Source organism: Lemur catta, chromosome 5 (genome assembly GCF_020740605.2).
Source record: "Lemur catta isolate mLemCat1 chromosome 5, mLemCat1.pri, whole genome shotgun sequence".
In the NCBI taxonomy this organism is placed as follows: Eukaryota; Metazoa; Chordata; class Mammalia; order Primates; family Lemuridae; genus Lemur; species Lemur catta.
The window spans coordinates 113,471,531-113,588,147 of record NC_059132.1 but is presented as its reverse complement, the minus strand read 5'-3'; the positions used below and the strand labels follow the sequence as shown (position 1 = coordinate 113,588,147).

The window sequence follows — 116,617 nt, the reverse complement described above, 5'->3', positions numbered from 1 at the left end:
ATATATTAGTTTTTCTTGTTCTTTAACACGATTTTCTTAGACCTAAAATTAGGGCAATCAATCCCACAGTATCAAAAGCATGCAATTTAATATAGTATTTTTTGTTTTAGAGACAGGGTCTTGCTATGTTGTCCAGGCTGGACTCAAACTCCTGGGCTCAAGTGATCCTCCTGCCTCAGTCTCCTGGCTCAACCTCTCCCCAGTAGCTGGGACTACAAGCATACACCACTATGCCCAGCTTGCAATTTAATATAAAAAGGTTTTTAAAAAGTGATATATGGGCCAGGCACCGTGGCTCACACCTGTAATCCTAGCACTCTGGGAGGCCGAGGCTGGCGGATCGTTTGAGCTCAGGAGTTTGAGACCAGCCTGAGCAAGAGTGAGAATCCGTCTCTACTAAAAATAGAAAGAAATTATATGGACAGCTAAAAATATATATATATAGAAAAAATTAGCTGGGCATGGTGGTGCATGCCTGTAGTCCCAGCTACTTGGGAGGCTGAGGCAGGAGGATCGCTTGAGCCCAGGAGTTGGAGGTTGCTGTGAGCTATGATGATGCCACGGCACTCTAGCCCCGGCAACAGAGAGACTCTTTCTAAAAAAAAAAAAAAAAAAAAAAAAAAAAAATAAGTGATATATGTCTGCATGTATGTTTGTTTGTATATATAGAGTATGTTACAAAAAAAGTAAAAGGAAAGAAGAAAAACAGGCCACCACTTGGAACCACCTGCACAGGGTGGACCAGGAAGGAGGTACTTGGCTGAGGTCTGGGGATCAGGAAGCCACACCTGCTAGATCCCCTCAAGGAAAAGGGAGGCCACTGCTCTCACAGTGATCCAGCTCTGAAGTCAGGCCTCCCGCAGCGCACCTTGCTGCAGGGCGATCCTGGCGCAGCGGGCTGTGCAGCCTCTGCAGGTGGGCTGCAGGAGAGGCTGGGCAAGCCAAACGACCCCCCACCATCCTCATAAACACCCAAGGAGTGGCGAAAACTGGCTGCCTTTTGATTTTTCACATTGCAGCAAACAACAACTATAACCCCTTGCACTTCCATTTGCAATAATCAAAATGGAGATGATTTAATAGACTTGGAGTAGAGCCACCACCACCAGGGCCTGCGATAAGACCTTTCCCGTAAGTGTTTTCACAAACCCCAGACGTCTGCAATTTTATCATTATGCGAGCATGGGGCAACACTGTACACACTGTTCTGCTGCAACTTGATTTCTCTGCTTAACGTTATTTTCTAGGTGTGGGTAAATGGATAAATGCCTATGTCAACATGTGTAGACTTATCTGCATCTTTTCTTTTTTTTGGTAACTGAAAAAGTAATACATGCATTTGGTTAAAAAAAAAAATCAAATGGGGGCCAGGCGTGGTGGCTCACGCCTGTAATGCCAGCACTCTGGGAGGCCGAGGCGGGAGGATCCCTCGAAGTCAGGAGTTCGAGACCAGCCTGAGCAAGAGCGAGACCCCCGTCTCTACTAAAAAACTAGAAAGAAATTAGCTGGATAACTAAAAATATATAGAAAAAATGAGCTGGGCATGGTGGCGCATGCCTGTAGTCCCAGCTCCTCAGGAGGCTGAGGCAGGATAACTTGAGCCCAGGAGTTTGAGGTTGCTGTGAGCTGGGCTGAGGTCACAGCACTCTAGCCCGGGCAACAGAGCAAGACTCTGTCTCAAAAAAAAATATATCAAATGGTACAAAAAGTAAACAGCAAAATATATTAGTGTCACTTCTACCAAGGCCTTCAGTCCCCACCTCAGAGGCAACTAGTGTAACAGGGTCTGCGAATGCTGCCAAAACTCTATTACACACAGAAACACATGTACACACCAGTCCTCTCCACTCCATTTTTAAAACTGCAAATAGGAACATTCTGCATATAATGTTATAAACCTGATTTTTTCTACACCACAATATAAGGATGAAGGCTATTCCATGCTAATATACACGCACCTACCCTATTTCATTTCTGACAGCTGTGCCGCGTTGTTCTATGTGGACAGGACAGGTAAAGTGCCTCTGCATGGCAGGGAGCTCGCAGTTTCTTTTTTTTTTTTTTGAGACAGGGTCTCACTCTGTTGCCCAGGCTAGAGTGCCGTGGCGTCAGCCTAGCTCACAGCAACCTCAAACTCCTGGGCTCAAGCCATCCTACTGCCTCAGCCTCCCGAGTAGCTGGGACTACAACCACATGCCACCATGCCCAGCTAATTTTTTCTATATATTTTTAGTTGTCCAGCTAATTTCTTTCTATTTTTCTAGTAGAGACGGGGTCTTGCTCTTGCTCAGGCTGGGCTCGCAGTTTCCTGATGTGATAGGTGACATTGCTACTATCAACAATATCCCTACACGCGTTCAGATACATCTACAATAAGTTCTTTGATGTAGAGAGGTCAGTAAAATAGTATGTACATTTTAAATGTTAATAGCTATAGCCCAATTGCCCTCTGAAGAGCTTGTGTATTTTTTACAGACATCACCTCTGGATGGATACCTTTCTCAGCCCGGACAACTTACATGTATAAGCAGGAGCAGGTTTGCTATGACGACAGTAGGAAGAGGGTGGAAGCTCGGTCTGCAATGGGCTTGCAGTGAGTGATGTGGGAGGAGCGGGGCTTCCAGCAGGGGGTCGTCCTCAACACTCTGGGTGATGTCCAAGGAACCCTGGGGCACAGGCAAACGGAAGCAAGACACAATCACCACTTTCTGGGTTATATTTCCAAGACAAATCTAAACTAGAAAGCTTTTAAAATCATTACACAAGCTAGAGGCAAGACAATACATCTGCTACTTAAAGCCAATTTTCAAAAAGTACCCTCTGCAGATAACTAGTATACAAACTTGGTGAAAGTAAGTTTTAAAATGGGTGGGGGGGGCATGGGGCAATATACATAACCTAAACTTTTGTACCGCCATAATATGCTGAAATAGAAAAAAAATAAAAAAAATAAAAAAAATGGGTATATGGAAATCTTAAGTCAATTATTTCTACATCTCACAAAGCAATATATGAGATTTAACTAAACCATTTTCTTCAAGCCCTCAAAGCTTAGATACTGATTTATTTTTTAATCTAACCCCTAGACCACCAGGTAAAATGTATTTAATATTAATCATATTTGTGAAATAATTACAGTTGCAGTTCCTTTTTTAAGTGAAGTTTATTGTGGATATTTATGGTATACAACGTGATGTTATGAGAGGCAGACAGTAAAAGCATTACTATAGCAAAGCAAATTAACATTCCATCATCTCACCCATTTTTGTGTGTCTTTCTTTCTGTCTTTTCTTTTTACTTTTTTTTTCTTCTTCTTTTTTTTAATTTGCATGCCTGGTAATTTTTTTTTTTTTCCCTGAGACAGAGTCTTGCTCTGTTGCCCGGGCTAGAGTGAGTGCTGTGGCGTCAGCCTAGCTCACAGCAACCTCAGACTCCTGGGCTCAAGCGATCCTCCTGCCTCAGCCTCCCGAGTAGCTGGGACTACAGGCATGTGCCACCATGCCCGGCTAATTTTTTCTATATATATTTTTAGTTGGCCAGATAATTTCTTTCTATTTTTAGTAGAGACGGGGTCTCGCTCTTGCTCAGGCTGGTCTCGAACTCCTGACCTTGAGCGATCCACCCGCCTCAGCCTCCCAGAGTGCTAAGGATTACAGGCGTGAGCCACCGTGCCCGGCCCATGCCTGGTAATTTTTGACTGGATGACAGACATTGCAAATTATCTCTTTCGGTGTTGGACATTATTGTATTCTTGAGCTTTGTTGTGGAATGCAATTAAGTTACTTGGAAATAGTCTGATCTTTTTGGTCTTGGCTTTCAGACATTACTTTCTATGTCCATGAAAGAGACCATGACTGTGTTTGGTCTAGAGCTAATTATTCCCCCACTACTGTGGCAGCACCTTTCTGAGAACTCTACCTGGATACCCTATGAATGATGAGGTTTCCAGACGGGAACAGGCACTATTCCTGGCCCTGCATGGAGGGACTGTTCCTTCTAATCCTTTTGGGTGGTTCTTTTTGAGGCCTCCAGGAGTTTCCTCCTTCCCTGATCAGGATGCTTCTGAACACCTAGGGGGACTCTCTGCAGAGTTCTCCCTCCTTGTAGCTCCCTCCTCCCTGGGCACTCTGTCCCGTGAACTCTGCTTGCTCCATCTCCTCAACTCAGAGCCTGCGGGACGCTGCCTGGGTTCCCCTTCCTCATTACAGCCTGTGATCGCACCCCAGGTGGCAGGCGGGGGGACGAAAGGGCTCACGACGTTTGTTTCCCATCTCTGAGATCATTGCGATTCACGGCCTGATTTCCAGTATCATAAAAAGTGTTGTATCATAGATTGTATCTAGTTTTTTGGTTGTTTCAGGCAGAATGGTATGTCTAGTCCTGGTTATTTCACCTTGGCTGGGAACAGAAGTCCCTACTGAAATTTCACGCATCTCTGTAATTTACAATTCTAAGCACGTAGTATTGAAATCGTCAGAGGACAGTGTACTTCACAAGCACAGGGACTCTATTATTTTCTTTGTACATTTAACACCTGATACATAGCAGGTGCTCCGTATGTGTGCTGAATGAATGAAAGACTGCCCAACTACTCCAATACTTGACCCCTGGAAAATTTAACCAAGCCAGCATTGAAACCTTGCCTATAAGGCAATAATCTACTTCTTTTTATCTCCCACTGCATCACTTTCATGCACCTTCTTTTCTAGCCTAAATGAGCTCTCTATAGTGCCCACAAATACCCTCTCTCACCTTCCCCAGAATTCTACTCAACTTTCAAGGTCCCAGCCAAGACTTACGTTCTCCATGAATCTTGTCCTGCTAAGTGTTTTCCTCCCACTTTAAACTCCTATAAAACACACTGCCCACAATATTCATTTGGAATATTTCTTTTTTGTTGTTGTTTTTCTTGTATCTTAAGTTTTTTGGGGGGAAGCTCATCTGTCTGGATCTGGAATATTTCTTATGCTGCCTTTTATTTTTTTCCTTTTTAAGTGTATCTTTTGTTTTTCCTGCCTACATTGAAGGGTTGGGAACCATAATATTATTCTTTTCTATGGCACTTGCTAGTATTTGGTGGCTACATCAAATACACTGTTCAATGAATCCTACAGGAAATATGTGGCATAACCGTGCAAGCCGCACCCCGTCATTCTGTGAACTCACCAACTGCAAGGCAAGAGTGAGGGGAAGAGGATTCCTGAATCCAAATTGTTTCTTCACTTCCACATCACCATCTGTAGAAAATATCCATTCCTTCTGCCCACATGGTATCTCTTTCCTTTTCTTTTGCAACAATATTTCCTTTGGGGACCCACTGTCTATCTCTACTTCAGTCTCAGTAAAAACATCTTCCAATACTCTTCACCCTCCTCTGGCCCAGGGATGGTTATAGAACAAAAGGCCAATCCAACCCTCTCTGTGGGCAGTGAAGGAAGAAAGACCACGGTTTAGGCACACTCATTCCAGGGCAGACCGTGAAAGGCCTGTCACACAGGTCCTTTGAGCTGCCCGTTTGATTCCTTTCAGAGGCTCTGGTGTTTATTCACCCTATATCCTTTCAGATAAATCTATCTCTTCTTTAATTAGCCAGAATTGGTTTCACTGCTTGCAAAAAAAATGAACCCTAACTATTAATAATCGTCTTTGACTTTTAACTCACTGAAGTGTCTGGGCCTACGACACGGTCCATAATTTTTTGCTTTTTACTGAATGCTGGAAGTCATATTTACAACATACCAAAAGCAGGCAACTTACTCAGATCTAAAGTGATTTAGATATGCAATTGGTGAAGTTTGATGAAACAGTACAATTCTAGAATTGTACTTATCCTAAAGCTAAAAGTTACAGATCCAAGAACCTTAGGGCAGCTTAGCACCAACCAAGAAGCACCTCCTGCACATGTTTTTCTAAATCTCTCATTTTCCTCTTACATATTCATTTTGTCCCACAAATTGTCAGCTCATGACGCGCACCCTTAAAAATTCGGAAACAATGGATTTTACTTTAAACATGTGTGAGTCTCAATTCTACTTCCAGGTCTTACAGTTAGTTTTCCATTTTCTCAACTGAAAAAAACTAGAAAACTTTAGTCTTCTTCAAAATTGTTTGGTCTTTATTTCATGAATATTGTTTAACTATGCTCACTATTTGCACAAGAATCTAAGCTCTCTAGTGCTGGAACCCTATCTCCATGTGTCTTTTGCTTTTCCTGGTTCACTTCATTCAGTGATAGGATCATAGCAATATTCCTATTAATTTATTAACCCAAATTAGTGCTTTAATGTAACTGTAAACTTTGCATTTCTCAAGGGCAAGAATTTTATTATGTGGCAATGGAAAAACCCAGTTAACTCTGGGCACAAATACATGTTTCTCCTAAAAAATGTCTTAATATACTCAAGCAAAGAAATAACATTTTTGCAATTATGCTATCGTTCTGTACCATACACACTGAACTAGGCCACTGGCATTTTTTAGCAGTCTGATGTGGACCCACCTCAGGCTTAATAACCTTTCCGTTCCTACCAAGCCCGGATTCAAAGCGGCACGTGACCCTTTTGCTCTAACGTGGTTTCCGGGCACGACAGCGACAGGTCCACCCGGACGCCCGCGTCGGGCCCTCCAGGTGCCGGCCCTCGCGCCGTCACGGGACGCTCCCGGTTCCGGGGCCACACGCGGCGGGCGCCGGCCTGGACCCGGAACCGCGCCCGGAGCCGCCGCCTCGCAGCGCCCCCGCGCCCCCTCACGGGAGGAGAGGTTCGGGGCCAGCGCCCGCCACTGCCGTGCACTCACCTCCTCCGTCCTGGGCCCTGCTGCCATTTTCTGACGCCCAGGCCGAAGCCCGGGCCGGCTCGGACTCTGCACCTGCGCCTGGACGCCGCGGGCCAAGAAGTCACCTCCTCCTCGGCCCCGCCCAGGACACGCCCCCTTCCGCGACCGCCCCGCCTCCTCGACCCTGGCGGCCCCGCCCCTGTCCCGCCCCATTCCGCGCCCGCCCCGCCTCCCCCTCGGCCCTGCCAGCCCCGGCCCTGCCCCGCCCCATTCCGCGCCCGCCCCGCCTCCTCCTGGGCCCTGCAGGCCCCGCCCCTGTCCCGCCCCATTCCGCGCCCGCCCCGCCTCCTCCTGGGCCCTGCAGGCCCCGCCCCTGTCCCGCCCCATTCCGCGCCCGCCCCGCCTCCTCCTGGGCCCTGCAGGCCCCGCCCCTGTCCCGCCCTATTCCGCGCCCGCCCCGCCTCCCCCTCGGCCCTGCCGGCCCCGGCCCTGCCCCGCCCTATTCCGCGTACGCCCCGCCTCCTCCTGGGCCCTGCCGGCCCCGCCCCTGTCCCGCCCTATTCCGCGCCCGCCCCGCCTCCTCCTGAGCCCTGCCGGCCCCGCCCCTGTCCCGCCCTATTCCGCGCCCGCCCCGCCTCCTCCTGGGCCCTGCAGGCCCCGCCCTGTCCCGCCCCATTCCGCGCCCGCCCCGCCTCCTCCTGGGCCCTGCCGGCCCCGCCCCTGTCCCGCCCTATTCCGCGTCCGCCCCGCTTCCTCTTCGGCCCTGCGGGCCCCGCCGCGACCCCGCACGGGAGGACGGGCTTCGGAGCCAGCGCCCGCCACTGCCGTTCATTCACCTCCTCCGTCCTGGGCCCCGCTGCCATTTCCTGGCGCCGAGGCCGAAGCCCGGGCCGGCCCGGCCTCTGCGCCTGCGCCCAGGCGCCGCGGGCCAAGAAGTAGCCTCCTCCTTGGCCCCGCCCTTGTCCTGCCCGCTTCCACGTCCGGCCCACCTCCTCCGCGGCCCTGCGGGCTCCTAGCCGGACACGCCCCCTTCCACACCCTCCCCGCCCCTGTCCTGCCCCCTTCGACATCCGCCCCGCCCCTGCCCCGCCCCCTCCGTGTTCGCCCCGCCTCCAACGGGGCCCTACCGGACACACCCCTTCTACATCGGCCCGCCTCCTCCTGGGCCCTGCCAGCTCCGCCGCGGCCCCGCACGGGAGGAGGGGGTTCGGGGCCAGCGCCCGCCACTGTCGTGCATTCACCTCCTCCGTCCTGGGCGCGGCTGCCATTTCCTGACGCCGAGGCCAAAGCCCGGGCCGGCACGACCTCTGCGCCTGAGCCCCGGCGCCGCGGGCCAAGAAGTCGCCTCCTCCTTGACCCGGCCTGCCCTGCCCCGGACACGCCCCCTTCGCGTCCGCCCCGCCTCCTCCTGGCCCCTGCTGGCCCCGCCCCTGTCCCGCCCCCTTTCACGTCCGCCCCGCCTCTTCTTCAGCCCTGTTGGCCCCTCCCCGGACACGCCCCCTTCCACACTTGCCCCGCCTCCTCCTCGGCCCTGACGGCCCCGCCCCTGTCCCGCCCCTTCTGCGCCCGCCCCGCCTCCTCCTCGGCCCTGCTGGCCCCGCCTCGGACACGCCCCATTCCGCGCCCGCCCCGCCTCCGGCCGCCCGGCACCCCCTCCTCATTCCCGATTGGCCGAGGCGGAGGGGGCATGCCGCGCTGCGCCTGCTCTGTCCCGGGTTTGGCTGCATCCGGTCCGTGGCTCTGGCCCGCAGCCTTGGGCGTTTTGGGTGCGTCCGTAGCGCAAGAAATTAGCTATTTCCGGCTGCCACTTGCTTCTTTCTAAAGCGTTAACTTCTGTGGTCCTCCGTAGCTTTCATTCGCCGGCGTGAAATCCTCCACCCGGAAACAAGACAGGAATGTCTAAGGCGTTTGTTTCTTTTTAAATAAAATAAGAGAACTTTAATGACATTTTCTGAAAATGCTTAATGGTTGTAAAAATGTAAGCAAACAAAGAAAGTGAAATGTTCTGCTATTACCAGCCCCCAGAGAAAACCTGGGGACCTGTTGAGCATGTACATTTCCATACTTTTTAATGCTTATTTGTGCAGTGGCCGCAGTGCGATCGTGTTTGTGAGGCTGTTAACTGCAACTGCAGTGCTCACGAGTCAGAACAGAAGGGGGTGTGGGACGCCATGTGGCCTTAAAGCTTCATAATCCTGAAATTCTGTGAATTGTTTCTCGAGGCTTTCCACACGTGCACTTCACCTTGCCGTTTTATTTTGAAAGTTTTCAAGCCTGCAGAAATGTTGAGAGACGAGTACAATAAACGTTCGTGTTCTCTCGCATCGATCCATCGGCTGTCAAGCTTATGTCGCAGTTGCTCTGTGTGTGTGTGTGTGTGTGTGTGTGTGTGTTCACACACATTTTTTTTAAATGAGCCACTTGAAAGGAAGTTGAGGACAATATGAAACTTCATTTCTAGATACTTTGTTGCCTAAAATAAGGATATTTTCCTACACAACCATAATATTATTATTGCATTACTAAATTAAGTCATTCCATATTTACCTAGGGCAAAATTGTCCAAATTGTTTCCAAAATGTCTTTGTTAGCTGCTTTTTTTTTCACCAGCTAAGATCCAATATCGAGGTTCACATATTTAATTTGGTTGTTATGTCAAGGCATACACGTCAACAGCTGTAGCACAGAGGTTAAGACCAGGGCTCTAAAATAGTCACACAGTTTTGAATTCTGCATCTTAGTGTTACAGTAAAAAATGTTTTTTCTAGAAAGAAATTTAAGAATATTGTAAGCAATTGAAAATATTCCAGTTTCCATTTATCTGTTTCACAAATGTTTGTGTTTTTCAGAGCACCATGTGCCACAAATAGAATCTAGTTGTAACTAAACTTTTCAACTTTGGGTGACAAAGGACTCTGCTAGAGGTCCTCCGCAGGACCTATGAAATCTGGACCTGTTATCCAGCACCTGTCCCCTCATTTTTGCTTTGTTTTCTGCTAAAGTTCTTGTGATCTCAAAATCTTAACATTTAAAAACACACTTGTTTTTGAAGGCAGATAAATTTTTATTTTAGTTTCACTAAGTTGGGAATTGAAGACCAAATTTGCTAAAGTTTTCAAAAATAATTTATTTTTCGAGCAATGCCAAGTATGTCAAGTTTCAGACCAAAAACATAATTTCTCTGAAAATTTTAAGGAAAATACAGAAACTCGGGTTGAAAATGAATTTTGTAACCTTTATGAAAATCGAGGCTATTAGTATTAATTGTAGAGCTGACCTCACTTCAATCTCAGCTCACTCCTGATTCTGCTGCAGTGCCAGGTGCCGGGCTCTGGCATCCAGCATTTTTACGGGAGGATTTCCTTGTATCAGGAATGACCAGCAGATGGCGCTTCAAGCTTTTCAGAGTGACACCTTGTTTCATTAAATTCCGACATTAGGGGCTCTGGCATCCAGCCTTTCCATGGGAGGATTGCTTGTATCAGGAATGACCAGCAGATGGCGCTTCAAGCTTTTCATAGTGACATCTTATTTCATTAAGTTCTGACATTAGGGGCTTCTGTCATCCAGCATTTCCATGGGAGGATTTCTTGTATCAGGAATGACCAGCAGATGGCGCTTCAAGCTTTTCAGAGTGACACCTTGTTTAATTAAATTCTGACATTTGGGGCTCTGGCATCCAGCATTTTCACGGGAGGATTTTCTTGTATCAGGAATGACCAGCAGATGGCGCTTCAAGCTTTTCAGAGTGACACCTTGTTTAAGTTCTAGACATTTAAGAAGTAAAATTTTTCTTTCAATTCATAATTCTGTGTGTTGAGGTCTTAAAAAATATTTGAAAGTGTCCCCCTAATAACTTATAAAATAATTATCTTGATTTTCCAATATTTATATGTAGAAAAGCTTGTAACTTCAGAAACTCTAAAATTGTTTGGACAAAGGACAAATAAGTTAGATCATCCACTGCTTTGCTGTTTACAATACCTTTGTTAATATAAGCTAGAGATGGATTTATCCTTTAAAATAAGTGAAAATTAGGTTACATTGATTGTTAAAGAGGAGAAAAATGGAAGACAAAAACAAATAATACATAAATTTGTAGATGGGTGTGTGTATACACTGCCTCTCTACAAGAATTTTAAATACAGTGTTTGTGTTGACATGAAAATTTACAAAACACTTACACATGTTTAAATAATATTTCTATTTTGGTCCATATGGCAATGCTTGTAGGTGGGGTTGTGTAATAGTATTACTTGCATTTTACGTTTGAGAAATTGGTACAAGAATTTAAATGACTTGGCCAAGGTCACCTGTTAATGGCAGGGAGGACTGGGGTTTGACTCGATGTTCAGCACTCGTTCATCTGTCCATTCACCAGTGAATAGTCACTAAAGCTCTAGCATGAGGCACTGTGATAGTCGCTGTGGGGAACTTAAGAAATCATTAAGACAAGCCTTTCATTCTCTTATTTCTGTTCCTTGCCGCCTGGCTGGTAAACACTGCTCTCAGATTTGCCCTCTTTTTTAATTTTTTAATTTTTTTTATTTTTCTGAGACAGAGTCTCGCTCTGTCACCCGGGTGCTAGAATGCTGTGGCGTCAGCCTAGCTCACAGCAACCTCAGACTCCTGGACCCAACCGATTCTCCTGCCCACAGGAGTGAGCCACCACACCTGGCAAGGTTCTTGTCTTTAGGATTCTTTAACCTCTACGTGGTAGGCATAGACTGTCACACTCACTAATTCCCACCGGACTCAGCTGTCTCCCTGTTATGCTCAATACCAGGCTCTGACGTCCGGCTCAACTCTGGCAATCCTGACAGCCCTTTCCCATTTTCAGCTTTTCATTCTCACAGCTGAGGGTTGAGAAGAATTCCTGCATGTTCTGATGTATAGTTGAGGCAGAGCAGGAGAAAAACATTTGGACAATGAGGAGATACTTCACTATAGACGAGATGACACCTGTGTTGGATTTCACAAACAAAAGTAGAAAGAGGGGCAATTTGGGTCGGAGGGTATGAGTAATGAACCTCATCAGAAGACATCATCTACACGTGGAGCTGAGCAGGTGGCTCCTCATCTGGCCCCGATTCCAGTCTGGATAAGAGGCTCCACCTTCTCTCAGGAAACTCACCCACCTGAGTCTAAATCTTCATGCAAACCTTGTAGGAGTCAAAGGGGCCTAGTCTCTTTCCAAATTGACCTTTATATTTCTTTGAAAAGTAATCCTCAGTTGATGTATAATTTAATAAATGATGTTGGGAAAACCAGCTAGCCATTTGGAAGAAGACAAAGCTGAATTACTCCCACATTCTTTAAATCAAAATTAATTCCTAATGGTTTAAATCAAAATTAATTCCTATTTTAAACATAAAAATAAATGAACAAAATTTCTAGAAAAAAAACATTTTAATGTAGTCTTACAATAAAGAAGGAACTTTCTATGCATGACCCCAAATATAGAAGCAATAAAGAGAAAATTTCAATAAATTTGGCTACATAAAAAGTTTGAGGCCCGCACGGTGACTCACACCTATAATCCTAGGCCGAGGCGGGAGAATGGCTCAAGGTCAGGAGTTCAAGACCAGCCTGAGCAAGAGGGAGACCCCCATCTCTACTAAAAATAGAAGGAAATTAGCTGGATAACTAAAAATATATAGAAAAAAATTAGCCAGGCATGGCGGCACATGCCTGTAGTCCCAGCTACTCAGGGAGGCTGAGGCAGGATTATTGCTTGAGCCCAGGAGTTGGAGGTTGCTGTGAGCTAGGCTGATGCCACGGCACTGGAGCCCAGGCAACAGAGTGAGACTCTGTCTCAAAAAAAAAAAAAAAGACAAGATGGATTAAATATGTAAATTTAAGAGCTAAAACTATGAAACTATTAGAAGGAAACATAGGGGTAAATCTGCATGACCTTAGATTTGGCAACGATTTCTTAAATACTATACCAAAAGCACAGGCAACAACAAAAGAAAAAAAATAAGTAAATTGTACTTAATTAAAGTTAAAACCTTTTGTGCATCAAAGGATGCTATCAAGGAAGTGAAAAGAAAACTCAGAGAATGAGAAAAAAATTCATAAATTACCTTTAAGATGAGGGTGTAATATACAGAATAAATAAATAACTTTTACAACTAAACAACAAAAAGACAACCCAATTAAAAATTAGGCAAAGGACTTGAACAGACATTTCCCCAACAATGATGCACAAATGCTCAGTAAATGCATAAAAAGATGTTCAAACATCATTAATCATTGGGGAAATGCAAATCCAACCACAATGAGATACCACTTCATACCTCCAAGGATGGCTATACTCAGAAAAATGGAAAATGAGGAGTGGTGGGGAGGGTGTGAGAACATGAGAACTCCCGTACATTGCTGGTGGGATTGGAAAAGGATGCAGCCGAAAACCGTCTGGGAGTCCTCAAAAGGCTAAACATGGAGCTAATTAGGACCCAGGAATATCCCACTTGTACATATGTATCCAGAGAATTGAGAGCAAGAACTCAGACACTTGTACACCTGTGGTCAGTGCAGCAAGATTTCCAAACGCTAAAAGGTGGAAACAGCCCAAGTGTCCATCACAGATGAATGGAAAAACAAAGTGTAATATATTCAGAGAAGGCAATGTTATTCAGCCACAAAAATGATAAATGCTACAACATGGATGAACCTTGAAAACATTTCACTAAGTGCAATAAGCCAGATACAAAATGACAAATATTTATAATTCCACTATATTTATATAGAAATATCTAGAATAGGCAAATTCATAGAGACAGAAAGTAAATCAGAGGTTACCAGGGTCTGGGGGAGGATGGTATAGGGAGTTATTTGATGGTACAAAGTTTCTGTTTGGGTTAATGAAAATGTTCTGGAAATGGATAGCGGGGAGTTATCGCTTAACAGGAAAAGAGTTTCTGTCTGAAGTGATGAAAAATTGTGTAACTAGTTAGTGGTGATAGTTACACAACATTGGAAATGTAATTAATGCCACTGAATTGTACACTTAAAAATGGCTAACATGGCAAATTATGTAAAAAATGTTTTATAACAACAAAAATATAGTTTAAAAATTCTGTAATACACATGCCAAACTGCTTACTGTGTGATTATGAATCATTGTTCAATTCTAACTCTGATTCTTATGATAAAAAGCTGATTTCCTTATCATACAAAGAACACTTCAAATCAATGTTAAACAAAGAAAAGGCCAAAAAAAAAAAAAAAAACGGGCAAATGATATGAACAAGTAGTTCACAGAAATAGAAATGCAAACAGTGTATGGAAAATATGTTCAACTTCACTCAATTTTTAAGATGCAAATTAAAACAACAAAAGATGCCATTTTAATTATTATATTGACAAAGATTAAAAGTATTGGTGAGAGGGGGAAATGTTCATATACTACTAGAAACAGTGTGAATTATTGCAATATTTTGAGGACAATTTGGCTAAATCTGTCAAACCTACCAAATCAACATTTATCAAAGTTTTAAATATTCGTCCTTTGACTCTAGGAATTTTTCCTGCTGTCATACTAGAACAAGTGAGAAAGATATGTGTTTATTAGTCTATATTGCAACAGTGTTTCTAAAACCTCCTCTTCACTAAAACAGTAACAATGTACATATCCATAAATAGGGAACTAGTTAAATAAAATATTGCACCACTTAATTTGCATTAAAAAACTTAAGAATATATGCATATGCACATGCACTGATTTACATGAGCTGTAGAAAGATATAGTTAAATTAAAAAATCAATTTGCAATTATATATCTATTTGTTTTTGTATATTGTGAAAATTTTCTGCGAGAATATATAAGAACCCTTAATGGTTACCTCTACTGAGTAGGACTGGAAATGTAGAAGAATATTTTCTCTCTGGCCTAAATTTTTCTGCATTCTGAAATTTTTACTATGCATTACTTTTTAAATATGATTTTTATATTTTTAATTATACAAATAATTCATGATTATCCAGTAAAGTTTGATGTGTGTATTCTTTTATAGCATATATTTGCATATTAAAATTTTTGTTTTTCTATTATGCAAACATTTTTTCATGAATAAAATTATAACTTTCTTTTTGCTATATTATAGACCTGCTTTTTTGCTAACATATATATATCCACCTCATTTTTTTAAATTAAAAATAAATTTATTTTAGAGACAGTCTTGCTTTGTTACCCAGGTTGGACTCACACTCCTGGGCTCAAGCGATCCTCCTGCCTCAGCCTCCCGAGTAGCAGGAACTACAGGCACGTACTATTATGCAGGGCTAATTTTTCCTATTGTTTTAGAGACAGGTCCTCACTATGTTGACCATGATGTTCTCAAATTTTGGGGCTCAAACAATCCCCCTGCCTCTTCCTCCCAAAGTGCTGAGATTGCAGGCATGAGCCACAGGGCCAGGCAGCCTCCTTCTTTAGAGTCATTCATGCCTCCTGGCACATATGTGGAGGTATCTTTCTAGAACAGGTACACTGTTTTATAATCAAAAATTGTTCGAAAAAGAATCATGTTTTGGAAAGTTAGTAGAAAAATTTCCTTGAGACATAAATAACCGACAATATGAACAGGATACATATTTAAAAGATTAAAGTGCCTCTCTATATGTCACTGGAAGGTAGCCAAAAGAAATAAAAATTATCTAAAAATGACTTAAAAACCCACCTCATAGTCCACATGCCTGACACATGGTTGATTTCTTTTTTTTAATTTTAGGCAATGTTTGTTATAATTTTTCAGTGCGGACAGGGAAAGGCAGTCTGTAGATTACTGCACTGCATTTGATACAGGTCTGTCTAGAAGCAATAGAAAGACTTCAATTCCTTTCCATTAGTAAACCAGGAAAAAAGGGGAATGTTTCCTAGCTGCTCCAGAGGCTGAGGGTCTATCACGTCCTTGCCCCTGGAGGGAGGTGGCTGTGGCAGAAGTCAGAAAACCCAAGCTCAAACGCTGCTCTTCCCACACCCGTGATGTGACAGGCGGCTGCACCTCGCTGGGCTCCCGTATATGTGAGACGGGAACAAAAACAAGGCCTGAGCCATGCGGGGTGTGAGGCTTGGGTGAGACCAGGCATTTGCTAGAATGTCCCGTGTGGATTAGCAGATCTCAGGGGAAAGAACACTCACCCCTCCCGTGTTGCCACTCTGCGAGCGATGCTTAATCTTCTTGACTTGTATGTTGAGAAAAGACATGCAGAGTTGAAGAAAAAGAATTATTGACAGGATGCAAAATCCTTCCCACAAACCATTTGAGTATGTCCTTAAAATTTAGTGCATTTACTAGAAGCTGCCTTGAGAAAATGAAGGGGCCCGTGACCCGGGATACCTTTTTTGTTTTTGTTTTTTTTTTAAGGTCTAGAAAGACTGGAAAAAAAGTCACAGAGTTTTAACCGGGTGGCACCGCAGTCGGATCAGTCCGTCAACCCACAGGCCCAGGGAGGAGGGATTTGTCTAGGGAGCAGAGGCAGGTCTCGTGGGAACATTCTGGAACTGGCAGGACCTATACCTGCCACCCTGGGCTCAGGGCCCTGGGCCAACCACGGGCGGTGGGCACAAGAGTGACAACACAGACAGGACTCCGGGTCTGGTCAGGGACACACGCCTGTACTTTGCAGAGCGACAGACTGTGGCGCTCTGAGGGAAGGGGACAGGGACCCGAGTCAGCATGTCGCAGAGGGGCCTGGCGGCACCGGGCGGGAGCGGGAACTTCCCCAGGAAACACTGCCGGGCTGGGGACGTGAACGAGGAGCAGGATGGAGCCGCCAAGGGCGACGTGGAGCCGAGGGGAGCGACCCAGGCGGGCACAGGGAGCGGCGTGTGCCGGACCGAGGGGGGACGCAGCCCGGCGGGGGGAGCGACGAGGGGCCGTTGGGTCCCAGCGGGGGCGACAGGCCGGAGCCGCACCGGAACAGGCCCCAGGGCTGCTGGGGGGACACGTGGTCGAGTCTGAATTATGCACGGATCAAACTTGGGGAACCGTAACTGAGGACATTAAAAAACAAACGGGACGTGGGGAGGACCCCGAGGGACCCCAGTATGTACCGGGGAGTGAAGGGTCCCCCCCGCCCTGAGCGGCTGCGACTCGGGAGAGCGAGCCTGGTCGCCGGGATCGCACCTGTGCTGCGGTCACCTGCGCCGGGCGGTCACCTGCGCCGGGCGGTCACCTGCACCGGGCGGTCACCTGCGTCAGGCGGTCACCTGCGTCGGGCGGTCACCGCGGCGCACTGGGACCCGCGCGGGTGCCGCCCCCTGAGGAGCGGGCAGGGGACAGGCGGTGTGTGTGTGCGCATGCGCGTACACAGACATATACACGCACACACACGCACGGGCATGCACACACTCACACGCACACACATGCACACATGCACATGCATGCACACACACGCACACAGACGTGCACACACATGCACACACAGACACACGTGCATGCATGCACAGACACACACATGCACACGCACACACGCACGCACAGGGACACTCACATTCACGCACACACACACATGCACACGCACACACGTGCACACACGGACACTCACATTCACACACACAGACACACACACACACACTGTTATCCTCAGTAGCTCAGGAACAAACAAGCACTGGGTGGTCTCACTTTTAAGTGGCTGCTGAGCGACACGCACGGGTGGTCACACACAGACGCAGCGGACTCTGGAGACTGGGAGTGGGATGAAGAAGTGCCTGTTGGCACCACGTACACCATTCAGGTGACAGTACATACACTAAAAGACTTCTCCAATATGCAATTCATCCATGTAAAAAAATCCATTTGTCCCCCTACATCTTTTAAAGCAAAATTTAAAAAGAAATCGTGCCTGTCCTCACACCCACACGCAGCTGCAACCTGCCAGCTCCCCACTTTCCCCTCAGCCTTCCTGCAGGCATTTGACAGCAACAACCCGAAATTTCTTTAAGGTATTTTTTCCATACTTTACACATTTTTAACTGACCTTTATCTTTTGATGAGTGAGAAATTAGCAAAGTGTAAGCCAGAGATTCAGTGGTTAGAAGGTCAAAATCCTTTCTCATCTATTTAGATGTTAGTTCACAACGGTTTTTAGTATCTGATCCCCTAGTAATAATTATTTCCTGTAATCACTAGGAGTTTCATGGTTCTGCCTTATCTCCCCCAACTAAACTATAGACCCTCTGGAGTGTAATCCATCACACACGGCCGCTCAGTGGTGAACATGGAACCAATGTGGTTAAACTGGACTGGAAGGGAAATGAGGGGAAGGTGGGGAAACAGACAACCAATGGAAGGCAGAAAGTGGGATCAACCAGAGTAAGGAGGATAGAAGTCGTGGTGACTCACACCTGTAATCATAGTACTCTGGGAGGCCAAGGAGGGAGGATCCTTGAGGTCAGGAGTTTGAGATCAGCCTGGGCAACACAGCAAGATCCTGTCTCTACAAAAAAATAAAAAAATTAGCCAGGCATGGTGGCGCACCTGTAGTCCCAGCTACTTGGGAGGCTGAGGCAGGAGGACTGCTTGAGCCCAGGAGTGTGAGGTTGCTGTGAGCTAGGCTAATGCCATGGCACTCTAGCTGGGTGACAGAGCAAGACCCTGTCTCAAATAAAAAGAAAAGAAAAGAGAGATAGGAAGAAAAGAGTTGTGGAGGAGCAGTGGGGAGAGGCCTGAGGGGCACTGAGTGGGTGGCCACTTGCAGTCTTCACGAGTTAGACCGGGATGTCCGCGCTGGGCCACGAGGAGGTCCAGGCTGGTGGGGCGCAGGACGGGTGCAGCCGGCCTGGGGCAGGGCAGGGTAGGCACCAGCCACCTTCTCAAACACTGCGTGTTGACAGAGTCAGACTGATGCCAGGCGTGGGACAAATGGCCACGTGGGTGACGAGATGCTCCTGGCGTGTCACCAGGCCACCGGCAGCAGCAGTGGGTTTCTGCCTAAGCAGCTTTGCTGTGGCTCTTGCAGCTCCACTCCTGTGACCGCCCTGCGTCCGGGGAGGGCCCGCTGTCCAGAGTCTGAGCACTGGGACCCAACAGTGACCTCAGACCTGGTGACCAGCCTGCGGGGGAGAAGACAGCTGCTTCTCGGTCACTGCTGGTGGTTCACCTCAAGCCTGAGATAATAAGCAAAGTGTTTTACCTCGAATTTTAGGGTCTGAATGAAAAAGTCTTTTTCAGAATGTCTACAGGACAGACTTCCTTTGACCCCAAATTATGTGATATGCACATTTCTGCCTTCCAGCTCTACCTGCTGTGAGTTGCCTTATTGTTTTAGGGAGTTTTTCATTCTGAGCACACCTGCCCCTGTCGGCCTGCCCTGCCCCAGAGCTGAGGTGGCAGAGAGAGCCTCGGAGTCAGCAGACTCGGCTGGAATTCCAGCTCTGCGCCTTGCCCCCGAGTCTCACCTTCCTTATCTGTGAAATGGCCAGAAATGATGCCTGGCTTGTGAGGCGATGGTAGAGATGGAATCCCTGGCCCTCCGAGGGATTGGCACACGAGGAAGTCCTGAAATCTTAGCTTCCTTCCTGCCTGCACCCTCCCCACTTCTCTATGCTGCAAACTGCCGCCAGGAGGGGCCAGGCGCACACTGTGCTCTCTGTGAGCCTCTAGCACAGCCCCGCAGGTAATTAAGTGCTTAATAAATGCTTTTTGATTAAGTTCAGCAGCCGCATAGCAGGCGAAAGCACTCTGCTCAATCACTCTGATTAGCTGTTTCTCCTTGGCGGAGTTTCAGGTGGCACCAATGCTGAATTCAGAGTGTTGTTTTGGCAACCGCGCGACGATGCTTCAGTCTGTCCCTCCCCAAGCTGGGGGAGGGTCCCCACAGCCGTCTCACAGTTTGCTCCTGGGCCTCGGTGGTCAGATGTGCAGCAGTTGAGGGCCTGTCCTTTGCTCAGTGGTGGTTATGGGACAGAGGCGAGGAGGAAATGGCTTGGGGTTCATTACCGACACCCACGACCTGCAGGACAGGAGAGACCAGGTGAGGCTCTCTGAGGGAACCCAGTTGCTAGCTGGGTCTTTGTGAACTTGTCCCTTCCCTGATTTCCACAAGAAACCAATTTACAGCAGGAGTTTGTGGATTCTGTAGAATTTCCTTAGAATTTGGGGAGGAGAGTGGGGCCTTGTGTCCACAGGCCTTTTCCTCTCCTCCACTTTTCTCTCCTTCCTCTCAAGAGCAAAGGAAATGTTCTTCCTTGCTTCGTTCACTCCATCTAGCTGCTTCTTGTTGCTTCAGCAGGGCCCGGACACTCTGCCCTTCCCCCAAGCAGCCTGTGAAAATCTTTCTTCCAAACAAGCCCAGCGCTCTCCCTAGGAGAAGGTATTCTGGACCGCGGACTTTTCCCGTCTGGTCGCACCTTCCTCCTCCAACCCCCCCGGAACCGTCCCTGCCCCACTGCGGCAGTGCAAGGCGGGCAGGCTGGAGTGCCCGTCCTCGACATGTCACCGATGGGCTTGCAGGTCCCCAAGCCTCGTGTGGGGCACCGTCCCCCCCCTAGTGAGATGGACAAGAGGCCTCACGTGTCATCTCCCATCAAAGGGGACAAATATTTAGTGTTTCTGGCTGAGCGCTTGAAGGTAGACATTCGTATGTCTATTTAGTGACATGTTTGAAGAAGCTTTCAGTGAATACTAAGAAGCGAAGTGAGCTATTGCTTGACTAGCACTTAGACTGTGCTGAGAGGTCCACATGCCTAATTTCCAAAGGCAGAATTTAAACATGTAAGACTGCCTGCCATAATCATTGTCATCGTGACCATCACCACGTATAACGGCAGACTTTTAAGTACGATGTTAACCTGGACATGCCCCCTTTGTGCAGGGCCAGGAGAGTGAACCGTGCACTATAACCAACATTCTTCAACTGCGAGTTTGGAGGAGACACTGCAGGTGTCTTTGTTTTGTCTTTCTCAAGAAGGAGAGCAGGGAACGGAGACTAATCTTTATTAAATACCCACTGTACATCAGATATTACGTTGCCGCTTTACAAAGTCTCTCTCACTAAACCTCATATCATGATGAGCTAAGTGATACTACGCTCATTTTACAGAAAACGAAACCGAGGCTCAGATAGACCAGATGACTTGACCAAAGTCACACAAGCATATCAAGGTGTAAATTCAAGTACACGTGACATCACAGTGCATGGTTTTCACCACACACACAACAATAACAAGGGGAAGGCAGGTGTTTCTGATGGAAAAGAATGTTTTCTGTTTTCTGCGATTATTTTAAAATTGCAAGACTGGGAAACTTAAGGTTACTGTGTTGTCTAGAAATTGATTTTGCACATTGACACTTTCTAAAAAAGATTTTCTTCAATATTACCTGTATAGAAATCTTAGATGATTAAGAATTTTAAACTAAATGGGAAGCAATATAAAACTGTTTTGTTGCAGATTTTGAGTTTCAGTTCATTCTTCTAATTTTTCAGCAGATACTGTATTCAAATGGATCTGCAAATTTTAGGGCATTTCATTTTTTGCTCTGGGTAAAGAGATTAAATGACCTTCACATGGTAACATAGTAGCATAGTAAAGACAGGGGAATCCTTTCATTTGGTTTTCTGGTTCAGCTTGTCCTCAGCCCACCAAGGGAGGGTTAAGGAAGGAATGAAAGTGGTTTCTTCAAAAGCATCTGCAGGAGTATTGGGATGTTTCCTTCTCCCTCACAGTTTTCATGCTAAATGTGGGCACCTGGCAGATTTGGGGATATCTGATGCCTGGTTACAGACATCCTTAGAAATTTTGGTGACTTTGTCAAATACCTGCTCCGATTAACTAAATCATAGTGATGAAATCAATCAGAAGCAAAGTTGCTGAGAATATAGGTATTCCAGATATTCTCATTTGCTTCAGCTGTTTATGAAACAACTTTTAAAATTTCCTGCCATCAGTTTCTAAAAGGAGAAGGGAAGGGAAATGATTTGCAAGTATTTGAAACCTGGTATTTAGGTTTAGATTTTGGTTTAATCTCACATTTCTGCAGCATCTTGGGTCTGGGGGCGAAGGCTTAGCTAGTGGGTGCTGCTCCAATTCCAGGGACTTTCCCTCACAGGACTGGAGGAACGTGAGATGATGCATTTTTGTAAAATAAGTATTACTGGGTTCCTCTTGTACCTAAAGGCGGCCTGCTAGACATGTTTTAGTGTATCGTGTGTTGGTTGCTATGGATGCCGTAAGGAAGTACAGAGCCTGGGTGGCATAAACAACAGAAATTCATCTTCCTGTGGTTGCAGAGGCTGGAGGTCTGAGATCAATGTGAAGGCAGCATTGATTTCTTCTCAGTTCTTTTCTTGGCTTCCAGATGGCATTTTCTCCTGTTTCACAGGGTCTTTCTTCTGTGCATGTAAATGTGCCCAAATGCTCTCTTCAACAGTTATATTGGATTAGGGCACACCCTAAAGGACTGGTTTTAACTTAATTGCATCTTTCAAGATCTTGTCACCAAATACATCACATTCTGAGATATTGAGGGTTAGGACTTCAAGATATGAATTTTGGGAGGACATTACTCAGCCCACAACAGGAAGAGAGGGAGCAGGAAGGATGTGGCCTGTACACTGATAGGACTTCCCATCTGGTGGAGGTGCAAAGAATTAAACAGGAGAAAGTGACTCAGTGTGACAAGCACACGACACAAGGAAATGCAGAGGTGTGGGAGGGAGTCTGCCAGAGGGAAGTGGCGTCTAAATTAAGGCCTGAAGTATGAGTAAGGGCTGTCCAGGCGAAGGGTGGAGATTGGGGGGGAGGAGGCTGAGGGGAAAAAGAATGTTTTGGGCAGAGGGAACAATCTCACAAAAGGCTTAGAAGGAAGGGAAAGAACCGGTTGTTTGAAAAACTGAAAGTAGTAGAGTGACTGGGGAGTAATAGTAAACGTCAAATGTTCATTGAGCATTTATTATGTGTTAGGTGCTATGTAATATTATCTCAATATATACAATGTACACAATAACTTTGTGAAGCAGATACTATTACTGTTCTTATTTCACAGGTAAGAAACTGAAGCACAGGGAAGTTATATAAACGGTTCAAGGCCACACGTCTGAGTCTAACTCCAGAGATGACACGTTCATTTCCAGGCCAGGTGAGAGGGACCGGGTGGAACCGGGGAGGCGGCAGATCAAAAAGGCGGGAAGGAGGACGGTTTGAAGGGAGGGTTGAGGAGAGGCAGGTGCCGGATCGGCGAGGGCCTTGTCACCCCAGCCAAGACCTGAGACTTTATCCAACAGGTAATAGGTCATCACTGAAGGGTCAGAAGAGGTGAATCAATTTAGTACAGAAAGATCACTCCGATTTACTGCGAGGCATAGAGTTTGGATGTGTGTGCGGGGAGGTGGGACAGGGCGGGGTGTGGCGGGAACGCTGCGCTGTGTGGGGGGATCAGGTGGGAGGTGGGGGCTGACCTGCCGGTGAGCGCCGCGTGCAGTTGGAGAAAGGGGGAAAAGGATGCGGTCCCGAGCCTCTTCCCGTGCCCGGTGTCTCCAGCTCATGCAGAAGTCTCCTTGTTCCTAACACACCATGTTCCCATTTCCACTTGCTGAATCCTTCAAATAACCTCTCTTAAGCACAGTTTTCACCGCGGCGTTTTCCTTTGCAGAGCTCTGCGGTGACACGCGCCGCCCCTGGTCGCAGCGGATTGGCCCCCTCCGACTGAACCCACCATGCGCGCCCTCCCGGCTCGCTTCCCGGCTCATTTTAGGTTATTTTCTGTCCAGGTCCTCCGCCTCATCCGAGACTGTCTACCCGCCTTCTCTACCACTGCCGCAGCCTCATCCGAGACTGTCCACCCGCCTTCGCTTGCACTGTCGCAGCCTCATCCGAGACTGTCCACCCGCCTTCGCTTGCACTGTCGCAGCCTCATCAGAGAATGTCCACCCGCCTTCGCTTGCACTGTCGCAGCCTCATCCGAGAATGTCCACCCGCCTTCTCTACCACTGGTGCAGACATTGTGCAAGTGAGATCAAAGTGCGTCGCCGTCTCTGCCGGGGCGGTCACCGCAGGGCGCGCGTTGGGGACACGGATTCGCGTCCTGGCTGTGACGCCACCCGTGCGGCCTCGTTGACGTGACCCGCCGGAGCTCAGGCTCTTCGCTAATAAAACGGGATCAGCAGTAGCACGACCGGCCTGCGGCTGCGAGAACAACCCCAGACACCGCGTGAGGAAGCGCTTCGCAGACCGCTAGGCGATATGCAAGAAGCGAAATTGTCAGAAAGCTGCTCGGTGCCACCTGATTTTGTCTTGAGAAGCATGTCCCAAAACTGCTTTTCTTTAAATTTTTTTACATTAAAAAAAAAAAAAAAAAAGACTTTTGGGTGAAAACATCTGACATGCAGATGCCGTTCTGCTTGGTCCTTGCCTTTTCCGTGGGAATCTTCTCCGCTCAGCATCTGGGCTCATCAGGACAAACCCTGGCCCCGCAAAGCTGGCAAGCAGGACTCCTGCCTCCGAGGATATTCAAGTCTGTCTTGGCTCGTGCTTGTTTCCTCCTGGGTGTTGGAAAGAAACGATGCCTTCCAGCGTCTCTGAAATAGAGCTGTGGGAAAGACTCGTGATGCTCTGGGTTTGGCAAAGTGATCTTCACAAACCGCAGACGTGGTGGGCTGCCCTCACCGTTGGCCTCAGGGCCTCCAGCGCCCCTGCTCTGGGGTTAGATTCCAGTTATTTAGGTTGTTTTTCTACCTCTCTCTTCCTTTTCTTTCTCGGTTTTAATTAACTGAGGATATTGACCTGATATTTTTTTCTCTGTTATTTTCCCAATGCTTGCATTTTTTTTTTTTTTCTGGTAGTTCTGACAGACCATCTGTCAAAATTTTGCTGGTTTCACAGCAGTTCCATGCTATTTTTTTCCTCTCTCTCTTTTTAAAATTATACAAATGATATACAAATAAATTCTCATAGCAAATGGTTCAACAGATACAAAAATTTATAGCATAACATATTGGGGTTCCTGTTCACCCCCCTCCCATTACTGATTTCCTCCCCAGAGTAACGACCACTGTAAGTTTGCTTCATATCCTTTAATTCTTTTTCTATAAACTATATTATGGACATATATATCTTTTATGGATCTTTGATGTGCATTTTTTTTTTTTTTTTTTTTTTGAGACAGAGTCTCACTCTCTTGCCTGGGCTAGAATGCCGTGGCGTCAGCCCAGCTCACAGCAACCTCAGACTCCTGGGCTCAAGTGATCCTCCTACCTCAGCCTCCCAAGTAGCTGGGACTACAGGCATGCGCCACCATGCCCAGCTAATTTTTCTATATATATTTTTTAGCTGTCCATATAATTTATTTCTATTTTTAGTAGAGACAGGGTCTCACTCTTGCTTGGGCTGGTCTTGAACTCCTGAGTTCAAACAATCTGTCTGCCTCGGCCTCCCAGAGTGCTAGGATTATAGGCATGAACCACCTCACCCGGCCACATTTTTTTAATTTAATACATCTTATGGAACTTTTCATGTGAGAATACATGTTACCTACCTCAGTCTTTTAATGGCCACACAGTTCTATATTCAAATATACCATCATTCCTTTTTTACTCATCTGTTGTTGGTTGTTCTTCAACATGGAAAACTGCTCTAGCAAATACTCTTGTGCCTGTGTACATTTAAGTGTATATCTGTAGAATAAATCCCTAAAAGCAGAGGTGCTAGGTTAGATGGATCCATTAGAATGTAAACTTGATGAGGGCAAAATTTAAAAAACACATTTTATTTACTGCTGAATACCCAGTAACTAAATTAGGGCCTGGCACATAGCAACCACTCAAGAAATAGTTGTTGAGGCCAGGCGTGGTGGCTCATGCCTGTAATCCTAGCACTCTGGGAGGCTGAGGCAGGTGGATCGCTGGAGGTCAGGAGTTCAAGACCAGCCTGAGCAAGAGCAAGACCCTGTCTCTACTAAAAAATAGAAAGAAAGTAACCGGACAACTAAAAATATATAGAAAAAACTAGCCGGGCGTGATGGTGCATGCCTGTAGTCCCAGCTACTCAGGAGGCTGAGTCAGGAGGATGGCTTGAGCCCAGGAGTTTGAGGTTGCTGTGAGCCAGGCTGACGCCACGGCACTCAGTCTAGCCCGGGCAACAGAGTGAGACTCTGTCTTAAAAAAAAAAAAAAAAAAGACTCACTTTAAACTCAGGGTCACAGCCTCATGCAGAGGTTCTGTTCTGTCTGTGAATCCCACTGTGCCTCCTCCTGGCCAACTTCATTTCATTTCTACTGCTCTACTTGCAAATTTCCTGCTCCCACTCCTGTGTACCCACTCTCAAGCTGACGTCCTCACCTCACAACTCAGTGGGAAAACAGAAACCATCAGTCCTCAACCTCCTCATCTTCCTGACACAAAACTCCATGCCCGCCTACGTGGACCCTCTGGTTTTCTTTCTTCTGTTGGTTACAAGTAAACTTCTCCCCGTCTGTCAACAAAAAAATGATTGACAGGTACGGTACAATAAAACTGAAGATGTTATTTCTTAGTCAACAGACTTCCCTGTCTATGCCTCTAATTGAAATGGAATCATGTTTCTTCTTTTTCTTTAACAGTTTTGTAGTATAGTTGGATTCTTTGTGGGGGCTGGGATCTGTGTAGTTAAATCTGTTTTCTCTCTGGCAACTGGGCAGTCGTCACAGACTGCAGAACTGTGTGCAGCCATCGGGTGTTTTAAGAATGTGGATACATTGCACTAAAACTTTCTGTAGCTGTAATGCGTTGAGTTAAAAAAAATCTTGGACTACAGGTGTCTTAGATGGGCCAAGGTGTCTGGGAATTGCATGTAATGTTATTAGAGAAATATCCAAAACTGATGTGAATATAGAAACATGATATAATTCAATTGAGCTTTTGTCTTTTATGAAGTGGTTCTAGGGAGTACCACAGACTTAACAAAAAATAAGAGTTATTCAAAATAAACTTTCTAGGAAAATAATTCTCTATTCCATTTTACATAGTTTTCTAATGAACCTGGCTATAATTTAGTTTTATTTTCAGATTATTTTTGCCTGGTTTGGATAATTGGGTTGCGTAACGTTGAAATAACAGTTCTGTATCCAGGGACTTCTGAAATTGGAATTCAGCCCTGAGACAGCCTTAAAATAAAGGAATATGCAAACAAACAAGCATATGATTTGTTTGGCACAAATATAAGAAAAAAAACATAAAGGAAAAATCAGCTCAAAAAAAGAAGGCTAGAGAAGCATTGTTAAAAAAACAAATTTGGAGAACCAATAATTTGCCCATTGGATATTATTATCTTCCATTAAGTGTCTACTGACTGATTCTACTCACCAGGCTGGGTTGGATTTGTGGCTGGGTTTCTGAGGGGGGATGGGGTTTCATTATCTTTTTAAGCCAGTTGGAGCTTCTGGTGATGGCTGTAAGGGAACAAGGAGAGAAAGAGGGATGATGCTAAGTGCATGAACTGAACAGAAAACCATGGCTAGAACACTATTAAACCAAGGAAAATGTATTGGAGAATGGGAAAGTAAACCTAAATAAAAGATAAAGAGAAAAAAATTAATATGATGTAAACCCCAAAAGATTATTTTTTATAAGAAGATAAAATTTAATAATTGTGTTAAGTAGACAATCTAGGATTTTTTTTTTTTTAAGAGACAGAGTCTTGCTCAGTTGCCCAGGCTGGAGCACAGTGGCCCAATCATAGCTTACTGTAATCTCAAAGTGATCCTCTTGCCTCAGCCTCCCAGGTAGCTGAGACTACAGGTGTGTGCCACCACCCCTGGCTAATTTTTTTTTAAGAGAAGGGGTCTTGCCATGTTGCCCAGGACACTCTTGAACTCCTGGCCTCAAGAGATCCTTCTGCCTCAGCCTCCTAAAATGCTGGAATTACAGGTGTGAGCTACTGCACCCAGCCTATTTCAGTTTTTGATACAAACTAAAATACATTTGTATCGAAGGTAAATTACATTTGCCCACTACTGGGCTTCTTTTTATAAAACTGTTTTATTGGCCAGGCGCGGTGGCTCACACCTGTAATCCTAGCACTCTGGGAGGCCGAGGCGGGTGGATCACTCGAGGTCAGGAGTTCAAGATCAGCCTGAGCAAGAGCGAGACCCCATCTCTACTAAAAATAGAAAGCAATCATATGGACAACTAAAAATATATATAGAAAAAATTAGCCAGGCATGGTGGTGCATGCCTGTAGTCTCAGCTACTTGGGAGGCTGAGACAGGAGGATTGCTTGAGCCCAGGAGTTTGAGGTTGCTGTGAGCTAGGCTGATGCCAGGGTACTCTAGCCCAGGCAACAGAGTGAGACTTTGTCTCAAAAAAAAAAAAAAAAAAAAAGAGAGAGAGAAAAAAAAAGATTGAGATAAATTCAGGTTAGAAAAAAGTAGAGTGTAATCTGCATGTTTATGATATTTGTCTTTATAGATATTTTCTATTTCTAGACAACATGTAAAGAAACTAAGAGGTAATGATAATAAGGGAGTAATAATATATCTTACATTTGGAAATATGAATTATTTTCCCTTTTCAAATAGAGTTTTGAAAGGGTGTATTACTTCAGAAAGGAACTAAGATCACCTGGAATTTGAAGAGCTGCTACGAATACATTAGCGAGAGATACTTCATTTGCCAAGTTGATGTGATTTTTCTTTTTCCCCGGAGCTAGTTTCATACCAATTCTTTGCTTTTCCTTTTTTGGTAACAGTAGATCTTCTTCTTTAGGCACTAAAACATTTAGTTTGTTATTCTGAACTATGAGAGACTTGATTTTAGGAATAATAATTCAAAATGTTTTATTAAAATGTTTTTGATGGAGGAGTGGGGAACATTGTCATGGTGTTTCTATGATGTAAATACTTGACACTTTTACTCCCTGGATTTTAAGCAAGTAAAAGCATATTGAGAATGTCTAAATTCAGGCATTTATGGTTAGTGATGTTTAGTGTATTTTTGGTAACCATCATTCCATTCACAAAAATATGGGTTTTACCAAACATCTGCTCTACCAGGCAAACCCGCCAGCCTTAGCCATCGTGTCCAGGGCAGACCCAGAACCCATGGAAGATCTAATCTGGTCATCCTAAGATTCTTCACAAGTAGTAGATTCCACATTTCTAAATATGTAAACTACACGTTTTGGTTTTCTTGATGACCTTTTGATCACTAAATCTCCACCTTTGTTGCTACACCGCATTTAGAGCTGCTTGTTAGAGGCAGTTATAGCTCCTCTGAGGATTTAAAATGAGATAAACTACCTGTGGCTCCTTTGAACACCATTACGTCTCAGGATGACCACCAACATCACACTTCGTGTGTATAAACATGTACGATACGCCAAGAGCTGTAGAACAGACATGGTTTCTTCTATTTTTTTTTTTTTTTTGAGACAGGGTCTCACTCTGTTGCCTGGGCTAGAGTGCCATGGCATCAGTCTAGTTCACAGCAACCTCAGACTCCTGGGCTCAAGCAATCCTCCTGCCTCAGCCTCCTGAGTAGCTGGGACTACAGGCATGCACCACCGTGCCCGGCTAATTTTTTTTTTCTATACATATTTTTAGTTGCCCAAATCATTTCTTTCTATTTTTAGTAGAGACGGGGGTCTCACTCTTGCCCAGGCTGGTCTTGAACTCCTGACCTCGAGCGATCCTCCCTCCTTGGCCTCCCAGAGTGCTAGGATTACAGGCGTGAGCCACCATGCCCAGCCCCATTTTGTTTGTTTGTTTTTACCAATTGCAGCTTTAGCCCCACTTCATTTCTCCTGCCTTCTAGATAAAAACCTTAAGATGCCCAATCATGGAACTGCTCCCACCTCCTGACAGTGCCCAGTCTACAGCAAGCACCTAGTTTCTCGAACCTCCCCAAACACCTGACAAGCTGAATCCCTGCAGGGACTTCCTTTTAGCTCTTTCATAATGAGATGCCCCTAGACCCCCCACGGTGTGTGGTCTCCTTGGCTGCAGTGAGTGGGGCAAATGAACTCAGATTTGTTTAACTACAGATGTGTTACTGGTGGTCTTTGGAGGGCCAAGCCCAGATTTCAGAATTCCTACGTTATTTCTTTTCAAAATGTGTCAGAATCACCTGAGCCTGCTTTTAAAAATGAAGATTTCTGGGCTCAACCCTAGATCACCTGAATCTGATCCTCTGCTGAAGTCCAGGGTCTGCATTTTAACAAAGTCTCCACCACTTCTTATGTGCGTGAATGAGCACGATCAACTGCTTGACATATTTTCCAAGGACGGGATACTTGGAATGGGATGTACACTGCTGGTGGTTCAGTATTTGCTAATTTCATATTCAGTGGTGACTTTATAGAATGCAACTGCCATGAATAATGAAAATCACCTCTAACTAAGATAAACAAAGGTGTCTAAGGAGCAAAGCAGGGAAGAACATGCCACTTGGTGGACCCAGAACTACATGAGACCTCTTCTATTTTGATGAAGTGCTGCTGTTTGAGCAACAATTTCTTCCTAAGTAAAATGAGAATATTTATACCAACATGTGTAAAGAATGTAGCACAATGTCTAGAATGTAGGCAACCTATAAAGAAATTTCATCTTAAATAAGTTTCCTTGAAACTGTACGTACTCAATTATATTTTACATTGCACTGAAACATCATTGAGACATTTAGACCCGCCATCTTGGATTCTGTTTCCAATTGCAGCAGCATTACACTGTTTAGCTTGGGCAAACGCCTTTATTTCTAAATTTGGTCAGCCCAATTTAAAAGGGGGGGAAGAGAGAGAGAGAGACAGAGAGAGATGCTGTACTCCACAGGGGGGCAGTAAGGGTTAATGAGATAATATTGGTAATCTCTTTTGAGAGAAAAGGAAAAAAATGTCATGGATATGCTTATTGCATACTGTGAACTAAAATAAAATTTTAAGGCTCACCCCCCCCCCGCCCCACTGGCTGACTGAATGGACCCCCTCATGGCCAAAGGAATATCCTAGAACTAAATTACCTGCCAGGAGGAAGGAGGTCAGACATGCCTCATCATGCCCCCTCCCTCCTTGGAGACATCCTTTGTAACCCATTAGCAGGCCTAAGGGTATGCAAGACATACCTGCAGGTCCTCAATTTACACAACAAATATATGTCAGGTGGCTGGCTTATCTCTGATTAAGAGCTTCTTATCTTAAAACATTCCAAGCCTTTAGACAAAGTTTCCTGTCTGTAACCAATTACAAGTCAAAGAATTTTTAAACCCACCTATAACCTGTAAGCCCCCCACTTTGAGAGAGCCCACCTTTTCGGGCCAAACCAATGTATGTCTCCCACGTATTGATTTATGACTTCACCTGTAACCCCTGTCTCTCTGAAATATATAAAATCAAACTGTGATCCAGCCACACCGAGTCCACTTGCTCAAGACTTCTTGGGCGTGGCTCTGGGTCATGGTCCTCAACTTTGGCTCAGAGTAAATCTTTTTAAAATTATTTTTACAGAGTTTGGCCTTTTTTTCCGTTGACAATACAAACTTGTAGATCTCAAAAAGAACTTTATAAATCAGACTTTAATTCACTTGAGTCTTTCAGACAATTGTTCTGAATTAGTTTTCACTGTGTTAAGCAATTTTACCCACCTGCTGGTGACTTCTAACAGAGCACTTTAGGAAGGACAGCAAACGGAGAATGACTTTGGGTGTTTTTCACCTGGCCAAGTCAGGCAGACAAACCTGCTGCTCACCTTGCGGCCCGCTGGGGCCACACTGCCCAGAGGGGCCGGTTGTGGGAAAGGCAAAGAGGTGGGAGCCTCGTCCTTCCGGATGCCATCGTGCTTCTGTCTCAGAGTGAGTCTGCGTAGGGTGCAGGGCTGCCCCCACCGGCTCTTCACGAGCAGTTCCGTGTAGCTGTGGTGGAGTGAATGGGCATGCGTGTGAAAGCGTGTGTGTTTGCTATTTGTTTCCAAATACTATATGCTTTTGATTACTATTTGTAATTGCACTTTCTGGCAGCAATAGACTTTGTTACCCTCATATGTTAAATATCTGCGTCGTAGTGAACGGCATTTTTTACTTATTACCATATGTTCAACTTTATGATCTATTATTTGTGATCCTCTGTTTGTTCATGAACTCAAAAACCAAGTGCATTTTTCCTGATTTTCTCTCTCCCCAAGTGCACACACCTCTCCCCCCACCTTGTCCCTTACTACCAAATCTCTACTTTCCCAATCACCTCCCGCCCCCGTCAAAACCCTTAAGCTTTTGGAATTGCCACTTGGCAAGGGCGATGCTTCAGTTCTGAAATGCAGTGCCAAACTTGGCCATTAATCAAGCTAATCAAGTCACAGAAAAGCCATCCAAATCCACAGCTTGCTCCCGAACAGCACGGATGGGAGGGGAGGATTCCGGCAGGTACACACTGGTACCGAGCGATTTTGCTCGTCCCTCTGTCACCCTGTCACCGGGAACATTCCCTCCAGCTCCCAGCTAAATGACCAGTTTTTTTAGCTCTCCTTCCTGTCAATAGGAAAAAACTCAAACTCTGTAAAATAATTTTAAAGAAATTTACTTTGAGCCAAATTTGAGGGCCATGACCCGGAGCCACGCCCAAGAGGCCTTGAGCAAGTGGACTCACTGTGGCTGGGCTACAGTTTGGTTTTATACATTTCAGAGAGACAGGGGTTACAGGTAAAGTCATAAATCAATACGTGGGAGGCATACATTGGTTTGGCCCGAAAAGGTGGGCCATCTCGAAGGGGGACTTGGGTGTTACAGGTTATCTTTGGCTTGTAATTGGTTAAAGACATGAAGCTTTGTCTAAAGGCTTGGAATGTTTCAGCATAGTTGCTGTTTATCAGAGACAAGGGGCAGGATGTATATTTGTTGTGTAAATTGAGGACCTGCAGGTTTGTCTTGCATACCCTTAGGCCTATTAATGGGTCACAAAGGATGTCCCCAAGAAGGGAGGGGGCATGATGAGGCCTGTCTACCTCCCTCCTCCTGGCAGGCAATTTAGTTTTAGGATATTCCATTGGCCACCAGGGGGTCCATTTGGTCAGCCAGTCGGGGAGTGAGCCTTAAAATTTTATTTTAGTTCACAGTGTTTTAAAGCTCCCCTGTTTCTTTTTTTTTTTTCTTTTTTTCTTTTTTTGAGACAGAGTCTTGCTCTGTTGCCTGGGCTAGAGTGCTGTGTGGCTTCAGCCTAGCTCACAGCAACCTCAAACTCCTGGGCTCAAGTAATCCTTCTGCCTCAGCCTCTCGAGTAGCTGGGACTACAGGCATGCGCCTCCATACCTGGCTAATTTTTTTCTATATATATTTTTAGTTGTGTAGATCATTTCTTTCTATTTTTAGTAGAGACGGGGATCTCACTCTTGCTCAGGCTGTTCTCAAACTCCTGACCTTGAGCGATCCTCCCACCTCGGCCTCCCAGAGTGCTGGGATTACAGGCGTGAGCCACCGTGCCCGGCCCCAAGATCATTTTTTAATGGACATATTCCTTAACTCTGTCTGAATTTAAAAGAAAAACAGTTTTGTTTTGTTTTGCTTTGTTTTTTCCGCCTTACTATCCTTTTCCCATCCTGGGCTGCTTGAACCCAACGAGAGGGAGAGAGACAGCGAGCTCACCCCAGAGGGCACCGCTGGTGAACATTCGGGCTGGGTGTTTGGCACAGAACAACCTCCTGCTGGAGAGAAAACAGCAGGAAAGAAATGAAATGGACCCTGGCCTCATCCCCTCTTTCTTTTTTTCAATAAATGACTTTCATAAATTTTACTTTTTTTACTTCTCCTTTTTCCTGTGAACCCAGGCAGTAGATTAAGGTTCCCCACCCAGAGCACTGTATTAGCTCCATGCTATGATTCAAAAAGACAAAAAAGAAAGGAAGAAATTCTAGAGACTTAGTAGACCAGAGGGCAAACGGCTTCAGCCTTGTCCTGCTTTCTCCTTTGGGTGACAGGCAGGCAGTGTGAATGCGGCCCACGTCCGGCTACTGGGATATAGCTGTCACCCACACAACTTAGTCGAACAGGTAGTAGCTAATTGGTCATTTCAAAGTAAGACAGGGTGGATTTAAAACTTATGCTATGATTATTATGGTAAAAGAGAAAACATTACAAACTCATGTGTGAACTAAAATAAAATTTTAAGGCTCACCCTCCCACCGGCTGAGTAAATGGACCCCCTTGTGGCCAAAGGAATATCATAAAGCTAAATTGCCTGCCAGGAGGAGGAAGGTCAGACAGGCCTCATCATGCCCCCTCCCTTCTTGGCAACATCCTTTGTAACCCATTAACAGGCCTAAGGGTATGCAAGACAAACCTGCAGGTCCTCAATTTGCACAACAAATATATGTCAGGTGGCTCTTCTCTGATAAACAGCAACTATGTTGAAACATTGGAAGCCTTTAGACAAAGCTTCATGTCTTTAACCAATTACAAGTCAAAGAATCTTTAAATCCACCTATAACCTGTAAGCCCCACCCCCCATTTGAGATGGCCCACCTTTTTGTGCCAAACCAATGTGTACCTCCCACGTATTGATTTATGACTTTACCTATGACCCCTGTCTCCCTGAAATGTATAAAACCAAACTGTGACCCAGCCACAGCGAGTCCACTGCTCAAGGACTCTTGGGTGTGGCTCCGGGTCATGGCCTTCAAATTTGGCTCAGATAAAATCTCTTTAAAATTATTTTACAGAGTTTGGCTTTTTTTTCGCGTTGACATATGTTAAAAGAAAAAAGACAGTTCATGCCTAAAGGAGGAATTTATAGCTCAGATAGACATTTTCTCCTGTCAGTGAGCTCTTGTGAATTTAGAAACCTCAAGGAATGAGTCACTGAAAACATCCCAACAGATGAAATATTGTTAATCTGCCTTTTCTTCTCCTGGAAAATCAGATGTGCGGGACTGAAAGTAAGAAATGAAGTCCCCCACCCATCAAGTATCTGGGCAATCTAGTGGTAGAACAGTGATGAGACCAAAACAAAATAAAGCAAATCAGCGTCTGAGAAACAGGGAGAGTGTTTTCAGTTGCTGCGAAGTCCTGGAAAGCGAAGCCGAGGTTCCCGTTGTGGACTCCCGGGGGACAGAACCGGGTTTCAGGTCCCCGCGAGCCCCAGGGCCGGGCAGGGGCTGGGCACGGCCTCGCTGCGTGGGAACCCCAGGCCCCCCCCGGAGTAGAAAAGGCAGCCACGCGCCGTCACCCCTCCTGTTAAGCATTTCTGGGGTCTCTGCCAATCCCTGCTGTTCTCCCCAGTCACAGATTGTGGCAGGACAGCAGACGCCCTCGGTCTTCCCACCCTCTGTGCTAGGCCCGGGCTGCAGTCTCTTCTCTCCCTTCGTGTGTGTGTGTGTGTGTGTGTGTGTGTGTGTGTGTCTGTGTGTGTCTCTGTGTGTGTGTCTCTGTGTGTGTCTGTGTGTGTCTCTGTGTGTGTGTCTCTGTGTGTGTACCTCTCTGTGTCTCTGTGTGCCTCTCTGTGTGTGCGCACGCGTGCGTAAAGGCAGAGACTTTTCTGGTAAGGGATTTGTGTCTCCGCTGCCTCCAAAGACAGCGTCTCCAACGATCTCCGGCCCGTCTTTCGCGCCTAGAGCCTACTGTTGATGGGGGCGTCCGACGATCTCATGCCCAGATCGGCGCCGCCGTCCCCTCCCCCGTCCCACTCTCAGTCCCTCCAGGGCTCGGGAACAGAGCGGACGGCTCCTCAGAGAGCCTATTGCTTTTTTTAAAAAATAAAATTTTCTGGATCCTAAAAGCATATACTTGATTGTTAAAAAGTGGCTTTGGGGAACTTCCAACCTCTTGCCGTCCTGTCGCCGTCCCTTCGGCAGAGGTCACGGCTGACGACACCTTGACCTTGGAAGATGCAGACAGATCGCATCACCGCCAGCGTTTGAGGAAAGGAAGGACCTCACGTTTGCGGTAACTGCCGTGAGCCTCCGACAGTCCGTGTTGGCTCTGGCGGACGCGGCCCGGCGCGGGGAAGGGCCCGGTCGCTGCTCCCGCACCCGCGCCCCGCGCTTCCCCTTCGCGCCGCCCGGGACAGGTGCGCGCCGTGCGCGTGTTGCGTGCGCTTCGTGGCTATAAACATGCTCGGGGCTGCTCGCTGCTGTCAGCGCGTTCTCTCTTCCCGCACCCTCACAGAAAAGCAGTAAAATGAATTTTATTCCTGCCGTCGTGACCACGATTCCAGACACATTGCCACAAAACCAGACACGTTTCTAGGCCTGGCTCTCCCCAAAGATGCAAAATCAACTTCTGGCTTTTGAGCAGCGCCGTGCAGAGCACTCCCCTCTCCACCCTCTCGACCTCCTCGGCCTCATTCCCGAGACTTCGGTTTGTGCCTCCGCCCGCGCGCTGCGGTTCGGTGCGGGGTCCGCCTCCTCCCACCTGTGGATCCGACTCCACGTTTTGGCTAAAGCTTATCTTGTTTCTTTCTCCAGGAATCCCAGCGCATAAGTCCTCCGCCCACGGGGCTTGTCAGGGCTCAGGGCCTGCATGGTCTGCCCACCTGCCCTCCGGGCCTCACCTCCGCGCTCCCGGCCTCACCTCCACGCTCCGGGCCTCACCTCCACGCTCCGGGCCTCACCTCCGCCCTCCTGGCCTCACCTCCACGCTCTGGGCCTCACCTCCGCCCTCCGGGCCTCACCTCCACCCTCCGGGCCTCACCTCCGCGCTCCCGGCCTCACCTCCACCCTCCGGGCCTCACCTCCACGCTCCGGGCCTCACCTCCACGCTCCGGGCCTCACCTCCGCCCTCCTGGCCTCACCTCCACGCTCTGGGCCTCACCTCTGCCCTCCGGGCCTCACCTCCACGCTCCCGGCCTCACCTCCGCGCTCCGGGCCTCACCTCCGCGCTCCCGGCCTCACCTCCACCCTCCGGGCCTCACCTCCACCCTCCGGGCCTCACCTCCGCGCTCCGGGCCTCACCTCCGCGCTCCCGGCCTCACCTCCACACTCCGGGCCTCACCTCCGCCCTCCGGGCCTCACCTCCGCGCTCCGGGCCTCACCTCCGCCCTCCGGGCCTCACCTCCGCGCTCCCGGCCTCACCTCCACGCTCCGGGCCTCACCTCCGCCCTCCGGGCCTCACCTCCGCCCTCCGGGCCTCACCTCCACGGCTGTTCCTCAGGTGCAGACGGCGGTCACGAGCACAGTCTCCGGAGCAGGCTGTCTGGGTCTAAATCTTGGTGTTGCTTTTCACTAGTTATTAGTCACTTCACACCTTCCTGGGCTTCAGTTTCCTCATCTCAAAGATGGGGACATTCACCGCACCCGCCCCACGGGGTTTGCGAGGACCGTGCCGGGCTCCCGCAGTCACGGCAGACCCACGCCCCGCGCCGCCCGGAACCCGCGCTCCGCCGAGGTCCTCAGAGCCCGCGACCCGGCCTGGCCGCGCCGCCGTCTCGGTCGGAGGCGCGAGCAGAGCGCGGAGACCGATGCCGGCACATTCGCCGACTCGTGCCCAGGCTTGGGGCTTTCTGGGACCCGGCCACGACCTGAAAGGGCCTGGGTCAGCCTGTCGCATTCCGAGAACCCCTGTCTCGGGGGCCCCGCCCCTCAAGTCACCGCTGGACGTGTGAACGGGGGTGTCTGGAACTAGCCGCTCCGGCTAAGCCGCCGGGTCAGCAAGCTCCGGACAACTCCGGCCGCGCTGTGGGAACCGCCCCAGCCCAAGCTGCCGGCTCGCAGAATCCCCGGTAAATGAGCGGTGGCAGATTCGTTAAGTGTTGGCATGATTTGTTACATGGTAATAGCTAGCTGATACAAATACAGTAGGGGTTTTAAAAAATTATTAATTAATTAACTAATTGATTGACTTGAAAGGCTAGTCAAGTGAAGCAGTGGAAGTGGAGAAAGAACCAAGGAATCTGTAACTGGTTGTGATGGATTAGCTGTAAATGACAACTGAGTTTTTATATGGTGCATAGAAAGTTTTCAGGAAAGTGAGCGAAACACAGCATGTCAGTAGTTGTCTATTATGACAGTATTTATCATTAGCTCAACACATGTGGGGCATAGTGGAAACTCCCGAGCAGGGTGAGCTGCTTAGGCTTCCACGTCTCTGCACGTGACTAAAACTTCCCTGACCGCCGACCCCCCTCTGTCCCTCGAGAAGGGGGTATCCGAGATGTTTAGCAGCTAGTACGGCGTGGGCACAGCCAAACCTCAACGCCAGCTCTGTGCTCCAGACTGAGATCAGACATCACCGTTACCTGGAGCCTAGGTTGTTTTAAGACCTCATCAGGTTTCCCTGCTTTTGCTCCTACATCCCTCTGGCCCCACCCCGTAATTTGTTCTCAACACAGTAGTATTTTTTAAATGGAAACAATCCCTTAAAAACATAAGTCTAACCATGTCACCATGCAGGGAGCCACAACTCTGCAATGGCTCTCCGTTCACCGAGAGTGAAATCCAAGGTCCTTACGGTGGTTCACAAGTCCTGCGAGGTCTGAGCTCTCCGCTCCTGTCGTCCCCTCTGTTCCAGCCACACTCGCCTTCCGGCTCTTGCCCAGAAATTCCTACCTAGGGATTTTGTTCCAGCTGATCCTTGTGCCTGAAACGCTTGTTTGTCCTGAAGGAACAGACTTGCCCAACCACCTGCCCCCTCCAAGTCTTTGCTCAGATGCTTCTCAATGACACCAAAGCTGACAATGAGCTCTGCCCCTGCTCCCAGCACCCTCCCGACTGCTCCCCTACACCCTCAGCCCCTTCTTCTCTGTCACCTTCTGCATCAGTCAAGGATCCACCAGAGAAGCAGAACCAGAGGATATATATATATATATATATATATATATATATATATATATATAATCTGTCTGCCAGGATCTGCAGGATGGGCTGTCAGGAAGAGCAGCCTGGAACCCTAGGCACAAGCAGACGCTGCAGTCCGAGGGCAGCCGCAGGTTCCCCGGTAAGGTCTTTTGCCTGATGGCATCAGGCCTGTCCAGGTTGTCCAGGATGACCTCCACGGCCACACCTACACTAGGGTTCGACTGGATAACTGGGACTGCAGCCAGACAGCCGGCACGTGAAATTGACTGCCACATCTTCTAATGAACCGCAGAATTTCCTAGTTTAGTATGTCTCTCATCTGTCTCCTCCACTAAAATACAGGTTCCACAAGCACTGCGGGATCTTTGTTCTATTGGCTGATATCCCAAACTTTCAAGAGAAGTTTGCTGAATTGAACAGAAGCTTCACATTGCTAGGAAATCTCTGACTGCCAGCTGTCCCCACAGCCGACGCCACCTCCCCTAAGGTAGGCGCTGTTTTCTTCTCACGTACCTTTCAGTTAGCCAAATGCATCCCCCTCAATCAGACCAGCTAAGCTCGTTATAGGAGATTAACTAGAGCACCAGAAATAACTAAATATCTTATGGTTTTATTGATTTAATTTATTTATCTTTTTGCTCACATTGGTCTCCTATTTTGCATCTATTCCTTTAGCTTTCTTCTTCTTCTTTCTTCGGTTCTACTTTGACCCAGTGAGAAAAACAAAAGTAGGATGCATTGCGATTAACTTACATATATAAAGAGCGCACAGAAGGAGTGTTGAGTTGTTTGATACCTGCATCTGCAGACAGTCTTTCAACTTAGCAGTGTGCACCCATTCATGTCACCAGCATTTATTAAGTACCAGACAGATCAGACATTGTATAAAGTACTGAGACCACAGAGATGAAAGTCAAGGTCTTATAGTCTAGTGTAGAATTATGAAGCGATGCCCTGGGGACTGAATGTAGCCTTTATTCATTACTAGTTCATTGTTGGTGTGTCACAGCGGTGGTTCCGAGGACAAACCGAGAGGCCCAGGGAGAGTCGGCGAACGGAGGTTTATTCCCCAGCGGGCTCAGTGGGGTCTCGCCACCAAATTCTGAGCCCTGTCTACACAATTTTTCCCACTTTTAGTATGCTGGGGTGGTCCCAGGGGTGGGGTCTCAGGTGGCTGATGCCCCAGGTGATAGATAGGAGTCTTCCTTATCAGGTGTATGCAGTATTTGATACCAGTTGTCAACATGGAAAAATTAGAAGATTTTACGTAATAACCAGAATTTCTGGCTTCCCTTGAACTATCGCAGACGTAGCGACATGGCTTATGTGTCCACACAGCACGAGCAGCGCACGTCTGAGGGACAGCTGCTCCCCCCGGCCGGCCATGGCGTTTCTAGTTTGCTGTGTTCACTGCCATCGTGTTTAGCTTCACGGCACTAGGTCAGTTGTCGGTTGTTCTCATCATCTTACACCTGGTCGGGTCTAGTTATCAGTTACTGTCCTGGCCTCCTGCAGGCATTTGATTTTTGGATCCCTAGTCTATTGGGTTGTATTTGACAACACTACTAGAAAACTTTTTAACTCTGCAAAATAATTCTGCTCCTGTGATGTAACTTGATGTTCACAATAAATCTAAGATGTAGGAGGCCAAGTATTATTAGCTCCATTTTTCACACAAGGTAATAAAAAATTGGAGTGGTTAATTTACTGATTCAGAGTGTAGAGGCAGTTCTAGCATTCAGATTTCCTCATTAGCCATCCTGTCGAAAGAGTATTGCAGAGGGATCGTATGTATGCAAAAGGAAAAAAAAGGATGTGTGTGTGTGCATCTCTGTGTGTAATTGGTAAGTTGAACAAATACGACACATTTTGATTACATAGAAAATGCAATTTCTGTCTTCCATTGTCCCTTTGCACATGTATTCATTGGTGTGATCTTTTCCTACCCTTAGATGAAATGCTGAACAGGACATGACTCTCAGATAATACTTATTATTTCTTCTACATACATAGGATCATACTATATACAGTATTTTGTAACTTGCTTTTCTCTTCTAACAATATATCTTTTTATGACTTTAAGTATTCTTATACTGTATCATTTTAATGGACCCATAATAGTCCACTACATAGTGGTATTATAATAATATTTAGCCAGTCTCCTATTGGTCAATTTGGGTTTCTAATTTATTGTTATATAAATATGCTGTGTTAAATATTCTGGTAGCTGACTCATATGCATCTATGATTACCTCTTTAGGACAAATTCCTAGAAGTGGAATTGCTGTGTCACTGGGTATATCTATTTTTTAAAAGTTTTAATGCACGTGGAGTGACTCCTTAATCAATGCCCTTCCTTCTAAAATCTCTCAGCTGTCAACCAGGTCTGTCTACTTCTGCTACATAAATCTCACTAATGTCATGCTTCAGTATTTTACTCCCTTGTTAAAAAGCCTCAGTGTTTTATAGCTTACTAGAACATTTTCTTTCTTTCCTTCTTTTTTTTTAAGAGACAGGGTCTCTGTTGCTTGGGCTGGAGTGCAGTAGCGTTATCACAGCTCACAGCAACCTCCAACTCTGGAGGCTCAAGCATCCTCCTATGTCAGCCTCCCCAGTAGCCACCACATCTGGCTAATTTTTCTATTTTTTGTAGTAATAGAATCTTGCTATGTTGCCCAGGCAGGTCTCAAATTCCTGGTCTCAAGCAATCTTCCCGCCTTGGCTTCCCCAAGGGATGGGATTACAGGTGTGAGCCACCATGCCCAGCTTATTACTAATAGATTATTTTCAAACTACCCCTCGGCCCAAGCTTTGAAGGGCCCCTGGGAAAATGTCTTTTCTTCCCTCTGGAAGCTCACGACCACTCTGCAGTTCCGCTTGGGGCAGACCTGTAGTTTCTGCCGGGTCCCCCATGGTTGTTTTCCTTCCCTTCCCCACTCTGCTAATCTAAGTCCTATGTGTCCCCTCAAGTCCAGATCCAATCATTCCTCTTCCAGGACGCGTTTCTGGGATAATCCCACCCCCAAATTATCTTTTCACTCATGAATCATATTCCTCTATAATTTTAGAATGTGTTTTTCTAAAATTTCCTTGGGGTGAGCAAGCTGTTCCTTGGCAGGATATATTGTGGATCTGCCTCCACAGAAAACACACTGTGAGGTTCTGAATCTCGAAAAGGCTGTAAAACTGTGGACTGAGTTACTGGAAAAGGTCCTGGAATGGTTCCTGAATGCCTTTAAAATGGGTTATACTCCCATTCGAAATTAGGCAAATGGATAGGATGAGTTTTCAAAGTGGCTGCAGCCGTACTTTTCTAAGAATGTGATTACAATTAGTTATTAATGGAATATAAATTATTCTCAGCTGATCTGATGAAAGATACCTCCATTTACTTGCAAAAATTATTTGGTATGAAGTTCACTCTAAGAGAAAAACTACTGAAAGATGATTTGATCTCCACAGTTATCACGGTTTAGTGTGGTCACATGGCATGGGTTTTGGAAACCACAATAGTGAGGTTCCATTGTAAAAAGATACTTTTATTCATAGCTTATGATATAAAACAGAACCAATGAATTTAAAAATTATCCTACATACTGAACATTAAGAAAAACTTTAGTTCATTTAAAAATACGTAAATTATTTTCATTCCACCCCCCCAAAGTATGGTACTTCACTGTTCCAAAAATACTACACATTCAAATAAACTATAATTAGGAACACACATAGCTTCCCACAGTTAGAACTTTAAAAATGGATCGTGCTAAATAAAATGCATGTTGCTGCAATATTTAAGCATGATTTAAAGTGAATCATTATTATAAGTAGGCATGTAATTACTATGGCTTTAGGAAGTTTTAGCCAGGAACTGAACACAAAAGAATAAAATTTCTGCAGCTTTTGACCAAAGTAGAATGAACAGACATCCACATTACTCCTTCTTCCAGAGATAACTGGAGTGAGCAATCCTGGAGAGAAAAGGTAAAGACTGGAACAAAAGCCATGAAAAAATAGAAATAGAGAATCTAGAAATATGAAGAATTTCTGGGAATGTAAAATCCAAGTTTAAAAAAACTAATCTTTGCTGGAGAAGTGATGGCTTTGAATCTTGCTCCCTAAGGACTGGAGCTAAAAGCAAGATGGCCAAAGAGCGTGTTCTGGGGAGAGGAGGGAACGTCGTCGGAGGGACTAAGACACAGTGGAGTATCCACCTGGCAGGGTAGTGCTGAACCTAACGCACTAGTCGGCCTTCTAATGTTCAAAATCGTCCCTGAGATTTGTGTCGCTCACTTTAATTCCGAGATGGGCTGGCGCCTGGCAGCTGAGCTCCCTACCCAGGGTCCCTGCAGCCACACGCAAATTGGCGTCCTCAGGGGCTGCGGATGGGCAGCAGGGCCTCAGCATGATGACTTAGGTAAAACAGACAAACACCAACCCACCTATTTCTGCATGTACCGCATATACACGCAACCACACAGAAAAGCAGTTGACATGCGTCACCTCTGGTGACGAGACTGGGGGAGAGGTCAACAGGAACTTTCCCTTTATGGTTTGAAGTTTTCCTGTAAGAATGTTTTCATGTATTATTTGCCTAATTTTAAAAATTAACAATCAAGAGAGCAACACTGGGATGCCAGCCCATGCAGACAGGGTGTGGAGAACATGCAGAACATGCAGAGGGCTTTCATCTGGCAACAGAGCAGCTCACGCAGAAAGTTGCAACACCAGTTCCCCCGCGGGACAACGACCGCAGGCGCTGTTCTATCTTTGCACCTGGCGGCCTTGCCCCACTTACAGACGACTTCCTGTGGGAAATTTTACTGGGATGTCTTGCTATTACAGCAGACTCTGGGGTCCTAAAGCCATGCACATCGTCATCTGTCCCATGTGACTTCCTTATTTTGATCAGTTCTGTCACATTTTTAGGCTACTGTATCTTCTTTGTCCTCGTATCTAGTTAGTCACTGAGTTAGGCTTATCCCACCTTTGCTGCTTGGCCTTTTCTTCTCATTTACACCACACTGCTCTGTTCAAGCATCAAAACAAACTCTTGTAATAGTTTCCCTGCTGATCTTCCTGCTTCTGGTCTCGCCCACCTGGCATTAATTTTTTTTTTTTTTTTTTTGAGACAGAGTCTCACTCTGTTGCCCAGGCTAGAGTGAGTGCCCTGGCGTCAGCCTAGCTCACAGCAACCTCAAACTCCTGGGCTTAAGCGATCCTCCTGCCTCAGCCTCCCAAGTAGCTGGGACTACAGGCATGCGCCACCATGCCCGGCTAATTTTTTCTATATATATATTTAGTTGGCCAGATAATTTATTTCTATTTTTAGTAGAGATGGGGTCTCACTCAGGCTGATCTCGAACTCCTGACCTCAAGCAATCCACCCGCCTCGGCCTCCCAGAGGGCTAGGATTACAGGCGTGAGCCACCGCGCCCGGCCTATCTGGCATTAATTTTGCATGCCAATGCCAGACTCAAAATCTGACAGCTGAATTTGTTTATTCTCCTACCTGGACACACACACACACACACACACACACACACACACACGTGCACACACACGCGCACACACACACACGCGCACACACACGCGCACACACACACACACACACGCGCACACACACGCATACTCCTGCAATAATTGTCCACTTACGTCACAGAAAGCCTGAGGTCTCTTCAAGGATCCCTGGAATTGGACCTTAACATTAGTGTCTCAGCTTTATTTCTTAACATTCCATTCTTGGAATCATTTGCCTAAAATCCCTCTTTGCTATCCACTGAACATATATTCTCTTTTTCCCACTATGTGCTTTTCTCTTTCTTAAGTGCTCAAGTCAATATTTGTATTTGTGAAGACTTTGTTGTCTGGTATTTTTGTTTAATTAGTTTTATTTAATATGTTGGATTTATTTTTGTATCTGAAGTTTATTACAAATTTCTTAGAGGCAGGATCCTTGCCATAAGCTTTGTGTCACCCCCCCAACAACAACTGACTCACCCATCACAGCACATTCATCAAAGAGGCATTCGGCTTGGAGTCCCAGCTGTAAACTTGCGAGGCTGAGGCAGGAGGATCATTTAAGCCGATGAGTTGGAGGTTGCAGTGAGCACTCCAGCCCTGGGCGACAGGGGCGGCTGACTCAAAAAAACAAAACAAAAAAAGGCAGTCAATAAATGTTGGATGATTGACTGAAATAAAAGATTCTCTGTGCCTTTCCTATTTCTGGGAAGCATTGCTGATATGCTTCCAAAAGTAAAAAAGAAAAATTAATACATAGACATAACATATATCTATTAAAATGCACACTGCATGACTTTGAGTTAGAATACACGTTCCTGGAGGAAAATTTGGGTTTTGTTGGTGCCAGTTCATTCATCCAACAGTGTTTGTTGAATGAAAATATGTACCCAGTATTTTGCCAGGCCCTGGGGATATGGCAGTGGCCAACCAGACTGAAATCCACGCCTTCATGAAGCTCACATTCCAAAGGAGAGGAAAGACAAAAAATAAAAGAAATAAGCAAAACATAGAGTTTGTCAAATCGTGATAAGTGCTTTGCAGAAAAATAAATCAGAAAAGGAGTTGAGGAAATGTAGGGTATATGCCATGGAGTGGTAGTTGCAATTTAAAATAGGGTGGTCTTCATGTTCCTTACCTGGCATTGAAAAAATTTGATATGTTTATCTAAGCACAATACAATTAAGACTGGCTTGAATTGGTTTGCCTCAGAAAATATGACTTGGAATATTTCTCTCATGATTTAATTTTAGTTGGCTTTTAACAAAGATTTCAAAATGGCAGCTCAGGTTCATTTTTAGTTCAATGAAGAATAGTTCTCATACATATGCAGCCTGGATTTAATTCTATTTCTTGGGCTGGATTATTACCAAGATCTTAACAAGGAAAATGAAGAAATATGGGCGCCTCAGGAATTGACTAACCACTTACATCCTGCGTTAAACTTGCCTCTCTGTATCCAGAAGCGGACTAGTACCAGATTAAGAACTAGAAAGGATTTCTTGGCAAAGGATCCTCACTTGCAAAAATAATTTCAAGACTTGGGCTGAGCTCAAATTTTAGGATTTATGTGGAAATTCAAGACTTATCTTTTTACATTACCATGTGAACAATTTGAGCAAGTAATACAAACTCCCAGAGGTTTGGTCTCAAAAGGTCTAGAGTTTAGGAAGAATATTTTTTATCTCCAGTAGTCAGCATTGCACCTTATCAGAGTAAAGCATTCCTTATACAGCATTATACAGCAATACCTTTATTAACAAAAATGACATGTTTCAACATCACTGTTTGTGGTCAACAATTTTGTGATTAAAATAATACAGAGGGCATTTGGAATGCATTCTAGAAAGGAGGAGAATGTAGGATAGGGTATGGAGATATTATTTGGCTCAAATAATATCAATATGAAGTTATCCATGTCTAAAAGCCATTTGTACTAAAGTGTAATCCACTAATCATTCTGTTAACTGATATCAGATCATTTCTGAGTTTGATTAGGGGTGGAAAGAGGACACAGGAGCCCTGCAGATGGTGAGGGGCAGAGGTGAGAGATGAACTGATGCTAACAGGAAAAAAGAGGACAGAATGAGGAAAAGGAGAATGCCAAACCAAACTGACTTTACAGTTTTGCTCAGGGCCCATGCTATTAACAGTCAGCCAGGACGGACAAACAGGAGCTCTGGGTAGAAGTTTCTGTGTATGTGCATATGTTTAATTCGAGATGACAACAAGCTAATAGCGCTTTGCATAATTTATTAAGAATATTTACTTGCTTTTTCTTCCCCCCAGCATTGCTGACTGTGTAGAAAGATGTTTAGCCCTGGATAATTCTATAATGAGGTATTACATCACCAGACTATATAAATAGATTCCATATAGCTATACACAAGTAGAAATAGATTGAGTAAATTTCCTTTTCTTTTTTTTTTTTTTTTTTTTGAGACAGAGTCTCACTTTGTTGCCCGGGCTAGAGTGAGTGCCGTGGCATCAGCATAGCTCACAGCAACCTCAGACTCCTGGGCTTAAGCGATCCTACTGCCTCAGCCTCCCGAGTAGCTGGGACTACAGGCATGAGCCACCATGCCCGGCTAATTTTTTGTATATATATTTTTTTAGTTGGCCAGATAATTTCTTTCTATTTTTTTTTAGTAGAGACAGGGTCTCACTCTTGCTCAGGCTGGTCTCGAACTCCTGACCTCGAGCGATCCACCCGCCTCGGCCTCCCAGAGCTAGGATTACAGGCGTGAGCCACCGCGCCCGGCCAATTTCCTTTTCTTAAAAAAAAAAAAACTTAAAAGAAACTGCTTACCTGATATACATTAGTGTGAAACCTATTTTTGGATACTTCCTGTACCAATTTCAACAGATTTTCAATTAAACTTTGCAGCAAACAATTTGCATTCATTTCTCTAGGAACCTCAGACACAGGGTAATGAGCAGGTATGCTGTGCTGTAGGTAAAATTGGCATCTTGAAGTCCATAAAGACAAAGAGGCAAGAATTTTAAGAGTAAATTGGACTTGCGGAAACGATGGATTCCCTCCATTAAAGGTTTCCTGTGGGTCTGGAGCAGCAGACTTTTGTCACCCCCTTCGACCCCACAAGCTTGTGACAACGACCTTCCTGTACTCACAAGTCCATTTGCTAAATACCAAAGTCTCACAAACATATTTCAAAATGCTTCCTAATATATCATGTATACTAAGCTGCTTCTAAATCAAAATAATAAAAGCAAAATCCCTAATTTAAAATTAGAAAGGGAATTTAAGGAATGCATTTTTGACTAACTCATTAAGATAGATAATGAGACTTTTTAGAAGGTCTCCATCTTCTTCGGTGCCTATGTTTGGGTGAGTGATTCTTTTCATACTTGCCATTTTTACACTGGAAGGGATTACAAATACAGGATCTAACAGTCTTATATTCTTTGATAAAATCTTTTTTTCTTTTGAGACAGAGTCTTGCTCTGTTACGCTGACTAGAGTGCAGTGGTGTCATCATAGCTCTCTGCAGCCTCCAACTCCCCCTGCCTCAGCCTCCTGAGTTGCTGGGACTACAGGCATGTACCACCAGAGCCGGGGTCTCACCCTTGCTCAGGCTGGTCTCGAACTCCTGACCTCAAGCGATCCTCCTGCCTCAGCTTCCCAGAATGCTAGGATCACAGATGTGAGCCACCACGTCTGGCCTTAAGTCTTTTCTTTACAGGAGCAATTCTCAGCTCCCAATTCTTGCCATGTGTGTCTGTGTTTGCCATGTCATGTCATTAGTTCTACTGCAACATCTGATTTCAACTCAATCTAAGTCCTTTTTGCCAACAGCTGCTGTCACGGTCTTGTTCATCTTTGTGTTTCCATCTTCTTTACAAGTGACATATTCTGGTCACTTACATTAGCTTTAGCTTATGATGACTAGTATGGTTCAAGAATCGTTCTATTTTAACAGTGTGACAACAGTATAACAAATGGATGGACCTTTGTAAGATCTCATCCCTCTGCCCGGCATATGAAGGGTTTAAAGAGAATGGTCGAGAGGTGAGTGGAGCTAATGATCCAAGCGGGAGAGGTCAACGCCTCTGCACCTCCACCCAGCTCTTATGCCAAGGGAAATGGGAAAGAGAAGTCCTTGGTGGCCTTGGCTCCTAATCCTTGTTTCCTTCACTTGAGGAGGTGGTGAAACTGACAAAGGAAGAAGTGTTGTAAGTTTTTGCCCACAGTAGTGTCCGATTTGTGTTCACCGTGTCAAGCATTTTCGTTTCCTTTTTCTTGTGAGTGGTGAGATAGGGTTAGGTGTGCAGACTGCATCTGGCTGAGTTTTGTGAACTCATGTAAAGATGAAAATGGAAACTTCGGCCTTGTGCATTGCTACTGATCCTAGACAGGTCTGCATAAGTCTGAAAGCCAACAGTTCTGTCGCTGTCTTTTCAGAAAACAACAAAGGCTCAGTGTGGATTAATGTTTTCAGATTGCTTCCAGAGCATTAGATGAGACACTTGATTAAATCTCAGCCTAATCTAGATTTCAGGGTCTGAGTTGTGGGTTCCGCTCTTCCTCTTCTCTGCAGGGAATGGAATCCTGAGCAGAGCTGTGCCTAGGAATGCAGACTGTCCTCAGATCTGCTTGGTGCCACCACAGTGGGACATTGGAGCTCGTGGTCTGACAGGTACCTCTAAGCAAGGTTGAACTGCATGTGGGTGAGGAAGTACTCTTTCTCAGTCTACCTGTAAAGCCTACAGGTGGAGGTGGTGGTGACAGGAAAAGCTTGGGTGGATATGTAGCATGCTAGATGCTTAAAAAGTGGAGAATTGTGACGGACACAACTAACCCAGAGGGGGATGGGAAAGGGGCTACGGTTTTGAAGTATGTGCCTACTCATTAGATGGACACATCTTCATTTTTGTATCTACTTGTACACACAACGCTATTTTGGGTGGGACGATACAAAAGCAATAGAAAAGTTTTGTGTTTTTTTTTTCTCTGAAAGAGCTCCTGGAATAGCACATCATCCAGTCCTGTTCATGCACTTGCATGGAGAAGGAAGTCAGGCCAAAGGTTTGGTCAAATCCAAGTTAAGGGTGCACCTCCCGGCTTTAGTACTCAATCCAGGTCCTAGCTGAGTCAGGTATAACTCACGGCCACAGAAATGTGTAGAAATAATAACAGCAACTAACGTTTATTAAGTGCTTCCATTATACATTTGCTATGTACGTTATATACATTATTTCATTTAATTCTTATAAGAACCTTATAAAGTAGGATGTTTTACTACGATTCTGAACAAAACCATCACTAGCACTAGAGAAATAACTCATCGTGTGTGCCCTATGCACAGATCACTAAGGCCACAGCACACAGAGGGGTTAGCTTGAGTCGGGCATGCTGAGTATTTGCTGCTTCCCAGAGCACTTCACTAGCTACCCAGACACCACCCTGGGGCCTCTGTCTACCTCCCTGGCTGTTCCTCTTCTGTCTCCTTTGTCGAGTCCTCCTCCTCCTGTTTTCCTCATGCTGGAGTGCCCCGCGGTCACATGCTGGTCCTCTTCTTTTCTCTAGCTACACACCTAGTTGATCTCAGCCCGTGCCACGACTTTACATACCATCTACATACTGACAACTTCCAAATTTATGTCCAATCCAGACGTGTGCGTCTAATTGTCTGTACCATGGGTGTTCAGCTGACATCTCAGACTTACCATATTTAGATCAGGATTTACAAATACTGCCCCCCTTCCAAACTTGCTCCTTCTTGGCCTCCCCAATTTCAGTAAAGGGCAAGTCCGCTCTCCCTAGAGCTCAGGAGGAAACCCTCAGGATCATTCTGGACTCCACCCTTCCTCCTATACTCTACTCCGTCAGCAATTCCTGTGTGTTTTATCTGCTAAATAGATTCGGAATCTCACCCCTTCCCTCCAGCCACTCTGACTCTAATCCAGTCCATCCTTCACCCGGCGAGGCCAATGGCCCTGCTTGCTCTCTCGTTTCTCTAATATGCTGCCCTTCAGAAACCTGTCATCTTTTAAAAAATAACTTATTATTAATTTTAAAAACATACCCATAAATACACGTAAGTGATGACCATCCCATGCGCCATCACTCAGCCTCACAAATTAACATGTTGCCAATCTTCTTTTGCTTATTCACCTCCCCCCTTTTTTTGTGGAGTATTTTAAAACAAATCCCATACAAGTGATGCTTTTAGCGTTCAGATCGTGCTCACCACTTTCCAATGGCCTCTCATCCCAGCAGAAGCCAAATCCTCCATCCTGGCCTCACAAAGCCTGCGGGACCCGGGCCTGCCCCCCACCCCACCCCCACCGTCTAACCCTAACCCTAACCCCACCCCACCCCACCGTCTAACCCTAACCCTAACCCCACCCCACCCCGCCGTCTAACCCTAACCCTAACTCCACCCCACCCCACCCCACCGTCTAACCCTAACCCCACCCCACCCCACCCCACCCCACCGTCTAACCCTAACCCTAACCCCACCCCACCCCACCCCACCCCCGCCGTCTAACCCTAACCCTAACCCCACCCCACCCCACCGTCTAACCCTAACCCTAACCCCACCCCACCCCACCGTCTAACCCTAACCCTAACCCCACCCCACCCCACCCCCGCCGTCTAACCCTAACCCTAACCCCACCCCACCCCCGCCGTCTAACCCTAACCCTAACCCCACCCCACCCCCGCCGTCTAACCCTAACCCTAACCCCACCCCACCCCACCCCACCCCCGCCGTCTAACCCTAACCCTAACCCCACCTCACCCCGCCGTCTAACCCTAACCCTAACCCCACCCCCGCCGTCTAACCCTAACCCTAACCCCACCCCACCCCCGCCGTCTAACCCTAACCCTAACCCCACCCCACCCCCTCGCCCAGCCCCGCCAGGCGGCTCCGACCCTCGCGGGCGCCGGCGACGTCTGGAGCGCCGGGCGAAGCAGACCGCGGGGCCTCAGCCCGGAGTCAGGATTCGGCGGGGCTGGTGCGGGACCCGAACACGCGCGTTGCTAACAAGTCCCCGGCGCTCGCTCCGCCGGGCGGACTGGAGAACGCCCAGCGCCGCTTCAGCCTGCGTCCCCCGGCGGGGCCGGCGGGGCGTGTCTGGCCTCGCGCCGCTCCCCGCCTCATCGTCTCCGCGGCAGGCGTCGTCCCGCCGCCGCAGCCCGCCGCACAGCCGGCCCGGGCGCCGCGGACGCTGACGGGAGACGCGGGACCGGCGACCTCGCTTCTTCTCGCCTCAGTTCCGTCATCGGCGAGGGCGCGGGGCGGCGCCGCCCGAGTCCCCGGCCCAGGCGCACGTCACGAGCGGACAGCGCGCACACGCCCGAGCGGCCGCGCGGGGAGCGGACGGCGAGCGCCAGCGCTGCGCTTTCGGGCGCCTCTTCCTGCTCCGAGAAGCCGGTTCCGGCTCCGCGTCCCGGTGACCCACGGACCCGCCGTGGGCGGCGCCGCCCGCTCCTGTCCTCGGGCCGCGTCCGGGCCCGGCCGCCCGCCCCGCTCCGGCCCGCGTCCGCCCCGCGTCCGCCCCCAGCAGGAGCGGCGGCCCCGCCTCGGCGGCGGCGGGAGGAAGGGGAGGCGCCGAGGGAGGGTCCCCGGCCGCAGCGCGCCCGTCATCGCGTCGGCGCCGGCCGGGCCGAACCCGGAAGGGGCCGAGCCCGCGCCCGTCCCGCCCCGCACACGGGCGAGCGCGGGAGCCGCAGGCACACGGAGCGCGCCCGCCGGCGGGCCATGGCCGCGGGGGCCGCCGCAGGTGGGAGCGCGCGGTGAGGCGAGCGCGGCGCCCGCGCCGGGCGGATGGGACGCGGCTGGGCGGGCGGGCGGGGCCGGCGTCCGCGGCTGGAATGGTGCTGGCGGCGGCGGTCGGTGCCTGCGTTCTGACGCCCGAGAGGAGCCACCATGGAGACGCCGCCGCTGCCTCCCGCGTGAGTGAGCGCGGGCCGCGCCGCTGCGGCTGCCGGGGCCGCGGGAGCCCGGCCGGGGGCGGGGGTGCGGGACGTGACGGGGCGCGGCGCCCGCAGTCCCGCGGCGGACGCGGTGGGAGCCGGCTGCGAACGCCGCCCGCGACGTGCGGGCAGGGTCTTTCCGGCCCAGGGCCCCGCGGGGGCGGGCGGCCGTGCGCGGGCTCTGCCTCCCCGGGACCCCGGCCGGGACGCGCGGAGTTCGCGGGAGGGAAACTGGGAAGTGCCGGACACGGCTGTGTGCACGGACGATCTTAGCTGGCTTGTCCCCCCGAATTTCTGGCAGAATCAGTGTCTGAGGAGCTTCCGCATCACTCTCGACGAGCCGCGGCCGTCCGGGGCCTGCGACCTCTCTTTCCTGGCACTGCGGGCGATTTAACCAGACAGCAGGTCTTGCGTTTCCCGGGTGCCCGGGCACACGAGCAGCGGCTCGCCCTGCAGGCACAGGTGTCTCCTCCTTGGGCAGCGAAGTGCCTTCAGGATCAGCTGCCACAGAATGACTTTCTAGAAATAATAACAGCTGAAAAATTAGGTAGAAGCTATTATTGCACCGTTCAGCCCAAGGGTTTTGGGGTTTTGTTTTTAAAACGTCTTGGTAAAAGTGGACTGTAAATCCCCAGGAGTTTTGAAAATTTCAATTTTGATTCACTGTTCGTTTAGGCAGGGACGAGAGCCCTTGGAATCTGACTTTTCAAATCGCAGACAGACCTGAAAAACGGTGTACGTTTTCACGAGAGCTTTTCCGTGGAGCCTTGTTGGTTTTTTGGTTCGATTCTGCCAGCCTCACTCCATGACGGTTGTACCGCACCAGCCTCTTGTGGTTATTTGGTAGAATTCCAGCCAAAATATGGATATTTGGCTTGAGCTGAATAATTTTTTGATGTTGCGTCCTTTTAGGAGAGCTAATGGGAGTCTGGAACTACAATTTCTAAGAGTGCGTTTCAGAATTGTTAGCTCGGGTGGAACAGGTCGCGGCGATCCAAGCAGTAGATGATGAGACTCTTGAATTGACCCTGCCCGGCTGACAGAAGCGAGGGCCCAGCTGCTTCTTGACTGCTGTGCCTTTGAGGGCTCTGTGCTGGGGTCTGGCTCTTCAGCAGGGAGGGGGCCCTGGAACCCCAGGTGGACTGTTGAGGGCAGGGCGAGCACAGCGTGAGCACGTGAGTGTCCAGCCCAGAAGCACCCAGAGCAGGTTATGCTGTCTGTATGGAGACAACACACGGTGCGTAATATGTGACAGGCAGGTACATTACCTGTGGCAAACCTGCCCCTATATATCAGTTCTCTGCAGCCCCTCTTTACCTTTGGAGCAGAGGGATTAAAGGAAAGAGCAAGGGATGCAGGTGAAGAGAAGGGTGTGGAAAAGCAGGCTCTGGAGGGAGGGAGTAGAGACAGAAAATAATTTGAATATAAATGACAAAAAAGGAAACAGATGTGTGCATGCACATATTGATGAACTGAATCTAGGGCAGGTCAGCAATCGTAGTTTTGGTGAGCAGCACAGTTCTCTGGTGTTGAGGCTCCGTGGGTAGTGCTGGAACAGTGAGAGGCCGGGATAACATGGAAAATCCGGAATGCCAGCATGGGTGAAAGAGTTGTTAAAACTCCTTGCAGTCATCGGTGGCTAAAGTTGGTGAGACTTTTTCACTGTTTCTGTCCATTTAATTATAAATACAAATAGGTTTTATGTTTGTTTGGTCTATCCAGGATCAACCGTGCCTTAGAACTTGTAGTGTTACTTGCCTTTGTGTGGATCAGAAATGGTGTTTTCCCTTCCCACCCCGTGGCCTGTTTGCCTGAATCCGCATTGACTTCCTTCCACCCTGGATCGTGTGTGCCAGACGTGAGAGGTGCAGGCAGTCTCTTTGGGACGGACTTCGCTGGCCTCACTGCTAGAGCTGGGCTGGGACAGGCCAGTGGAAGACACTGGGAGGACTCAGATTTTCGTAAGGTTGGATGTTTAGCCTGAGCGTCAAGGCAAAGAAAGATGTTTGACTTGGACTTAACGTGCCTGGGATGGTGTGATTGAAGCAGGCACCTGGACTCTCTCTGTCTGTTTATTAATTCAGTCTGCACATATTGGACTGTCTGTCTCTGCCTGGCATTGTGTGTGGAGCTTTTGCTGGTGCTTGTCTTTTAACATCCAGGTTTATATGTTCTCAAATCCCGTCTTGCTCCCCCTTGGCCCAAGAGCATGTCATTTAGGAGGATGGCAGGTGTCTGCACAAGATCCGGACTCCCTTCAGGATGGGCTCCTTGAAATTGGGTTTTGTGGTCTCGTGCTTTTTCTCCTCCTTGCCTTCAAGCTCTTCTCATCCTTTTTGATTCTCGTATTGATTGTCACTGGACTTTATATTTCTACTTACTGTTTTTTGCAACCTTGAGTATAGGTGGCATTTAGATTGTGTTGCATTTTGGGGTTTGGGTGATGGGAAGACCATGTGACATTTGCTTTCGATCAAACCTGACAGATGTGCAACTAAAAGTCAGCCGTAGATGAGTAAAGGAATTCCAGGTAGTAAACTGAGAATGTGCAAAAGGAAACGTGAATCGATCCATCCTGATTTCAGGAATGTTTTATAGCTGTTTGCACTACGGGTTTTCAGAATTACCCTGACGGGAGACTGAGGCAGGGTACTGAGTGCCTCCCGCTGACCTCCCCTCCCTCACTGAACATTTTCTTGGCCCTCATGTTCTTACGCTACGCAGGGCTTGCTTTTTTGCTTTTCCTTCACAAAACTAAGCAAACGTGCCTCAGACACAACCTCGTCTCTTTCCAGTGGATGATTCCACGTCCTGGAGACTCTTGTCGTAGGTGGGCAGACAGCTGTTGGCTGTGTTCTGAGGGATTTGGGCAGCAGATTGGTTGCATGAGAGCAGAGGGTCTCACATTTTTGGATTTCACCGGCCTGTAAAATTGAAAAGAAAAAATTGAAGTCTAACATGGAATTGCTAAGTTTTTTGTTTTGCCAAGTAAAAGAGTTATTTATAAAATAATCAATTATTGCCTTCTTTTTATGAAAGAAAAAACATTTTGATATCCTTCCTCAAATATAAGGAAGGACATAATCTCTAAGTAAAGGATAGTCCTTAAATTGAGTAAATTTAATTTTTTGAAAACTTACTACATTGTCCTCATTTTGTCACAGACTAGTAAAAAGTTCATTGAAGCCTGACATTTGTGATCCTCTGGGTTAGATCACCTTTAATGTTCTTGCTGATTCTAAAATTCCATAACTGTGAATTTGGTACCTTGTTACAGGGTACCCTGGTATTCATTTGTTTGTCTTTTATAGTGTATTGGACTGTATTTTTGTTTTTGTTTAACTAGTCCTAAATGTTAATTGGCCACCTCTTGTAGATGAATCTCCCCAGTGACAGACAAAGATGTTAAGGTATTTGGGTGCACCACTGGCCCACAGGCAAGGGTAAACGAAGACATATGGATCAGTGTGTGTTGAAGGAAGTGTTCTATTCAGGGACAATTCTGAGTTGCATTTGGGAACTTGAGAAGTGGATTCTGGAAATAGGTGGCATTTATGTTGTAGTTTTAAACATTTTTGATGCTGGGAAATCACTTCTCCCTCCCCCCAAAAGCCCCAAGTCTTTCGGTTCTAATTCACATTTTGTAATGCACATAGTAGGCATTCGATAAATATTAGTAAGTGTGCTTTTCTGAAGGTGACTGTAAGTTTACTCCTTTGTGGCTGTTACAGACCTGCAGTAGGAGTGTTTATGAAAACCATCGAACTTCCTCCTTAAGATCAGGCAGAAGATTCTTTCAGGGTGATACAGAGAAAGGAAAATTGCCTTTCAGTTGGTTTTCTATGGTGTTCTACCAAATTCCAAATGCATCTACCATTTATATGAGGCAGTTTGGGTTTTTTGTTTGTATTTGTTGAGTGCCTGCTATGGCCAGGGTTTGGAGATATCTCCGAAAACAAAACAAAGTCTTTTTCGTCCTGGTTGATACTGATAGTAAACAGACGTGTGATGTTGGTAGTGGTAGGTACTACACACGAGACTAAGGCAGAATAGAGGGCTGGAGAATAGTGAGGGGCAGAGAGTGACAGTTGGGACGGGGTCAGGGTGTCTTTGATGGGGTGGTGCCTTAGCACAGTCCGGACGCGGGACTGGCCTTCCAGACGGAACGGCAGGCGCGGAGGATTCGTGTGTCCCCCGCTGGGACAGCGTCTGCAGCGAGTGGGTCAGCGTGTTTTCTGTGTGTCACGCACCATGCTGCCCCACGTCTTGGGCCATTGGCGTTTGCTTAAATATCCCTCTGGTCAGTTCCTGTCGCTGATTCTGCCTTGAAACGCAAGCCCTTGCTTTCCCTGACACCACTGTTTGTGGTTTCCGTCTCCGGTTTTTAGGTTGCCATATGTGATTTACATACTTTGTTACCCAATCTCACTTAATCCTGTCAACAACCTTATAGTGTAGGTCCGTTATTTAATACTTTTTTTCAGCTGAGGAAATAGAGGTGAAGTTACTTTCCCAAGCCTATCAAGTATTGGAAAACTGGGACACTACTCTCTCTGTTGATCACTTTTTCTTAGTCTTACATTGTTTCTCTTCTGTTCATGTTCGTGGGCAGTGGTGGTTCTTCACAGAAGTAGGTCTTGGCCAATTCTTTTCAATCCACGGTTAATCGCTTAAATTACAGCTCCGTCTGTATCTGAAGTCTAGGCTCCAGTTCTGTGCTTCACCCTGGAATTTTGAGCTTCTAGCAGTATCTACTCTTAGCTCCCTGCTCACACTCAGTGTGTCTAACACTGACATTTCTTCCCCAGCTGACTTTGCTTTATACCATCTCCCCTTATTCAATGGGGTGACCATTCTGCTGGTCCCTGATGCCCCAGACATTTGCATCGTCTTTGGTTTCTCTCCTTTTCTTCATTCTGCACATCTTATCCGTCCCCAGGAGCTGTGGAGTTTTGGTTTCCAGCGTCCGTTCTGGCCACTACTATTCTGAGGAATGGATTTCATCACCTGATACCTGAGCTTTTCTGTGGTCTCCTGTTGAGCTCTGTATTCTCTCCTCACCTTTCACTCCACCTGCTCTTTAACCCTCTGATATTGCAGAGTCGGTGAGACGACTTTTCCACACCGGAGGGTCAGGCAGTCACAGCCCTCCATCATTTCGACCTTATCTTATGTAGCCAAGGTCATTATGTGCTTTAACCTCTTAGGATAAACTCTGCTTTTCCACAAGCCAGAATTCTCCAGCCTTTTCCTACTTCCGTCCCCCTGTCCGCAGTTCAGACAACTCGGAGTTCCTCCAAGGCCAGCTCTCCTGTTTGCTCAGCCCCCCCAGCCCACTGCCGCACCCCACAGTGCTTGCAGTTGGGGGCCTGCAGTCCTGCACCTGTGTGCCCACCTGGGTGGCTTGGCGGTTGCGGATGCGCCTTCCCCTTGGGACGTGGCTGGAGAAGGATCCGGGCTCGGCCTCCCCTCCCTCCCTCACCCTGCGCGGTGCGGGCCGTGCACTGGCTCCCAGGCAGCACTGACGTGTTGATTCGCCAACAGCGGGGGGGTCATTTTGAGTGTTGTCAATTGCTGTGAATTGAATGTTGCAATTGAAAATATGGAAGGTCAATAAAAATCACAAAAACCTATCTCCATGTTGGGTTTGGCTCCTCACCTCAATGGTTTTCTTCTAGACTCTGCTTACACTTACGTAGTGCTGAGCTGCTTGTACGGCTCCCTGAGATGAGTAGGTGAGGTGTTATTATCCGTCTCTTTCACATTACGCTGCACGTTAGACGTATTTGTGGAATGAAGTTTCTACGTAAACAGTCTAAAGCCCAGAGAGGCGAAGTGACCAACTGCAGTCCAGGCCTGTGCCTGAGCCTGGTCCTCTCCACTGCCCTGCCCTCTGCGTGCCGGGAGGTGTGGCCCGGCCAGCTGGGTTAGGTTGCCGCCCCTCTTGCCAACCGAGTGATGGCAATACCAGGAAAGCTGGCAAAAGAAGGCCGGGAATATGCGTGATGAAAGAAATGGAAGTGTTTGGAGTGGATCACCGACCTCCTTTTCCCTGTCTTTGCACCTCGCAGATATCCCGCTCTGATGGCACTTTGCTAATTGTTTGTAAAATAATCTTTAAAAGATGGGTCTTGCATAAGACGTGCTTTTACCCCGGTCCCTCTCCTGGTAATAGTCACTGTCAGGGACAAAAAGTGCCTGATTGTGCTCTGTTTGTCATGTAGGTGGGAGGGAGAGAGGGAGAGAGCAGAGTGAACTGAAGCAGAGCTTTTTACAGCTCCATTGTTCTACTATCAGAGAGCAATTATCCTCCCTCCACCACCCGGCACCTCCTGCCTGGGCCCCACAGTGGAGTAGAAGCTGCACAGCCAGTCCGGGGAGAACTGGCTGGTGTGTAGAACCTGCCTCTGCCCTTCATCGGCCCAAAGCTCTGAGTTTTAAGTGCTAATCCATTTCAGTGAGTCTGGGCAATTCTGGTTTTTCTAGATGTTTCCTTTCCAGCTCTGGAAAATCGGAAATATACCCTTAAACTATGTGTATCACGGTGAAGTATTTAGTGGCATTATTATGAAATTGTACGTAAGGTATCCTGTGACTCGATGTAAGATGGGAGGTTTTCAATCTCACAAGATGCTTCATACTCGATTCTAAGGGTCCACATACTGAAGATACAATCTAAGTCCTTATATGGCTATAGGGCCGATGTTAACGTTTTCTAAAAAAATTTTATTTAGTAATATGGTCATATGTTTGTAGATTACAGTTAGTCTTCTGGCTCTGTGCCTAATAAAAATTTACACACTAAACCCTCGAAGAAAATTTGCAGAGCGTCTCTTTGCCTTTAGCTAATTGCAAAAACTAGAAACCACAACCCTACCATAAACCAAAATGTGTTTCCAGGAGAGAAAGCCCTCTAACTTTCACAGTCTCTAAGTAATACGGCTGTTCTTTGGGCGAAGGATGTGAGAGTATTTTGTTGAAAAACCTAAAATACTAGTTATGGTCGAATCTCCATACTTCTGATACCCTGGACTTGTGTATGGGAGCAATGCTAGTAAGAGACCAGCTTCTGAGAGCAAATTTAGCTGGGAAGACAGCAGGGAAACCAGAAGAAATCTTATAAGGTGATGGAGGAACTTCAGAACAGCATGGCGTGGATGGTGACTTTGAAAACAACAGCTGCTGACGTGGACGTGGCAGAATCTGTGAGTAATGGTGGGTGACTCATCGCAAGCAGGGGAGTCTTGCAGCTTTGGAGGTGAACAGACGAGTGGGGAGCTGAGACCGTGGCCACCCCGGGGCCGAGCATTTGTGTCCTGGATGTGAAAGTGTCTTTGCTCCTCTGTTGAGTTTTGCAGCTGCGTCGTTCACGTGAATTGTAGCGTTGTTTCAACTAGAAACATGCCAAAAGCATAAACAATCCGTATTTTCTAAAGTGCTTGTTCTCAATCTGGGATGCGTGTCCTGGGGTGGGAGGTAAGTGGGTGGTGGGACATATTACATCATCTTTATTTTTGGTTTTTTGAAGATCATGCACGGCTGTTTTTCACCCCTACCCTGGGGAGGCGTCATTCAGACACACCTAGTCCTGAAAGGGCTTGGTGACACTTCACACGAGGAGGGGTGGTCGTGTGCAGCGTGAAACAGTGTTCCTGGTGTTTACGATCTTTCTGTTCCCCTCCATTGAAAATCACTGTTCCAAAGCAAATAATAAATATCTGAAGAAATTATACCTAATTTCTACAGTGTCTCAGATTTGTTGCAGGAGGTTTAGACCTTTGCCTGATGATGAAATCTTGACTGTTAGAAGGAGACAGCCCTGTTAGAGTATTTTCTTCCTCTCTCAGGATTCGGTTATCGTCAGTAGTGTGTTCGCAGGCAGAGTTAGAAAGTCACCTCCTCTGAGAAGCAGCCTTGCCACAGCCGGGAGTTTGCAGAAGTCAGGGGTTGAAGGGAGGGTCTGGGATTATCTGTTACAAAACCCAGCGGCAGGCTGGACTGCAGACCCTGGGAAAGCTTGTTTCGATAACTAACAACAGGCTGTTGGATGACGGTGAGACTAGTTGTGGAGTGTAGAGTTGGGGAAAGACTTAAAGGTGAAAGAAGCTTGAGAAAGTATCTCTTTGAGGTATTTTGAAGAAGACAGTTCTCAGAATGAGGAGCTTTTGTGGAAAAGCCTAGCTCTTTGCTTCAGAAAGGAAGCAGGGAGGTGTCATGCTGGACTTAAGTGATGTCACTTGAAGGGTGAACCTGTACCTCCCACTTAGCTGCCTGCTCACATCTGTTGTTTCAGACACGATGCATCATGTTCTCTTACTCATTTCTGCTTCCGAACGAGAGACCATCGAACACAAAGCCACGTAGGAAATGGGAAATTATAGAAAGGGCATTAGCGTTGAAAATAGTCCTGTGCAGTAAGGTGCTGTGCTTGTAAGTGGCTCTCAGTACAGACAACACTTAAATTCAGTGTTATCTCTTACTTATTCCTTTGAGCCGTTGAATAAACTCCTCTTTGCAGAATTCCTGCAGCAGGTCAGGAAAAGCAGGGCTGGAACTGTCTTTAACACCAGCGTGGGCCCGGCGTGCTGTATGGCAGCTGCCACAGAGTCAGCTCTCCAATGCAGAGAGTTTTAATTCCTAATTTCTTAAGCAAATGTTAAACACTCTCGACTCTTAAATAATGATATTCTTTGTAGGGCTAAGTGGCTTTCGCTTCCACTCTGAGCGTTGAAAACTTCTATGATAGTTTTGCTGATCCTTAGTATGATATTTTTCCTCTGTTGCAACCTGTAAATTGTCATAGTAGAAGCAGACATGGAGTAAATATTACCTTGCTGCATATGTGGGCATTCAGTGTCACGTGGTCAGAGCGTTGGCATGGGTCACACACATCTACACAATTTCCCCTTTGCCCGGTTTCCTTATACCAGGAGTGAGGATATCTGTCTTTCACCGTAAGTGTGTCCCCAGCCCTCTCCTTCCAGATGGGACTGTTCTTTCACCTGGGCTCCAGACCTACCAGTGCTGTCCCTTTCCTGGACCTCGGGTGGCTCGTCCTTATCGCGCCCCTGCCCAGGCCGTAGGGAGTGGAGCTGGCTCATCCTTCCGCCCCAGCTATGGGCTTCCCCTGCGGGGCCGCCCCTCACGCCCAGTCCCTTTGTCAGGCCCCTGGAACACTCCCTAGTGGCTGGAAGTGGACCTGAGGTCCCCTGCAGGTAGGTAAGACCTCAGAGAATCAGATGCCTCTACCAGTGCTGGTTCTGGGCTCGGGGGAGTGAGCACAGATAATTTCTACAATTAATCTTAGGGGTCACCTTCATGTTGAGAGCCTCAATTTCATGGCTTCATGTGCCACCCATGTAACCAGCGTGTCCCAAATTTCTATCTTCAGCTAGATTTTCCTCTCCAACTCTGAACTCCAGTGTTTATCTGATGTCTTCACTTGGATATCTGATACCTTAAAACCAGCATGGATAAAACCTGAGTTCTTAATCTTCCTGCCCCAAACTCGGTCCACCTGCAGCCTTCCCCACCTCCATTAACAGAAACTCAGCCCTTGCCATCGTTCTGGCTTTGACATGGCACAACCACTGTCGACAGGCCTTGCTGGCTGCACCTTCAGAGTATCCAGACCCACCACTTACCTCCACTGTCTGCCGCCCTGCTCTGAGCTACCGTCTTCTCTTACTGCGCTGCCCTCCTAAAGAGTCCCCCCCCACCTTGCTTTTTGAGACAGTCTCCCTCTCTTGCCCGGGCTAGAGTGCCGTGGCGTCAGCCTTGCTCACAGCAACCTCAAACTCCTGGGCTCAAGCCATCCTCCTGCCTCAGCCTCCTAAGTAGCTGGGACTACAGGCATGTACCACCACACCTGGCTAATTTTTTCTGTATATATTTTTAGTTGTCTATATAATTTCTTTCTATTTTTAGTAGAGACGGGGTCTCACTCTTACTCAGGCTGGTCTCGAACTCCTGAGCTCAAACGATCCACCTGCCTCGGCCTCCCAGAGTGCTGGGATTACAGGTGTGAGCCACCGCGCCCGGCCAGTTCACCCCTTGTTATCTTTGACCTATAAAGACTATTATTCTCAACCAGAAGCCAAGGCGATCTTTTGTAAACGTTAGTTGGACTGTGTCACTCCTGCCGTGCCTCCCCGTTTCACTCACGGTCAAAGCCAGTGTCCTTGTAGTGTCCTGTGAGACCCACGCGATATTCATCCCCTGCCCCCGCCCAGACCTTTGCTCCGGCCTTGGGTCTCAGTCCCGGAACACGCCAGGCACCTACGGGCCTTCGCTCGAGCCGCTTCTTCCACCGGGTGTTCTCTCTCCTAGTGTTTTGTTCGGTTGGTGAAGGCCTTCCCCGAGCCCGCTGTTTCCTACTGCAGACCCCGCCACTGTCACCTGCAGTTCTCGCTCTCTGCACCCTGCCCTGCCTGTCTGTGTCCGCGGGTCACCGCTGCCTGCCGTGCCCCCCGCCTGCCGGGCGGTGTGTTGTCGGCCGCACCCCCGCCAGACTCCACTGTGTCTGAGGACAGGGTTCTTTGTGTTATTCACTCACTAGTCCAGGTGCCTCAAGAATGGTGCTCAGTGCGTGGTTGGCGCTAAAGAGAATTTGCGGAATGAATTAATGAACAATAATATTTAAAAAAATGAATCATCCTTTCAGAAATGGGTCAGGAAGGGGAGAGAAGTGCAGCAGTTAGTAATGATGTTTGCTCGGTCTTTGATACATATACCAGTGTGAATTTTTTAGGCTTAATTTTTTAAGCCTGATTAAAAAATTGGTGCCCTGATTTTTTTTATGTAATAGCTTTATTGAGATATAATTTACGTACCATAAAAACCACGAATTGCAATTGTACAATCCGGTGATTTTTAGTACATGATATAGTTGTGCAACCATCAGCTCAAGAAGTTCCGTGTCCATTAGTTTCCAGTTAATTCTCTGCCCCCTCCTCATGGTACCCTGATTTTGTGTGTTAATTTTTTGTCTCCTAAGTCTTGAAAGAATAATTCATTTGGCAATGCTAATACAGGCTTATGCTCTTAGCAATTGTACATTTCAGTACGGTTTGTGTAGCGTAGGATGTGGTGTCGAACACTCGTGAGGACAAGGTGGAGGCTCAGACGGGCCACACCTGCCCGGCGCCGCTGTGTGCCAGGTGCCCTGACTGATCCCTTCACCTGTTAAACGGGGACATGATAGTAATTAGTTTGCAGAGTTGTGAGGATTAACCAGTTAGTGAAAGCAAACTGCCCAGCACAGCGGCTGCCCTATGGTAAATACTTAATAAACTCAGCTAACGTGGTTAATCTCTTGTTGGTGAAGGTCTAGAATACATGGGTAAATATCCTTGCAGGTGGAGAGCAAAACCAAAATCAGATTCTAAGTTTCTGAAGTTTGTATAAAACATAACCCTGCTGCCGTCTTGGTTTGTTAATGATGTATGGCTATAGCAGCTTGTGAATGCAAGTTAATTTCCAACAGAAAAGATCCCCTCTCGGCATTTGTACTTGGAGGTATCTCTCGGACCACTGTCACTGAATTTTGTGTGTCTGTCTTGGACAGCTTTGACACCAGGGAGATAAGTACACACTTTTTTTTTTTGAAACCATAGTGATCACCAAGAAAGTGTTCTGAATTGTGTCTTTTTTTTCTTTTTTATTTCAGCATATTATGGGGGTGCAAATGTTTAGGTTACGTATATTCCCTTGCCCCACCGGAGTCAGAGTTTCAAGCCTGTCCACCCCCCATCAAATCGGTTTTCACTGAATTGTGTTAATCTGACGCTGGGACAGCCTGTCTCTGGGACCCCTAGACGCGTGGGGGGGCCCTCATGTGGCTCCTGTGGCTTAGTCAGCCCCAACTACATTACCTTTAATAAGACCTTTTTCTGGTTTTTTTTGTTCTTTTACGTACAGATGCACAAAGCAGGGTCATCAGAAGCCTCTCGATTCCAAAGATGATAATGCTGAAAAACACTGCCCTGTGACGGTGAACCCTTGGCACATGAAGAAAGCTTTCAAAGTCATGAACGAGCTACGGAGGTATCGTCACCCTCATGTCCACGACCCCTGGTTGTTTGCAGTGAAAGTGCAGCCCCCTCGTGTTGCTCTGTTTGGTACAGGGAACATGAAAAGCTTTCTCTGCAAGGGTTTTTAGAGGCGGAGAGCAAATAATTCATCAGAGGTGTGGCTGACCTGGGCTGCTCTGTCTCACGCGGGGGCCCCGGGCCACGTGTGGCTGGTCTGAATGCAGACGTCCGGTAGGTGGGAAAACACACTGGGTGTCTGAGGCAGTGCAGAAAATAGACATGTAAGATGTTTTATTAAGAATTTTTAAAAAATATTGATTACACATGGAAATGATAAATGGGTATTTTGAGTTAAATAGAAGATATTGAAATTAATTTCACTTGTTTCTTTTTACCTTTTTAATATGATTACTAGAAAATTGTGACTTGCATTATATTTCTGTTAGACAGTGCTGCTCTAGGGCTTCTAACTTACTGTCACAAAGAATATGGAAAAAGGCTGGGTGTGGTGGCTCATGCCTGTAATCCTAGCACTCTGGGTGGCCGAGGTGGGTGGATCGTTTGAGCTCAGGAGTTCAAGACCAGCCTGAGCAAGAGCGAGACCCTGTCTCTACTAAAAAAATAGAAAGCAATTAGCTGGACAACTAAAAGCATATAGAAAAAAAAAATTGGCTGGGCATGGTGGTGCATGCCTATAGTCCCAGCTACTCAGGAGGCTGAGGCAGGAGGATCGCTTGAGCCCAGGAGTTTGAGGTTGCTGTGAGCTAGGCCGACGCCACGGTGCTGTAGCCCGGGCAGCAGAGGGGAACTGTCTTAAAAACAAACAAACAAACAAAAAAACCAACCCGTGTTCAACAAGTACTTGTGAGCTTGTTCTCTGAAGTCAGCTCGGTGCCCAGGAGGCTGTGTGGGGTCCAAAACCCGGGTCAGACTTGGCCGCGCCCCTCGCGTGTCAGGAGAGCTGCCAGAGGCTGCAGAGGATGAGGTGGTGAGAGCTGGTGTGCAGGACGCGGGCGCCAGGAGGGTTCCTGCAGGAGGGATTACAGGCGTGAGCCACTGCGCCCGGCCCCTTGTAGCCATTCGTGGTGGGGCTGCCGGCAAGGCAGGTTTTAGGCTTTGGAGCCCCTCTTGCTTGTTCTGGAATAAGTGTCAGCAAATGCTTTTGCTAAACAGCGATTCTGAGATGTTTCCCGTAATCACCTGGAGAGTGGTCTGGCGCCATGGATGGGGCGTGAGAAGTGAGTGAATTATACTGGATGTTTCAAAATTGGAGGTGTAATTCTAGTGGCCGAATAACGGTTTGTTTTAAGTTAGCAAAATGCTTTCTAATTTTAGATGTGGTAATGTTTTCTGGCCTTGAGGGATGAGATAGTTTGCATTAGTGAAATGTTCTGATGAATAAGTTAAGCTTCAAATGCTCAAATGCCTTTTAAGCAGTAGGTGTAATTGAGTCTAACTTTACTATCGTTTGATGACCCAGGGTCATTTTAAATATCTTTTTTATTTTTTGGGGGAGGGATTTGACTCAGTTTAGTTTTCTCCATGTGTTTTTTTCTTTGTCTCTGCTGACATTGCTTATTCAGACAACCTCTCCTTCCACCGTCCGCTGGTGGTTTGGTGCCAGCGGCTTCCCCCGGAGGCTGCGGAGTCAGTAATCAGGCTGGGGGAGATGTCTGTGTTAAACAAAGCCGGGATTCCGAGTGAGGGCCCGAGGCATGTGAGGCCTCGCGACTGTTTTCCGTGAACTTCACGTAGGGATCCTGCCCTGCAGGGTGGCCGCCCTTTGAGTTTGTCTCAAGTTGGGAAAAGCGGGCTTTAGTGTCACATTGTTGCATGGGATGTTTCGTACAGTTGTTACGGGAATTATTTACGCGTTTTTCTCTCTGCTTTGCGAGCAGTCAGAACTTGCTGTGCGACGTCACGATTGTGGCCGAGGACGTGGAGATCGCGGCGCACAGGGTGGTGCTGGCCGCCTGCAGCCCGTACTTCCACGCCATGTTCACAGGTACGGGACGCCTCGCGACGGGCATTGTAACCGTGTGTGCGGAGCTGAGCTCTTCTGTCCACGTTTTGTTTGTGATTGACATTTTATTTTCAGGAAATGAACAATTAGAGTGGAAGAAAATACTCTTCGTTCCAGATTCCTCCCCGTCTCTGTTTGTCGTGGTGGGTCAGTAAGCGTGTCCATCCCTGTGCTCATGGTTCTGTGCCTCACTTTCCTCCTCGAGTTTATATTTACGTATGTTTGCTCCTGCCGTGTCTATCAGCTTTTTGGCATCATCTGTTTTGGCAAAAAAAAAAAAACTTTCACTATTTTACATTTTTTCCAAATGGTTTTCACATCTGCTTCATTCAGTGTTTACATTGAACAAAAAGATGTTTATTTAATGCCCTGTATTGGAAAATATAAGAAGATAGGGTGGTTCATCCATAAGCTTAGACGGTACTTTGGAAACAGTGAAAATATGTAGGGAATGATCTTAGTACTTCTGGAAAAGAAGTAATTTATGCCTGTCACCACATTCTTTTTTTTTTTTTTTTTTTAGTTAAATATTTAATACTGTTAGAAGAAATAAAGTTACTGTCTGTTTCTCAGTGAGTTTATGATCTTAGAGTATTGGCACTCCAAACAGAAAATAAGAATGCAAATGTATTATACCAGAAAGCAAAAGTAGAAAGCTGTTCATGCTTTAGAAACTATCAAGTTTATTTCCTGTGCCTAACATTTAGCTGGATCCTTCGAGGGTCCCAGGCAGCGCGTGAGCCTCCTCCTGCCCCGTGGCTCCTTGTGTGGCGGGGAGACGAGAGCTGCTCCCTTCCAGTAAGGGGCAGTACGCGGGGTGCGGCGTGCCAGGCGGCAGGGGCGGAGGTGGGTGTCGCTGAGGGAAGGGCGGCGACGCTTCCCGAGACCTGGCGGACGCGGGATTTACTCAGAGGTGGGTGCAGAGGCCACGTGCAGACGGGACGGAGTGGAAACTTCCTGTGTCTTGGGAGTAGAGGGGTCCCCAGAGCCCCTCACTGTCTAGCCGTCTGCGGGCCTGCTGTGCCTGAGCAGAGTTCGGTCGTCGGGGCTGGAGGGAGAGCGGCAGGTGGCTGCGAGCCCAGCGGGGCTGTGGTTTGGGGGCTGCCTGCAGCCCAGGGTGCTCTGAAGAGTCGACACCAGTGACGTGAGACTAGTCAGAGCTTCAGTCTCCTGGTTTACATCTTCCTCGTTTCCCCTGGACACTTCTAGAGAGTCTCTAGGCTTGTGAGAGAAGGCTTCGATCTGGAATGCGCCGGCCTGTTTTAGGAACTCCTCTGCGCAGTGCTGGCCTCCAGGTGGGCTTCCTTCAGATCACAGCGCTCTTGCCAGGGCCTTGGGAAACCCACTCGGTCTGTCTGTGCCTCGGCTTCCCCACGGGGAATGTGGGGATGGTAATGTTACCCTACTTCCTAGGGTTTTGCAGAGGTTAAATGAGATCATACACACGAATTTCTTTTCTTTTTAGAGACAGAGTCTTGCTCTGTCACCTGGGCTGGAGTGCAGTGGAGCGATCATAGCTCAGTGGAACCTCCAACTCCTGGGCTTGAGCGACCCTCCCACTGCAGCCTCCCGAGTAGCTGGGACTACAGGTGCACAGCACCACGCCTGGCTAAGTTTTAAATTTTTTTGTAGAAGCGAGATGTCGCTATGCTGCCCAGGCAGGTCTCCAACTCCTGGCCTCAAGTGATCCTCCCACCTTGGCCTCCCAAAGTGCTGGAATTACAGGCGTGAGCCACTGGACCTGGCAGAGTTTTTTGCTGCTGTTGTTTTTTTAATAAATGTTTTATTTTCTACAGAGTAACAAAAACATAGTACTTAGACCTATAAGATCAAGGTTAGTTTCCTTTTCCCTCAAATAGCTTTGGAGGTTGTCCGAGCACAGTGGCTCATGCGTATAATCCCAGCACTCTGGGAGGCCGAGGTGGGAGGATTGCTTGAGCTCAGGAGTTTAAGACTAGCCTGAGCAGGAGCGAGACCCCATCTCTAAAAAAGCAGAAAAATTAGCCGGGTGTCGTAGTGTGTGCCTGTGGTCCCAGCTACCTGAAAGGCTGAGGCAAGAGGATTGGTTGAGTCTAGGAGTTGGAGGCTGCAGTGAGCTGTGATGACGCCACTCTACGCAGGGTGACAGAGCAAGACCCTGTCAAAAAAAAAAAAGGCTTTGGAGACTCAGAGTCCCCCAGACTCTTCCTAGACATCCAGAGAATGGTGCTAGATGGAGATGGGAGGATGTCTCATGTCTTTAGCTGCTTTTCTGTTTGCTTTATAGTCTAAACTCCAGTTCAGTTTCCCTCTGTTTCTGTCTGCCGGTTCCTTATTCCTCATGTCTGATTGGACGTGCGGTTTGTGACTGCATGAGCTGTGCCTGGTCAGGGAGCGAGGTCCTGAGCACGTTCTGGTTCCGAGTGTTCCCGGTGCATCTCGGCGGGAGTCGCCTGCAGTGCGCGGGTTTCTGCCCACGAACACGCTTTCAGTGCATGGTAAGGGTTAGGGTTGCCATGTGCTGAGGCAGATGCAAAATAGGAACATGGTGTTAATTTCCGGCACATATGAAGTGTGAATTGAGTACCTAGATTGTGTTTTTTTACAACTTTATTGAGGCATATTTTACATATCGTAAAATTTACCCATTTCAAGTCTACACTTCAATAATTTTTACTAAATTTACTGAGTGGCACTGCCCTCCCCATAAATCAATTCTAGAATGTTTTTCTTCCCACCTACTGTTTCTGAGGCTCATCCATGTCACGGTGTGTTTCGGGGCAAAGTTCGTTCCTGTTTACCGATGAGCAGTGTCCCGCTGTGTGGATGGGCCTAGTCTGACTGTCGGTTCCCCGGCCGGTGGGGGTTTGTGTTGTTTCAGTTTTTGGCTATTATTTATAATGGTGCCATGAACATTCACGTGTAATTCTTTGTGTAAGACATATATTTTCATTTCTCTTGGGAGTGCAGTTGCTGGGTCACATGGTAAATTTATATTTAACTTTTTAAAAAACTACTGAGCTGTTTTCCAAAGCGACTGCACAATTTTACATTCCTACCGGTAATGTGTGAAGGTTCCCACTTCTCTACCTCCGTGCCAGCACGCGTCACTGTCCACTCTGTTTTTGATTGTTACAGCCACTCTAGTGGGTGTGCAGTGGCATCTCTTTGTAGTTTTGATTTGCATTTACCCCCTGACTAATGAGGTTGCACATCTTCTCATGTGTTTATTATTTAGGGTGAACCTTTAGGATTCTTGAGGAGCGAATGCTGTTTGCCTTTCTGGCAATCTTTGACTCCCCAGTGGGGTCGGCAAATTGGCAAGATCAGGTGAAGACGACGCAGAGATTTGGTCTCGATAGCGTAGGGTGTGTGTGTTGATTTGTCAGAATGGGAGCCTGTTATTTTTTTTTATTTTTTTTCAAGGTCCAAAGCCCCTGTTAAGCTTTTTGGTAAAAATTATAGTAAAGCCAACAAGTAGACCCCTGGATGGTTTCATTCCATGAAACACCGTGCGTATTGATGTTTTCTTGCTCAGTGACAGGGCGTTGGCCTCCTCTTGTTTTCCCGTGACTGGCCTGTTTGGAACTGGAGAATATGCAGATATTCTTTGTTGGCTCCTGTTTTTAATCTCCCATAAACTGTGGGTGGGGTTTTCATTCAAATTATACCACCTAAGAAAGAATTCTGTTGCTCACGGTTGTTGCGAGTACTTGAGCAGAGAAGGGAGGTGACAGTAATTCTGTGATGTGGCCACAGGCTTTGCTGTGTGGAGTCTGGGCCCGTTTACAGCGAGGCCAGTTGTGTTATTTGATAAAGAACACGCCAGCATGGTTCTTGTGTTTTCAGATTATTTGTTTGTTACAAGTGTGGCATTTAAAAAGCTGTTTGTTTAACAGATGAATTTGAGGTTTACTTGGTGCCACAGGCTAACATTTCTGAAATCTAATGGGAAGTACTGAATTTTTATTTTTAGCGTTTTTTTGTGTGCTTTTTGATGATTTCTTTTGTCATATTGAACATGATTCAGTTAGTTAGAACAGGAAAAGATAGATTATTATGTGAATGATTAAGAAGTGAGATATTTTTCTTACTCTCTCCTCCCCTACTCAAGAAGTGAGATCTTTTAAAAGTTGTGTGCGTGGTGATGCTTGGCTGAGATTCCTGCTCTCATGAGTATTTATTGAGCATCTTCTTTGTGCCAGGCATTGTCCCAGGCTTTGGGGACCATAGAGGTGAACAAAACAGACAAGTCTCCCTGTTCTCAAGATTCTAGTTGGGCAGAAGAGGAAAGATTAGGCTGTCATTAAAAACATAAAGAAAAGATAATTTTTGGTATCAATGATGTTGTGAAGAAAATTAAATGGGACGTTGTGCATGTAGAACATAAGTTAGAATACTTTAGGCTGCACGTAACAGAAAACTCCACTCAAACTGGTTTAAATAGTAAAAAAGTTGGCTGAGCTCCAGGCATGACGGGATCTGCAGCTTGAGAACCTCACCAAGAACCTGCTTCCTTTGTCTTCGCTGCCGTGCTCAATAGAAATAGCATCCTAAGGTTGGTTCCCTCCTGAATGCAAGATGCCTGCAGGAGTAGACCCAACATCTTGGGGAAGGAAGAAGACAGTCTCTTCCTTTCTTCCTTTTTTCCTAGGAAACCTTTCCCACAAGTTACCCAGACCAGACGGGAGCTGGCAGGGGGATGCGGTCACGGTGGCTGCCTCAGCCTAGTTGTAGAACTGCAGAGCTGAGCACCGTGCCCACCACTGAGGGCGGCTGGTGGGCTCCGGGCGGCTGCCAGGCTGGACACGCCTGGGTGTCCGTAGCTGCTTAGAAACCCAGGACTAGCAAAGAACAAAAGGGCGATAATAATTAGAGTAGCTGACAAGTAGAGCTTGACAATTATGGATACAATTTATTTATTAAATGTAGCTATAAATTTATCGTTCAGTCATTCGTTTCTTAGGGTTTCAGCATAGTCAGAGCTTCTGCATTATACTTTTAGGTTTTTTTCAAATATTTTAATGTGGTAATCAATAACAAATTAGAGCCATAGAATTTTTTAATGAAATAGATCTTAGGGTCTGTCTTCTCAAAGCTGTTTACTTTTCATTTGTCCACATTCAGAACGGATACATGAAGTCCCCGGTGTGAGCTGGGCGTCGGGAGTCTTAGTTAAAGGTCCTTGGGATTGAAATGTTTTTAGCCATATATGTGTCCTTAAGCTTTTACAATTTGGAGGACTTCATTTTTTTTCTCAAAAGAAGGTAGAGATGATGCAGTATTTGCTAGTGAAAGCGCTTAGTGCAGCCTGGAATGAATGGCGGATGTTCAATAGATGGTTTTTGACTGAAATTCTTCACACTAGAATAGCCATGTTCAAGACTACTTTAAGTGTCATTAATTATGTTAAGTAAAAATGCTCCATTTTCAGTTGGTACTTTTACTTTTTGTTGTTTTACTTTCAGTTAGTCATTCATCCATCCAACCAGTTTTTGTTGGGTATCTGCTGTATGTCAGGTGTTGTGGGATACAGGGAGAGGAAGACTTCATCTCTGTTCTCAGGGAGTTCTGGAGTCCAAGTGCGGAGCCCTAGGTAAAGAGCTGATTATGACACTGCATTTGCTTGAGGTCGAGGGGCCAGAGCCCAGCCCAGCCGTGGGCTGCCTGGAAAGGTTCAGTGGAGCCTGGAGGAGTGTGTGCGGGTGGCCTGGGAACGCAGGGGTTGAGGAGACAGGGGAGAGCCCAGCAAAGGCATCAAGGTAAGAAACTGCTTCCTGTGTGTGTTCACAGCTACAGATAGTTGCCTGTTAATGTGTTTTAAGTTAGAAGTGGGGACTGGATGTGGAAGGGGTTTGTGTGCTTGGACAGGGGCAGCCGAAGGATTTTGAACTCCGCAGTCTAATGTGTGGAGTCAGAGGTGGAGGGGGGCAGAGTGAGGAGGTCGGTGTGTCTCTGCTTAGTGAGATAGTGGGAGCGTACACGTGGTGTAGGATAACCCATGTCCAGTGTAACTGGGTAGCTCTCTACAATGCTTTGCCAAACACAGACCTCAGAGAGCATAGTGTAAAGATTGTTCCATAAACACAGCAAAGGGCGACAACTAAGGGAATATGTAGCAAGTGGACTTAGATATAATAGCTCTTATAATTCTTTTAAGCACGTACTTGGCTTCATAATAGTTATTAAAATTTTTAAGCTATTACTGCAGTCGGGGCCTTTTTGTTTCTGTTACTGTTTTTGTAAGTTAACAGGAAAAAATGAAGATTGAAATATTTAAAAGCAGTGTATAATTGGGATGTAATTTATTGGAAGCAGATACGGTTTTCTGGGGAGGGAAGTGTTAATCTTAAAAATGACGCACAGAGGATATGAAGTAGCAAAGTGCGTACTGTAGCAATACCTGGAAAATGATAGTATTGACAGCTGCTTGGCAGAGGAGTAATGATTTTTCATGGACTTGTGTAAGTTGACGTCAGGTGTGGTTTTGTCTGAGCTAAGTCACGCTGGAGTCTGAGTCCCGGGATGTGGCTTGGTGCTCACGTGGGCCTGGACTTTGGACACCACGGGGGCCCTTGATGACTTAGATGTGACCTTTGTCCGAAGTCCAAATGCGAATTGCCAGCATGTCTTACCTTTTGGCACAAAAGAGCCTTCAGATTACACAAACCCCAACTTTGCCCCAAGATAGGGTAGAGGAAGGTGCCTTGTGTGCGGATGAAGACTTATTTTTGTATGTTCCTCAACCCTCCTTTTTTTTCTTTTTCTTTAAGGCAAGGAAGAAACATTTGCTGTAGTAGCAGACGTAGAACCGTCCCCTCTCTTCCTGCTGTTATGTATAGGTGTCTGCATCTTTCCTGCTAATCCTCCTCCCTCCCTGCGGGGCAGGGTGTTTTCCCGCTGGGAAGGAGCAGGGTGGTTTGGAGATACTGGCTCTGAGGTGAACAGCTCCGTCTCAGATCCTGTCGGGGGCCATCTCCGGGGAGGCGCACAGTTAGACACACATCATTGCTATTATTTCTCTCCTCCTGGGGTTTGTGTTTGCAAAGGAACTTTGTGTGATCGTGGCTTCCCGAGGTATTTCTGATAGTTAGTGGTCTCCGACAGCACACTGGCATCTGAAAAAGAAATGAGCTGTCACGGAATCTGGAGGCCGTTGTGTTATTTAACAACAAGAGATGCTGGATTAAGGTGTAGGTGATAGGTGGTGGCAGTTTTTGTGGTTCTTTTATTTTTATTTTATTTTGTTATTCTTATTTTTTTTTGAGACAGAGTCTTGCTCTGTTGCCCAGGCTGGAGTGCGGTGGTGTCAGCCTAGCTCACAGCAACCTCAGACTCCTAGGATCGAGCGATCCTCCTGCCTCAGCCTCCCGAGTAGCTGGGACTGTGCAGGTGCCACCACCATGCCCGGCTAATTTTTTTTTTTTTTCCCCTATTTTTAGTAGAGACAGGGTCTCGCTCTTGCTCAGGCTGGTCTTGAACTCCTGACCTCAAGGCGTCCTCCTGCCTCACCCTCCCAGAGTGCTAGGATGACAGGTGTGAACCACTGCACTGGCTGGTTCTTTTATTTTTAAAATCTAGTGAATTCTAGAAGCAAACCTTTTTGCTAAGGGTGTCCCGCAGCACTCAGCATTGTCCTTGGACTGCCCGTTTAGTTTCAGCTGGGTCCCCACCGTTCAGTTCCTCGTGTGTCCTGGCGTTTGAGGTCCACACAGGGATGCTCACAGCCACTCCCTGCTCTCTGAGCCTCCCTGTTTCGTGGCTGTCCCTTCTCTCTTCTGCTTCCTGTGTCTTTGCACAGGTGTGTGTGAGAAGGACGGTCTTGTGCTTTCCAGCAGGTGACGCACAGGGTGCCTGGCTTTAGCAGGATGCTGGTCTGGGAAGTGACTTCGGGGTGACGTTGCCACAGATGACAAACAGGAACTGAACTGGGGCTGGGTCAGGAGATCTTCGTAACAGGCCTTTGCCCGTGACTGACCCTTTCATGACCCCTCATTGCCTGCGTGCCCTCAGCACTGTACCTGATGTGTTTCCCCTGTCGCCTGCGTGAGGCTGTGACAGCCCCCTGAGGGCCGAGCCCGTGTGTCTGGCGCAGGCCGCCGCCCCCGGGCAGGCCCCCGTGCTTGTCGAAGGGCTGATGCCGACCAGGTGCGTCGTTAAGCAGGTGTTTACTGCCGTTAACCGAAGGTGGCCACGTCGTCACTTCTAGTCATGCCTCGTCACCCAGAGAGACAGCAAAGTGCTGAAAAGCAGGAGCCGCATCAGGTGCTGATCCTGCAGCCCCGGGAATGTGGCTCACAGCCCTGGACACGAGGCTCACTCGTTGTCATGACGTGGTTTTCAGGCACAGGTGGGCAACAAAAGTGCACCCTATGGTCTGCTCAGGTGAGCTTTCGGGAGAGGAAGGAGTGTTCCAGGCCTGCAGGGAGCGTCTGGTCACGCTGGTCGCGCTGCCTGCTGAGTACGCGAGGGGCGTGGCGGTCGCCGTCTGGGTGCTGGTGTTGTCACAGAGTGTCTTCTGCCGCGTCACTCTTGCCCCTCTGCGTTGCAGGTGAGATGAGCGAGAGCCGAGCAAAGAGAGTGAGGATAAAGGAGGTCGACGGCTGGACGCTGAGGATGCTCATTGACTACGTGTACACTGCGGAAATCCAGGTGACGGAAGAAAACGTGCAGGTAAGCACGAGCACCTCGCGTCCTGTCGCCCTTTGTGCACGGGGTTCCCTGAATCAAATAGCAAACCTGGCCGGGCGCGGCGGCTCACGCCCGTCATCCCAGCACTCTGGGAGGCCGAGGCGGGAGGATCGCTGCGGCCACGGGTTCAAGACCAGCCTGGGAAACATAACAAGACCCCCTCTCTATTTAAAAAAAAATAAAAAGAAAAGAAAAGCAAACCCACACAGTGTACATTTTGTACAAAAGTAATAGGATTCAGTGTTAAAACTGCATTTCTAAAGGATGTTTGGAATGATTACATCTTCTAATGTTTTTGATTTCAGCATCTTTTATGTACTTAACGTTTGAAAATACAAGCCCTTCAGTTCTGAGCGATGCCTGTTCTTTGATGAAAACACTGTGGCGTTTGTTTATGACTAGTGACTGACGCTGCCCACAGCTTCTCTTTGTTCCTTGGAAGGGGGAAGTCTGCAAAGGGTGTTTCTGACTGCTGGTGCCTCTGTTTCCTTTGCTGTTTCAGCACCCTCTTTGAGTGATTCTGGCCTTCAGCTAGCAGTCGACGTTGCATCTTTCTTATTTTCTTTATGAAAACAACTGTTTTATGTATGTTACGTAAATGTTTAAGTAACACAGATGGATGTGAAGTAAAAGGTGAAGGTCCCTCTTTAAAACTGCTCTTCTCTTTGAACCTGCCCCAGGCCTCACTCACGGGTGGGTCCTCCCCTCTCTCCAGGGGCGGCTTCTGTCGTGTTCTGTGTGAACCGATTCCGACCACTTTCCACCCATTCATTCTCTCTCCCTCACGCACACACACACAGTTTTCTTTACATAAATATATTTATGCCATACTGGTTGTTCTGCAACTTGCTTTGTTCACCGAACAAAGTGTCTTAGAGGTCTCTATGCAGTCGCAGATCCGGGCCGAGCTCATTCTTTTGTACGGTCTATTATGCCGGTCAGTGTATGACTTATCACCTTTGCAAAAATGATGCAGTGAATGGATGCTTTCATGTTTTCACCCAAAAATTTCATAAGCTAGATTCCTCAAAGTGGAATTGGTGGATCAGAGAGTACATGCATATTTTAATCTTTTGGTAGTGATGCCAAATTGCCATCTAAAAATTTGTATTTGTTTATATTCCTTCCAACAGGGACACTGTGTTTTGAGGACAACGAAAAGAACTAGGACTAAATTCTTAAGAAATAATCTTTAAATTCTACTTGCACAAACAGGACATTATGGGTTCAGTCTTTAGTTCTTTTTACCTAGTATGCTGCAAAGTGTTTGAGTATGGGGGCTGCGGCCTGCACCCCACCGTTTTGAGGCGCTGCCACTGTTGAATGTGCGGCTCTGGCGGTGGGAGGCTGCCTGGGCATCGCTCCCAGGTGGCCTTGTAGCCCTTGCTGGCAGTCCTGTTTGTGAGGTGGGCACTTGGAGACTTCGGTCAGTCCTGAGGGTGTGTGTGAAGGAAGGGATGTTCACGCCAGGTGAACACTCTTTAGCATGGAAGAAGGTGTTTGGTGCATGTCATGAGATCACAGTACGATCACGTCATCGCATTCTGGTTTTTTCTGTGCACTTAACCTACGTGCTAGATTCTGGGGCATTGTTTTCAACAAGAACTTATCTTGGTTTCTTTTTTCCTCCTTTTTATTCATTTTCGTGCACAGGCTTCATTGTGCCCCATGTATGACCTTCAGCAAATGATTTACTGATTTCTCTGATTCACAGGATGGGCCACATGGGGAAACTGAGAAGACAGTTTGGGCCTAAGAGACCTGACTATGTGGGTTCAGCCCTCAGTGCTGCTTGTGGTGGTTCTTGAGGTTCTCAGCCTGTTAGGAATTAGGGGGACGCCTCTCGTGTCTCTTTGGTGACTGTCATGGTCCAGTCCTGAAATGTCAGCCATCGCGGCCTTTCAGAAAACCTCTTGCCATGCTGATTTGCCTTTTGTGACTATCACTTAGCTCTTAGAATGTGCAGGAATACACTCTGAGAGTTACGCTTCGCAGACTCATGAAATGCCTAACGTTGTGTAGTTTTTTGTTTTTTTTTTTTAAGAAGGGGAGAGACGTCTCTTCAGCAGAGGAGTGTCCTGGTATGTAAAGCTTTATTTTATATTCCTCTGAGAACTACTGGTTTTGGAAAAGGCAGTTTAAAAATAAAATCGATTAACAGAGGCTGCCCTTTCCATAACAAATAGTTTCCAATGAAATATAAAATAAGTTTTTATGCATCAAGATGCACCAAACCGTTTCTCCCTCTGTCTTTTGTACGTGTTTTGGCCACCTCGACTTGGTCGCGTCTTCCTTGCGAAGTGCTGTGTGCCCTGAGGACAGGAGCAGCCTGACGGCCGTCCCTGTCCCCACTGAGGCTGAGCTGGGGCTGGGGAGGCCGCAGCTGGAAGCTGCTCTGCGTCCACACCCGAGAGTCCAAAGAGTGCGGGCAGAGCCTCTGTGATTCACATGTCTGTCATTGTTGGCTTAGTTTTTCTTTAGACCTAAAAATCAAACCTTTTGCCAGGTGACCTCTCTTGTAAGTTTCTGTTTTAGCCATAAAATACAATATTGGGGTGGCAGATATCTTTGGGATTGTGTGTTTCTGTATGAAGCCACAGCACCAGAGAGTGCGGAGGTCTGGCCGTCCAGAGTCGGGTGGTGGCAGGACAGGACCGTAGCTCTGGTGGTTCTGACTCCTGGTTGGGTCCCTCCACGACACCAGGCGGTCTCCCGTGCAAATTCAAAACAATGTAATAGCGTTTGAAGTGAAGGTTGTTAACTTTGAGTTAGAATGAGGGAAGAGGAATTCGAAAAATTAACTCCTGGCCAGGCGTGGTGGCTCACGCCTGTCATCCCAGCACTCTGGCAGGCCGAGGCGTGAGGATCGCTCGAGGTCAGGAGTTTGAGACCAGTCTGAGGAAGAGCGAGACCCCGTCTCTACTAAAAATAGAAAGAAATTATATGGACAGCTAAAAATATATGTATAGAAAAAATTAGCTGGGCATGGTGGTACATGCCTGTAGTCCCAGCTACTTGGGAGGCTGAGGCAGGAGGATCGCTTGAGCCCAGGAGTTTGAGGTTGCTGTGAGCTAGGCTGACGCCACGGCGCTGTAGCCTGGGCAACAGTGAGACTCTGTCTCAAAAAAAAAAAAAAGAAAAATTAACTCCAAAAAAGGAATAGTTGTTACTGTATTTTATAAGCAATTGGGCTTTAATTTTTGGCTATTTAAAGTTTCCCAGTTTGTGTGTGTGTGTGTGTGTGTGTGTGTGTGTGTGTGTGTGTTTTGCTGCTAGTTTTTTTGTTTGTTTAGGTTTTTAAACTTTGGTTTTAAATTTGGGTTTTTGTTTTTATTTACGGCAAAGTTGGAGGATATTTTGAGCTAAGTGAGTTTATAGTTATTTATTTTTTTAAAGAGAAATCAAAGGAGAACACACATTTTACTATGACCATTTTTTTTATTTAACTTTTTTGTTGTCGCTGCTGTTGAGTGAGTTGGAATTTAGCCTATGTCTGGAGTTTCCGGGCAAACTTTTTGAACTGTAGAAATCTAGGGAGTAGAGAAAATATGGCTAAAGGCTGCCGTGAAGTGGGGATTTTAACTTTTGGGGGTTTTGGACTCCTTTGGGAGTCTGATGAAAAACTGTGGACCTTTCCTCAGGAAAAGCACGTGAGCACACACGCAGTTCTGCACACGGTTTCAGAGAATCCACATGCTTTGCTGCCTCCCACTGTTAGGGATACTGGGCTTCAGGGATAAAAGCATATATATGAATGCATCTATAGATATGAATATACAGATATGTACATAAAGGATTATGTACATATGTACTTAAAGGCATTTAAGTTCTTTTTAATTTTTGATGTAAATAGCACTATGATGAGTATTCCTGTAGCTAAGCATATCCACATTCATAGTTTGTTCCCTTGTCTGATGTAGTAGCCCGGGTTCCTCTGAAAGCCGGGCTTGCATGCCATGAGTTAATTTGGGAGATCTGGTCACAGCCAAATGTGACGTATTGATTCTCACCAGGACCTTTCTCCCGGACTCCGCCATCCTCCTCGTTCAGCCCCCCAGGTAGCTGGGACTATGGGGGTCACCACCATGCCCGGATAATTATTCTGTTTTTTAGTAGAGATGGGATCTTGCTCTTGCTCTGGCTGGTCTTGAACTCCTGGTCTCAAGCGATCCTCCCGTCTCGGCCTCCCAGAGTGCTGAGATTGCAGGCGTGAAGGACCAGTCGAAGAGCCTTAGGAAATGTGTCTCAGGACTCTGCTTGGGGAACAAAAGGGGGAGCATTCACCTTCCTTCCGGCTCTTCTCCACTGCCCGAGGGCGGCCCCACCGTGCACACTTGCTCTGTGCCTCCAGCCGTGCAGGGGGTGAGTGCCCCGTGAGTGACTGGCGTCCCCGGGGTAGGAAGCCGGTGAGAGTGTGGCAGGGCTGGGTGAGGACCCTTACTCTACTTCTTCGCCAGGGTGATCAAAGCCTACTTGGACCTGTTCGCTGCCGCGCGGCTTGAGCAAGAGGTGGAGCTGAGAGGCTTTGCAGCAGGACACAGGAAGTATCCCGTGCAGATACATTTCTAGAAACAGAGTCTGTAATTCTGGCTCAGGGGACACCCACCGTTACATCTTTTAAAATACAAATACCCACGGGAGTGCCAAGTTGGCCTTCAGTTTGGTTCTCAGTGACGTGCCTTGGGACTCTAGGACTGGGCACACAGCAGGGGTGAAACAGAGGTGACCCTCCTGCCATAGAGCGTATCCCCCTTTGCAGAGAGTGACAGTAAACGTGGGAACAGGCACGCCAGGTCGGTCTGACAGTGGCAGGTGCTGTGAGCAGGTGCATGAAGCAGTGCTGTTATAGGGGCTTGACAGGGAGTGGACCCGCCAGGTCTGCGTGGAGACTCAGGGTGGGCGGAAGGGAGCGAAGGGGAGGATGTGGGGAGGAGGGCGAGGTCCCACTGCATTTACTGCCCACTGCACGTTCTTCCTGGAGGCTGACGTGCCCGAGAGAGGGGGCCTGGCTTCTGGAGTGTGTATGCACTCAGTGTATACACTACATGGGATTTAGTCATTCTTAGATCCTTAGAATATGTCATTTGCATTCAAAGTAGATAGCAGATTATGATTGCTCTTTCTTTGATGTTTTAGAATATAGTTCAGGATCTTAGAGTGCCCTCGGGTTATTTTCATCAATCTCAGGGTTAATGCTAGAGCAGCATAAATAAGTGGAAATTCCCCATTAGATCGTGGCTGGGGGATTATTGTATCGTTGCAATTCTGCTTCATAGGAGACAGCACTATTCAGCTGCTCCTTTGCTTTAGAGAGCTCAGAAAATACAGTTTTAAAGACATAAATGTACTCACTGGACCTTTTAGTTACAATGCGCAAGATATTTTTGTGACCTAAATAGCAAATGAAGAAATCCCCTCTTTACGTTGCTAGGTGTTTCTTCCATCTGTTAACAATAGTACATTTTATCCACTTCAGGAGAGAATAAGCCATGGGTTTGCGATGGCCCCAGATTAAAGCACATTCCTTTTCCAGTGATATGTAAAACCACAGGAATCAGAGTGATATCAGATATTGAAAGCTCAGAATATTAAATCTGATCTCCCAAATCAGAGTTTTCCAAATTCCAATCATTTGTGTGCCACCTTCATGATTTTGCTATATTCTGTATTGCTAATACTACTAAATATTTAACGTTTTCCTCTGCAGTGACTCAATTTTTGCTTAAATAAATTTATTTGAGAAAGAATGTTTGTATTATTGAAATAAATGGAAGGTAACTTTAAAAATATATTCCTGTTAACACAAGAGCGTTAATCTGTGTGCTAAAATCATCACACCCGTTGTGGCTAACACTGCTCTCCTAGCAGGCCTGACCTGCTGGGTACCTTGTGACCTTGGGCAAGCTGCCCGGCGTCCCCAGGCCTCTGTGCACGCGTGTGTGCTGGGGACGATGAGGCAGCGTCGCCTGCTGAGCGCTCCGCCCACGAGTGGTGACCTAGAAACTGGGAGCAGCTACAAGAGTGCGTCGGCCGCGTGGTCCTTGTCCTTCTTACTCTTGCTGAAAAGACCAGGGCTGGAGAGTTAGGAATGACACGGGCTCCTCCGTTCTGCACCCGGAGATGAGGCTGAAGGGTCGGAAATTACAGCAGACCGGAAGGGCGGCCAGTTTGGTTGCATCCCTCGCTTCCCACGATCGGCCAAGACACTGAACCCATGCAGAGTTTGGCTTCTTCATCACACAGATTAGGAAGTTGGATTTGGTTTGATCCCAAAGCATCCGGCTTACAGGGTGCCAGTTGCCAGGGTGCTGATCGTAGGATATGGTTTATCTGAAGTCAGAGCATGTTAAACGTTGTTTTGTTTTAACTGGCCATTGAGTCGGTGTGGCCCTGGCTGTTTCCTGCTTTCGTGATGCGTGACCGATGGCCACCAGGTGTCACCAGGGGTCAGTTAGTAGTTGCCTTTGAAGCCAGATGTCATTAATTCCATAATTGTGAGCTATTGAAGTTTAGTCCTAGTAAAATCACATCGTAAAACTGAGACATTTTTGAAGGATGTACTGACAAAAGAAAAACATGAAAAACTCTTATTACACATTTGACTCAAGTTATGTTTAATATGTTTGCCAAGCATGCAGCTACTTACCTCTGCCATCAGTAAAAAGTTACATGTCAGTTTCTAGCCACTTGGACCACTCTGGAAATAGCGTTTACATCTCTGAGTTGGATGACTGTTACGGCCCTTCCAGATCAGACATTCTGCAGTTTTATGAGTGTCAATCTCCCGATAAGGTGGATCTGGACTTGGCAGTGAGGAAGTTGCAATCGATAAAGCAAAATAAATTTTAAAAAGCCTGCTGTAGCTACTTTTTTAGAGGAATGTGTGTATAAGTGTGAGTGTGTCTACTAGCATAACATACCAATCACTTTTTTCACTTAGGATATATCTTAGAAATCGTCCCATGTATATAGTTTTTTCCTTCTTTGGAATGACGGCAAAGTTTTCCATTGAATGATCAGTTATGTAGCTGATCTCGTTATGATGGACACGTGGGCTTTTCTCTGACTTCTGAGATCACCCACATGATGCTGTGACGAATGTCTTGCACATGTGAGATTTTGTGCACACGTCAGTGTATCTGTAGGTGAAATGGCTGGGTCGGAGGATGTGTGCATTTGTAATTTTGAATTTGGAATAAACGTTCTTCGTGGAGGTTGAAGCAACACGTACCCCCCCCACCCCCCCCACCCCCCGGCAGTGTGTGGATGAGGCTGTTTCTGCTCAGCCCCCCCACGTGACCCACAGTTTGAATCCGCCTGTGCGACCGTGTCTCTTTAGGAAGATGCTGCTTGGAGGGGTGATCGTGCCGTTTGTGCCAACTTCACAGAGACTGAATGCCACACTGAAGACCACTTTCTGAGCCGTGTGGACCTGCTGAATTAAATGGCTGCACCGTTAAGCCTCTTGGAACGGGCTTTACGCTGCGTCAGAGCAGTTACACCAGCACGGAAAACCTCCAGTGTGAAAATTACCAGCAGATTGAAGCCTTCCTTGGAGATCCATTCTCATAGCATAATGAAACCTCTTGTACACGTTGTGCAAAAGGTTTGGCTATAGCAGCATTATTTATACTTTATTTCTCTTAAATTCAGAAGGAAAAGGCATTATATCTGGATACTGTTTCCATTTTTTTAGAGGAAACTAATATTGGTTGGTGGAGTTGAGCTAAAACACACAAAGAAACTACCCTCCGAATTCCATTCGTTACTATTTGATTGCGTGTGTGTGTGTGTGTGTGTGTGTGTGTGTGTTTGTGTGTGTGTGTGTGTCCACACACACACAGCCTTTAGGCCCAAGAGTTAGAACTTCTGTACTTCAGAAAATAAGAGTAGTTTGTGTCACAGAGAGAGATCAATGCTCTTTCTTTTTCACATTTAGGATTATATAGATTTAGGAAAATCGTAAAAAATATTCATAAACCACTATTTCTTTATTCTCCTTGGGCTGAAGTGTGGTGTATATGAAAGTCAATTCCTGAAGGAATTTAGAAAATTTTATCTATTTTTTATGCTAATGTTGTCTCTTCTAAAACTGACCATGGTTCTAATAGCTGAGGGTTTTTCCCTTGGCTTTTATAAAAGAACAACAGATGTTCGATAATTTTTTTTAATGCAGTTTTCCTTCTTCATTTGACTTCCAGGTATGATCCTTACTGTAGCCCTGTACTGGCTCCTGGGGAGGATGTTCCATTATTGACCTACTTGGCAAGCACTTGTAGTGGTGGATGTGGTGTTGATAGTGAAGACGGGGGTTAAATCCTACAGAATAACCCGTAATTAATATAAAATTGCTTAGAGTTATTAAAATAAAAACATAGATTAAAAGTTACGATTAGGCAGTTACCTTTTGTGCTTTCCTTTTTAACACACGTATTACATTACGAAGAAACTATCTGCTTATAACTAGAGACTGTTGAATTTAAAATTGTTCCACCCCGTCAGGAAAGCTGTCTGTCGTGTTACACAGTGGACAAGCAAGTACTCAAAAGCGCGGTTTGTGGTGGCCTGTGCTACTCTGGGCCTCCCCTGTGAGGAAACAAAACCATTTCACTGAACCGTAGCACCCCTAGCATTCTACTGAGTTGTCTTTTTAAAAGCCAAAGGAACACTGTTTCAATGCTTGTAAAACAAAACGTTATAGTCTAACATGATCTGGCATCTCTTACGTGGTGACCAGGAAGAGACCTTTGAGAGATTCCTTGGAAATGACGGGCATGTGAGGTCATTCCCATCACGCGTTGCACGTCATTCTTGCACTCGTTTTCTGTGGGACGTTAAGTGGGTGCAGATCTGAGTGTGGCCGAGCGGCTTGTGCCGGTGCGGGCGGTCGGCAGAGACCGTTCTCCAGCCGTGGCTGGGTGCATTTGTGCCGGTGCGGGCGGTCGGCAGAGACCGTTCTCCAGCCCGTCGCTGAGCGCGTTTGCTTGTGTGTTGCAGGTGCTTCTCCCGGCGGCCGGGCTGCTGCAGCTGCAGGATGTGAAGAAGACTTGCTGTGAGTTTTTGGAGACCCAGCTCCACCCTGTCAACTGCTTGGGGATCCGGGCTTTCGCGGACATGCACGCCTGCACGGAGCTCCTGAACAAGGCCAACACCTACGCAGGCAAGTGCCGCGGGCCCGGCCGGGTCTGAGCCCAGGGGGAGCCGGAACTCTGGGTTCCGATGTGACTCCGCAGAGGCCTCTGGAAAGTTGCTTTATAGAAGTGCCGTTAAAATTATGTGAACATGATGGTAGCAGTGCGTGATTGAAGCATACTCATAACTTTGTGAATTTAAAAAAAGCAACTGTAAATTGGTGTTGGACCTGAATAATAGTTTTATGCACGTGTTGATTTTGACTTCCTGTGTGTTTTTCTTTCAGAATGCCAAATGAGTAGGCATAGGAAAAAGCATATGCCTGTGAAACTAAGTTACTTTATCTCTGATGTTTTACACACTTTTCTTGCATCCATGAAAACACTTGTGGCTTAAAAAATCTTCAGAGCAGTGAAATCTGGATGGTTTGGGTGGAGCAGAAAAGTAGAGCCCCTGTGTGCGGCCCTGTCCCGGGTGCTGGTCGTACGGCCTCCGCGGCCTCCCCTGTGGGGTGGAGGGGACCTCGCTGTTCCGGAGCCACCGCTGGGGCAGCTGTGGGCCCCTCGCCGGCTGTGCCACCGTTGCCAGCTGTGCCCCCCATCGCCGGCTGTGCGCCCCTCGCCAGCTGTGCGCCCCGTCCCCGGCTGCGCGCCCCTCGCCGGCTGTGCGCCCCGTCCCCGGCTGCGCGCCCCTCGCCGGCTGTGCGCCCCTCGCCGGCTGTGCGCCCCTCGCCGGCTGTGCGCCCCGTCCCCGGCTGTGCGCCCCTCGCCGGCTGTGCGCCCCGTCCCCGGCTGTGGGCCCCTCGCCGGCTGTGCGCCCCGTCCCCGGCTGTGCGCCCCTCGCCGGCTGTGCGCCCCGTCCCCGGCTGTGCGCCCCGTCCCCGGCTGTGCGCCCCTCCCCGGCTGTGCGCCCCTCGCCGGCTGTGCGCCCCGTCCCCGGCTGGGCGCCCCGTCCCCGGCTGGGCGCCCCTCGCCGGCTGGGCGCCCGTCGCCGGCTGTGCGCCCCTCGCCGGCTGTGTGCCCATCCCCGGCTGTGCGCCCCAGGCCCCGGAGGTGGAAACGCCTTTACCCAGCTGTCCAGCACCCCCCACCGTCCTGCTGTCCTTCCCATGTGGCCTGTAAATGACCAAACTTTCTGTGTATCCAGCTATTTTCAGGGGTGTCCCTTTGTCCTCAATGAAACTTTGCTCTTCCCCCAAACCTGCGTGTTGGGGGCGAACTTCTGCGGGGCCACTCCCCCCGTCCCTGGGTGGAAGGCGCTGGGGTCTGCCGCACTCTCTGTCTAACACCCGGGTTCTCTCTTCCTCCTTTTATTCTGCCTCCAACAACGTCAAAATCTGTGCCATCAGCTCGTTTAAGACTCCGCCTTTCCTTTATAAAGGTGACTCACTTGTCCCTTAGGCCACATTGCCGGGCATGTGGGAGCTTGCTGGTCCCGACCTTTGTGCTGGCCGTGTTTCTGTCAATAGCTTCTCGTTCTGTTGTCTGAATTCACGAATCTGTGCTCGCTGGCCCAGCTCTCCCAGCCAGCTCTCGGCTGTGCAGCGAGACCCAGTGGTGGGTCATTCCAGAGCCACCGCTTCTGTGCCTGGCACTGCTCCAGCTCTGTGGGTGGCAGGTGAGGGAGCAGTGCGGTTTAACCTCCGCTTAGAAGGAGTTTACAGCCCAGAAATAACAAACTCATCCCCGATTTCAGTATGTTTGGATTATGCCTCATTATCTGTAAAGTCAGTTATGAGATTTTCTCCCAAAGAAAATTCACGGCAGTCACTCGCCCACCCGTCTGTAGCTGAGGCTCGGAACCGCTGCTTGGGACAGACACCTGCTAGGGTGAGCCCGGGACTCGAATGCTGCCCTCTTCGAAGAACTTGTGTTGCGTGAGTGGCTTCATGCTGGCGTTACTAGCCTTGACCGTGCGGCAGGTGTGCTGAGGAGCAGATGCGGACTGTTTAAGGACCTAATGCAATATTGAGTTGCTGACGCGGAAGGGTCTTTCTTTGGAGAACTGAGAGTGCGCTTGATACACAGCACCTCTTAGCTGAACTCACGCCGACTTAGCAATGCTTGCAGAAAGAATTAATCATGTTTATATTCTTGTTCTCATGATGGTCCTCGTTCGTGTCTCGGTAAACTACATGCAGTCTCTGCTCTGCTGACGGTTTTTTTACCCTATGTGAGTCAGCTGTTTTCAAGTTTCTCCAAAACTGTCTGTTAGTGGAATGCGAGAGATGGAGTTGGTTGTGTTCTTTGACGCACAAAAACCGTTAAGTCTGAGGTATTCCCATTTGTCTATCTTTGCTTTTATTGCCTGGGCTTTTGGTGTCATATCCAAGAAATCACTGGCAAATTCAGTGTCATGAAGCTTGTCTCCTGTTTACTTCTAGGAGTTTTATGTTTTGGGGTCTTATGCTTATATCCTTAATCCATTTTGAATTAATTTTTATATCTGATGTATGTGGTTCACCGGTTTTCTAGCACCGTTTGTGGAAGAGACTGTTCTTTCCCATTAGATGGTCTTGGAGCCCTTGTCCAAGATCATTTTACCACATACGCGAGGTTTTAAAAATATTTGAAAGGTATACATTGAAAAAGTCTTCCTTTCACCCTTGTCCTTCATTTCTCTTCTCCGTAAAGATAATCACTGCTTTAGTTTCTGATTTTTGTCTTGTGCTTTGGGAGGGGAGGCTGGGTGACCCCTTCGCGTGGTTCCCGTAGCAACAGTGTGAAGTCCGTCCACGCAGACAGGTGTTTCCGTACCCGGCCTGCCTCCCTCCTGCCCAGCGCCTTCCATAGGTGACTGTTCCGCTAGTTCCTTCTATATCTCACCAACGTACAAGGTCTTATTTCTACCCCTTCTTACCCAAAAAGTATCTAACGTGCTATATATACTGTTCTGCGCCTTGTTTCTGTTTTTGTTTTTTAGTTAGCAGTATTTCTAAAAGCTCTTTTCATGTCAGGAGTATCCTTGTTCTTTTCGACAGATGCAGACTAGCCCTTTGTGTGGATGAACTGTGTTTTAACCAGTGCCTACCGATAAACTCTCTTCTGTAATTATTAAAACAATGCCGCAGTGAGTAACTCGAGAGCGTGTCATTTCGTAAGTGGTCAAGCAGGTCTGTAGGATGGCGTTTCAACACTGCTCTTCGTAAAGCTTGTGCTAATGTATCCTCCTACCAGCAGCATGAAAAAGCACGCTTTCATAGTCGAGTTTTGTTTTTGTTTTTTTAGCTTTGATCTTCGTGGTTTTGTGGCTTGAGTCCAGGGAAGAAATATTCATATTCTGTCATTTTTACCAGTGGTAGTGGTGACGTGAGAGCATTGACTGTCTGAACTGAGCACCAGAGACAAGCAGTGATTTCCATCTACAGCACATGGAGTGACAGGTGGGGACACCAGCCGTGCCCATCTCTCCGTGGTTTCTGTGAACCAGTTTCTATCTCAGTGTGTTTGCAGTTGCTGTGTGGTACCTGAAGTTTGAATGTGTGTATAGGAATCTTAACCTAGTGAATTGACAGTATTAGTCATGCCAGATTTGTGTTATCTCAATGTTCTGTGAAGGTCAGACCCAAGGTTTTACCAAGTGACTCACTCACAGGCGGGTCGCTACGTGGCTGGGGAAGCGGCTGGGTCAGCGCCGCACCCCAATGCCGCCTGAGGTGCTGCCTCGCCCGGGCGCTTCTTCCTGAGACCGAGAGATTCCCGCTAGGGACGTTTCCTGTTCCCGTATCAGTTTTGTGCGGCTTCTTCTGCCCTTAAAAGTTTGACATCTGCTGTTTTTCTCCAACAAATATAGAATTAAGTAAACGTTTTCTTCAGATGACAGGGAGATTTGCTTTATTTGAAGGGAATTAGTTACAGGTACTTTCAGAAAAGCCCCTTTCCCTTCTCCTCACCCCAAAGCATTCTGAGGCGTAAAACTAAAGTGGTGAAAACATGGCTAACAGATTCATTCAGACACGCACGTATGTTTGGGCGTGTGGATGGACACACACGTGTAGTGATGCCTCCTGCTGATGAATCTCACCATCCACGTGAAATCCTGGTCTGGATACTCAGCAGTTTCGCTGTGACTGGAGCCCGAAAGCAGGTGGTTTGGGGACAGCGACGGGACCATCATGCTCACGGTCTGAGGGTCCCGTTGCGAAAGTGCAGATTAACCTTCCGCCAAATCTCCTTTAGGGATGAGGGATTTGTGCAGTATTTAGATGTTAATATGTGTTCTCTTGGCCATTGTTAGGCTGTGAGCTAGTACACGTGGGTTTTGAGAAAGGTTTCTCCAGACAAAGATTAGGGCAGAAAGAAGAAAAAGTTTATTTTACTTTTTCCAGACGGGAAAAAGGGCCACGCCGGTGAAGAGAGGGAGATGGTGTTGGCAGAGAGAACCAGCTGCTCAGGCCTCTTACGTAGCGGGGGAAGGTTCCTGGCTGCAGCCCGACTAGCAGGGCACTGCGTCTGCTGCTGCTCCTCCTCCTCCTCCTTCTCCCCCTTCTCGGCAGAGGCCAAAGTCCGAGCGCTGGCGTCCTGGCCTGGCCTTGGAGACTTACCGCTGGAGATGTGCCTTTGCCCTCCCGATACGGCCGGGGCCTGAAGCTTCAACCCTGCTGTTCACCAGGAACTCTGTAAAAAGTAGACTCTCAAAAGCAATTTTAAAAGAGAGAGATTTACATCTCTTTTCCGTCTTTTCAGGCCCTTTTCAAAAGTTGTGCAAAGCGGAACTCACAGGATTGACCCTTAACTGTCATCCGGGCACCTGTGGGATGAGAGATTGTCCTGTTACTTTTGCGAGGCGGCCCCTTCCCCGTGCGCGAGAAACGTGTCACTAACGGAGTAGTAATGAATTCACTCCTGTCTTCCCAGTGTCCAGCAGCGTCGGCCAGAAGCCTAAATCAGCAAACTGGTTTTCACTAAATCTTTTGTCCCCTTTACGGTGCAAGGTTTACAGAGAAAAGGGACACATGATAGATGCTTTTGAAAATACAGTAAGAAGTTTGGATACTATTTTTCAATGTTTTTAGATTGATACTCAGTGAATTGGTTAAGTTAGTTGATGGGGTCATGCAGCACAGGCGTGGGTCAGTGAGAGCCCGGGGGCTGCAGCCTCGGCATGAGAAACACGCAAGACATAAAGCCGCTCTGCAAACACCGAGGGCCGGGCCGGGACTGGCACCCGAGATGTCCGTGAGCCGTGCTGGGCTGTGGTTTGTGTCAGGATATATAAACCGTGCAACTCGCTGTGGGGGATCGTGTGGAATCTCCAGTGTGAGTGGGAAAGATCAGTAGGTGCTACAGTTAGGTAATATCACATCGAGAAGACCGTTGACAGGACAGGCTTGGATAGCCAGAGTTCAGAGTGTGAGACGTGCGTGTTTCCGTGCACACCATGTGTGGTCAGCCAGCTGCCGGCACTTCCTGAGACGTGGGCTGGGTCCCTCGAAGAGTGTTGTGAGCCACCGTCTCGCCGGACTGCCCGTCGGTTAATGCGCAGAACACGTGAAGAATCATCCGTTAGTATAAACAGAGAAAGGCAGGCCCTGAAGTAAACTAATTTACTCCAGAGGTTGCCCAATAGTGGCTCCCGTGTTTACTGACACTTCACATATTTACCACGCCGCTTCCAAAGAGAATTTAACGTGGGGGTGTGAGCATCAGATGCTGAAACCAGAAGATTTTTCCAGAGAGGTAGGATTGTGTCAGCAGAAGGTATCCAAGTGCTGGAAATACTTAATAACACATGTTCGTCTGCAATGAAAGTTACTTGTAATTTGAAAAAATTCTTCCTTCTTCACTTATCACATCTTACATCGGTCTGCATGATGAGCCAGTGTTGATGCGTTGTTATTAACTATCGTCTGTGGTTTACAGTAGGGTTTACCGTTTACATTGCGCAACTACAGGTCTTGACACATGTGTGGTGACTTGACCCCCTACTGCAGAAGTTTCAGAGCCCTAAAGACCACCGTTCACCTCCCGCTTCCTCCCTGCAGGAGACCCTGGCAACACTGGCAAACTACTGCTGCCGTAGTTCTGCCTTGTGCAGAATGTCACATGTTTGGACTTGTATAGTATTTAGACTTTTCACACTGGCTTCTTTGACTTAGCGATATGCATTTAAGGTTCCTTCGTGGCTTTTCAAGGCTTGGTAACTCACTTCTTTCTGTCACAGAACAATGTTCCATTGTGTGGTTGTATCACGCTTTGTCCATTCACCCATTGCAGGACATCCGGGTTGCCTCAAAGTGGTGGCAAGTGTAAATCAAGCTGCTGTGAGCATTTGTGTGCACGTTTTTGTGTGGCCGTAGGTTTTCAGTTCATTTGGGTAAATACCAAGGCATGCACTTGCTGGATGGTGTGGTAAGACTGTGTTTGATTTTGGGAGAAACTGCCAAACTGTTTTCCCACCAGCGTGATGGGGCGTTCCTGTTGCTGTGTATCTCTGTGAGCATTTGGTGTCGCCCGTGTTTGGGAGTTGGGCTGTGCCAGCAGACGTGCGCTGAGCGGCATCCCACCGGGGTTTGCCGCGCGGTTCTGCAGTGCCACGCGACGGGGAGTGTCTTCTCATGCTTATTTGCCTCTGCACGGCACGTGGCCTTGGGTGAAGTGTCTGTTCAGATCTTCTCACCTGTTGTTAAGTTGGGTGGTTTATTTTCTTATTGTTGAGCTTTAAGGGTTCTTTGTATATTTTGGATAACTATCCTTTATCAGCTATGTGTTTTGCAAAGATTTCTCCCAGGCTGTGGTTTATCTTTTCGTTTCTTTAAGAGTGTCCTTTGCAGAGCAGAAGTTTTTAATTTTAATGAGGTGGAACTTATCCATTTTTCTCTTTCACGGATAATGCTTTTATTGTTGTATCTAAAAAGTCATTGCCATACCCAAGGTCGGTCAGGTTTTCTCCTACGTTATCTTCTGGGAGTTAAGTTTTGTGTTTTACATTTAGGTCTGTGATCCATTTTGAGTTAATTTTTGTGAAAGGTGTAAAGTCTGTCTAGATTTAATTTTTGAAATGTGGATGTCTAGTTCTGACATCATTTGTTGAAAAAACTATCCTTTCTATATCGAATTGCCTTTGGTTTCTGTCAAGGATCAATTGACCGTGTTTGTGTGGGTCTAACTCTGGACTCCGTTCTGTGACATTGATCCACATCATCCAGCATCTGGGGGGCGGGGGCTCCAGGACCCCTCCCAGGTACCAAAACCCACAGATGTTCAAGTCCCTTCTATAAATGGTGCACTATTTCCATATAACCTACACAGTCCTCCCATATACTTTAAATCACCTCTGGATTACTTATAATACCTAATGCGTTATACATGCTATGCAAATAGTTATTATATTTTTTATTGTTGTGTTGGGTTTTTTTTCCCCCTAATATTTATTATATGACATTGGTTGAATTCCCTGGTTGCTTGAATCCATGAATGTGAAACCCATGGACACAGAGGGCTGGCTGCATTTGTTATTTTCATTATTTTTTTTTTTAATCTTCGTTTTCATATTTATTTGGATGCAATACCTTTGCTTAACCAAGACTTTAAGTTTCAAAAACTTGTGTGTCAGCTGGGTTTTTATAAATCCAATCATTTTATAGTGACCCTGGGGTGCTTTATTATCTTTAAAGTCATCTTGCCACGCACCTTTTGTAAAGTGAATAGTGATTAATGAAGTTTATGAAAATGCAGATTTTATTTTTTAAATGTTTCTGAAGGGGAAGCCAGCTATTCCTTTTTATGGTATGTTGAAATACATTTTTGAGATGACTCTTTTATTTCACTTAGAAAAGCCTTTTTTTAAAAAAAACAAAAAACAAAAAACAACAATATGATTAGAATATGGTTGATTGTGAAGACCTAGAAGATGATCTAGGTTTTCTAGCAAATTTTACTTTAGAATTTAGGGATCACAGCAAGAGCTAAATCACTGAGTCCACACTCTCCACCAGACACACTTCTAGGTGTTGCGTGAGCCATTAGCCGTCCTATTGTGATGTTTGATATCCTCGTTCTGCCGATGAAGAAACCAGGGCTTAGGGAAATCGCGTAACTGACCCAGGCTGGTCAGCATGTGGTCGAGCTGGGATTTCACCCTGACGTGTCCGACTCCAAAGCCGAAACCACATTTGCTTGTGAGCCCACACTTCAGAGCAAGAAAGAGATGGATTTGTAGAAAAGGTTATTTTGTAAATGATTTGCTCTTTGTAAGTTTTTTTGACATTTAATTATACTAATAAAGTTTTTTCCCCCTTTGGGAGGAGTGGCCATATTTGTGAAATCAAGGAATTGCATTTTTTTAGTATTTTAAGAACTACCAACTTTACTGGTTTCTAGAAAGGAATTGAGGTCTAAAATCATGTAATTAGATTTCCAGTAAACTGCATAGACTTCAGAGCTATCTCTATCATAAACCGATTTGTTTCTTTTTTTAAAACGTTGGTCACATAACATATTCAGATTGACCAGCATTTAGGATTTCTGTAGTTTTCAAATAAAGCAGAGTTTTCTTCCTTACTCCCTAATGTTTTTGAACCCTCTAACGTTTTACATAATACATCCAAGTGTGTGAATGTATAGCATCATGTTCTTTATCTGACTTATGTAATAAAAAAGGTTTTACAGACTTAAATGCTGATAGTGTCATTACCGTATGAGGAATAATATCTGACTCTAAAATACCACATAAAACAGAAGCGATTCAACTGAGTGCATGTACATAAGGCAACTTCCCACCTATTCTGTTTCCTTGCTTGGTATGCATAGGTCACTCAAGATCTTTTCCCAGGTATCTCTGATTTTGTTTCAGTTTGTCTCCTTAGTCTTGCCTAGAGGACGTATAGTTGGTTTTCTCATTCTTAGGTTAGGTAAGTTAAGAAAAACCTCTTCTTTTTTCAAAGAGTTTGGAGCCGTGATAACGGAATGTGGGTGTTAATGGATTTTCTTTCCAACCCTCACACAGAGCAACACTTTGCAGACGTCGTGCTTAGTGAGGAGTTTCTCAATCTCGGCATTGAACAAGTGTGCAGCTTGATCTCCAGCGACAAGCTGACCATTTCCTCAGAGGAGAAGGTGAGTCTGTTTCCTCTGTCCCAGTGCCGTTTCCTGTCTGCGTTTCTCCTGGTTGTGTAACTTTGTGATCCTGCTTGTGCGGTGACGGTCGGCGACCTTTGCTCTGGTAGTTAAGACACTCAGCTGATTGACTTGCTGATTGTCTGTAAGTTACTCTGTTTCTTCACTTCTTGGGAGGTTCCCTAAATTTTTGGATGTTAGGGTTTTGCACGGGGCCTCCGCAGCAAGAGCTCGTGCACAGTGAACCCTGAAACCAGGGCTTTTTGGGAAACAGGTTTCCTCCTGCTGCCAGATGCCTATAAGAATTGCGATCTGAACACGGTGCTTCTCACGGAAGGAATCTCACTGTGTTCTGCGTTGAGACGTCATCCAGGTGGCGAAGTTTCGCTGGTTCTGGACTGGACCTCTCTGACTGTCGTCTTCCTTTTAAGTCGGTTCCCTGCGACTCTCACCTCACCCTGTGCCGCTTCCTTCCGTCCCTCCTTGCAGAGCACCTGCCTGCTGCTCATGCCTGTCCTGTCCCGCGGCCGCCTGTGTCAGCCACCGCACTGCCGTGCGGCTGGGGAGAAGTTTCTCTCCACGGGCTTTTCCTCTTTGGGTGGGTTTCATAGCTCGTGGCAATCAGGACATGAAAGCTCGTGAAAACACTGTGCTTAGAGGAAATGAAACGTTTATATACATATATATAAATTTATGGGGTACAAGTGTAATTTTGTTACATGAGTAGATGGTGTAGTGGTCAAGTCAGGGCTTTTAGGGTGCCCATCACCCAAATAATGTCCATTGTCCCCACTAAGTAAGTTTTCATGGTTCACCCCCACCCTTCCGAATCTCCACCGTCCATCATTCCACTCTCTGTGTGTTATTTGGCTCCCACTTATGAATGGGAACGTGTGGTATTTGTCTGTGTCTGGCTTATGTCACTTCAGAAAATGACCTCCAGTTCTGTCCACGTGGCTATGAAAGATGTGATTTCATTTTCTTATGGCTGAATTGTTCATTGTACACACCACATTTTCACCCAGCCCTCTGTTGACGGACGCTTACGGTGATTCCGTATCTTTGCCCTTGTGAGTGGTACTGTGACAAACACGTGAGTGCAGGTATCTTTTTGCTGCATTGGTTTATTTTCCATTGGGTTGATACGCAGTAGTGGGATTGTTGGATTGTACGGTAGTTCTGTTTTCAGTTTTTTGAGAAATCTCCATACTATTTTCCATAGTAGCTGCACTAATTTACATTCCCACCCACAGTGTATAAGAGTTCCCTTCTCTCCACATCCTCGCCAGCACCTGTTAGTTTTTGTCTTTTTAACAATCGCCATTCTGACTGGCATAGGATGATGTCTCATTGTGGTTTTAATTTGCATTTCTCTGATGATTAGTCATCCTGAGCATTTTTTCATAACCTGTTGGCCATTTTTATGTTGTCTTTTGAAAAATGTCTATTCACATCCTTTGCTCACTTTTTAAGGGGATTATTTGTTTGTTGTTGTTGAGTTGTTAGAATTCCTTGTATATTCTCGTATTAGTCTCCTGTTGGGTGAATAGTTTACAGGTATTTTCTCTCATTTTCTCTCATTCTACAGGCAGTCTGTTCACTCTGCTAATTATTGCTTTTGCTGTGCAGAAGCTTTTTAGTTTAATTAAGTCCCAGCTGTCTATTTTTGTTTTTGTTGCCTTGCTTTTGAGGTCTTAGTCATGAATTCTTTGCCTAGACCAACGTCCAGAAGAGTTTTCCCTAGGTTTCTTCTAGTATTTTCATAGTTTTAGGTTTTGTGCTTAAGTCTTTAGTCCACTTTGAGTTGGTGTTTGCGTGTGGCGAGAGAGAGACAGTGGTCGGTTTCGTTCTTCCGCTTGTGGCGTTCCAGTTTGCCCCGCACCGAGGAAAGGAACCTTGAGTTTCTCCTTTGTGTGTTTTGCATGTAAAGTTGCACTAACTCTGATTCTGTTTCTCAAGCATATACGCTCCACCTGGGGGTAAAAAGACACGTTTGCTCGATTGCTCACAGCATGAGAAAGTGTGTGACAGTGTTTGTGGGATGTATAACCGTAGCACTCTGGAAACACAGAGGAGAACATGACAATTCACATTTTACAGGCGAGCATCGAGTGCCTGCCACACACCAGGCCCTGTCCTGGGGTCCCAGATGGAAGAAGATTAACAAAATAACATTCTTTACTCCTCCGCTTGTGGGACAGCCGGCAGGGCAAATGGTGACAGAATGCTGCAGAGCATGCCTTGGAAGCTTCCGGTTTTTGTGGGAGGAGGAGAGGGACGGTAGTTCAGCTTGGTTCAGATGTATGATCTGGTCTTTAAAAATGCATGAGTTTGCCAGGGAAATGGGAGGGGCATTCCAGGTAGAGGGAAGAGAATATACAAATACAAAGAGATAGGAAAGAGTGATTGTATTCAATGTGCTCAGTAGGATTGGAGTTTAGAATATCGGAAAACCGTGGGAGATCAAATGGGAAGATGACACAATGTATCTTCTCAGCGATATTAAAGAAAATTGACTTTATTGTAGTGATGAAAACCTCTAAAATCTGCATTACAGACATATCCTGAGGGCTGTTCTGTTTTTTTACTATCTAACAAGCCACTCCAAAATGTAGTGTCGTGAACAGTAACCATTGTGTCACGCTCAGAATTCTGTGGTCAGCAGGGCTCAGTGGGCACAGCTCCTCTCTGCCCCACGGTCTGAGGCTCCGGCTGGGGCGGCCCAGGGGCTGCTGGTGTCTGGCGTGATTCTGCGGGAGCCGCAGACCCGGGGCTTGAGTCCTGCGCTTGGCACCTTGTGCATCTGAAAGGTGCAGGGTGGCTCTTCACTCGCTTGTCTGGTTCTGGTTCCTGGGCTGGGGGTTCACTGCCCTGTCTGCCTGACACCCTCTCTTTCTCTCTCTCTCTCTGTCTCTCTCTGTCTCTCTCTCTCTCTCTCTCTCTCTCTCTCGTTTCCATCCCCCCCCCACCTTCCTTCTCTGTAGCTTGCTTGGGTTTCTCATAGTCTCAAGTAATCAGACTTCTTCCGTAACGTTTAGCTTGCCCCAAAAGAGCATTTCCAGAGACTGGGGGGAAAGGCTGTCAGGGGCCAGCCTTGGAGTCAAGCGTCCTTGGTGGCGATGTGCAAAAGGGACCCGCAGTGGGGCGGGGGCCAGATAGGCGGATGCTGACGTGAAGCCAGGGGGTGGCAGGCTCTGATGCCGCGGCGGCAGCGGGAGTGGATGGAGGGGGCGGAGTGCGGACTGCCCTGTCCACCGCCCCCCAGGGCCTGCACACACAGGTGCTCGGCTAATACCTGACAGATGAATTGAAGAGGGGTGTTAAGTGTCATGTGCATTATTTTTAGTTTCTTGCTCTCTCCCTGCATCAAAATCACCTATTTCCACTGCCAATAACCCATTTGCATATTATCAAACATTTTCCATAACTCTGACCTCAAATGCAGGGAAAATGTTAAAGATTATCAGGTGATGTTTTCATCCTTCAGTGTGAAAGGAAATTATCTGGATAGGTACTGTCTTCATATTAGCTTCTGAGCTTTCTCATGGGTGTATGGTGGAAGTAGTAATGCCCTTATCATTTAGTTTGTAAAAAATTTCAGAATATTCCATTTTAACATATTCTGTTGTGACAGAGCAGAATTAATCTATTCTGCAGACCCTCGATTTATAAGTTTATGGTCCAGCATTTATTTGTAAATCTAAAGAAAGAGCCAAACATGAATTATTTATAAGAGTACATGATTTTCATTCCAGCATAGCACTTTGCTTTGTTATTTGAGATGCTTCATTCAAAGGGAGGTTCCTAGAACAAAATTCAATTTGGGAAGGCTATCTCTGGTGAAATAGTTCATATATCATCGAAATTAAGATTCGATGGTAATGTACTTGGTAAAATGCTTAGTAAATACAGATGAAAAGTACTTGCGGACTATGCAGAAGTACTGAAAGCACTTACTAACATCATATAAAAGAAAGAAAGAAAGGAAGGAAGGAGGGAAAGAAAGAAAGGAAGAAAGACAGAAGCGGAGCGAATGGCTCTGCAAGCTCACTGTAAGTCACTCTGAAGCAGCTCGGGCCGTGGGTCAGACTTGGAGGAGTCAGGGAGAGCTGTGTGTGGAGTGTGGCCCCTCGTATTTCATCCAGGTGCCCCGTACCTGACTCTCCTCTGCTCTCTCCTCCCCGTGCCCCCCCGCAAGGTGTTTGAGGCGGTCATCGCGTGGGTGAGCCACGACAAGGATGTGCGGCAGGAGTTCATGGCGCGGCTGATGGAACACGTGCGGCTGCCGCTGCTGCCTCGGGAGTATCTGGTTCAGGTGAGCGATCACGCCAAGCACACGGATGATGCCGCAGCGCGTGTGCCTGCCTGGCCCCACGCGGATCCTCGTCACGCGGTGACGAGAGCTGCAGGGCACAGCTCCGTGGGGTGCACACGGGGTGCGCACGGGGGCTAGGGGTGGTGTTTGTGGCTGTGCAGCTGCCGTCTCGGACCACCCACCCACAGGGGTCTGCTGCCCCACCCTGGCGTGTCCACCCTGGCGTGTCCCGGCTGTGCCGAGGCCACTGGCGTGTGGCAGGTGGAGGTGCGGGTGGCTCTGGGTCAGGCGCTGGGACTTCTCTGCTGCTTCTTTCCTCCCGTAGCCTCTTGCCATCCCTGCAGGAACGCAGCTGCGAGCTCTGACCCAAGTACTGTTTCATTTTACTTCATAATTCAGTAGTGGCCCACGCTTGATTTTTATCTTTATTTCTCAGCAGAGGAAAGACAGGTTATTTGAAATAAATCGGAATAAATGATTGCTTAGTCATCCCCGAACAAGTTTAAATTTACTCTTTTATTATTAGCATCCTACTAGGAGCACTTCAGCAGTGTCTTAGTAATTGAAACCATCGAAAGAAACATTTCTTTATTAAGAGATTGGATCTGAAACCTTTTAGGATTTCTGGAAACCTCATTATTTGTTGGGATCTGCATAATCATTGGTCCTCTGTTGAGGAAATAAACTGGAAGAAAACCAAAAGAGTGTCCTGCGTTTGCCTTCGGGCATCAGCAGGACAAGATTCATCTGGGGTGTAGGCGACTGCACTGAAGGGCTCCCCTGGCCTCTCGTGGCTGAAGAAGCTGCTGTTGACTGGCTAGCGTGGCCTGCCCCCCTTGAAGGATTCATTGCCTCAGTTTTGTTCCTAGTTTCTTTTTTTACTATTTGGCTTGATGTTTAAAAATTAGAAATAGGTGAATATAATATTATCTGAAGAGTTTATCATATTCTATAGCTGACATAATCATTTTCACCGTAGTTCTTTTCCTTATTGCCGATGTGTGTTTTTCTCTGCAGGCCAGATACCGGGGCGTTTTTTGGTTTCACTTATTTTTCCCTTAGTCATATTTATGAACTTTGCTCTTTCAGACTAAACTAGAGAGGATAGTTACTGCTTTTTTTCGTCCTCCTTAACTTCCGTTTTTTGGGCAGTCTCGTAATGAAGTAGCTGTCCCTGCACGGGGTGTGTCTGATTTCTTGCAGAGGGTGGAGGAGGAAGCCTTGGTCAAGAACAGCAGCGCCTGCAAAGACTTCCTCATCGAGGCCATGAAGTACCACTTGCTGCCCACGGAGCAGCGGGTGCTGATGAAGAGCGTCCGGACCCGGCTGAGGACGCCCATGAACCTTCCCAAGGTGGGACCCGTTGTTCTTCCTGGCTGCGTCCTCAGCTGAAAGGCCCGGAGTGCAGCTGACTGCTGATGTTTCGTTGTTTCAGTTTTCCTGCAACAGGGAGGGTTCCGAGAGTGGGTTGTCATCTGCATGGTTCGGTCTCTGCTGACTGTGCAGGCTGAGGGCGGGGCCGTGCAGTTCATTTCTAGATCATTATGGGCTGCATGATTCTGGAGCAGGCGACCGCTGGGTTTTGTGCCCCGAGTTTCCTCAGTGTGAGTGACAGTCCAGGAGGCCCTGGCTGTAGCAGAAAGAGGAAAATCGGACCGGGAGGAAGGCTTCTCCGTGAGCCAGGTGTTCACACAGTACCTGGGCCTGGTGGTTTCCCGGAACCACACGGCAGAGCCAAGGACGACAGACAGGGGTTCCCGCGTCTCTCTCTGTGCCCTGTCGGGCATGTGCCGCGTGGTGGCTCCTCACACATCACACGCAGCCGTTTCAGCGTCAGTGTTTCATGTCTCCCATCTTCAGTGTTTGTATGTTCCTGTGCGAAAGTTTATGTTCTACCGTCATCTTTTTAGTTGTGTTTTTCTTATTTAATTTTCCTTGTAAAATAACCCCTCATTTTTGTCTCTCCGTTTGCAGTTCCCTGTGTCCTGTTTGCCTCTTTACAATGCTAGAAGACCAGCACTTTAGGTACCATTTGTGTATGGTCTAATCAGAATGATCTGTAATACAATGCTTTAATTTACATATTTATTTTTAGCTCTTGTGTGAGTTTGGAGCAATGCTGTATTAAGAAATAAGAACCTGTTATCCATTGTTTTCTTATATCATCTTTGGTTGCTACTCTGTCTTTTCCGCTGAATTATGTCTTTTAAATTCTTTCACATCAGTGCTTTTATCTAATGTTTTCTAGTTCGCTTGTGGAGTCTGCATTTTTAATTGCATCAAATCTTGATTGGTGGTGTTTTCTGTTTTGCCCAGTGTTACCAACGGTTCTCTACTTAGAGCTAACTGCAGGTTTTGCCAGTGTGCTATCTTCTCATTTTTCTAGATCATCAGTAAATACTTTAATTTAGAGTGGACCCTAACACTCCCCCTGGTAGCCCCTCGTTAGAGATGCCCACCCCCTGGCACAGTCCATCTGTGGAAAGTTTTGGTCTTTGTGATTATGTTTATTATCTAAGCCAGAAACGTGTGACTCGGCAGGTGACATGCAGAGAGATTGAGCATTAAATGAATTCAAATTTGCATGATTTTTTTTAGCATCCCTGAGTGTTACTCATTTTACTGGCCTGTAGAAGTTTGAATGCTTTTCTGAAAATATTCTAAACTTTTATCAAGCTTTATTATCACCCAACAAAAGGTATTTACAAGGCACTCGCTTCCTGCCTTGTCTGGAAAGTTGATGTTTGCCTCTTTTAAATTTGCTGATCTCTCCTCAGTTCTCCAGATTTTTCAAAAGTGATTGTAAGTGGCCTGGTGAGTGCGTCGGCTAGTTCCCGCGACACCTCGGCAGCCTGGTCTGCTGGCTTCGTGGCGTTCACCTCCTCCCCACACCCTTTCGTCTGCTCTTACAACAAGCCTCTTTATAAATCTTCATTAATTCCTATTTGTCCATATTACTTGGTGTCAGTCTTTGTTCTTACAAAATAATCCACTTATAAAAAGTGCTCAGAGTCTTGGCCGTAAATTTAAAGTTACCATTTATTTCATGATAGTCTTTTCAACTTCCTTCTAAATAGTTTGTCTTTAATACTTTTTGAACACTTCATATTAATAAAAAATCTCTCCTGTCTATTTCTTCTTCTGGCATCTTGCGCTTTGCTGTGTCCAGCTGTGCTGCAGAGACCTTTGGAGTCAAAACGAATCCACTTCTGGTTTCTGGAATAAGCGTGTCACAGTTGAAAGCCTCCTGCAGAGTCCGGGGAAAGTCCTGCCCAGTGTTGCACTTGCCCTTTGCAGGCTGTGCCGTCTGTTCCGCTTGTGCTGCTTCCGGGCGGGCTCCTCGGTCGTGGTTTCTGAGTGGCTTCCCCACCTGGGCCACATTTTTGGGTTTCTCAGCTCTTTAACTTCCATTTGGTGGTGGGTGTGTGACCCACGGACCCCGTTTGTTCCCTGTGGGCAGGTGCGGGAGGAGGGCCCAGCCGTGGCGGCAGCTTGAGCGACGTGTGCACGGCCCCTGCGTGTGCTGTGCTCACAGGATGCCTCCTCACGCTGGCTTGCCCACACATGCGGGCTCACACGTTACCCACATGTGACTCACACGTGTGGGCTCATGCGTTACCTACACGTGCAGACTCACGGGTTACCCCCACATGCTGGCTCACATGTGACCCCCACATGCAGAGTCACACGTGACCCACACATGCGGCCTCACATGGTACCCCACACGTGCTGGCTCACAGGTGACCCCCACATGCTGGCTCACATGTGACCCATACCTGCGGGCTTACACGTGACCCCCACGTGTGGGCTCACACGTGACCCACAGCTGCGGACTCACACATGACCCCCACGTGCTGCTCGAAAGCTGCCGTGTTGGGTGCTCTCAGCAGCACGCGTGGTCACTATGGCGTGGTCACACTCACACCGATGCCAAGCATGTGGGTAAGGGTGACGCCCAGACGGATTTCTCATGCTGAGTGCTTCATGGTAACGAGGTGCCTTATCACGCAATGACGTGAGGTGGAGCAGACGTGGCGGCAGAGCTGAGGAAATCGCCACGCAGCTTGGCAGTGTTCCTGCCACGACAGGGACACGGTGCTGTCACAGAGGCTCTGATTCTGTGACGTCATCCAGCTGGCGCTCGTGTCATTCCCAGTGAGTGCTTGGGTTGTGTGAGGCACCCTTGGATTCGAACGTCATCATAAAAACTACATGTGTTTTGCTCTGTGCTTTGTTAGCTCCTTTTTCTCTTTAGAATCTGCATTATTTACAATGCTGTCGTGTTTCTGGGTATTTTAAAAAATTTTTTTACCGAGTCTGTTGAAATTTCCAATTAGAAAATTATGAAACTTGCTTTTTCAGGAAACAATTTTTTTTTTTTTTTTTTTTCCTGAGACAAAATCTCACTCTGTTGCCCAGGCTAGAGCACCGTGGCGTCAGCCTAGCTCACAGCAACCTCAAACTCCTGGGCTCAAGCGATCCTCCTGCCTCAGCCTCCCGAGTAGCTGGGACTACAGGCATGTGCCACCATGCCCGGCTAATTTTTTCCTATATATTTTTAATTGTCCTTATAGTTACTTTCTACTTTTTAGTAGAGACGGGGTCTCGCTCTTGCTCAGGCTGGTCTCGAACTCCTGAGCTCGAGCGATCCACCCGCCTCGGCCTCCCAGAGTGCTGGGATGACAGGCGTGAGCCACCACACCCAGCCTTCAGGAGACAATTTTAAGTTAATATTTAGTAGGTGAAGAAATTAAAAAGAACAGAGTTTAATTGACCTACATTTCGGGTATTAAGCAAAGTCAGTGCTCCTTACGCACCTCAAATATGCTACATTTTAAGTTTTCCTACACAAAGTCTTCCCTCTTGTTCCTTTATCGCCCAGTTCGTGTGGTGCTTCTCAGGGGAGATCAGGTGTCTTCACACGTGGGCTGTCGGCATGGGAGCAGCTCCTCTGAGGACAAGAACATGATGCCTTTAAGTTTCTCGATCTCGTGTAAATACTGCGGCTCCCTCACCCTCCTGTGTGGGTTCCCCGCTGTCTCCTTCCACCCCGTTCCGATTCCAATCCCCACCCTCCACCGCTCGCGGGTGTGTAAAGGACGACTGTCACTACTGTCCCTTCCGTCCTCACTCTGATGTGTAAAAGTGAACCAGTGCATGAAAGTGATAATATTCAAAGCGTGAGAATCATGAAATTGATAAATCGGTGTTGTTTCTCAAAAATATTTTAAACAGTGTTCCCTTCTGAGATTTTTTAAAATTGATCTTCATCAGATTCATCATCCAAGACTCTTCAACTCTCGTCTGACTGTTGGGCTGAGTTTTGAAGTTTCAGACACAGATACCTGAATACCAGGTTGTGATTTTACAGCCTTGCCTCTTCCTCCCATCCCTCCTTTGTGGCAGGAGGGAAAGGTGTTGTGGATGTTCTTTAATTCTTCCTTTTATTTATTTGAATTCTGCACTAGAAGAACGACAGACCTGCAAAAAATTGTATGATTGGTCTGAGTTCAGTCTTCTTTTAAGACCTTTAAAATTCCTTCTGCTCTGCAGTTACTAAGTAACTAAAACGGCTTCTTTTTGGAAGCTCAGGTTTGCTCTCATTCGGGATGAGTTCCGAGTACAGGCGGTCCTTGCCCAGCCGAGGCTGCGAACCCCTCTGTGTGTGTGAGTTGCTCCATGTTAGGTTCGTTTTGATTTTTTGTTTCTTTTTAATGTCTGTTTTTCTAGTCATCATCTCGTCTTTTCCCTGGGTCCTTGCCATTTTTTATGGCTTCATATGAGATGTCGTTTTAACTTTTCCGTTCTTCCGCGGTGACCTGGTCAGGGTCAGGCCCGGGTCAGGGTCCAGTCCGCCGGGAAGCTCCCCACCCGGTCAGCAGTGGCAGTCCGTGTCCGTGCTGATCACGTAGCCTTGCAGTCACGCAGCCTTGCGGTCACGCAGCCTTGCGATCACGCGTCATTGCATGTCGTTCTTGAGTCGCTTCAGGGCTCGGTCTCCTCGCTGAGACCTGCGAGCTCTCCGGGCTGGAGACGTGGCTTGTGCCCGTGTCTGGCACCCGGCAAGGTCCGCGAGGGGCAGGTGGTCGGCACTTAGCGGGTAGTTGTTGGATTGAGCTGAAGATGTCTGTAGACCTCACAGGTTCTCAGCGGCAGACTGTGACGATTTCTGGCATCTCTGTGATCTGCCCTGTTGGGTTGTTTATTGCTGAGGCCTCGGGGGAGGTCTCTTCACTGCAGATCCGGGACTGTGTGCTCAGCTGCGAGCTCCAATTCCGTTACTCCTCCTTTTCTGATAGTTTTCTTCTTCTTCCATCTTTGTTTTAACCTTCCCGCCCTTTTCCCCTCACCTGCCCCGTAACACACATTTCCTTTCTGTCTGCTCCCTGGTTACGGAGGTCTGATGCCTGGTGGCTGTGAAACCAGGGTCGGGTTATGGCCCGACGACACGCTGCCTGCGGTTTTCGGCTTCAATACTGCTTTTGCTTGAAGGATCAGAAACTCATTTTGGTTTCTGAAATCCTTATTTTTGAATAAATGTGCTGGATAATAGTGGTTCTAACACGTGCCCCCTTTGTGGATGTTTACTAAGTGTTGGCTGGTGGTGTCTCCCAGCCCACCCTACGTCTTCCTGCTAACACCCTCCACACCTCCGTCTTTGTAGGAGGGACATTTAGCATCCCCTAATACGTCAGAGTCGTTTGTTCAAGCACGTGCATTTCCCCTTGCAGTTGATGGTGGTGGTCGGGGGCCAGGCGCCGAAGGCCATCCGCAGCGTGGAGTGCTACGACTTCAAGGAAGAGAGGTGGCACCAGGTGGCAGAGCTGCCGTCCAGGAGGTGCAGGGCAGGTGAGTGTCATGCGTCATTTTTACCGCCGGAAGCTGGGAGCTTCCCTCTCAAGTCCCATTGTGTTAATTAGAGAACTCTGTTAGAACAGTTCTGATTAAAACAGCCATGTGGTTAAACAGTGATCCAGGGCCTCACGTAACTCACGTAACTCACGTAGGACACGGACGGGGAGGGCTGCCCTGCCTCCATCGTCACGTGTCCCTCGGATTCCTCAGTGGAAGCTGGAGGAGCCGGCACTTGGCCGGTGTTTCCCTAGTTGCTTTTCCTCGGGTGTCGGGAGGGGACTTTAGGTTGGGACCCTTAGTGTCAGGAGACTCCTGACCCAGCTGTAAGTCACAGCTGCCTTCTTTCAGGTATCGGTTTTGCAAGCGTTTGTTGACATAGACAATCATTTCCCCACAAATGCAATCAGAAGAGGCCGTTGCAAACTCTGATGCTCCTTCCTGAGACTTAAACTTGGATCCGTGGTTTCTGTCTCCCATAGCGAAGCGCGTTCTAGATGTAATGGAATATTTCTGTGATGGCGGCAGTTTCAAAGTACATCTTGGAGATCGTTACCTATTAGCATATTCAGAGTTAACCTCATTCTTTAAAAATTGTCTACTATTTTATTTGGGTCTGGATGGTAGTATGATTTTACTAGTTTTTAATTGCACATTAAAATTGTTTTTAATCTTACGTTATAAATAGTGCTACAGTGAGTTCCTTAGACATACATCATCGTGCACATATGCTAATGTATCTTGGTAGGATCAACTCTAGAATTGGAATTACTGAGTCAAAGGGTATCCTGAGGATACGCTGATTATTATTCGTACTAACAGTAGATAAACTACCAATGTGCCGGTTTCCCGACACTCCTGACAGCACTTCCTAATCAGATGTTGGGAGCTTTGCCAGTCTGGTGGGTGAAAAATGATACCTCATCTTAATTCTCACTTCTGCAATGACGAGAGAGTTAATTCTCTCTGAATTGTCACTTTGTTATTTGTGCCATTTTTATTAAATTGTTTTAGTGATTTCACAGAGAAATCATGGGGTCTGTCACATGTGATGTGAATATTTATTTGTGTTAATCTTTTATCTGTTGACTTGTGCCATTTTTGCCATGTAAAAACTTTACTTTTTATGTAGTCCTGTTTACCAGAGTCTGAGTCTTTGGACTCAGGGATTTGTTTTTTGCATAGAAAAGCCATACTCCAAAATTATCCATGCATGTGTGTGAGTGTGTGTGTACACATACACAACATGTTTTTTGAGTATTTTATGTTGAAATAATTTTACCTACGGAATAATAGAGATAGAACCAAGAATTCTGGTGCACTCTTTCCCTAGCATTAACATCTTACATACTGTGATAAGATCAAAACCTAGACATCGGCACTCGATGTTGCTGTTAACTGAACTTCTTTCAGATTTCACCGGATTCCACCGACTCCCTGGTTCTGCCTCACGGTCTCACTCCGTGTTGTGCTGTTGTGTCTTCTCAGTTTCTCTGGTCTGCGGTAGTTCCTCAGCCTTTCCTTGCCTCTTATGTCCTGGATTCTTTTGAAGAGAACGGGTCATATATTTTGAGGAATGTCCCTCAATTTGGATTTGTCTGATGTTTTCTTATGATTAGATTGAGTTATTATGATTATTTTTTTATGATGTTAACCGTGATCACCTGGGTAAGGTAGTATCTGCCAGGTTCTTTCCTATAACAAAATTATATTTTAAAAACATGAATGTTTTAGTACCTTTACAGTTTTATTTTTTATATTCATATCTAAAACATCTGGGTATATTTTGGTATAAGATATAAGGTATGGATTTTGTTCAATGGCTTAGCCAGTCGTCTTGACACCCTTCGTGGACTAATCTACCCGTCTCCACTCATTCAAAATGCTGCCTGTGTCATAGACTAAATCCCTACATTTACGCACTTTTGTTCTAAATTTTCTGTTCTCTTTCGTTGATTTGTTTTGCTATCCAAACGTCAGGACAAAGCAGTTTTAATTACTGTACTCTGTAATGTGTTTAAAATGTGACGGGACTAGTGACATCTGTCCTTCAGTAGATTTTTTTTTTTTTTTTTGGAGACAGAGTGTCACTTTGTTGCCCGGGCTAGAGTGAGTGCCGTGGCATCAGCCTCGCTCACAGCAACCTCAAACTCCTGGGCTCAAGCAATCCTCCTGCCTCAGCCTCCCGAGTAGCTGGGACTACAGGCATGCGCCACCATGCCTGGCTAATTTTTTTCTCTGTATATTTTTAGTTGTCCAGATAATTTTTATTTCTATTTTTTTAGTAGAGACGGGGTCTCGCTCAGGCTGGTCTTGAACTCCTGACCTCGAGTGATCCACCCGCCTCGGCCTCCCAGAGGGCTGGGATTACAGGCGTGAGCCACCGTGCCCGGCCTCCTTGAGTAGATTTTTAACATTTTCTTTATATGGTTTTGTATGCTTCTTGACACATTTATTCCTGGGTATTTTATCTTTATTGTTATTTTAGAAATGGAATCTTGCATGCTATTCCCCAACTGGTTTCTTAATTCCTGCCTGGTCGCTGGTACCATTCCCTTTTCATTGTGCCATAAACCATCAGACGCCGGGTATTCCAAATGTCCTGTTTGCTTGTTGGGTGACTGCGGACAGATTCCCCTCCATCGTGCCTCTCCCCCCACCTCCTTCAGGTCAAGAGCAGATACCTTTAGCTGTGTCATCTTGGCCAAACTCTCTAACAAACTGTGCAATTAAACTTCTCGGTACTTTGATTTCCTGGTAACTTTGGGTTATCACGTTTCGTTTAGCTTCATCTCCTCTCCACCCAGAGCCTAGGGGGTCCCTCGTAGACTGATTGTTTTCTTCTCCCCTACTACTTAAATGCCCTAAAATTTGGTAAGCATGCTATGCGACCTCTGAGAGGTGGTAAATTTGTTTTTTTGTTGTTGTTTGTAGAGAAAGGAAAATGAAAAGTGCAATGGCTCAAATTCCCACAGTGAACATTCCCTGCTGTTACTTACAATTTCTAGATGCAGGATTTTTGATGCTGAAATTTGCCGCCTGCTGGGTTGCAGCTCTGGTCCCCCCGGGGGTCTGTGCAGCCCCTGCCCGCAGGAGGCCGAGGGAGCAGCTGCGTCCGGCCGCGCGGGGTTTGCTGTTGGAGGCTGCGCTGCTACAGCAGGGAGCAGCAGCGTCCTCAGCCCGATGGCATCGTGTAAGACGCCGAGCTGGCCAAGCACAGGTGCGAGAGCCGACTGTGAGCACGGCACTGCCCTCGGGCAGGCACGGTTACCGAGTATTGCAGCATTGAGATCAATAAAAGTTTTAACAATTTAAAGCAGTGATATTGCAGGTGTGTCACATAGATGCTATTTTCTAAAGGGGTTCAGGAGCTAGAGGTGATCTGGAAGCCTCACAGAGAATGCGGAACTTGGGAACGGGCTTGAAAGAAAGGCGCAGTCCTTAGTGGTGGCAGTTGAGTCGCGGATCCGTCGTTAAGTGCTGTTTCCTTTTGCAGGGATGGTCTACATGGCTGGGCTTGTGTTTGCTGTTGGTGGCTTTAATGGCTCATTAAGGGTCCGCACGGTCGATTCCTACGACCCCGTGAAGGACCAGTGGACCAGCGTGGCCAACATGCGGGACCGCAGAAGCACGCTGGGAGCCGCGGTGCTGAACGGGCTGCTCTACGCCGTGGGGGGCTTTGACGGGAGCACAGGTAAGCGCCTCCCCGTCACGTGGGCTGCGTTGCTGCTGGAGTCCACACAGCAGCCGCCTTTGTGGAACAGCTGCGGCAGAATCAGGATATACTTGAGTGTTTTGATAGGTGTTATACTTAAAGATAAGCTTAAAAATTGCATCAAGGATTTCTTTAAATGATATGTAAGTGCTGAGTATATAAATTTCCTCTTAACCGTCAGTGTCAGTCATCTTACCGAGTTTAAAAAGCGTGTAGATGTCAGTAGCCTGAGCACGAGCCCTCTGGAAAACACGCTACTCCCGTGTGTCACGTAGTTGACGTGTTTACGTTCCGCCACCTTCTCCTTGTAATCTCAGTCCAGGGCCGCACACCTGAATATGTCTCCCTGCCAGTGTGCACGCAGAACAGCAACTGCACCTGTGACGGGGGGCGTGAAGGGTGCTGTGCTTTGTCGCAGGTTTGTCGTCGGTGGAAGCGTACAACATCAAGTCCAACGAGTGGTTCCATGTCGCTCCGATGAACACGAGGAGGAGCAGTGTGGGCGTGGGCGTCGTCGGAGGTAGGTGCTGGCGGGCTTTCCGGTGAGCCGTGCCGGGGACACGGGAGTGGTTCTTCCAACAGTCTAAACCCCTAGTCTTATCAGTGGGCAATCAAGTTGTCACTTAAAAAAGAAAAGTAGTAATTACTGTAAAATTTCAATTATCCTCTTTCTGTAAATTAACCTGTGTAAAAGGCCCTGTCTCCTTCTCTCTCCTTTTCACCCTCTCTCCTCCTCTTTCTCCCTGTGTGTGTGTGTGTTTGAGTGAATGTGTGTGTTAGTGTATGAGTGTGTGTCTGTGTGTGTGTGTGTCAGAGAGAGGCCTGTACATACGCCTGTCACCTGACTGTCATGCAGTGGTTCTGGGAACCAGTCGGCTGGCGTGTGTGGACTCTCTGGGCAAGGCCGCCTCACATTTAAGGGGTGGGTTGCCGCAGTTACTTGTTTATATCCTACTTTGTCCCCCAGCAGAATTTAAAGAAGGCTATAAGTATTATTCTTTGGTGTGATTTTTTTTCTTTTTTAACACTAGTTTGGGCAAATTTGCGTTCCCATCTCCTCCTCCTCGCCGTGGGTGTAATTCTCTGTATGTAAAAAAACCCACTTTATTGAGATATAATTCCCATACCGTACAATTCACTCATTTAACTCACACAATTCACTGTGCATCCGTCACCACCGTTCATCCCAGAACATTTTACGGCCCCTAGAAGCAGCCCTGCTGTCCTTGGCCACTGGCCCTGCCCTCCCCAACCCTCAGCAGCCACTGCTAGACTTTGTCACTGCACAGACTTGCCTCCTCTGGACGTTTCGTGTTAGTGAAATCACAGAGCACTTGGTCCTTGGTAAATGGATTCCTTCCCTTGGCGTGATGTTTTCAAGGCTTACCTAGGCTGTAGCATTTATTACGTACTTCATGTCTTTTTATTGCCAAATAACACCCGTTGCATTCTGGTATTAACTCTTGATTTAACTTTTTTTTTTTTCAGTTTACTAAGATAAATTTGATACTTAATTCCATTTTCCAGGGTGACGTTCATTTATCAAATAGTGTTATCTAAAGATGTAATGCGTATACTTTCTGTTCTATCAGGTTATTGATGAGAGTGTAAAATCAGTGTCATAATCTGTCCCCTGCAGATCTTCACATGGTTTGATTACCCCACCTGTCACCGCTAGGCAAGGCCTTAGTGTATGTAGCCCATAAAAATCAGTAGCCCTTGACGGGGAAACTGCCACCAACCAGGAAAATATATTGATATTTCCTGACTTAAAAAGCAGCTTTTGTATAAACGTGGCTGTGTCTGATGCGTGCCCAGGTTTGCTGTATGCCGTGGGCGGCTACGACGGAGCCTCCCGCCAGTGTCTGAGCACGGTGGAGTGCTACAGCGCCACGGCCAACGAGTGGACCTACATCGCCGAGATGAGCACCAGGCGGAGTGGGGCCGGTGAGTGCCGACCTCGGTGAGCAACCGAGGCACGAAAGGGATGGAAAGTGATTACACAAGTGAAGTGATTCATTGACGTCTCCATACGTTGTCTGAAAATACACTGTGTGCTGATTTTCATGGCACTGCTAAGTGTCTTTTGAATTGTGCAGGAAGTGGTGGCTGAAAATTAATTTCTAACTGTCACCTGAAAAGACATCTCTGTTTCCTATGTATGTTCGTGTTGCTGCCGTTCCTTTTAGTTTTTTTGTTTTCCCTGCTAGTGGGGAACCTGCTTAATAGTCAGATCTTTTTGTATCTATTTCTTTTTTTTTTTTTTTTTTTGAGACAGAGTGTCACTTTGTTGCCCGGGCTAGAGTGAGTGCTGTGGCGTCAGCCTAGCTCACAGCAACCTCAAACTCCTGGGCTCAAGCGATCCTACTGCCTCAGCCTCCCCAGTAGCTGGGACTACAGGCATGTGCCACCATGCCCGGCTAATTTTTTCTATATATATTTTTTAGTTGGCCAGATAATTTCTTTCTATTTTTAGTAGAGACGGGGTCTCGCTCTTGCTCAGGCCGGTCTCGAACTCCTGACCTCGAGCGATCCACCTGCCTCGGCCTCCCAGAGGGCTAGGATTACAGGCGTGAGCCACCGCGCCCGGCCTGTATCTATTTCTTATATATCTTGTGCTTTAATACTGAATTAACTTTTTTTGTGGATGTTGTTTTCAACAGGATTATATTAAAGGCCTTTTCCTCCCTGCGTTTCACCTACATATTTTTTTATTTATTATTTTATTTTTGACATGCCTCTATTTTTAGAATAATAGTTCTAGTGAGATCCTTGTTTAATCATCAGTTCTATTCATTTCTGTTTCTTCAATTGTAGGCTGTGATATCAGCTTACTTTTATTATGAATTATAGTTTGAAAAGTTTTAGTTAGAAGTCATTTGAATAAACCCTGATAAGTTACCCATTTCTTGTTCTTTCTGCTCTACCGTAGTCTGGTTGTTGTGTTTTGTAGGTGTTGGTGTGTTAAACAACTTACTGTACGCTGTCGGAGGCCACGATGGCCCTTTAGTACGAAAAAGTGTTGAAGTCTACGATCCCACCACTAATACGTGGAGACAGGTTGCAGATATGAACATGTGCAGAAGAAATGCAGGTATTTGTCCAGTTTAAGATTGTAAAATTTATACTGAATTTTATTTAAAGCTATACTGATATCACTTTGTATTTCCGTTGTTCTTTTACTTATCTGGGTTCCCTGGTAGATCTTGAACCCTTTTGAGGCAGAAACTTGCATAATGACCCGACGGAGCGAGTGACTAGCGTAGCATCCGGAACGGAGCAGGTGGCCGTAACGCTTCAGTCAACTTACAGTTTCTGCTGGCTGCTGCTGTTGGGGGAGGAATGTGGAAGCCAATCAGGACTAGAGCCGTCTTTATTGATGCTTGAATTCGCGCATCCTCACCACTAACGTGTTTGAGTGGTGCCTTCCACGTGCCACACACTGGACATCCCAGTTCCTAGGGAATTCAGTCTAGTTGGGTAAATATCTACACTTGGTTAGAAAGCGAGCTGATTATCTGAATCTGGAGGGTAAGCCTGAAGATGTAACCCTTATTTAATACAGTTCGGGATTTCCAGAAAATGAAAAAAACTAAACCAACAGTGAATAATAATTTTAAGAAAGCAGAGGTCTTCAAGATTAAGGAACTAATGAATTGCTTGGGAAGAAAGATCTATGGAGGGGAAATACAAATGGAAAATAGATTCGGGATGACCTGATAGCTTTTCAGGAAATGCCAATCTTCGAAATACCATTATCTTCATGCCATTTCCCGTAGTCTAAACCAAGATCCTGATAGTTCTGGTACTTGCTGTACACCATTGGATGCTGTTGCAAGATGCACCCCCCAAAATGTGCTTCTTACTTTCGCTTTAGTTTGTATGTGATTCCTAAGGGAGAGTAAGCACGTGGGCCCGCAAGGGCTGTCAGAGCAGAATTTATTACTAATCCTGTCTGAGCTGGCGCCTCGTCCCGCTGCCTTTGGTGGGTTCCTGACAGCCGTTAGCCGTGGCACGTGCTGAGTTAGAACAGCCAGGGTGGTGCCTGCACGTGCCTTCCTGGACGAGGAAGCTCATTTGCAACTGGAACTGTCAGGAGTATTTTCCTAAAGGTTGAATTAAACTTATTTTTTCTCTACACATGTTTATTGTTGTCCTATCCAAATTAGCTCATTTCTTTTATCCAGAAGAATAAGGGGATAATTTGCATATAGAGAGCTGTCATTATCCTGGCCTTGGAAAAATTTTGTGGGAATGGGTGAGGTTTAGGAAAAAGACTTTTCTTAAGTTTCTGTTGAAAAATTGTTTCATACTTTGATTTGGACAACAGTTAATTGAGCTTTCTTTATTTGGGAACCATCAGCAAGAGAGGGAAATATGAAAGTTAGTTTTCAGTTTGTTTTTCCTTCTCATGTATATTTATTTCCCATGCAAATAATAAAACTTAAATAATTTACTTCTATAATTTACAAGACAATATAATCCTATGGAACATGTAATTTTCAGTTATTTACATATGCTCTTAAAGAGTATTTTAAAATTCCATATTTCTGATAATCTGAACAAACTTCTGATAAGATCTACCCAGCCCATCCTTTTTCGTACCCTACGAGAAAGACCTCATCCAAATGCCTAAATTGGGAAAAAAGGGTTAAGCTAGCAAGGAGGGGGGGACGTGTATTCAGTTTCAAATGAGGAGAGGTGAAAGCATCCATGTAAATTAGAAATAACAAGCAGCTGATAAGTCAGATTTCAGAAGTTTTCATAAACATGGTCAATTATGACATCAGAAGTGGAGCGAAAATGAAGCACATTTTCATTAGGTCACACAGAGCCCTGCATTGCTCAGCACCTGCAGGAGGCTGAAGTGATGTGATGAAGTGACGTGGCCAATGAACAGTCGACTGGAGCCGGGGAGCACTGTGGGAAGAGCTTGCTTTGTGCGTTGCCAGAGCGACGGGCTCCCCCTGCGGTTGTGCATTAGCGGGTTGGCAGCACTGACATCTTTTGAGTGTGTCGCTGACATATTCACACGCGTGTGAGGACTGACCCCCCTTTCCACAGCGGGTGCTGCCTCATCCTGGAGCCCCCCCCCCCCCTCCCCCCCCGTAGATTAACCGGGACAGCTCCTGCTCTTTCCTTCCGTCCAGCAGAGCACTCTGGGGTCGCCTGTCTCTTCCCAGGCCTGTGTTGTCTGTCGTGGGCTGGGACAGACTTGCACACACACACAGCAACTCTGGGGACCTGTGTGGCAGCTCCTGCTTTCAGGTACTTGAGCTCCTTTTGAAATGGTGTGAGTGTTTCCTGTGAGGCTGGAACAGGGGCACCACTGAGTCTGAGTGGCACAGAGAAGATGATCCACTCCTTCTGCACAGAACAGAGTGTTGCCGGTGAACTTTTCAATGCGGTGTAGAGGTTTGGGCTTATTATTCATTATGTTAAAAATCTGCAGGCATCTGTTAATTATGTTAGGAAAACTGTCTGCAAAACTGCAAAGACCAGTGTGTGGCAGCATCCTTCGGGATTCTTTGCTGTCCTCTTGTAAGAGTTCATAATGGCACTGGGCCTTTTCTAGGATATTAAATATACTTTATTTTATTTTTGCACTTGGTCCGTTCTTCTGCAGAACGGATATTAAATATACTTTAAACAAAATTAAATTGAAATAATGAGCTTTTAAAAGGTGGCTACCATTTGATTCAGGAGTTTTCTTTCTAATAATTTATAGTAAGAAATAATTGCACAAGTATTCAGAAAAGTATGCAAAAGATCCTTATTTATTGTAATATCGTTGATAAGAGCAAAGCAAAAGATAACTAAAAGTAACTAAATATCCTTCCGTAAAAGGTGATTAAATAATGATACTATCATACATGGAATACTGTGTAGTCATTAAAAATTATGTACATTTATGTTTATTAATTTGAGGAAATTTCCAAGGTATATTGCTTGGTAGAAGTGGGTAAGTATTAAAGTAGCATGTGTAGTGTGAGCTACTTTGGGATTAAAAAGGGAAGTGTTTGAGTGCATAAGCATACAGGAAAGTTAGCGTAGAGATCAAAATTCTAATAGTCGTTATTCTAAGTGATCTAAGACTAGAGGTGATCTTTGTTCCTTTATACTTTTCTGGGTATTCTGAATTTTTGCAAACAACTGAGTTTTTTTAATCAAATAAATAATATTTCTTCCCCCTTTAAAGGAGATAAAATAGTTAACCATTCAGTATAATAACTTAAGAATATTTTCTACCTTCTGCTAATAGATAATTTTTTTCCCCTTAGGATTTCCTAAGAAGCTGACTTTGGGAGAGTTACTAAAGTTCTTTGACCTTTAATTTTCTATTTTCTTTTTTAATAAAACGAGGATCAAAATAGTAAGGTTATTGTGAAAATTAAATGAAATAATGCATATATAAAGCAACTACTTCTTAATGACAGGAGGAGCATAGAAGTGGTATCAGACTGTCATAAATAACAGGAATTGTTTACATTTGCATCATCTTTTCTTCTCGCCGCCTTTCTAGGAAATACGTGTCCCTGGATCACCTCATTGAACATGTACAGGGATGGATATTCATATTCACCAAATTTTTTTTTTTTTTTTTTTTTTGAGACAGAGTCTCGCTGTGTTGCCCGGGCTAGAGTGAGTGCTGCGGCGTCAGCCTAGTTCACAGCAACCTCAAACTCCTGGGCTTAAGCGATCCTCCTGCCTCAGCCTCCCCAGTAGCTGGGACTACAGGCATGCGCCACCATGCCCGGCTAATTTTTTCTATGTAGATTTTTAGCTGTCCAAATCATTTCTTTCTATTTTTGGTAGAGACGGGGTCTCACTCTTGCTGAGGCTGGTCTCGAACTCCTGACCTCGAGCGATCCAGCCGCCTCGGCCTCCCAGAGTGCTAGGATTACAGGCGTGAGCCACCGCGCCCGGCCCATATTCACCGAATTTTTAAAATAATTGTCTTCTCTGTAATTTCTTAAAGGCGTGTGTGCAGTTAACGGTCTGTTGTATGTGGTCGGAGGGGATGACGGCTCCTGCAACCTGGCGTCGGTGGAGTATTACAACCCGACGACGGATAAGTGGACGGTCGTGTCCTCGTGCATGAGCACAGGGAGGAGCTACGCAGGTAACTCTGCTTTTCCTACAGTCTCCTGTTACAGCACAGAGAGGCCACATCACTATACCCACGGTGCTTAACAGTTTCTTTGTGTCCCTGTGAGGGGTATTAGGGGAATGTTGGTATCCTGAGTAAAATCATTTTTTCCAGATTGTAACTATAAAGAGCAAAAGACTAGGTCTGGAACAGTCTGCTGTGGTCCTGGACCCTAACACAGATTTCACTGTCATTTAGGTTAAAGTGATGGCACCACTAAAGATTAAGAGATTCCAAAACATAATGACTTCTTCAGTCCCTGTTGCTACAGTAATAAAGAATTCGGTATTTTCTGAGAGATTCAGAATGCTGGCTGTGACTTCTGTTTCATTTCTTCGTTTCTTTGCACAGGGGTCACAGTTATTGATAAGCCATTATGAGCCTCAAGGACATTTTCGGCATATTGACACACGAGAAACAGGCTTCACAAGTATTTCCGAAGTGACTGGGAGCCTAGCACTTCTCCACTTGCAGCTGCACTTTACGTCTCAGCAGAAGATGCGAGCGTCTGGCTTTCTAGGCCTCGGATACTGAAGATTATTTTTGGTAGAAGCACCGTGTAGGCTTTTTCTGCAATGAGCAGCAGCTGACTGAATTTCCATGAGACGCTTGGACTTAGGACTTATTCTGTAGTCTTCAGATAACAGTTGCTTTCACAAAGACTAGTTCTTATCCGCCTGGAATGACTACGGATTATTCTGTGAAGGAGGATAAAGTAATGTGTGTTCTTGTAAAATTAAATTTTATCTGTATTTCTTTTCCTGAAAATAGACCCAGGAACTGAAAATCTTTGGACAGGTCTTAAAATCTACATACGTAAGTATACAAACTAGCTGAGGGATAAAACAGTTTGCTTTTATAAAATATCTTTGATTACATGAACATAATAAATTGTGTGCATATAAATGTGTGTCTATATGCTTTCCTTTAAATATGTTTGAAAAGATGTTTGAAACTTGATTATACTATTTATAATTGGCACAGTACTTTGAATTATGCCAGTACTACATTGTAAAACAGAGTTGTATTTTTTGATATTTAACAATGCTTAATACTTTAAAATGCCACTTCTGAGGAATGAACATGGTATAACACACTTGAATATGTGTGATGCCAAACTTTTTTAAATAAAATATAAATTAAGCTTATTTATTATTTTCTTTAGTTCAATCTTGGTCATGTTTTGGTGTGTATTTTTAATTTTTTTCTTAAAGTAACACTTTGGCATGAACACTGCAGGTTTTTGATGAATATAATGAATGTATGGAATTAAACTGAAATCTGCATGGTCTTAAGAATTTTTTCTGTGTGTACAAATTTAGCTGCTATTAACAGAAGAGAGAACTTCCTGTGAGTAGCCATGTGTGTTGATCAGATAGTTTTTCTGAGATCTTCAATTAATCTCACTTTAAAAATGACCAAAATATGTCTTTCTTGAATTACCTTTGAATAAAAGTTTGTATATTATTTGTTTCACAGTGTACTTGATTTTTCTCTATTGAGTTCGAGGTTAAAAAAAGTTGCCTGTTCGTTTTTTTTTTTGCATGTTAGTTTTGTAAAATTTGCATTTTGTAACTTTACAAATCTGTGTTTTTAATTTGTTGTCAGAGTAATTTGTAAGACAAGACTATTAAATCAATAATGTAAGTCACTGAAAATTATTTTCCAAGAAAAAGTAACCTTGACCATCAAGGAAAAGTCTCTTAAGGATTAGTAAAATTAAACTTTTCATATTTTTATGTCCCTGATATGAGCAG

At 46.7% G+C, this 116,617-nt stretch overlaps 2 protein-coding genes across 7 annotated transcripts in view; one reads left to right on the top strand and one right to left on the bottom strand.

Moving 5' to 3' along the window:
• The window catches only part of TMEM192 (transmembrane protein 192), a 25,828-nt gene extending 17,771 nt beyond the window's left edge, over positions 1-8,057 (bottom strand). The window contains exons 1-2 of one of the 3 annotated variants that reach the window (XM_045552551.1): positions 8,016-8,057; positions 2,520-2,666 (exon numbers count right to left, since the gene is read on the bottom strand). In XM_045552551.1, coding sequence (XP_045408507.1) covers positions 2,520-2,666; positions 8,016-8,042 — 174 coding nt within the window. In that variant the 5' untranslated portion in view covers positions 8,043-8,057. Of the gene's footprint in view, positions 1-2,519; positions 2,667-6,795; positions 6,899-7,610; positions 7,769-8,015 lie in introns of those variants that run through there. The other 2 variants (XM_045552549.1, XM_045552550.1) reach the window with 2 other exon arrangements.
• A 43,521-nt stretch (positions 8,058-51,578) lies between these two features.
• KLHL2 (kelch like family member 2) lies at positions 51,579-116,336 on the top strand. 4 transcript variants are annotated; one of them, XM_045552545.1, is made up of 15 exons: positions 51,579-51,894; positions 63,835-63,960; positions 65,846-65,952; positions 74,501-74,622; positions 83,638-83,800; positions 92,719-92,828; positions 97,027-97,143; positions 98,347-98,496; positions 103,875-103,992; positions 107,492-107,689; positions 108,129-108,230; positions 109,529-109,657; positions 110,664-110,804; positions 114,690-114,833; positions 115,212-116,336. In XM_045552545.1, the coding sequence occupies exons 1-15, from the start codon at positions 51,869-51,871 to the stop codon at positions 115,238-115,240; spliced, it is 1,782 nt and encodes a 593-aa protein (XP_045408501.1). In that variant the 5' UTR covers positions 51,579-51,868; the 3' UTR covers positions 115,241-116,336. The 4 variants fall into 4 exon arrangements, with proteins under 4 accessions (XP_045408501.1, XP_045408503.1, XP_045408504.1 ...); XM_045552547.1 differs by having other exon boundaries at positions 51,647-51,722; XM_045552548.1 differs by lacking the exon at positions 51,579-51,894 and adding an exon at positions 53,123-53,152.
• The last annotated feature ends 281 nt before the right edge of the window (positions 116,337-116,617 follow it).

Excerpts from the sequence above, each read along its gene's own strand:
- KLHL2 (XM_045552545.1), top strand. The coding sequence starts at position 51,869 with ATGGAGACGCCGCCGCTGCCTCCCGC. Across the intron at positions 65,953-74,500 it reads CTTCCACGCCATGTTCACAG|GTGAGATGAGCGAGAGCCGA; the intron begins GTACGGGACGCC and ends TCTGCGTTGCAG. Across the intron at positions 108,231-109,528 it reads GGGCGTGGGCGTCGTCGGAG|GTTTGCTGTATGCCGTGGGC; the intron begins GTAGGTGCTGGC and ends ATGCGTGCCCAG.